Here is a 122,980-nt window from a genome sequence, read left to right as displayed (position 1 = left end):
CGATCTAACCCCCCTAAAAAACTGTATTATGGAGGACGTTTTTTGTGTTGTCTCTAGGAGACGTCACGGGCATGGAGAAATCTGCGGCTGTTGTTGAAGTGTTAAGGCGCACACACACACAGAGACACTCACACTCCATGTGCACGCTCTCCCGATTTGGAGTGTGCCTCCTGCCTTCACGATGCGAACGCACACGTCAAGCAGAATTCCTCCCCCTGGCGCCGTCCATCAAAGAGGCAAGAAAAAACCTCCCGAGGTGTCACGAACAACCACGAGAGGGGGGGTGGTGACTTGACCTCTCCTAGGGCTTCGTTCACTGCAAATAAAGAAAGACACACACACACACAGACACCGTTGCAAACGTTTGATTGCCACTTTGCTTTGTTCAAACGGCGACGTCATTCACGAGCGTCATGTCGTCTTCTTCTTGGTCTTCTTCTTCCACGCGGGGGGTGTTCCGCCGTCATTGCCAACCTTCTCCACGCCTGCCCTGTCCTGGGTCCACCGTGTCCGATTACACTACATCGCCCCCCACCCCACCACCACGTCTACCTCTTGATCTCTTTCCTTCCAATCGCATCGCTTGGCACCTCCTGAGCCACATCATCTTCCCCTCGTCTCTCAGCATGACCGAACCACACCAAGCTTCTCTCTCTCGCCCTCTCTCTCTGGAACACCTTCTCCGTGATTTCTACCACCTCGAGTCTTCCTCTCACGTCTTCATTTCTCACCCTTCGTCCTTCCTTGTTGAACCCCGACACCCACCGCGACATGCTAATCTCACGGGCGTTCCTTATTTCGAAAAGAATTACCGCGATGAGCGTGGTCGGAATTTCATTATTGCTTTATATAAAAAGTGCCGTGTTTGTGATGGGGGAGAATGGGGAAGGCGGCGGTATTTGTTTGTTTTGTTCGTAAATAAGGGGCTGTCCATAAATGACGTCACGCGGCGTCACAAAAAGTCAAACCCCCCCTCAAATATTACGTCACAAAGCTCTGCCCCCCCCCCCCCCCAAAAAAAAAATATTAAACATGCTACAAATCGCTTTAAATTATTGTCATTGTAGTGCGAATTTAATGTGGCGCTGCACTCTGATGTTGGAGAAAACATTTATAAAAAAGTCTAATTAAGTAGAACGTGTTGTCTATATTTATTTAAAGTTGCGCATTTTGATGTGACGTCACATTTCTCACCCCCCCCCCCTCCCTCGTCACACATCGTCACAAATGTCTGACGCCCCCCCCCACCCTAGGTGCGTGACGTCATTTATGGACGGCCCCCAAGGCATCCATCCATCTCCCCAACGGAGAATTGATGCAAAAGATTTTAAACTCAGCCAAAACTTCCCCGTCTGAAAATTCTAATGGCTCCGACGGGAAATGCGCATTGTGTCGTGCAGCAGCAGCAGCAGCGGCAGCAGTAGGGACGATCGCTTCGTTCACTGATGAGTTGACCCCTTACGCGGAGCCGTTGATTTCGCAGTCACCTCTGAGCGCTCTCGCTAATTGTCTCTGTGAGCCCCCCTTGGCGAGGCTCGTCGTGGTTTTTGCTTAACGGCGGTGAAGTTGAACGTCTGATTCAGTTTGGTTTTTTTTATTGATGACACCGCGTGTCTATTAGTTATTCCACTTCACACGCTGCAGCTTCGCATTCGGCGATGATATTTTATAACTCGTCATTTGTAGGTCCTCTCTGCCCTCAACAAAGATAAGACAAAGATGAAGGTTCCCCGTATAGCCTCAACAGAATGTAGGGGCAAGTGCTGTTAGCGAGCACCTATGAAGGCCGTAACGGCGTACAAGGGCGGTGTTTGACCAGCACCACGCCGCTCGGCTGCCTGTGTCTCCCTCGTGGCAATGTTTTTTACGCACCGCACCGGGGACTCATTTGAGGCTGAGTCGACCTAGGCGAGACCCAGGACCGGTTCAGATCATCGTCACTGGTGTTGGCCGTAAGCGGGAATCGAACTCTGGCCGCCTGGTTAGTAGATCAGAGCGGCGCTAACCGCTGTGCCACCGCTCCCCACCCTATCTGAACACTGCCCCCCCCCGGGGGGGGGGTGGGGAGGGAATAGGCTGCGGCATACATACCGTGCAGGAGAAAACTTTTTTCTGTGAAGGTGCATGTCAGCGTCACGCTGCGGCGACAAGACACACCGATACACAACGTGACGCACGCGTACCTTGCACACGCACCTTACACACGCACCTTGCACACGCACCTTGCACACGTACCTTGCACGTGTACCTGGCACACGTACCTTACACACGCACCTTGCACACGCACCGTGCACACGCACCTTGCACACGCACCTTGCACGTGTACCTTGCACACGCACCTTGCACACGCACCTTACACGCACCTTGCACACGCACCTTGCACACGCACCTTGCACACGCACCTTACACGCACCTTGCACACGCACCTTACACGCACCTTGCACACGCACCTTACACGCACCTTGCACACGCACCTTACACGCACCTTGCACACGCACCTTGCACACGCACCTTACACGCACCTTGCACACGCACCTTACACGCTAGGCTTTGGCCAGATGTGTGGACGTGTGTGATCTCTCGTGAGTGGGTGGGGTGCGGCGCGGTGGTCTGTGACCTGAGAGTCACAACCCAGGGCACAACAACCCCACACCAGACCGCGCGTGTGTTCCTACCAACAACTTCACAAAGGAGGTTGGGGGTTGAAGGGAAAAGTGTTACAAGACGGTGGTGGGGCCGGTGCTGTCGGATGGGGCCGAGTGCTGCTGGGGCACAAGGCAGAGGGAGGGCAAGCTACGTGAGTCACAGAGATGAGGATGTTGCTGTGGATGTTGGGTTTAACAAAAACAGGGTGAGAAATGAAGACGTGAGAGGAAGACTCGAGGTGGTTAGAAATCACAGAGAAGATGAGAGAGAGAGGCTCTGGTGAGGTTCGGTCATGCGGAGAGACGACAGGGAAATGATGTGGGTCATAAGGTGGCGAGTGATGTAGGTGAAAGGAGAGAGATCAGGAGGAAGGCAGAAGAAGAAGACGTGGGGGGGGGGGGGGGGGCGGTGTGGTGGGAGCGGACACGGTGGGCCGAGGAGCAGATAGAGAGACAGGGCAGGGCAGCGTGGAGAAGTTTGCCAAGGACTGGGTGACACCCCCACGTGAGTGCGGCAAACGCGTGTAAGAAGAGGAATTAGAAAGAAGTGGTGGTGGTGGTGGTGGAGGTGCGGGACGTCCTGCTGTCCAGCCGTAGTGGCTGCTGGAGTCAAGGAGAGGAACTCATCATCGTCTCCAAGGCCTCACCCACCTCTCTCTCTCTCTCGGGTCTGACAAAGGCAACCCGAAGCTTCGTCACAAACGAACGAACAAAAACAATAACCCACAACACTCGCATTCGCCATGAACGGTGTTGCGCGTGACCTTAAAAATAAGAGGCGTGTAATAGGCGACGTTTCGGGCAATGGCCCTTTTTCCCAGCACACAGAGCAGCCAAAGAGGTAGCGTAGACAAAATAACAAGCAGACAGTGCCTCCGAAATAAATACAACCCTCCACACAAAAACAAGTCGTTTTTTGTTACAGACCCCATAAGCCACGTGGCCTTTGGACAGTGCAATATTTCGGCAGCGTTAGTTCCACACTCGATATATTGAGGATTGCAGAGGTTGGGCAATCTGTTGGGCCATCGATGCCCCGAGCTTTCCAAGACCCCAGCCTCCTTTGCAAACACCCTCGAACCAAATTTTGATTTAAAGCTTTCGTGACTACAGGGATTCATATTCTTGGTTCTTTCGGTAAAGTCACGTAGAAGGGAAATAATAAAATAATACAAATATTAAACAATAATAATTATCACGACGTTTCGACTGCAACACAAGCAATCAGGTGTGGATTTCACACCTGATGATGATTGTTTGTGTTGCAGTCGAAACGTCGTGAGAATTTTTTTTTTGTATTATTTTATTATTTCCCTTCTACGTGACTTTACCGAAAAAAACAAGAATATATACCCTTGAACCAGTTCACACCGCACAACAATAATTATAAACGCTTGCCCAAACAAACACTAAGCGCGGATATCTATTTTATTTTGCTAGTACCGTCATAAAAAGTAATTGGACACTTCGTGGTCACCCCGTTTTGAACCTGCAACGTATTACCCGCGTCACTGCAGTTACCTTTGGTCCGGGCCACGTGAATGCGGCATCGAAGTGACGCGCCAATTAAGGTGAGTGGGGAGGCCACCTTTTGCATTATTCATCTGGGGATTGCCGAACGCCTTTGCTGGAACTGGTGGAGTGGTGGCACGGCGCTGAGCGCGCCACAAGCTGTGGACCCAAGTTCGTATTGATTCTGTGTAGGCAGATGAGATCCCACGGGACCAGGGATAGATACCTTCGGGTCATCAAAAATAACATCGAGACCCGTAGAGATAGAGATACAAAGAGGAGCCATAGATACACGTGTTGATAGTTTCAATTTGGATTTGCTTAACCAGGTGAGACCTCAAGGGACCAGGATAGAGTTTCATTCACGATGGGGGGGAGGGGGGCATTAGTCTGCCAGTCGCCGCGTTCGTTTGTGTGCGCGTCCATCAGAGGTCAGCAGCGTAGCAGCTCCTCGGGGGTGCAGGCGGTGCAACTGCACCCCCCCCCCCCCCCCAACGCAGAGAGGGGAGAATTCGGCTGTGTGTTGTCTCGGTGTGGTCTGGGAGTGTTGTTTTTCGTTACTGTTGTCTTTGTACTGCCTTTGCCAAGCTTGGGATTTGATGTACTTTTGCAATTCGAACACATGAGCTTCATTTGTTTATTTTACGGGGCGCCACGGTGGTGTGATGCTGTCACATTAGGGTCAGCTCCATTAGCTACGTAGACCACAGTGGCGAGATGTTAACTACCTCGCCTGGTATACAGGTCATGGGTTCGATCACTACTCTCATGCCTGTATATTTGGAGTTTGCATGTCTCTCTCCCCATGGTCCGTGTGGATTTTTCTCCTGGTCCACCGGTTTTTACCGCTAGTTGGAGTATTTGGCTGCTACAAATGTCCACATTTAGATTTAAAGCTTTCGTGACTGCAGGGATTCATCTTCTTGGTTCTTTCGGTAAAGTCACGTAGAATGGAAATAATAAAATAATAAAATATTTCTCACGACGTTTCGGCCACAACGCAAGCAGTCGTCCTCGGGTGAAGACAGACCTGAAGACAGACCTGGTCTTCACCTGAGGACGGCTGATTGCGTTGTGGCCGAAACGTCGTGAGAATTATTTTATGATGTTTTATTTTATTATTTTATTATTTCCATTCTACGTGACTTTACCGAAAGAACCAAGAAGAAAATGTCCACATGTTAAGCCACTTCGTTGAGCTATCATCTGTGATGGTCAGGTCGCTTCTAAGAAGCTAAAAGGTCAGTGGGCTTTACCTGGTAAAATACAAATAGTATTGTTTGCGATGTGCTTACCTTTCCTATACTTTGCACTCCTATCGCGTTTGTTTTGTACCGTTTGTTGTTGTGAAGTTCTGACCCCGTGCGAAACAAAAGAGCTTGCTAGCTCATCGGATTCCTCCTGGAGCTTAAATAAAGATTCCGGACAACGGGTCAGGGGACGTCCATAAATGACGTCACGCACCTGGGGGGGGGGTCAGACATTCGTGACGATGTGTGACGAGGGGGGGGGGGGGGTTGAGAAATGTGACGTCACATCAAAGTGCGCAACTTTAAATAAATATAGACAACACGTTCTCCTTAATTAAATAGACTTTTAAAGAAATGTTTTTTTCCTACAACATCAGAGTGCAGCGCCACATTAAATACGCACTACAATGACAATAGTTTAAAAGCGATTTTTTTTTGGGGGGGGGGGGCAGAGCTTTGTGACGTCATATTTGAGGGGGGGGGGTCTGACTTTTTGTGACGCCGTGTGACGAGGGGGGGGGGTCAAAATCGTCAAAAATCGCGTGACGTCATTTATGGACCGTCTAACCAACAACTCTGCGCCTCTGCTGTGGGTCATTGTCGCGTCTCGAGCGCCCCCCGGTGGCGGATTTAGACGCGGGGAGCACGAAGCTCGACGCGTTCGTCAAAGGCACTGCTCTCCTCAATGACATACCGGGCGACGTTTCGAGCAATGGTCCTTCTTTATAGGGCCCGTCATTGCCCTTCGTCATTGAAGGGCCATTTGCCCGAAACGTCGACCATTACATATTATTATATATATTGTTCTTGATGAACGTGTTGAGTTTTTTTTATATTTTGGTGTCGTTAACTCGCACTGACGACGCAAATGTGGGGAGTGGGAGGCGGCAGGGGGGGGGGCCGCTCGTGCCAACAGTCAGCCAGCAAAACTTTGCTTCCAATACACACAGCGTGGCTCCACTGCCAGCGGCAGCAGCATCATCACCGAACAATGCATTTCGCTTTGGACATTTGCCGGCGCGAATATAATTATCATCGGAATTCGCGTGGCACAGCGTGGGAAAAACATATTTTGTTGCTCGGAAGATTATTTTTTTGTAAGCGCGTTTTTTGGTTTGTTCCCACAACTGACTCCCCTGGCATTACCTCCCGTGGCCACCAGTCCCTTCGCACTCACAACTGATACCTCTGTCATTACCTCCCGTAGCCACCAGCCCCTTCGCACTCACAACTGATGCCCCTGTTATTACCTCCCGTAGCCACCAGTCCCTTCACACTCACAACTGACTCCCCTGTCATTACCTCCCGTGGCCACCAGTCCCTACACACTCACAACTGACTCCCCCTGTCATTACCTCCCGTGGCCACCAGTCCCTTTGCACTCATAACTGACTCCCCCGTCATTACCTCCCATGGCCACCAGTCCCTACAAACTCACAACTGACTCCCCTGTCATTACCTCCCGTGGCCACCAGTCCCTTCGCACTCATAACTGACTCCCCCTGTCATTACCTCCCGTGGCCACCAGTCCCTACACACTCACAACTGACTCCCCCTGTCATTACCTCCCGTGGCCACCAGTCCCTTTGCACTCATAACTGACTCCCCTGTCATTACCTCCCATAGCCACCAGTCCCTTCACACTCACGACTGACTCCCCTGTCATTACCTCCCGTAGCCACCAGTCCCTTCGCACCCACAACTGACTCCCCTGTCATTACATACCGTGTCAACCCATATGGTGTACTCCGTGTTCTTGTACAGGGAAATTGAGTTTTTAGATCCATACGGCGTACAGCCGTTTCAATACGGGCAATTTTTTTGTCTATTTGTTTGTATCTCTCCCTTGTGATGGGACTTTGTAGGATGGAACGTTGAGATTAATAAGGGGCACGGGGTGACCAATAAGACCAGAATTGGTCTGTACTAAGGTAGGCAGCACTGACAAGGGGTTGTTGACAGGTGTGGAGAGAGATGGGACGACTCTGAGGCGACAGGAGGAGGAACCGGGAAGGCAGCAGCAGCAGCAGGGAGCCAAGGCGGCGATGCGGAGCCGGCGCAACGGACACTTGCCCAAGCTCTGCGGTCCTCTATATATCGAGATGTTATCGGCCAATTAATGACGAGTGTTTATATGTAGGAGGGAGCCGGAGCACCCGGAGAAAACCCACGCGTGCGAGGGTGAAACACTCTATCCCGTACACGGGCGGTACAGGTGGAGTCTACATTTGCTGTGCCGCCTTCTCCTGGCGTACTCAAGAGTATGTGGCAACACCTCGACGCCCACGGGAAGGGAGTTTCACAGCACGTGTGTGTGATCCAACAACCCTCGCTGCTGATGCTGCTGCCTCCAACAGTGCTGCGCTACTGGCAAACCACATACAGCAGTGTCGCCACCACCACCAGGCTACAGAGTCGGGGTGGTCACACAGAAGTCACGTGATTTACGGCAGGCTTGAGCTGGTCCAGGTAGAAGACGGTACATATTTTGCCGCATCATTATTCAGCCTGGACCAGTGCTTTGGTGGCAAGATCTGAATTACCTTGCCTGGTATCCATGACGCTTTGGGTGCGATCGCGACGCCTCCATATTTGGAGTTTGCATGTTCTTCTCGTGGTCGCGTGGATTTTTCTCCGGGTTTTCCCCTCCACATTTAGAGACGTGCGTTTAGAGATTATTTGGCTGCTATAAATGTCCACACGATAAGCCACTTCGTTGAGCTATCATTTGTGGCCAGGTCGCTTCTTGAAAAGAACTGTATATCTCAGTTGCCCTTACCTGGTTCAACAAAACGTGTTTTTTAGAAACGAAACTGAGTCAATCCATGCAGTCTGTGAGCCGTGGTGCAGGTCCACCGCCTGCACCCTCGACCACTGACCTGGAGCATTGCTTTTGGGTTGCGTGCTTTGCTTTCTCAAGGCAGGCTAGACTGGTTTCGGTGTGTCAATGGTCATCTGTAGTCAGGCACAGACATACCATGAAACCGCAACTGTCGAACAGCCATCGTGAGTCAAGAGTCGAAGAATGAACGCAAATCACTCAAGGTATGCCGACGTTGTTTCGCAATGCGTGCGCGACTCACTCATTCTCTTTGCTCGGGCTATCACCGCTGCGGAATTTTCATGGGTCCAAGGTGGCTTAGCTTGAACATCTCACGGTGACTGTGCCAAGGCCTTGGTGACGAGTGTCACTTTGTAACGCCTCTGAGGTTTACGACCACTCGTCACGCCATGTGAACGACAGCAAGGACCCATAAATAAGCAGACACTATGCCTCCCCCTCCTGTTATCTGCCCTCCGCATACAAAAAAAAACACAAGTACATTACATTATTTTTATTTTATTTTACTTTGATTAATTTAGATTTTTTTACCTACGTGACTTTACCGAAAAAAACCTAAGAATATGAATACACGCAGTCACGAAAGCTTCAAATCTAGAAGTACATTACATCCCATCGGCCAACAGACGGCCCTTTTGGGAGAGAATTGATTCGGCAGCATTGGTTTAAATGCGAGAAAAAAAACACTCTGGGCCGGTTTCGACATCCAATGTCTCATCAGCAGGGTCTGGATTTCCAACAATTTCACGCTAGTGAACTCTCACGTGTTTGCAATGTTACGGCGTTGCTTATATTCTCCACAGCGGCGCTGATGATGATTTTAACAAAAAACTTTTCGGCGAACTTGGACCCATTTCGATACGGAGACGGTTATTTCCAATAAAGGTCTGGCAAAGAAACTGAACGCATTCGTAAATAACAGTGTCGTATTAAAGGGACGATATATAAATGATCGTTTTGGATTTATGTTCGATGAAGTTTGGCGAAAGGTGGCCTATTATATATTTTAATTTCAAGGCACCACTGCCAATGCAGAAGCATTACCACCAAATGATTTGAATATCTGCCAGCGAAAAGTCCACACGACCACTTCCAAATATACAGCAGCAGGCGTCAGGGTGGGGATCGAAACCACGACCTCCCGTGTAGGGAGGCGAGGGAGATAACATCTCCTAGCCACCGGGGCGTCCTCGACGTACACACACACACAACTATAGACACACGCACGCACAAAAAAGATCCCCCGTATAGCCTTAACAGACTGTAGGGGCAAGTACTGTTAGCGAGCACCTATGAAGGCCAGAACGGCACACGAGGGGGTGGGTGGCCAGCACCACGCCCGACCGCCTTTGCCTCCCCAGTAGCGATGTTTACACACCGCACCAGGTATTTATTTTAAGGCCGAGTCGACCTAGGGGAGGCCCAGGACTGGTTCAAATAATCGTCCTTGGTGTTGAGCGGGAATCGAACCCGGGTCGTCGGGTTCATAGCGCAGCGCGCTAACCGCTACACTACCGCACGCACACGCACGCACACACACACACAAAGATCCCCTGTATAGCCTTAACAGACTGTAGGGGCAAGTACTGTTAGCGAGCACCTATGAAGGCCAGAACGGCACACGAGGGGGTGGGTGGCCAGCACCACGCCCGACCGCCTTTGTCTCCCCAGTGGCGATGTTTACACACCGCACCAGGTACTAATTTGAGGCTGTGTCGACCTAGGGGAGGCCCGGGACCGGTTCAGATAATCGTCACTGGTGTTGGCGGTGAGCGGGAATCGAACCCGCGTCGCTGGGTTCATAGCGCAGCGCGCTAACCGCTGCACCACCGCTCCCCGCACACACACGCACGCACGCCCTCACACACGCACACACACACACACGCAAAAACACTGAGATCTCGTGGGGAAGTGGCCGTCATCACACGACGTCAATGTGAACACAGCCTCACCACGAGCAGCACATTCTGTTCCTGCTACGAGTGCACGCTGGGGCGGCGGGCGGGGCTGGGTTTGTGAAATCATTTGTCCGATCTGAATTCCGCTTTACGCCCATGAGTCAAGCTGGAGTTTCCAGAACGTCGTTAGGATTGAGAGAGGCGAATTGGGGCGGGGGGGGGAGAGGTTGTTTGGTTGGTGGGTGGAGTTTGTAAATTCCCACCCGAAAAAAAAAAAACCCCAGCTGACCAGATTGTGCAAAAATAACTTCCAAAGGGGACAATTTCAACTCCCCGGGGTTGGTGACATCCGACTCAGATTCGGTGCGATTTTTTTGTTTGTTACGAGGGGAATTCATCATCGCCATCGTCGTCATTTCTCGCCGCTCGGTAAATCCACTGCGAGGAGAACCCCAAAAGAGCCCCGCAATTCTGCACACGCGATCCGATTTGCATTGAACCTCATCGCCCTGCTAAAACTGCGCATTTTTGCTGATAATGAATAGACCACGTGCAGACTGGGAATTTTGACCCGCTGTTTGGTCTGCTTTACATAATTCTCTAAAACGTAAAACTTCGAAAAAAAATTTTGGTGAAATATACAAATAAAAAAACCATGTTAGGTTTCAATTAGATGGGTGGAGGGTCACAAACATCTGGACCACCCTGTCGAGTCTATGGCCGCGCAACGGAGGCAGCCAAGCGTTGGTGGATCACACGAATGTTGTGAAACTCCCTTCATCCTTGAGCGTCGCGGTTCCATAACCTTGGCTCGCCAGGACAATGCAGTAACAGCAAGCGTGGGTTACATGTGATGTATCGGATAGAGTGTTTCACCCTCGCACGTGTGGGCTTCCTCCTCAAATGTAAAAAAAAAATCGAATTGGCCTATAACACCTCTATATGTAGAGGACCGCAGAGCTTGGGAGGAGGGGAATTTGGTGACTGATCATCACGTGACTGCTGCTTCTTCCTCCTCGAGCCTCCCGAGCGGTGCTCTCTTCCGCCCTCTTCGATGAGCGAAACTATTTGACGACGCGACGAAGGTGCTCGCGACACCAACCGAAAACTAAACTATTTTCTTTATTCCACCAGGTAAGGCCCACCGAGCTACATCTCTTTTTCATGATAGCTTAACGAAGTGGCTTATCACGTGGAAATTTACTGGCAGCCAAATACGCGAAAATGCGTGACGGTGATTCTAAATGTGAAGGGAAATACCGGAGGACCCGGAGAAAAATCAACGCGACCACGGCGAGAGATGCAAACTCAAAATATACCGCAGGCATCGTGGTCAGGACCGAACCCACGATCTCCTGCATACCAGGCGAGGCAGTTAACATCTCGCCATCGTCAAGAAATTTCAGCACTGAAACGGACGGCAATAACCATCACCGTGACGAAGAGTACAAAAATGAATGCACCACGATAACGACTTTCTTGCCAACAGCAATCGTTTAATTCAGATTTACAGTCCCCGTTATAGCTAAGGAATTAAATTACTATGCAAAACAGTTGTACGTAAACAAACTAAATTGACAGAAATTGCAACGCGCGTGTGTATATTACTCAACAGTGTTGCAAACGGTTGTTTAAAAACAAACAAAATATACATACGTATGAACAAATAAAATGTGCAATATTTTGCAATGGTTCGTTGCTGCAATTCAAACCCAGGTGATGAGAACGTATTGTCCTCCCTAAGCTCACAAGATACCACTTTGTCTTTGCGACGCGCTGCAGCTGCGGTGTTTAAATCACGGGCATGTAAAGACCCATCCCTCTGCGCTTGGCGTCCTGATGGATGAATCTTCACCTTTGTCAGGGTCAATCGCTACTCAAGGATCCATGTTTTCTCATTTGTATTGCCTCGTTTGTCCTGCCTGCCTGGTCAGCACTGGAAAAGGAGCAGCCCCTGCAACATCGCTCGCTCGCATCGCTGCTGGTGGCAGCGGCCTCCTCTCAAGAGATCAGCTCTGGGCAGCCCCCTCGAACGGGGTAATTGGCCTACTCTTCCACGCCTGCCCAGATGGCGTGGGAGTACCCCACGCTTTAACCCACCGTAAACGACCTGATTGTGGTGAACCCCGTTTGCGTTGGGTTAGAGTCGGGCAGGGGTTCGATTGAACAAAAACGATAAACTCGCTCTCCCGTTGCTCCACACTGCCGCGTCCGGAGATGGGATCGAAGCGGTGACCTCTGCATTGCAAGTCCGCTGTGCCGACCACTCATGCACCAGCATGAGAGTGTCCCTACTCGTGCTGGGTATTGTTACACCTGCGTTCATTCGCGTCTGCTCAACCGGTCTCACCGGGACAGTTGCACGTGAGCAAAAGTATTGACGCGAATGAACGTATCAACATGTCGTATTCTTTGTGTATGTCTACTGCACCAGAAATAGCCACTCCGTTTTGTTTGTGTGCTAAGTCTGTGACGCACGCAGCGCGTGCGAATGACGAATCGCCTGCCCAGTCGCAGATGACGAAATCACGGCGAGAGATGGCAAAACAATTGAGAGGTCAGGTTAAGGTTGGGTCGTGAGGTTTGGGGTGTGACATTTGCTATTATATGAACACCTCTTTACATTAATTATATTCACACACACACACAGTCACAGTGTAATAAAGGCAGAGACGCAGAGAGGAATGAAACCTGAGCAACCCCTCCTCACCCGTAAGTTATGGACAGAGTGGAGTGAGATTCCCAGCTGGAGACATTTACAGCAAAAGGCACCAATTTGATGAGTGATCCCACAAAACTGTAACTTCACTTTTCCATATGCATAGTGATTGGGCTCTCCGAATGTATATTCACATATATGTGCACTGAACACCACTGGAACACGACCCCCCCTCCCCCGCCATGTATATTATGGTCCCAACTGAAAACAGCACCAAATCAGAAACAAAATCCACCACCCCCTCGCATGCGCGCGCATTTATTCCCAGCACTCCGCTCATTGGGTTGGCCAAACATCCAACTTAAGGACCGCAGAGCTTGGGAATTTATTTGCACAGGTTTAGGCTGCCTTTCCTCCCCCGCCCCCCCCCCCCCCCGAAACATCCTCTGTGGTTTCTCTGGCAGAAATCCGACAGTATTTTAAGATGCAATTTGTATGCGTAACCTTGTGTAAAAAAATAAAACTACAACTCAAAGTAGTGTCGGGTGGCTCAGCAATAAATATCTCCTCTGCCACGTATGCTTCTTGACTTCCATGGCAAAACCACTGCTACACGTGCCACAAACTGGGGCTCATTTGAATGATCCGTGAGCGATGTAGAGTCATGATCCGGATCTGATTCCACGAGGCGGTGCTCTCCGGACCACCATGCTCACCCCGGCACGAATGGCAGCACAGCCGATTTAATCGCGAGGACTGTCCGGTGAACAGATCGCCACAAATTGTCGCGCCACCTTGAGTGAAGCGTAGACACTTCAATGGCAAACATTCTACCGCGGCGTTGGTGTTCGCGGTCGTGCCGTTCCAGCTCGTGGACGTGGTCGGGTCGTGACCGCTTGTCGTTCAGTTCCCGTCGGGACATCGCACACCCAAAACGGCGCGCGGCACGACCCGAAAACAACCGCTGCTTAATTGATGCGCCCTATTTTTTCTCGTGAAACCAGCCGCTTACACCTAACGCCGTCACTGTGGGCGTTCCTGCCGGATCCATCTCACCTATGCGCCACCTCATATCGGCTCCGACGCCAGCACCTCGAACGTCTTCTCCCGGTGTCCTCCGCCCTCCGCCACCGCCGCTACGGGGCCAGCCCAATCCGGTAGAGGGACTCGGCACAGTGACCGGGCCGCCGTCAACCACGCTGTGAATCTCAGGGTCGTGCGCCCGCCCGCATATCACCGGCCGTACAGCTGGATCATCGCGTGGCACTCGTTGCAGTAGCCGTTGCAGCCGCCGTTGCCGTAGTGCTCGCAGCCGGGAGCCCGGCACTTGTTCCGGCGCGCGACCACCGGCTCGCGCTCAGCGGGACGATCCGCCGCCCCGGACGTCTGCCTCCGCTGCAGCCGCTGCGGGTGAGTGTGCCGCAGCTGTTCGTTCCTGCGCCGGCAGGCGGCGCACAGGGCGCCGCCCGCGGTCGCGTCGTCCGCGCAGGATTCTGTGCGGCACTTGGGGGCGGCTGCCGGAGCCTGCGGGCGAAGACAGCAGGATTTTTTGGGGAAAATTAAAGATTTCGCCAAGTTGGTGCCGGCGGAGATTTTGAGGCTATGGGTTTCTGTGCGGGTCTATGGGTTTCTGTGTGAGTTTATGGGTTTCTGTGTGAGTCTATGGGTTTCTGTGTGAGTCTCTGGTTCTTTGTGTGAGGCTATGTGTCTCTGTGCGAGGCTATGTGTCTCTGTGCGATGCTATGGGTTTCTGTGCGAGTCTATGGGTCTTTGTGTGAGTCTGTGGGTCTTTGTGTGAGGCTATGTGTCTCTGTGCGATGCTATGGGTTTCTGTGCGAGTCTGTGTCTCTGTGTGAGGCTATGGGTTTCTGTGCGAGTCTATGTGTCTCTGTGCGAAGCTATGTGTCTCTGTGTAAGTCTATGGGTCTTTGTGTGAGGCTATGTGTCTCTGTGTGTGTGTCTATAGTTATGTGTGTGTCTATGGGTATCTACATCTCTGCAGCCCTTATAATTAAACCTTTGTTGACCAATTCTCAACATGTGCCCAATCACAGGGGGCGCCTCGACATTTACTGCACGGGAGGCACACTATGAATAATCAATGAGAATGACGATGATGATCTCAGTCTAGCCTCGAAAATGTTGGTAAATTATTATTACTACAGTGGAACACGTAGGCTTTCACGACCAATGTTATCCATAATAATCGCATAAATATGTTTCGTTAACGCAGGCAATTCATCAGGCAATTATAGCACATCGCCTGATGAAGCTGGTTGAACAATCACCAGCGAAACGTCACAGTACTCAAATTGTAAATGTTGTGGGTTCACTCTCCAACACATCAGGTGTGCTGAAGTAGTAACTAATTGGCGCGTTTTGTTCACGTGTCAAACCGTGCTAATTTGGCCGTGTCGGGTGGTGGCGGGTGTTAAACGACACATGTATATTCACGTGATCTAACCCAAAACAACAACAAAATCCCAGAAACTTTACTGCGGATATTATCACCACGGTATTGCTACTGAAAACAAACAAGACTCACCGCTCTGAGCTCCAGGGCTGGCTCCCACTCTTCGCGTTCGGAAGCCCTGTTCAGGTAGCAATCGGTGCAGCAGCCGTCCAGCCTGGCTTTGCCGAGTTGCCGGCAGGCGAGCGTGACGCACTGAACCCGGCCCCCCTCTTGCCTCGCAGGCCCTGCGGCCGGGGGCCCTCTGGGAGGCTCGGCGTACTGGCCGCCTGGCTGCATCTCGTCCGCCGCTGTTGAGTCGAGAGAAAAATATATTTTTTAAAAGGTCAAGCGACTGTCAGGACGTGCGATGGCTGTGCGTGTGTGGCACTAAGTGGAGAGCGTGAGTGAGTGGAGTTGGCAGCGGTCATCCGGTCAGTGCTCGATTATCCTCGTAGCACAAGTAGCTACAAATGCTACGGGCCCCGCACTTTCAAGGGCCCCGCGCTAAATGCTTTCAAGCTATCAATTCCGGTTCAGTAATTCTGCACTTGCTCTATTTCTACAGTACTATACTGCCTTCAACTTTTATGAATGACCGGGTGTTTAAGGTTAGCGATTTGTCGTATTATCTGGCTGTATGACAAATGAAAAAATACAATTACTTTACTATGCACATTAAAAAATGTAGGGCCCCTTAATAACATATGCTACAGGCCCCGCACTAGCTTAATCCGGCACTGCGTCTGGCCCGAAAGTCCACTTATTTATTTAGCACCGTACGTGCTAATCGCAGGTGTGGGGGGAAGGGCAACAAACTAAACAAAAGAAGCGGATCTGAAAGTGAGCGATACAGTGTGCGAGTCCATGGGTCTCTGTGATGTGTCTGTGGGTTTCAGTGTGAGGCCAAAGGTCTCTCGAGATGGAACAGTCCTGCGAAAACCAGGACAGGTGGCAACCCAACCCCGGGCTCACCTCTGTTCTCCAAGTACTGCAGGAAGCAGATGGTGCAGTAAAACTCCTTCGTCGCCGTCCCAAAAAATCGCAGCCGGGAGTCTTGCACTTCTCGCTTCTGGGCGCTTCCAACGTCGCGGCGACCGCGGCCGCCGCCGCCCCCCCCGCCGATCCGCGCGCCGGCTCGGCGGCCCCGCGGCCTCCCTCCTCGCGGCGGATCGTCGGCGCCAGCGACGGCTTGTCGACGCACGCCTGGCACAGCGCGATGCTGCCCAGCGCCGCCCCCTCCCCGCAGCCGCTGCAGCGTTCGTGCGCGTCTTCCTCGCGCCGGCGCTCCGGGGCGTGGCCGCCGGCGTTGGCGGCGGTCGGAGGCTCGGCGGCGCCGGCGCCGCTACCGCCGACGTTTTCGCTGGCCGAGCGGCGTCCCTGCCGGAGGTGGAAACAGTTCTGGCACAAGCCCGCGAGGAGCTGATCGCCTGTGAAGGGGCACGTGGGCGAGGAGCACTTCATACCGCTCGGTTCCACGAGGAGCGCCGGAAGCTTCTGGCGCCGACGGCAAGACGCCGGTCGGCGACGGCGGTGCCGCCGCGGCACCCCAGGCGTTCCGCCTCCCGAGCTTCCGTCTCTTCTGGGGCTTCCAAATGCTGGAGTCGTCGCGAGCGCCCTCCTTCCCGCCACGTCGCCAATGCCGCCGGTGCCGCCGACAACACCGGCGCTGCCGGCGCGGAGCTTGCTGATGCACTCGTGGCAGAAGGCGCCCGTGTGGACGGAGCGCATGTAGCCGCAGCCCGGCGTGCTGCACGCCTCGTTGGTGGCCGAGTACATCGTGTTGGCGGCGGCGTCGTCCGCGCGCCGGGCCACCGGAGCTCGGAGGGCAGAGGTTGGCGCCCGGACCGTGCCGGCGCGGAATTTGCGTTCCACCACCTCCCGGTAGTCGCTCACCAGGTCCAGGTCGTCGCCGGTATTCACAGGTGGCAACCTGGGGGATGCCGCGGGGTTAGAATATATTTGCGCGACGTTCTGATATCGTAACGTCAGCTTTTATTCGTGAGCTGGCGTACGGTGCGATGCGGCCCCGCGCGTGCAATTCCTCGTGGTTAACAAAGCGCGGTAAAATCACCTTGCCATCAGGATGGGGGGAGAGGCTCTCTGGCCTGGCATCGCCACCTCCTGAGTGTCCATGTACTCCTGCAGCAGCAACGTCTTGTTCTGCTCCTCCTCGGGCAGGAGAAACTGCAGGGGGAGGGTGGCGCGGTGCCTGTCCACCAGTGGGAACGCGTGCTGCTTGCGCTGCTCAGCTGTGACAAAAATAAAAGCAACGCGGGTGAGGATGGGCTAAGGTTGCGTGGGTACAATGTCAAATAGAGCTATGAACCCTCCAGCACCCTACGCAAATGTCACCCGGTAGGAATAAAAACATTTAAACTCAATACATTCATCAATAGCACTGTGGCCTTAAAAAGAACGAGTATATAACCGGTGACGTTTTGGAGCAATTGCCCTGCTCCAGAGCATGTAGAGATGCCAGTTGAGGTAAGAGTGGATTAATCGCCAAATAATTTGTCTGAGTTAATGTAGTTTACGTTAAGTTTGGAATGGAGTCAACAGTCCAATTGACTCCAGATTACGCAGCGCCGAATGCGATTTAATCAACGCCTAGATAGCAGACGCCGAATGCGACTGCGGGTTCAGGCCTCTGAGGTCGGACAATTTAGAGACTATGGGATAAGGCAGAAGCAAGGAAGCAAGGGTTAATTGTCCGGGCGCATCAACGAGCATGGGGCCGCGATGACCCCTTGAACTTTGGCCTCACCGGCTGGGCCGTCCTGCATGCAGACGAGGGGGGCGAAGTGTCCGTTGTGGAAGCCCAGCACGAGCGGGTAGCGGTAGCATGCGCTCGCGAGCCAGTTGAGGGGCAGGTAGATCCCGGATATGTTGAGCGGTGCCAGGGTGGACCCGCTGGCGAGACTCCTCAGCACGACATCTGTGCGTGCGTGCGTGCGGGAGAACAAGAATCAGGGCGTGAGTTCGCACGGAAACGTGCGACGCGCTGACGACGGTCGAACGACAGCGGCGCGCGTACACTCTCATCGAAGAGCCCGTGACCAAATCACCCGAATCCTGTCGGATCTCGGCAGCAAAGCAAAGCCGAGCCAGGAGAGTTGCGTGGATAATTTACGCATGAAATAACGGCAGGGCTATGTTGTCAGCAGAGGGCGGTGCAGCAAAATATATTTGTTGTATACTGCACTGCTGCACTTCGATGCTCGGACTGCGTGTGTGTACCTGAGATAATGACGATGGGTCGACGCAGCACATTGGCCAGGATGAAGATGTGGATCTCCTCCAGTGACTGGAAGCGGAAGCCGTCACGCGACGAGTGTTCCGTAGGCCTAGACATCTCCACCACCTTGCTCCACTCCTCCTCCCAGTCCTGTGGAACGAAAGTTGGTCAACGTTTGCGTCAGTAAGCACCCGTTTGTGGCAACGCGGTCGCTGTACCAAACAGGGTTGTTGGTTCCATCAGGTAACCAAGAATAAGAGTTGTGTCCATGTACTCGAAGCTATACTTATCAAAAGCTAGTTGGCTCAGGTAGAGCAAGCTACATTTCCTGTTGGATGAACGATATTGCTGACTTGCTGTCGGTGAAGGAACGTGGAATTTAACGCTGGGGCTTATCCAATACTCGCCTAAAATGCACTTGATGTTACAAAAATTAGTTTGCAGCATAGATGGATGGATAACGCGAGGACATGAGTTTAATTGGACGAATTTTGAGACTGGACAAAATAACCACGAGAGAAAGGGTTGCTGTCCTTGGTAATATCAGCGAGTCTTCCCATGAAAAAAAAATCCTACGTAATAATTCACCACTCGAAGCACAAAGCGTTTATGTCCGTGGTCTTCCCGCTCTTTCCGGCATGATGAGATAGTCTAAACCTTCTATCCAGGACATGCCCCCGTTCGTTCGTTTGTTGCACCTCTCGAGGTGGCAACAAACCCCTAGCTACGTCCAAGGTGTTTAAAAATAATTAATATTTAAAAATACTTTTTTAGAAACACGCTTTAATGAAATGTACCATACTCCTAATGGCAAAACTCGACGACTCCAGGAAGTGGCCCCGAAGCTTGCCATAACGTAAGGGACTGTGGTGATTTACAGCCAACGTCAGTTGCGTGGACAATTAGACCCAAGCCGAAACATAACATATCAAAAAGATGGTTTAATTTTTTTTATGATAGAATATAGTATTGTCATCAGTATGACATAAGTATACGAAGTTTGCAGTCGATACCACATTGGGAAGTGGGTTAAAATTGAGTTACAAGATTTGAGGATACGACAACAACAACAACAGACAGAGTGAGTTAAATAAAAACGTGTAAAAAGAAAAACGCTCGTCATCGTACCCGTGTGGAATATCGGAATCCGAGCTCCTCCGCTCCGTCGGCAGAGGCGCGGCTCCTCATCCAGCGCCGGCGGAAGTTTGCGGCGAGCCCCGGGTCGCACAGCGAGGAGTGCATGGCGGATCGCAGCGTGCACTCCGAGTCCGACACGGCCCACATGGCCAGCGATGCCGCATGCACCAAGCAGTTCCCGTCGCCTGTGGGGGCCCGGCGCGCAGGACGGGGAAGCACTCCGTTAAACATCCCGTGCGTAATATTCGTGATAATAATTATTATACAAACATTGAACAAAATTTTAACAATGTATTATTTAACCAGGTAAAGCCCACTGCGTTATACTAAATAGCTCTCTTTCAGAAGTGACCTGGCTATCACAAATAATAGCTCAACGACGCGGCCGACCCTGAAATCTAGGATACGGCGAGGTGCCCTGATCCTCAATAATCCCAGTGTGGAAAGGAAACGATGTGGAATTTCATACAACCTTCAAAAGCAAACGTTTCAAGTCACAATGCTTGGCAATATCTGTGCGTGGATTCCACACTCTGCGAGCTATCGTACCAGTACAGTGGACTCTCGATAAGCCACGTGCGGTTTATCCGATTTGCGAATTAACCGCGCACCTTGAGAATTTGATATAATACCCTTAAGCCAAGATTCATAATCTAAAAACAGCTATACACTGCTATTCTAGGAAATGTTTATTATAAGTGGGTTAATCCGAAATCCACGCGATCGTCTCTACAGTACAGTAGTTGCATATATTTACAACAGTGGGCGGAGTTTGATTGATTTTGATTGGCATGGCTCTGCTGTCCACTTATTGGGCAGATTTTTCTGCGTGGGAGCACGCGCGTTTATCGGTCAAACTTTAGTTTTTGGCACAGAGATCCGCGGAAAATGCTTATCTTTTTGGATAATCGGAAATTTTGAATAATCTGTGGCCGTCCTCCCCGTCATTAGCGCTGAAAATCTAGAGTCTACTGTAATTAAAACGTACGTAATCTGATATATCGCCGGCAATATTTGTTATAAAACGTCCCCTTTAAAATAATTGTAATAATTATCCTCCCGATATAAGTTACAATGTACCATATATGAAATATATTTTTTTAATGCAAACATTTAAAAGCGTTGCATTATGTATGCATATACATGTAGAAACGCACATGCAACTACAGCACCATTTGCCTGACTACAAAAGGTTACGTAATATATTCATAATTAACAATGCTATACATAGGTTCACAGATTCATGTGTACATACAGATGAACCTACTGATGCATATATATGCGTGCTCGGGATGTGTTCCCGATTGTCAGTTTAAACCCAAAAATAAATCGGGCCTGACAATTCCAGATACTCCGAGAAATTTACGTATTTCGGTTTGATCGGACAATGTGATGCCATGGTAAGTGACTTCGCTTTTTATCGAATTACTTAAAACACGATTAGGCTCCGGTGTGAAAGCTACAATGTACGGTGAACTTCTTCCGCACCGAACATAGCTAACCGTGCTAATCGGCGCAAATAAGGACACCCGACTGAACGCGAAAAGTGAATGTGCTGCAGGACTGACTCACCGGGAGTTTTCAGGGCGTACAGACGCCTCGTCTGCGGGCACCAGTTGAGAAGCCTCCTCCTCTCCAGCTCCACCTGCATCTCCATCTCCAGCAGATGCCTCTCCAGTTGCCTCCTCAAGCCGTCGCTGTACGTTCCCATGCCGAACAGGGCCACCGAGCGGGTGTGCATGCCACCAAAGCACGGCTCGCGACCTCCGCGGAGGTCATCGGCCACGGCGTCTCTGAGCCTGGTGGCCCTCACCAGGTTGCAGCTACTGAAACTCTTGGGCAGCGAATTCTTCACGTCGGCCGCGACCTCTGACACCGTCGTCGTCATCGCTGCTGCCACCAGGTCGTCTGCTGCTGCTGCTGGACGCAAGATACAACGACGGGGACCAGAATCGAGAACTCCCATCTCTTGAAAGTGTGAATGTGATGAAGGGTTTGGTTGATGCTGCTGCTTTTGCAGTGGCTTTTGTCTGGCTGATAAAGTCCTCTGTTGACAGTCACTGGGATGATTGTTCACTCAGACGTAGCATCAACGCGTGGTCCCACTATAGAAACGAAACGTGCAAACTCTGCGTTGTTGCCTAAGAGGCGGATTGACGTTGCCACAACTACTAATGACCACCCAGGCAGGAGTGTGCTGTATTATTAGTAAGACGCTCCTGCCATCGGCGGTCACAACGCTTACAACCAGAACCCCTCGTTCAAACTAACGCCCCCTTCACCACCGTGGCCGACCTTTATATATAGTATAGGGCAGGAGCTGTCAAGCAAGCAAAAGTGGAAACTTCCCCACAGCCCCTGAAGGGATGACGCTATATAATTATTTAAATCAGCTCGGCGTGAGCTGGTAAAAACCAGGGGACTTTTGAGGGAGGGGCTTTGGGAGGTGAGCCAAAGAGAGAAAACCCCCCACACAGATTAACAAAAAAACACACCACGGCACCGACGGTCTTTGAACGGTGGTGGTGGAATTTCCCCGCCCTCTTCGTTCGTGCTCGAGGGAGGGAGGGAAGGGAAACGGGGTTGTGGTTGTGGTGGTTGTTGTGGTTGTGGTGGTTGTTGTGGTTGTGGTGGTTGTGCGAGTCAAAGTTGACTCGGCTGGGTTTTTCCCCCAATTCGCTGCCATCAACTCCACGCTCTCTGCAGCAGCAAGACGTGGCCGACAATTACTGCCACCACCACCACCACCACGATGATAACTATTATTAATCGACCCCCTCGCATTGTGTGTTTTTTAAATTTGCGTGTAAATGTTTGGTTTTAAATAGACTTTGCAGAATTAAATGTGTGGGGCGAGGTGGGGTGGGGGGGTCACAAGACATGTGGACCAGGATGTTGACTGTATCAGTTGCATGTCTTTGTGTGCCGGCCTTCACAATGTGCTCGCTAAAAACACAACTACGCAATGGCTACACGGGGGATCTTTGTCTTTGAGTTGTCGGCAGCTGTCTTTGTAGGTGCTTTGTTCGTGTATTAAAAAAAAAAACCACGGAGTTTTTGTTTGCGAAGCAAAGTCCCAACACACGCAGGCAGGCCAAGCTGGCGAACAATAAATCCACGTCAAAGTGAAGAAGATAAGGGGGTAGGCGAGATGAGAGGGCTTGTCTTTACGTTCTCTGATGGTGCACAGAGGCCTTGCAAAGGCTGCAGAGTTGTTGTTGAAGATCGTGGTTTTGTTTCTTCTCAATGGAGCAGCAGCGGTGCGATGTTGTTGCTTATGTTTCAAGAGCTTCGGCGGCAATCGACGGAGACGCAGTAAGTCCGTAGAAAAGAATAAAACCGGGGGCCAAACAGCTGATTTGGGCCCTTCCTGCTCGCTTGGATAGAACGCGAATGTCGTGTGAGTGCGAGCGAAGAACCAGACAGAGAAGTGGCGTGTGGTGTTGGTTAGTGGGTGAGTGTGTGGGTGAGTTGTTGTGACCTGCAGTGTGGTGAGTGGGTGAGTTGTGATTGTGACCTGCAGTGTGGTGAGTGTGTTGTTGTGACTTGCAGTGTGGTGAGTGAGTTGGTGAGTGTTGTTGTTGAGACCTGCAGTGTGGTGAGTGTGGGTGAGTGAGTGTGTTGTGACCTGCAGTGTGGTGAGTGTGAGTGAGTGAGTGTGTTGTGATCTACAGTGTGGTGAGTGAGTTGGTGAGTGTTGTGATTGTGACCTGCAGTGTGGTGAGTGGGTGAGTGTGTTGTTGTGACCTGCAGTGTGGTGAGTGGGTGAGTGTGTTGTTGTGACCTGCAGTGTGGTGAGTGGGTGAGTGTGTTGTTGTGACCTGCAGTGTGGTGAGTGGGTGTGTTGTTGTGACCTTCAGTGTGGTGAGTGGGTGAGTGTGTTGTTGTGACCTGCAGTGTGGTGAGTGGGTGAGTGTGTTGTTGTGACCTGCAGTGTGGTGAGTGGGTGAGTGTGTTGTTGTGACCTGCAGTGTGGTGAGTGGGTGAGTTGTGATTGTGACCTGCAGTGTGGTGAGTTGGTGAGTGTTGTTGTTGAGACCTGCAGTGTGGTGAGTGTGAGTGTGTTGGTGAGTGTGTTGTGATCTAGTGTGGTGAGTGGGTGAGTGTGTGGGTGAGTTGTTGTGACCTGCAGTGTGGTGAGTGGGTGAGTTGTGATTGTGACCTGCAGTGTGGTGAGTGTGTTGTTGTGACTTGCAGTGTGGTGAGTGAGTTGGTGAGTGTTGTTGTTGAGACCTGCAGTGTGGTGAGTGTGGGTGAGTGAGTGTGTTGTGACCTGCAGTGTGGTGAGTGGGTGAGTGTGTTGTTGTGACCTGCAGTGTGGTGAGTGGGTGAGTGTGTTGTTGTGACCTGCAGTGTGGTGAGTGGGTGAGTGTGTTGTTGTGACCTTCAGTGTGGTGAGTGGGTGAGTGTGTTGTTGTGACCTGCAGTGTGGTGAGTGGGTGAGTGTGTTGTTGTGACCTGCAGTGTGGTGAGTGGGTGAGTGTGTTGTTGTGACCTGCAGTGTGGTGAGTGGGTGAGTTGTGATTGTGACCTGCAGTGTGGTGAGTGTGTTGGTGTGACCTGCAGTGTGGTGAGTGGGTGAGTTGTGATTGTGACCTGCAGTGTGGTGAGTTGGTGAGTGTTGTTGTTGAGACCTGCAGTGTGGTGAGTGTGAGTGTGTTGGTGAGTGTGTTGTGATCTACAGTGTGGTGAGTGGGTGAGTGTGTTGGTGAGTGTGTTGTGATCTACAGTGTGGTGAGTGGGTGAGTGTGTTGTTGTGACCTGCAGTGTGGTGAGTGGGTGAGTGTGTTGGTGAGTGTGTTGTGATCTACAGTGTGGTGAGTGGATGAGTGTGTTGGTGAGTGTGTTGTGATCTACAGTGTGGTGAGTGGGTGAGTGTGTTGGTGAGTGTGTTGTGATCTACAGTGTGGTGAGTGGGTGAGTGTGTTGGTGAGTGTGTTGTGATCTATAGTGTGGTGAGTGGGTGAGTGTGTTGTTGTGACCTGCGGTGTGGTAAGTGGATGAGTGTGTTGGTGAGTGTGTTGTGATCTACAGTGTGGTGAGTGGGTGAGTGTGTTGGTGAGTGTGTTGTGATCTACAGTGTGGTGAGTGAGTGTGTTGGTGAGTGTGTTGTGATCTACAGTGTGGTGAGTGGGTGAGTGTGTTGTTGTGACCTGCAGTGTGGTGAGTGGGTGAGTGTGTGGGTGAGTGTGTTGTGATATACAGTGTGGTGAGTGGGTGAGTGTGTTGGTGAGTGTGTTGTGATCTGCAGTGTGGTGAGTGGGTGAGTGTGTGGGTGAGTGTGTTGTGATATACAGTGTGGTGAGTGGGTGAGTGTGTTGGTGAGTGTGTTGTGATCTACAGTGTGGTGAGTGAGTGTGTTGGTGAGTGTGTTGTGATCTACAGTGTGGTGAGTGGGTGAGTGTGTGGGTGAGTGTGTTGTGATATACAGTGTGGTGAGTGGGTGAGTGTGTTGGTGAGTGTGTTGTGATCTACAGTGTGGTGAGTGGGTGAGTGTGTTGTGACCTGCAGTGTGGTGAGTGGGTGAGTGTGTTGCAGTGACATGCAGTGTGGTGAGTGTGTGGTGATCTACAGTGGTGAGTGTGTGGGTGAGTGTGTTGCAGTGTTGGTAGTGAACAGAGTGTACACACAAACCTACACTGTCTGCTAACAAGAGCTTAAGACTTTTAACATCCTAGGCTGACGCTTTGTGTGTGAGAGCACTGCTTTGTTCACAGTGACACATCACTCGTTATATAAGCCGACAATATTCATCATCTTCGTCCCCATAACGTGTTTAAAAGGAGTGTTTTAAACTACACAACCTTCAGTGTATCTCTGCACTCTTATTCAACCAACGCAGCCGATACGTACAGTACAGTACTCCCAAGCAAGACGTGCGTGGCTGACGGGATGTGTTAAATTAATGTTTTATTTGTCACGGTGATAGCCAACGTAACCACTTAGAACATAAATTCCGCGTTCAATAATCATTAATCAGCTGCGTGTACAGTAACCTATCACCATCTGCGGAGTCATGGAGGATAATGAGCAAAGAATTCCGACCCGTGGGAGGACGCTCTTGACCAGCCATAGGAACGTGGAATTTCCACGTTGTGGCTTTGCTCAGCAGCGTCGCAAAGAACGCAACGCCCTCGGAACCACGAAACCGGTTCGATAATCTGACCGCACCACAAAACCGGTTCGATGCTGACCTTTAAAGCCGTCAACCCCTTATCAGTGCCCCTTTAACCTCATGTCCCCTATATAGATATAATCCCAATGCACATCCTATAAAATCCCATCGCTAAGGGAGAAAATAATCAACAAATTGACAGAAACGTCGCCCCTATTGAAACGACTGTACGCAGTATGGACTTGAAACCGCAATGTTCCCCGTGCAAGAAGATTACGACGAGATTAAACCACAGCAATGACCAGATTGGTGAAGTATGGCTCACACCCCCCCCACACACACATCACCAAGGCGTGTGAAGAGGCATTCCAATCCAGCAGTGGATCGATAATGGCTGTGCTTTGTACCGTGTGTGCGTGCGATGTACAGAGTACGTTCTTGATTCGAAGCTTTCGCGATTGCATGCATCCATACGCTTTTGGTTCTTTCGGTAAAGTCACGTAGAATAAAATAAAAAAATATATAAAATATAACATTTTATAAAATAAAAAAATTATAAAATATTTTTTGTATAAAATAAAACATTTTTAAAATATTTTTTAAATAAAATAATTTATTTTATTTCTCTACCTACGTGACTTTACCGAAAAAAACAAAGAGTATATAGTACGTGTGTGATAACGCTAGATCCAATGCAGTACGTAGTGTGTTTAAGTGTTAAGCAGCGTTGGGATATAGTCTACTGCATATATGCCGTGTGTGCACTTATACATAGACACGCAACGCATTCATTACTGCCGACGTGGAGACAATCGTAACAAGCCCCATCTCACACTCGCAGCACAGCACGACGCCAGCAAACACCACTTCGTGAGCCCTTTAAATCGCTGTAGTAAACCTCTTCATCTGCACGATGTTCAAACGATTTTTAAAAAACAACAACAACAACACACACACAATGGTGTACCACTCACCAATCAAGCGCTCTCGGACGAGGAAGAATGAAACCTCACCACTTGATCACTACGACGCAAGGCGGAATCGTTCAGTCTCTGCTTTTGCGTTTCCCTTCTCGCCACCACGAGGGGCAGTCGTGGTAACGTTTCTGGTTTTCAAACTGGAAGGAGATAGACCCACACACACCCCAAAACCGGCTCAAACGTTCTGCCAAGCCACGAGTGGATTGAGAGGGCTTCGTTCTGTTGTGACACCGTGAACCCAAGCAACGCAGTCGGCTGTGGCGACTGCTTCCCAGTGAATTTGACTGCCTCTGTCCCCAGACACTCATCAGAATATGTGTTTATTTATACTGGAGGAGGAATCTCATGGGCTAACAAGCTATTTTTCTCCCCACAGATGTCCCGCAGACACCGACTGTGTTCAACCGTCACACTTGAAGTCATCCACTCGCTCACCTATCCACCCATCCACTCGCCCACCTATCCACCCATCCACTCGCCCACCTATCCACCCATCCACTCGCCCACCTATCCACCCATCCACTCGCCCACCCATCCACTCGCTCACCCGTCCACTCGCTCACCCGTCCACTCGATCACCCGTCCATCGATCACCCGTCCACTCGCCCACCCATCCACTCGCCCACCCATCCACTCGCCCACCCATCCACTCGCTCACCCGTCCATCGATCACCCGTCCACTCGCCCACCCATCCACTCGCCCACCCATCCACTCGCCCACCCATCCACTCAACCACCCATCCACTCAACCACCCATCCACTCAACCACCCAAAGATAAAGACCCCCCGTGTAGCCTTAACAGACTATGGGGGTAAGTGCTGTCAGCGAGCAACCTATGAAGGCCAGCGCAGCACACGAAGGGGGTGGGTGGCCAGCACCAAGCCCGGCCTCCTTTGTCTCCCCAGTGGCGATGTTTGTATTACACTGCACCAGATACTCATTTGAGGCCGAGTCGACCTAGAGGTCGAGGCCTAGGACCGGTTCAGATAATCGTCACTGGGTGTTGGTAGCCGTGAGCGGGAATCGAACTCGGATCGCCGGGTTCGTAGCGCAGCGCGCTATCTGCTACACGACCGCTCCCCACACCTACTCACCCACTCACTAACTCACCAACTCACTCACCCACTCACCAACTCACTCACCTACTCACCAACTCACCCACTCACCAACTCACCCACTCACCCACTCACCAACTCACCCACTCACCAACTCACTCACCAACTCACTCACCCACTCACCAACTCACTCACCAACTCACCCACTCACCAACTCACTCACCCACTCACCCACTCACCAACTCACTCACCCACTCACCCACTCACTCACCAACTCACTCACCCACTCACCAACTCACCCACCCACTCACCCACTCACCAACTCACCAGCTCACCCACTTCACCACCCTATAGGTCACCTCGCCTTCTGCTTGTTCACTCGCATGACGCCACTCAGGCATTAACTCTTTTACAACTTGTATGGTGCTGTTTGTTACTGGCCGTTTGACGTTTTACCACTTTGTACCTTTGCTCAGCAATTGTTTAAACAAAAATGCCACGAAACCCCCGCCCTACACACCCAGTGTCAGTATTTGCACATGGTGTAAACTTACATTTTCACGAGGTGTTCACATTTTTTAGACTGTTTTTAAGGTTGTCTGCCTGCCCCAAAACCTGTCAGATCCACGGGATGGATGTTTCATAAAGTGCCACGGGCACCTGCAGTGTGAGGCAAGTGGAGGTGTTTCTTCAAACACAAATACCGGGTTGGCCTGTTCAGTTCTTGGCACATCTCAGGATTTTATTGCCTACAATAACACGACCTACAGCACGACGCACACGCACACGTGTGTTACAAAGGCAAATATGCCTGAGATGTTGCCTATTACATTTTTTTTTTAAGACCACAGTGTTGTTGACGAATGTGTTGATTTTTTATTATGATTAAATAATAGTACATCTATACCCTTAGTGAGTCTGTGGTATCACTTCGCACAGCACGGACTGTTCAAAACACACTCACGATACAGCACCCTGAGAACGATTGTTTAAGGGCGCTTTATACATTTAAATTATTATTACAAGTACATTCGGTTCAGCAGTTAATTTGGCTAATTTCCAGCTCTGAGAATCTATCATTTTTATCATTGTTATATTGCTTCTCAGAGAGGGATACACTCATTCACACTACCACTAACTCACACACACATCATACACTGACTCACTCATCATATGCTTACTCACACATCATACACTCACTCATACAACCACTGACTCACGCATCATACGCTGACTCACACATCATACACTCACTCACACAACCACTGACTCACTCACACATCATACGCTGACTCACACATCATACACCCACACAACCACTGACTCGCATATCATACACTGACTCACTCATCATACGTCGACTCACACATCATACGCTGACTCACACATACACTCACTCACACTACCACTGACTCACCACATCATACACTCACTCACACATCATACACTCACTCATACAACCACTGACTCACTCACACATCATACACTGGGAGTGTCATGCTGCCAGCTATGGCTGCAAGTTTGGTAGTACATGCTATATATATATCGTTTATTGTTAAATTTGAATCACAGTTCCTATGAATACTGTTGTTAAATTTTTATAGCTTTATTTTGGTGATTCGAAAACATATGGTTAATCTAAATTGTCTTATGGTTGTTATTGTTGACTTGCACCACATTGGGATTTTTGCACGCAGCGTTTTAATAAGTTTTTTTTTTATATTTGCTGGTTTATTCCAGGATGTTTCTGTTACGCGTCGTCGCTTTAAGATGTTCTGTGTTCATATTTAGTTTGTTGCGGTTGCACCCGACTTAAGAGCCGCATGGATCACAGGGCTATACCTAATAAATGAAACTTGAGGTCTTAGTTGTACGTTTATTTATGCCAATTTCACATAATAAACAAATGGAAAACAAAAAACATTTACACAACACCTATAAAGCAGAATTTCATGCGAAGAATGTGCAAAAATTGACTTTGAAATAACGATTTAATGTTTCTTTGGCGTTTTTTTAATCCCGCACGCTCTCCTCCGCCGAAGCTGCCAGATAATCGATGATCTGCTGCACAAAGAAGAAGGAAACGTCACCTAAAGAGATTGACCCACCCCCACACCGTTGCTAACCACGTGACTACAGCTGGTGCATGTCACAGTCATGTGTGTGTTGCCACACTCGAGATGTGTGACCGTGACACATACAGGGCGGGTGGGGGGGGGACTAATTTGTTTTGTTATCTGTTCCCTTTGCCCCCGGAATGTCCTTTCTGTCAGCTGACAAAACGTATGACTCATCACATGATACAAGATATTTCTGGCCAGTAAGGGTCAACTTTTGCACAAAGTTTAATTTTGTTAAGAGCAGTTAACGCACAAAAATATCGTTCCCAATCATGTAACCATGCGGAAGATGCCTCGGAACATTTCCAAATATACGGTAGACTCTTGATTATCGGCGTGGAATAACCACACACCAGAGATTTTGACAATTAATAACTCGTGGATTTTCCTTTAAGCCTAAATGAATAACCTATAAACAGTTATACTTTGATATTCTCAGAATGTTTATTACAAGTCATGTGCTTAAACCGAACAAATATGTCCGAAATCCACTGGATCGCTCTACAGTACAGTAGTTGCATATCTTTACAACAGTGGACGGCAGAGTTAGATTGATTTTTGATTGGCGTGGCTCTGCTGTCCACTTTCTGGGCCGGGTCTTCTGCGCGGGAGCAGGAAAGCGTTATCACTGAGCGCACGCATCGATCGATCGATCGTGATTAGTCGTTATAATTCAGAAAATGGTTATATTTTTCGATTATCCGCGATTTTGAATTATCCGCAACCGCCCATCCCTGTCATTAGCGTGGCTAATCGAGAATCTACTGTGAATAAAATTTTATAAACTTCCTTAATAAATGTAACAAATCCAACGGATGTAAATTCCTGTTTGTTGAGAAATAAATGATGTCACCGGTTGGCAACGCGTGGAATTAAGCATTAAATCTATGATTAATTAATTTAAATGCAATACACTGCTTCAGACAGGCTAACTTTATACTGGTAGGAACCTGGTTACACCAGCCCACAGGGTATTATTGTGTCCGTCCGTCGTGCAGGGAGGGGCTGGGTGGGGATGGAGGGGCTGGGTGGGGATGGAGGGGCTGGGTGGGGAGGGGAGGGTGGGGAGGGGCTGGGTGGGGAGGGGCTGGGTGGGGAGGGTGGGGCTGGGTGGGGGGTGGGGGCTGGGTGGGGAGGGGCTGGTCACCCCGTGGTGCCCTTATAAAACTCAACGTTTAACCTACTCACGCCGGCTTGTGCCCGCCCTCACAGTCGGCCATATTTGCGGAATACACCACGCCGCCGTTGACCCTGGCCATTGACCAAGCAACCCAACGTTCCTATCAGCTCCCCACGCAGGAATGTGTTAATTTTGGAAACAATTTGCAGGAACTACCTTGTTCCTCTACTCCATTGTATACGGGTGGCCGTCAAATCCTTTTGTAGACTTATCTTCTTGGAATTCATACGTTTTATTTCAATTAAAATTGCTCCCCAATAGCATCTGCGGCTCATGCTACACAAATAAGTCTGACTTACCGGATGTTATTGCGAAGTGGCCTCCCTCTACACAATAGGATCGTCAGCACAAAACGAGCAACACTGTGCATTTTGTAAATCTGAATAATGGAGTGGTTGTAGTATAGAAATTAATCGGATTCTGTTCGATAAGTCCTCTTGAACTGTTATATATTTTTTGCAGGGCCTTCATCCAGCAGTGGATTGATTATGACTCACGGTTATGGTTTTATTTGCAAATATAATACTCTAGTGGCGTTTTGCAACTTGTTATGGCTATTTGCTTACTTGTAAATGCGGATGTTAATCAATCTATCAATCTTGACTTAAAGTTTCGTGACTGCAGGAATTCATATTCTTTGGGTCTTTCGGTAAAGTCACGTAGATAGGTTCAACGGAAATTGTGATTATTCATTATATTTATTTAAATGTTTATATTTTTTGATTATCCGTCATTAGCGTGGATAATCGAGAGTCTACTATGTATAACAATTTTTATTTTCGTTCAACCTATCTACGTGACTTTACCGAAAGACCCAAGGAATAATCGATCAATCCCCCCTCTGAATGGTGCATTGTGAATTTTTATATCCTCATAATTTCGTGTAGTACAATGAGTAATGACATCCCACCTCCATCTGAGGAGGAAGTCTCAGCCTTTCCTGAGCTGTTACAAAATCCTTCTGGGTAAACATTCGACCGGGATAAATGAAGACAATGGCCAGGTGGCTCAGAGGTTGAGTGAGTGGCCCACCATCAAAAATACTATGAATTAAAATCATGTTGGGTGTTGACCCATCATCCCTCTGGGGTTGTTAAAATGAGTACTACTTTGTGACAGATGTGTGAAGGGAGGCGTACTGTCTGCTCGGTTACTTTGATACTGCCTCGGTGAACATTTTAGCAGGGAATCATTTAGCCTTTCGTCATAAAATAGGCAAGTTGTGAACCCAAAACATTCGGCGATTGAGCAACCATTTGGGATATATATATTTTCTCTCTCTCTCTCTCCAAATGTACAACTAAAGGGTAAGACAGTCAGTTCTGCTTCACGGTTTTCCATTCGGCGTTTTCCATTTCTGGTGGTGTGCGGTTGTGTTATTTCAAATTTCCAGACCGTGACCTCATGCAGCAGGCAACAGAAAGCCCCCCTTGCATCCCACTTGAGCGACGCGGGCAACATACCGCGACGAGCTCGTGAGCAAGAGGGCCGTCACGTGAACCCGGGCGTGGGCTCAAGACCGGTCGCGATCTATGGAGCGGGAAGTTCACGATGTTTTCCCCAATGCCCCGCGAATGGGTGTGGGGGTAGGGGAAAAACCCTTGATACATCGAATATAGTTGAACACGTGTGAGGCTTTCGCGACCAATATTATTCATAATCAACGTTTTTGGGTTAGGGCGCGTTATTTATAAATGTGTCGTAACCCTCCACCACCCGACACGGCCAATCAACATTCTGGCGAATTGCCTGATGATGCTGGATGCAATTACCAGCGAAACGTCGTACTCAAAAATTTGTAAATGTTGTGGTTTCACGCTTCAACACACCGGTGGGCTAAAGCAGTGAACTATTTGTCTTTTGTCAACGTGACACTTTTTTGCTGATTGGCCGTGTCGGGTGGTGGAGGGTTACGACACATTTATAAATAACGCGATCTAACCCAAAAACGTTGATTATGGACATTGAATATATTTAAATAATGCTTTGCAGCTAGGCGCTATAATTACGTACAGCGTCCCAGGCTATCCCTAAACTAAAGCCAACGAATGGCTCAACAATAGCCAAACATTCTGTTCGGTCGTACACCATGTTGTCTTCAAGGCCGCCTAGTGGCATCTGAAGACGTGCTGCGTTTATGATATGTTATCACAGTACGGTGCCAGTATATGTTATTTTTTTTGTTACAAGCAACACAATGAATGAGGGTCCTGAGATCGGCGGTACACACGGCAATCAATTATTCACGCGGGCCTGACTGCTGGTCCACTCACTGCAAGCCGAAACTGGCCCACAGTTTGCTCGTCTTGAAGCAAATGCTGCTGGAATTTGCGGACTTCCTCCAAAACGCCGTGCACTCAAAAGAATCAATATTGTGGCCATAGCAGTAGCAGCGGGATAATGAGCTGACAATTTAGTCGTTTCGTCAGCACGGTGTAGCCATCAATGCCGACTTCCACCTTGTAACTCAAGAGTCTCGCGTGAAAAAAAGCCATCTGATCACCGGGGGATCTAGTTTGGCACTGCCCTCTAACGGTGGCATTAAACCAAGCCGAACACTTCTGTGCATCGTGTTAAACTTACCAGTCAGAATAGTGAGCGGCAGTCTGTGTTTAAACGTGGCATGGATGCCACAGTGTTTGTGCGCAGTCTGAAAGTGTTTTTTTTTAATAACGAACACAGATGGCGCGGTTAGAAATGGGGAAGGGCTTTAACGACACGGGAAAACGAAACAAGGAACTAAAAGTACATGCATCTGTTTCCGCTCGAAATGCAGATACGAGAGCGCTTCAGATCAGTGGCACCACATTTATTGTTGAGATAAAGTGGCTGTGAAAAATGAAACAATGTTATGCAATGATGACGTCAGCCTGCTGCTGCTCTATTTAAGACCGGGAGCAAGAGCAGAGCCCCTCACCATTCTGGCGAATTGCCCGATGATGCTGGATGGAATTACCAGCGAAACGTCGTACTCAAAAATTGTAAATGTTGTGGATTCACTCTTCAACACACCGGTGGGCTAAAGTAGTGAACTATTTGTCTTTTGTCAACGTGACACTTTTTTGCTGATTGGCCGTGTCGGGTGGTGGAGGGTAACGACACATTTATAAATAACGCGATCTAACCCAAAAACGTTTATTATGAATAATATTCTTGGTTCTTTCGGTAAAGTCACGTAGAATGGAAATAATAAAATAATTCTACGTGACTTTACCGAAAGAACTAAGAAGATGAATCCCTGCAGTCACGAAAGCTTCAAATCGAAATATGAATAATATTGGTCGCGAAAGCCTACGTGTTGAAATGTTATGCAATGTTTACACTGAGCAGGCCTGCATGAGGCCTCCATCAGCCATGTGGTCCGAATGAATGACAAAGCCACTCAAGGGAGTCCGCTAGCCGCCACCTACTGGCCAAAATTGATGACTGCCCGTGTACACACGCGCACAATTGAAACCGATAACCAAAACAGCGAGATATAATTACACTTGCCCCAAAAGTAAAAACATTTTGGGAGGTGCCCATTTCCACTGTGCCAAGGAACAATAGTTTATATTAATTTACGGTTCGTAATATCGCAACACACTCGCCGATGTCATTGTGTCCAACATTTCACACGAGGTGTCTCCCACTCCACTTCTCCCGATCTCTCTCCAAATTCCTATGTTACTGGTAGGAACCTCCTGGTTACACCAGCCCACAGGGGATTATTGTGTCCGTCGTGCAGGGAGGGGCTGGGTGAGGGGCTGCGTGGGGAGGGGAGGGGCTGGGTAGGGAGGGGCTGGGTGGAGAGGGTGGGGAGGGTGGGGAGGGGCTGGGTGGGGAGGGGCTGGGTAGGGGAGGGTGGGGAGGGGCTGGGTGGGGAGGGGCTGGTCACCCCGTGGTGCCCTTGTAAAACTCAACGTTTAACCTACTCACGCCGGCTTGTGCCCGCCCTCACAGTCGGCATATTTGCGGAATACACCACGCCGCCGTTGACCCTGGCCATTGACCGAGCAACTCAACGTTCCTACCAGCTCCCTCCGCAGGAATGTGTTTATCCAGTGCGTGGGATAGTCCCCGTGTATCAATGTTCATGACAACCCCCTACCCCAACTACATGAAAGAGAGGGAAATGAAAACAAATGAAATCCACAAGCCGATTCCAGGGCGCAGTAGTTAGTTTGGAGTGCAGGACCACACTGGGACAGTGAAAACCTAAATGAAATAAACATTTCATAATTAAATGAAGTCACAATTGTAATTTAAAATTATTCATGCTGATTGAACAGAAATAAGACTACGCCGAACATTTTGGGACTTTCTGAGGGGATTTTATTGTTTTTATATTTAGTAATGAGGTACGTTATTTGTTTTTTGTTAAGTGGAAATATTTGAGTAATGTGCTTTCTGCGTAAAAATAAAAAATCTGATAAAAGTATTTTTTTTATTTGAAATGTCATCCTAAGCACACACACACACACATCAAGATAAAAAAATTTCCCTGCATAGCCTTCAACTGTTGGGTCGAATATTGTGAGCGAGCACCTATGAATGCGAAGAGGGGTGGGTGGCCAGCACCACGCCCGGCCGCCTTTGTCTCCCTAGTGACGCACCAGGTATTCATTTAAGGATCAGCCGGTTCAGATCATGACCGCTGGTGTTAGTTGTGATTTGGACTCGCCGGGTTTGTAGCACAGACAGACATTTGGACGCGGGACATTTGAGCGATTCATGATGCCGTTACAAAATAAATGACGAAAATGTAAGCGGTGTTTTTCAAACGTTTATTAACTTTGCACGTGTCATTAAATGACTGTACGGTCAAGTAAAATATTCACCAATAATTTTCCGATTATCCAATCCCATTGACATATAATTTTTTTTATCTTTAGACGTACAAATTTCCGTAAAAAATAAAATAATCGATGCACACAAATCGTAACGTTCCGATGTTTAGTGTGATAGGTGAACAAAACACACACACACATATTCCAAAAACACCAATTTACATATGTAAAATATAGCGGTTTATTATTAATATTATTCTTATCCTTCAAATCTTTACAAAAAACCTACTTTTTTGTACAACAAAATTACAGAGATAGCGTCATAAACACCTCTGGGGGTCAGAAAGGTTAAAGAGGTTGCCCGCGTCTTGCTAAGCTTTTACATTCGACTGAAAAGCAACGAGCGTGGCCACAATCAGCCCACCTGGTTTCAAGTAAATCCAGACAGCGCGTCACAGTCTAAAGACCCGACCTGGGATCCTATGGGTACGACCGCCACGGCCTCTCTCTCTCTATCTCTCTGCCCTCCTCCCTGCCCGGTCCGCGTTGTCGACCGACGACTCCAACTCGACCTCGATGCGCGGGTCGCCAGCGTTTTTTTTTATTACCACCAGATAACTCCCGCTGTGCTCCGTAGCTCATTTTTTCAGAAGCGTCCTGACTGCCGAAAATCGATACGTCCAACGAAGTGGTTTTTCGTCACGTGGGGAATTTATTGCTATGGAAATGTGGAGGGGGGTGGGGGGGAGGATAACCGGAGGATCCGGAGAAAAATCCACATTGGCCACGGGGAGAGAGACACTGCAAACTCTAAATATACAGCAGACGTCAGGGTCAGGATCGAACCCACGACCTCCTGCATACCAGGCGAGGTAGTTAACATCTCGCCACCGTGGCGGCCTGGGCAAGGACCCTCTATGAGTTCATTGCTCCACCAATTGTTTGTACCCTTACCTGTGTAGTTCACGATAGTTCAATGCTAATGTGCCATTCTTTCGAGAGGCTACTGTGTGGTGTCATTTTGGTGTGGGGATCTTGGAATGTTTCCTTGCTATTTTTGCTTCCTTGCCCAATCTTGATAAAATCGTACTTATATAACGAATGTATTTATTTTACATTTTCAAATTTAGTGACTTGCTTACCATTTTCCCTATTTCGCACTCGTATGGTATTTTTTTATTGTTTGCTGTTGTAACTTCACGACCAATGCTGAACATGTGAGAAAAGAGCTTCATAGCTCATCGGATTCCTTCTCCAGTCGAAAATAAATATTCCAAATCGTATTATCGCTTCGATTCAATCGACAGAAACGCGACAATAGTTGGGGGACGTGGTAATAACAATACAAAACATTGTCTCACCTTCTGGTTTACACGTGCGAACCTTATGGCGGAACCCCGAGGCTCCCGAAAAAACGTAAGTCAAAATCGAAAATAATTATTTTAATTTTTGGCGACTCCGTCCCACCACGCACATAAACGCCGCGACCCGCCTGGCGCGGATCATTCTGTTGCCGTGTCATCCGAACGCAGCAGCGAGGACGAATGCGCAGAAGAGCTGAACAAGCGAATGCACTCCATGCTCGGGTATGGGCAGGATCATAAGTCTTATCCAAAGCTGCTCAAACTGCCGACACGACTTAAATCCTTTATTTGTCATAACGGAATGCATAATACAGTGAAACTCCTCTCTTATCTTCATTATTATTTGTGACCTACCAATGTCTGCAGCCAGGATCAATCGTTGACAATCCTATTACCTGCAGATATTCAACAGATGAGATGCGTCGCACCGTTAATTCCTCCTGTTTGATAACAATACTCTTGTCCGTATACATCTGTGCAGATAGGTTTTTTTTGCGGTTAAGCCGTAGTCCCCACATACCGCTCGTATCAATGCGGATAAGAGGAGCGGTGACCCACTACTCTGTAGAGTAACATTGGTATAAACGCGTGTTAGAATATGAACAGCGCATTGAAAACGCGTACTATTTTATGTACTGATTACAAAGTGTGTTCACGAATCCACACTGAGAAACACGATGATTGACAGTGGGGTGTAACAAAAAAAATTCGATAGTGTATTTAAATAGAGGTACTGCAGGTAAGTAGTTTTCAGTTTTAAAGGCATAGTTTAACAAGACAACACTTGCTACCATCCTTCAAACCCATTGGTGAAAAATAGCAAAGTTTTAGTTTACATTATAATATGTTTATGCGAGAACCGGGGGCTTATGGGACCCCGGGGTCCCTCCATAAGGTTCATGTGCCGCTGGACGGGAGGTGAAGGGCTTGGGGGAGGCACACTCAGATAGTGCCATGGTTCAAACCATAACCCTAACATGTGTTATAATCGTAGGTAGAAATAAAATAAAACAAATCACGACGTTTCGAACGCAACACAAGCACCCGTCTTCAGGTGAAAATCGCGACAGCTGCGATGTCTGATGAAACGTCGTGATTTATTTTATTTTATTTCTACCCACGTGACTTTACCGAAAGAACCAAAGAGTATAGATTCCTGCAGTCACGAAAGCTTCAAATCAAGAATGAGTTATAATCCTACGTTTTGATATCTCATTGATTCAACATGTTTTGGCAGCCCATATTTAGACACACACACACGTTTTTTAATCAGCATGAACTAATTTCTAGATGCCTAGGGCCCTGTAGAATGGGTAAAATTTTTACCAGTTAATATTAAGCGTCTAGTTTTCCCAGAAAAGTTTCACTGGGTCTCAAGACTCTTTTTCATTTTTCTTTACAATGTTTAATTCTACAAAATAAGGCCCAGTCTCAGATAGTGCCATGGATTAAACCATAACCCTAACATGAGTTATAATCCTACGTCCTGACATCTCATTGATTCAACATCTTTTGGCTGCCCATATTTAAAAACACGTGTTTTAATAAGCATCAACTAATTTCTAAATGCCTAGGGCCCTGCAGAATGGACATTTTAAAACTTGTTATTATTAAGCATCTAGCTTACCAAGCAAAGCTTCACTGGGTCTCAAGACTCAGTTTTGTTTATTTACTATTTCTTGTTCTAGTAGGCCCACTGAGCTATGTAGTAGCTCTTTTTCAGAAGCGACTTAGCCACAAATGATAGCTCAACGAAGTGGCTCATCATGTAGACATGTATAGCAGCCAAATCATCAAAAACGCGCATCGATTCTAAATGTGGAGGGAAAAACCGGAGGACCCCAAAGAAAAACCCACACGACCCCGGGGAGAGAGACACGCAAACTCCAAATATACAGCAGACGTCAGGGTCGGGATCGCACCCAAGACCTCCTTCTCGCCACCACTTGGTCCTCAGGAAGGTCCTGCCAGGTGTTTGCAGTCAGGGGCGATGTACCTATGTGTAATCCCAATTGAGTGATTTACAGGTCATTTTCTGACACTGGGATGTGTTGACCGGCACCGGTTACATTGTCTGTGATTTTCTTTGTAGCTATGGAAAGGGGGAAACCCGAGGCCCCGGAGGGAAACCCATGCAGAACAGGGGAGGAGAGAACCATCGAACCCAGGCGGTTCTTGCTGTGAGACACGAGCGTTAAACACTGCGCCACCCTGCCGCGCTAAATATATATATAAAAATCTCTTTTAAATATAAAACAGTAAAAACTCATCTTAAGACGGGCAAAATTTTTGTTGTCAAAAACACAGCAGGCGAACAAATCGGGGGCGAGCGCGCGAGTGCAGCGTGTTCCCTGATTGCCGTGTCGTCGGTTTTCGGAATCCTTCGCGGCGGGAGGGCACGGCGAGAGCACACCCCTCCCCCAAACTCTGCTCGGTGAGGTGGGGGGGGAGCACGCGGCCGCACACTGCCTTGCCAGGAGCAGATCCACGCAGCGGCGGTTGCCGCCACCGCCACCGCCACCTTGCTGGTAGAGAAACACTTTGCGCGTCTCGGGGTGGAGGCGCTAAGCGGCCGCGTGGTGTCGGCGTCCCTTGAGAGCGACGAGTGGAACCGCCGCTGTCAAGGTGGGGCGGCCGGCCGTGAGTTTTTTTTTTTTTTGCCGCGCGGGGCCTCGCATCTGGCCGAAACTTGCACAACTTCTGCCGGTATTCGGCAGGAGTTGCCCTCTGTCCGCCCGGTCGATCGTCGCCTGCCCACCTCGCGCGAGCGAGCGGACGAGCGTCATGTGCCGGCGAGGTGCGTCAGGTCCACAATGGCTTCTCCCTCCTTCAGCTTCCTGAGGAATGTCCGCTCGATAGTGATGTTGTGGTAGGTAGACTTTGGGAAGCAGAATCGCACGGGGGAGGCGGGTGGGGGAGATGGGACAGGTTGCGGAGAGGGAGCAGGAGGAGGATGTGTGAATAAATAATGGTTCTCGGGGTGAGATTCCAATTTCTAACGTCACTGAAGGTCACTGATGTGCAGGTGCATGAATGTACGTTGAGCTTTTTTCGCACCGTACGTAGCCAACTGTGCTAATCGGAGGTCCAGAGGTGACCACGTGTTAACGCTTTACAACTAGGGTTGAGAGCGTTCGTGCAGGAGTTTAGTTCGTCCGTCTGGCTCTTCGCCCAACGGGTCTCGCATGCAAAGCAAAAATCCAGTGTGCGTGCATGCTCAGACGCGAGCACATGGACATCACTCCCAACAACAATGATGCAAGAAAACAATAACCTTCACAACCGGTGCATTTGACACAACTGTGTAAATGCTCGAGGGCTCCGACTTATCAAAGGCAGTGGGAGAATCTTCCCGAGCTGTGCCCGCAAGCTGCCTTGTGTCCCTACCGCTCGGCTATCCGAATATCCCTACGTCTGCCGTGTGGGCGCGTGGCACCTTGATGATGGAGGACATGGTGTCCTGGCCGTAGTAGTGCACGGGGCTGCCGGGGGAGTTGACGTTGTACCCGAACCCGGCGAGGTGCACCTCGTCGCAGAGGTGCAGCGCCAGCGTGATGGCGATCACGCCCGTCGTGGGGTTCTTCGCCTGCGACCAAGCATGCGCACAGCCGCGCGCCGGCGAGAGCGAGCAGATGTCAACACCGGAGGAAGAAATAGAACCAGGGGAACGCGCGCGTCGATTCCGTAACGACTTCGCCTTCAACAAAAGCGCCGTGATTTTCCGTTTGTTGTGAGAACGCGCGCGAGCGAGGTTGGGACATCACTCAAGCCCGTCGGGAAAAAAAGTTAGCGGGGCCTGGTCTGGGACACGCCATGGCCTGGAAGGGATGAAGGAACGCGAGTACGTACGTACGTACGTGGGATTTCTTTCGCACCGTACGTAGCCGACCGTGCTAATCGGAGGTGAAGAACGACTTAAAGGGTCGTTGCCAAGGAGCGGAACTTCGTCCGAGAGGGTGAAGTACCGCCGTGGGAGATGGAGCGATGAAATCAGCTCACGGAGCTGGCGCTCGGCGGACTGCGCAGGGCAGCGCAGCCGTGTTCCCGGGACCGTAACGCTTCAACTACAAACCTTGCCCGACTTGGTGTCCGACGAGATGTTGAGGAAGTCCGTGGCGGCCTCCCTCACGAAGGCCGGGTTGAGGATCCGGATCCGGCTCGCAGGGAATTGCAGCTCCGTAGGCACCCTCTTCCAGAAGCCCCGCGGGCCCTGGGGTACAGGGGGGGGCGGTGGTGGTGGTGGTAGAAAACGACAAAGGTCCCCCGTGTAGCCTTTGGCGAGCAGTCGGGGCGAGGGGCTGCTCGCGAGCGCTTCAGCGAGGTCGGCACGGCACACGCGGAGGTCCGGTGGGTGGCCGGTGCCGGACGGCCGGGCGCCACTTTTTAGACGGGACGTGCGACAGCATCTCATTCGGCGTTCTTAGAAACGGCTACAATAGCCGGGCGGCCAGGCGGCCGGGGAAAATAGTCCCAGCCACCACCACCACCTTCGAACCACAATACCTCGCTGATCTCGTCGAGGGACATAGACCATAATGCCAACTTCGGTCATCCTCACAGCAGCGACTTTTGGCTCAGCCATCGAACAAAGACGGTCACCTGCATCGCGTGGCGCTTTCAGACGCGCTTCTGCGGCTGTCTGGGCGGCTCTTTTGATATTAGGAAGCCACTGGAGCCATGCACTTTTAAATCATCTAAATTGAAAACTAAATTCTGTTTGTTTTTAGTTTGTTGTCTGTTCTGCCTCACGACAGGTGTGGGGGTGAGTGTACACAGGAATTTTCTGTTTTGATGTTGAGTTTGGTCACGTGACCAGGAAGTTACGATTTAAGATTTTCTCAGGCACGCGGCAGGGTGTCAGCCATTACCCAGTGTACAAAATGGCGGCACAAACAGCGTCTCAGTGAAGACAGGTGCATCTGTTCATTGTGGGATTTTATAAGAAGCATTGTCTGTAAGTTAGTTTATGTTCTGATACTACTGGGGATGCTGTTATAATGTTAGCATGGCCGTTATAATGCTTTAAATGCCTTTATAATTCTGTTAAGTTATGATAAATATGAGGCCGAGTAAACAATGAAGCCTGCCACTTGCCTTATTGTGAATGTTACTTGCAATTGAATAAGTCGAGTCAAACTTGTACCCATGTAACCTTATTGCGATCTTGAGAGCAAGGATGACGAAATATATCATCCACAGTTCAGTGTTATGTGCAGTGCTGTACATTTAGGCTGCAGTGTGATGATTACACGATGTGCCCTTATTTAACACAGTAGCTTATTCTCTTGTATAACTATTCAGTACTAATGTAGGTGCCTGATCCATCCAGGATCTATTGTTGAGTTTCATGTTATCTAAGACAATGGTATGATGCTGTAGTGTTCATTCATTGTATTGATATTTCCAAGTATTAATAGATGCTGTATTTGTGCTGTCTTTTTCCATCAGTTTTACCTCGTTCAATTCATTAAATACGTTTGGAGTCGGATGTTCACCCTGGCTCTGAAGGTTTATTGAATGCGAGGTTATCTACTCGGATAGTGGTGCAACGCAGCGCACAGCGAGGCCGAGACATTGTCCTTAAATACATAAATACATCGCCACGATCACCACGATTACCACCATCCTATACCATCACCATCATGATTACTGGACATCTGTGAAAAAGAGCTTCATAGCTAGTCGGATTCCAGTATCTACCATTACCACCACCACAGTCACCACGACCAGCGTCACGACCATCACCACCAACACCATCACCACCAACACCACCACCGTCACCAACACCACCAACACCACCACCATCAACACCACCACCACCGTCACCACCACCATCACCACCACCACCACCACCAACACCACCGTCACCATCATCACCACCAACACCACCACCATCACCACCAACACCACCGTCACCACCACGGTCACCACCACTACCGTCACCACCACCATCACCACCGTCACCATCATCACCAACATCACCACCACCACCGTCACCACCAACACCACCGTCATCATCAACACCACCACCGTCACCACCACCACCAACACCATCACCGTCACCACCACCACCACCACCGTCACCACCACCACCACCGCCGCCACCGAGCGCCGCAACAACTCCGCACCACGCGGTGGTGGTTGAGCACGCCAAGCAGCCACTGGAGGTCGCGCGTCTTGAAGGGCACGAAGACGAGCAGCGTGCTGGCGTCAAAGTCCTCGCGCCGCACGTGCGCCGACTCCGGGTAGCAGAGGCGCATCGTCGTCCGGCTGCCCACGTCCCCCACGTGACCACGCAGAGGAGCGTCGTTCATGCTGCCGCGTCCCGACAGAGGGGGCACATTGCGCGCTCGTTACAATGGATTGTTGTTGGTGTTTGTTGGTTGTTGTTGTTGTTGTTTCGGGGGGTTGCCCGCCTTTGGGAGGTGGGATGTTCGGAGGGGGGTGGGTGGCAACGTTTTTAAAGGGGATAGAAAAAAAACGGCCGCGGGAAAAGGAGGCGATTGGGATACTCGGGGCGATTATTTACGTAATCGGCAAATCAGCTCGAGTTGCACCGATAGCCTGAGATGTCTTCACATTGTTAAACTTGTCCAGACGAGGTCCCGCCAAACTTCCCACCGGAGATGCCAAACCCAGACACACTTCTCAGTCAGCACTGTGCAGTGAGTTGTTGTAAGTAGATGAAGTTCAACACGGCAATACCTGAACCAGATCTCGTTTACAAACCAATTCCAGCTACCGCTCGAACAGAGGTGGCACCGATTCCCCGGATTGTAGCGGGTGCCAACCCTCGTGTGCGAGTAAATGAGTAGGTGGGAGAGTGAGTGGGTGGATGGGTGAATGAATAAGTGAGTTTATGAGTGAGTGGGTGGCTGGATGTGCGGTTGAGCAAGCAAGTGAGTGAGTGGTAGGATTGCCACCTTTCCACAGTACACCGAACCAACAATAGGGTCTATTATCATCAAAGTTATGCAGCAGCAACCCACAATGAAGTTCAACACAATAATACAGTAGTCAGCTGGGGGAGGAGCGGTGGGAATTTCCAGGACAGTCACGGAAGGAAAGTTGACAATGGCCTAAAAGGGCAATTGTCAACTTTTAACAGTGGCAATTGTTAATCTCTCAGCTCTGTCCCTCCCCACCTATGGCAATACGAGGGCAAGGGGGGAGGTCGGGGGGGGGGGGTGAGGTCGGGGGGGATAAGGTATGGGGGTGAGGTAGGGGGGTGAGGTGGGGGGGGCTTTTTTGGGGGAGGGTGGCGTAGCTTGTCGAGAGAGCAGGTGGGGCGACTGCATAGGGCGCCACGGTGGCTAGGAGATGTTAGCTACCTCGCCTGGTATGCAGGAGGTCGTGGTTTCGATCCTTAACCCTGACGCCTGCTGTTTATTTGAAGTTTGCGTGTTCTCCCCGTGGTCGCGTGGATTTTTCTGCGGGGCCTCCGGTTTTTCCCTCCACAACACGCGTTTTGCTGCTATAAATGTCCACGCGATAAGCCACTTCGTTGAGCTATCATTTGTGATAGCCAGGTCGTTTCTGAAACAAAGAGCTATGTAGCTCAATGGACATTGCCTGGTAAATTGTTTTTTGTTAAATATGAATAGTTTAACTCGGGACACTTCCTGCAAACGATGAGCATCTCACAGGGAGAGAGCTCTAGACGGCAATTAGCTTGCAATTGTGACCAAATGAATCGGCGCTTCCTGTATCCCTTGCTCGTCAAGCAACAATCACCGCACGAGGTACGGTTAGGGTTGCCAACTCTCACCGAAGATTTTTTGTTCAAAATAATTTAATACATTTTACTGGTAGGAACCCACCTGGTTTCACCAGCCCACAGGGGATTACTGTGTCCGTCCGTCGTGCATTCAAAAATGGGAGGGGTGGGGCTGGGTGGAGAGGGGAGGGTGGGGAGGGGCTGGGTGGGGAGGGTGGGGAGGGGCTGGGTGCGGAGGGATGAGTGGGGAGGGGCTGGGTGGGGAGGGTGGGGCTGGGTGGGGGTGGGAGGGGTGGGGCTGGGTGGGGAGGAGCTGGTCACCCCGTGGTGCTCTTATAAAACTCAACGTTTAACCTACTCACGCCGGCTTGTGCCCGCCCTCACAGTCGGCCATATTTGCGGAATACACCACGCCGCCGTTGACCCTGCAGGCCATTGACCGAGCAACCCAACGTTCCTACCAGCTCCCTCCGCAGGAGGAATGTGTTCTTTAAACGAGCTCTATTTTTCAACAGCCCCTACAGCTCAGCAGCCCTTACCTGGCTAAAACAAAAAAATATATAAATATAATTTAGTTTAAAAGGGGGCCTTCGCGGCAGGCACTGTGACGGGTGGGTGGCGGGAGCAGTGGCGCAACGGTTAGCGTGCTCACCGCAGGACGACGTCGTACGAGTCGATCCTCTCGCCCAGGCCGCTGCCCTTGAGGACTCGTCCGTTGCCCACGACGACGCAGCGCTTGCACGCCAAGCTGCGGCGCACAACGCAAAGATTTCACTCCCCCCACCTCCTTCACCACCACCCGTACGGGGCCGTCCATAAATGACGTCACGCGATTTTGAACGATTTTTTAACCCCCACCCCACCCCACCCTCGTCGCACGGCGTCACAAAAAGTCAGACCCTCCCCCCCCTCAAATATGACGTCACAAAGCTCTGCCCCCCACCCCCCCCAAAAAAAACACGTTTCAAATCGCTTTGAACTATTGTCATTGTAGTGCGTATTTAATGTGGCGCTGCATTCTGATGTTGTACGAGAAAACATTTATTAAAAAGTCTATTTAATTAAGTAGAACGTGTTGTCTATATTGATTTAAAGTTGCGCATTTTGATGTGACGTCACATTTATCAACCCCCCGCCCCCTCGTCACACATCGTCACAAATGTCTGACCCCCCTCCACCCCTAGGTCTGTGACGTCATTTATGGACGGCCCCTAATCACACCTGGCCGCCTTTGTCTTCCCAGTGCTGATGTTTTTAAATTTTTAAATGATTTATACATTTTTTACCACCGCACCAGGTACTCATTTGAGGCTGAGTCGACCTAGGCCCGGTGCAAGTAACCGTGCTAGTGGCACGCTAACGGCGGACGAACTTGTTGAGCCTCCCAGAAATGTGGTGGTTCGATTTAGCTGTAAACAAGCTCGCGTGATCAACTCTTAACCCCCAGGGCTCTAGGTAGCAGCCGGGCTCTCACAGATCTGTTCCAGTAAGAACAAAAGGAAATAGAAACCCCTCGAATTCCGTGACGCGTGCCAGGTGACTCACTTGGATAGTTCCCGCGGCGTCGTTATGTTGACCATCAACTTTAAAATCCACCGGATGGTCAGAGCATCTGGAATAAATAACAACCACGCAGAAGGAAACGAAAAAATGTACGCGCACGCCATGGATTCCGCAACGCTTCACACACGCACGTGGATTCTGCGACAATTCACGCACGCACGTGGATTCTGCGACGCTTCACACGTGCGCCACTTGCGCTAGGAAGGGTTTCGGTCATCGTCGTAACGAGATGATGACACACGTTGACGATTTCTCCACCGTGGCCGGTAAGGGGAGAAGCCTTTTGGCACTGGTTCTATCACCGAGTTTTAGGCCAGGTTTTGATCAATTTGGCAGGTTTTTCAACATGGCAAGTCCCTACTAATGGACACATTTAAATGTGATAACGACTTATTTACAAGAGGAACACAAACACAGAGTCTAAAGACTATCCTTGAGGCTCTTACTGCATCAGCATATTTGGTTATATCGTATGGTTTATACATATATATTTATCTATGGGAGGAAAACTGAGAACACGGAGAAAAGCCCATGCAGAACAGTGGGAGAACATACCAAACACCACAGAGAAAGGCACTCCGAATCTAGACTCGTACCCAGGCCCGATTTGTCGCGATGCGCAGACGCATCAACCACTGCGCTGCCACGCTGCATCACTCCACACGCCTACCACAATCTGTGTCACGCACGGTGTGTGCACGTATGTCTAACTTCTTTTGCACCTTACATAGCCAACCGTGCTAATTGGAGGTGGTCACCCATCCAAGCCAGCACCGCCCGGGCTTGTCACCCGCCGAGCTTAGAGATCAGGTGGAGTCCCGGCTCATTAAGTCACAGGCACGACGGTAATTCCCCCAACTTCGTAATCGGATTCCACTATGGTGCAACACGGGAACCCATGGGGAGGCCATGGGATGAACGGTGATGTCATCGCAAGTTTCTAATCCCAGGATCCACGGAAGGTCTGGATGCTTGCCTGCAGGAACCGATGTAAATCGGTACGGGGTGGTGTTCGGTTTATGACGATCAGCATCTACGAACGCGCATGTCAAACAAAATATGCCACCGCGGGATCGTTTTACGGCGGCGCAGAAGCTTCTTGTGTGGATGTTTACCCAAGATGAGCTACATCGGCAAATGTTGATTTGTTCTCGACTGTGGGAGAATAGGGCGCGTACTCTTAGTTCTTTCGGTAAAGTCACGTAGGTAAAAATGAAATTTAAATTAATAAAAATAAAACAATAAAAATCACGACGTTTCGGAGGCAACACAAGCTTCCGTCTTCACTTTACCGAAAGAACTAAGAGTATGAATCCTTGCAGTCACGAAAGCTTCAAATCTAGAAAGAATAGGGCGCGGTTTGCGTCGATTCAATTTACCGCGGGGGGTTTCCAGGAATGCACATTGTGTGTGCCTGGTTAAAAAACAAAACACGCAGGTTAGTTTAGTTCTCATCTGGTTACACGACACAAACTAGAAACTGTGAACGTCCGTCGGTATTTTGGGCCAACGTTGAAGTGGTGGCTTTCACAACAACTTACGAGTTTGCAAACGAAGTTTCAAAACTCTAAGAAGGGGACCCCCACCCCCACCAACCCAGTCGGACATGATGCAGCACCCTTTGGCGACACGGGACCAAACGTCCACTTTGTGAGACTTGCCAAAGGACATGAAGGCAGATTTTATAAACGAGTGTTTCGGCCGTTCATGGCATATATATGCCTACACACACCCTACATGCAATAGAGTTAGTAGTATCTACTGACTCTATATTTGCCTACACACACCCTACATACAATAGAGTTAGTAGTATCTACTGACTCTATATTTGCCTACACACACCCTACATACAATAGAGTCAGTACTATCTACTGACTCTATATTTGCCTGCACACCCTAAATTGGCCTCGGATGGAACACGTGTGTGTCACGTCGAGCCAATTACGAATCTAAACATTTGAACACAACGCATTTAATCGGACATTCATGACATGAAGCGTCTCTCTCTCTCTCTCTTCTGCTCCCCAGCCAATAGTCAAACAATGATGATGTCCGATCGACTGCAAGGGCAGAAGTTGTGCGATGACTCATGCTGGTGGAGGGAGGTTGGAGCGATGTGAACGCTTTTTTAAATCCTTTATATTAAGTTCGCTTGCTTGCTTAGGACCGTGTAAATCTTTCGGTCGTTCTTTAACCCACTTCCCGTGATCCAATCGAGCTGACATTTTGCACACAGACTCGTTGTGCGTGACAATTTATTTTCGTGAAAAAAATGTTCAAAAATTTTACACTTTTTAGGATTTTTTTTTAATATTTCATTTAAAATACCAATGTGATAAAAATGAAACTCTTACTCAAGACAAACAGAAATGAATAATAAAATAAAACCGATGCCACGCATATAAAGGATTTATAGTGAAAAACTTTGTTTTTACGGGTAAATTTTTTACAAGCTTTCTTTTAACTCACTCTGTTGTTGTTGTATCGTCAAATCTTGTAACTCAATTTTAACCCATTTCCCAATGTGGCATCGACTGCAAACTTGGTATATTCTATCATAAAAAAATATTTTTCTAAATATTATTTTTTGTATGTTATGTTTCGGCTTTGGTTTAATTGTCAACGGTCAACTGACGTTGGCTGTAATTGGCCATGGTCCCTTACGGTATGGAAATCTTCGGGGCCACTTCCTGGAGTCGTGGAGTTCTGCCATTACTAGTACTTTTCATAAAAGCGTGTTTATTTAAGTTTAAAAAAAAATTACTTATTTGCTTTGCAAAGCGCGACGGGCAATCCCAGAGGGATGTTAAGGACGGCACGGACCTCGCGAGCCTCGTTACAAGTCACCAGCCTGATTCGCGTGGACGGCCGTGCCATTTCCTTGATGTGTTTGATTTAATGTGCTGATCTTAAAGGTGCATTGGAAAATGTTGATACTCCGACTGATGCTCCTGCTGTTGTGGAGTGACTCATGCAGCCAGCTATGGCTGCAGAGTTTGGTAGTACATGTTGTTAACATCGTTTATTGTGAAATTTCGGTCACATTTCCTATGATCACTGTTTCATTGCTTTTATGGCTTTATTTTTGTGATTTTCGAAAAGTTTTTTGGTTTGGCCATGTTTGTTTGTTGTAGTACAGAGTTAGACTGATGGCCTTAATCTAAGTTGTCTTGTGGTTGTTGTTTGACTTGCATCCCACTGGGATTTTTGCACACAGTGTTGGTGTACCGTGCTTTTTCTGCAATATTTTGCTGTCTTTTCTTGGATTTTCTGTTTGCACATAGTCACTTTAAGATGTTTTCTTGTTCATGTTTTTGTTTTCTGTTTGTGGCGGTTGCACCCGATTTAAGAGCCGAATGGCTCACAGGGCTATACCTAATAAATTAACTTGAACTTGATGCCCCGACCTTTAGTATTGCCTACAGCGGCATTGCAAAAAAAAAAAAACGTCTTTAAGTTACCCAAAAAATTACAAAACCCTCGACACATTCCTCGATAATGCTGTGACCTGAAAGGTGCACGACGCTTCAGGCAAATGTCCCTTTTCACGTGACGATTGTGCCTAGGGTTTTTCTTGTATTATTTGTCACTGTGCACTACATCAAACGTGCATCACCAGATCTTATATTTAGACGTAAATACAAAGTCAAAACACTGCCTGGCTAAATATAACCACCATTGTGGCTGCACCTTTCGTGTGGTAGAAATTCCACATTCCTTTGACAGGTGCGGGTAGGGTGAGCAGTTCTCTAAGTGACCCCACGCACACACAATCGGCCCCATCGTTGTGTGTGTGTGCGTTCGTGCGATGTTATCTCCCACGCCTGGTACGCAGGAGGTCATGGGTTCGGTCCCGACTCTGACGCCTGCTGCTGTATATTTGGAGTTTGCGTGTCTCTCTCATCATCATCATCATCACGGCGGCTAGGAGATGTTAACTACCTCGCCTGGTATGCAGGAGGTCGTGGGTTCGGTCCCGAGTCTGACGCCTGCTGCTGTATATTTGGAATTTGCGTGTCTCTCTCATCATCATCATCACGGTGGCTAGGAGATGTTATCTCCCCCGCCTGGTATGCAGGAGGTCCTGGGTTCGGTCCCGACTCTGACGCCTGCTGCTGTATATTTGGAATTTGCATGTCTCTCTCATCATCATCATCACGGTGGCTAGGAGATGTTAACTACCTCGCCTGGTGTGCAGGAGGTTGTGGGTTCGATCCTGACCTTAACGCCTGCTGCTGTTTATTTGGAGTTTGCGTGTCTCTCTCTCTCTCTCCCCGTGGTTGCGTGGATTTTCCTCCGGGTCCCCCGGTTCTTTCCCTCCACATTTAGAATCAACGTCACGCGTTCAGAGTATTTCGCTGCTGTAAATCCCCACTCGACAAGCCGCTTCGTTTAGGAGGCGGGCGGCGCGCGCGTTCGTACGACACACGCGGATCATGCGACACACACGGAGCATACAATGCGTGATCGTACGACACGTGCGGATCGTCCGACAACACGCGCAAATCACGCGCTACGGCGACGTGCGGTCGGGTTCCGCCGCACCGGCACTAACCGGCGGGCGCTCACCGCTGGGGCGCATGCGGTACGGCAGCTGCTCAAGGGCGAAGGCGCCGTAGTTGCGTCGGTGAGACCGCGTCGCCTCCGCCTCCACGTCCTGCAGGCCCAGGAAGGGGCTCCCACCCAGCGTGCTCATGTTCAGGCTGCGGGGGCGGTGGGGACAGGGAGGGAGGCAGTGAAGGAATGTTGTCTCCCTCGCCCGGTATGCAGGAGGTCGTGGGTTCGATCCCGACCCTGACGATGCCTGCTGTATAATTGGAGTTTGCGTGTCTGTCTCTCTCTCATCATAATCACGGTGGCTAGGAGATGTTATCTCCCTCGCCCGCTATGCAAGAGGTCGTGGGTTCGATCCCGACCCTGGCGATGCCTGCTCTATAATATAATTGGAGATTGCGTGTCTCTTTTTTTCTATATCTCTCCGTGATCGCGTGGATTTTTCTCCGGGTCCTCCAGTTTTCCCCTCCACGTTTAGAATCAACGTCACCACGCGTGTTCGAGTATTTGGTTGCTGATATAAATGATCGCACACGATGAGCCACTTCGTTGGGTTATCATTTGTGGCCAGGTCGCATCTGACAACAACTCAGTTGGCCTTACCTAGTAAAATAAAAAAAGTGTTTATCTTTTAAAAATAAAAAGACGTAAATAATAAACACACTCCTTCGCTAACTCATGGATGAAATCAAGCAGTACAATAATTAAATACGAACAGGAAGTTCCCGGCTTTTACCCGGGGGAAAAATATATTTATTTTAAACCTTATCTTTTCTTAAAAACATAACATATACAGACACATATACTAAGCTCGAATTGAAGCTTTCGTGACTGCAGGAATTACTCTACTCATTGGTTCTTTCGGTAAAGTCACGTATGTATAAAATAAAATAAATTAAAATAATAATAAATCGCAAATAAAATAAAATTAAAATAAATCACAATAAATCACAAATAAATAAAATAAAAATAACTATTTAAATTTTATTTGTGAATTATTGTGATTTATTTACATTTTATATTATTTGTGCTTCATTTAAATTTTGTTTAATTTCTACATACGTGACTTTACTGAAAGAACCAATGAGTAGAAACTAAGCTATTATAAAAGCCCGGCGTTCCGTTTGTCTGACCATTTGTCCGTCAACACAATTCTAAGAGCCTTACAGAAGGCCTGAATCAAGAAGTTATTGAAACTGGTGGGTAAATAGTTGATCTAAAAGGTTTCCAAAAATTGTCGACCCCCCTCCCCTTCAATAACGTTTTACCCCCCGCCCACCCAATATTTATTTTGTATGCATACACATATCTACACACCCTACATACAATAGAGTAATGTTTTGTTTAGGTGACAAACCTGACTAATTTGCCGTGTGGGAGGTGGCGGGTTTAACGACACGTTTATATTTACACCCCCCAAAAAAGCTTCTATTACGGATAATATTTGGTCGCGAAAGCCTGCTGCTGCTACGCCGTTAGCCGGTCAGGTTTATCTTTCGATGGGCGGCCACATTTGCTGTGGAGGCTTCCTGCAGAGGTCACCCCGGGCAAGAGGGCTGCTTTGCACGGCGGTTGTAGTTTCTGGATTTCGGATGTGACGTGCCACTTCAGGATTATTTTTTCATTTTTCTCCCAAAAGTATTTTATTATTAAAAAGAAGATTCAGTTTCGATTTATATATGACTTTAAACCCCCCGCCAAACCTCCTACGCATTTCACAAGTAGTACTAATCGCATATCTGCATTTCTCATAAATATGCTAAATTCCTCTTGATATGCAAATTATTTTGTCAAGGCGCTCTTCCCCCCCTCCATACCAGCTTAAATAGTCGCTCCAAGCCTGGGGTGTGTCATTCAGACTCTGCCTTCTCGACAGACCTGTTCTCCACCTGAGGACGGCTGCTTGCATTGTGGCCGAAACGTCGTGAGAATTATTGTATTATGTTTTAATTTTATTATTTTAATATTTCCATTTTACGTGACTTTACCGAAAGAACCAAGAAGAAGAAGATTCAGGTAGACAACACCGCAGAGGCTGTGAAAGGGGGGTGGGTGGGGGGGTTGACCACTAGCACAAACACACACATTGAGGATTATAGTGCAATGAAGACCTGCTGTCTTAAACCGCATGTTTCAATACACCGTTTCAATAAACTCGACAAGTCTTTCTAAGCTTTGATGCCACTGTAGGGAAATAATGGAGGTGGGGGGGCAGTGCCTAAATGCCCTCATGAATGTTCTGAAGAATCAATGTCCACTAGAGGGGAGGGAGTGAAGGGGTTAAATGTTGCTGGTCAGCTTCCTCCATGCACCTTAGTTTGGCATTTTAGATGCTCTAGATTTGTTTTTTTATCATTTGCAGTAAATGCTTTGCTGCCATCTCCTGGCTGACAAGTGGCGGTGACTTGTGGGCAAGATCTTCTTGGTTCTTTCGGTAAAGTCACGTAGAATGGAAGCAATAAAATAATAAAAATTAAAACATAATAAAATAATTTATTATGTTCTATTTTTATTTTTATTATTTTATTGTTTCCATTCTACGTGACTTTACCGAAAGAACCAAGAAGATGAATCCCTGCAGTCACGAAAGCTTTAAATCGAAATTGTGGGCAAGACTTTTTTTTTCGAGTGTTGGGTTTATCTGAAATATTTAACTGTTAAAGTATTTGAATTTTATTTTACCGGGTAAGGCCCGCCGAGCTGTATAGCTCCTTTTTTCAGAAGCGACCTGCCCACCGCACATGACAGCTGCACGAAGTGACGGCTCATCATCACGTGGGAATGCATAGCAGCCAAACCACTCTCAACTCGTGATGTTGATTCTAAAATGTGGCGGGAGAAAACCGGAGGACCCCGAGAAAAATCCACAATGAGAGAGAGAGAGAGACGCACAAACTCCAAATTTACAACAGGCGTCAGGGTTGGAATCGAACCCACGGTCTCCTGTGTACCACGCGAGTTAGTTAACATCTCGTCACCGCGATGCCCTTTATCTGAATTGTTACACGGATGATGATGATGATGATGGTCCCGTGTAGCCAGTTGCCCGGCTATTTTACACGGGAGATCCGTGGTGGTGCGTGAGACACAGCAGCGACAACAACAATAACGAAAAAAAAACTCATCTTACAAACTCAGCGTAGCAAAAGAGAGAGGGTGAAACTGGACTGTGTGCTATGTGGGCAGTGGAGCAAACGCACAAGGAACAAAACACTCAACACATTGGTCAGTGACACTGCCGTTAAACAGGATGACAGCTGTACGATAGGCAACGTTCCAGGCAATGGCCCTCATTCATCGCTCCTCATATGAAGTTCGAATGTTTTGACGGTCACGAGGTGGCTCATGGTTCTAACGTCATGCGCATGATTAGCACAGGGCCCGGTATTAGGAAGCCACTGGAGCTATGCACCTCCAATTAGCACGGTTGGCTACGTACGGTGCTAAAGAAGTTCAACATACCAGTGACGTGCGTTGAGGTCAATGGCTGGGAAGGCACTGGCTAGTGGCAGAGCCAGATTCACACACTGAGGGGGGCGTGACCTCACGGAGGGGGCGTGTTCTCACTGAGGGGGGCGTGTTAGACACGCCCCCCTCATATTCTTAGGTTTTTTCGGTAAAGTCACGTAGGTAAAAAATAAAAAATAATAAAAGTAAAATTAAAACAAACAAATAAATAAAAATCACGACGTCCCCCTCAGTGAGGCAGATGTGATAGCTGCCTCCCCTGGTGCTTTTTCATTGCAGTTTCATGACGAGACCAGCGAGCCTAAATATCTTTATACACGTACGTGAAATAAGTTACTTGGAGTATGGAAGGCGAGGACATGAAATGAAGGGGTCTACAAACATTACATTGGTGACATACTGAGATAGTAACGGGCACGCGCTTATTGCCCGCGCTCCATCCAGTTACTGAGGGGTTGCGCAATCAGAGGGGAGGCTGAGATCGTCGCTGCCTCACCTCTCGTCTCTTCCTGTATTTGCAGCGGAGCTCCGCAAATTTGGCGATTTTGACTATAAAAATGATTGGAATCGTACAGAAATTACATTTATAACACAGATCAGTGAAAAAAGCTTAATATTTATTTCATTTGATTATTCTTATTTTTTTACTTTTCGTAGCAGCTGCCTCCCCTGACCGCACGTCCCTGCAACATACGTACATACATGAGCACGGTAGACTACGTACGGCGCTAAAGCAGTTCAACACACATTAACCGGGGCGGCCTCTAGGCTCGAACCGCAGACTCCCAAGCACCAACGAGCGGGGGGGGGGGGGGTCACCGCTCCAGGCAAGGGGTGAGCGCGACATCACGAGCGGGCGCGTCACCGGACAACTCACTGTGGGTAGAGTCCCTGGAGCCTGCAGGCGCACGTGCGAGGGACGACACGTCCTGGGGCTGACCGTGGGGGCCTCCGTCGTGCGCCTGTGGGCAGGGGGAAGTCGTGGGACGTCATCGGACAGGCATCGAACCCCGGGGTCCCCGCTCAGGGCCAACACCGGGGACGGTGATTTGAACTGGCCCTGGGCTCCTCCCCTAGGTCGACTCAGCCTCAAATGAGTACGTGGCGCGGGTGCGTGGTAAACATCGCCGCTGGGTGAGACAAAGGCGGCCGGGCGTGGTCGCTGGCCACCTGCCCGCTCGTGTGCCGTGCCGGCCTTCATAGGTGCTCGCTAACAGCACTTGGCCCAACAGTCTGTTACAGGCTATATGGGGGATCTTTGTCTTACATCCTGTAACGAAATCACCTTTGGAACGAATCCATCCGATCCCACCAGATCTCGGAACCTAAGCAGGGATTTCATTTTTTGTTAATTATTATTGAGCTCCTATAGCCGGGAGGGTCCTGCCAAATATTTTATTGCAGTAGGCGGTGGGTCAATGTTTGCTTTGTAAATTCACCAAATTGAGTCATTTTTTTCCGGGTAATATTTAAAACTTGGCAGAAAAAAAAGTATACCGCGACCAAGGCACGCAGTGTCCTACTCTTGCGAATTACGCCAATGGGATCTTTAACGTCCACTCGCGCTCTGTTCGCAACGCGGTATTCATCAGGGCGGCCGCTGGTATCGAACCGCGAAGCGAAGCTCACTGCAACGGCGTTATCGCTGGGCCACGTCGCGCACTGAGCCTGGATGGATGGGCGATCACCAGCAGAGGGCAGTGCAACATTGACCAGCGCGGTCCAGATGTCTTGTGACCTCCCCCCACCGCCCTGATTAATTGACCCAGAACATGTTTTTGTTTTTCCAGTTAGTATATTCAGTTCTGTTTTGAATACATTTTTATTTAAAGTTATATATGTATTACAATTTAAAGAATTAAATGGAGGTCACAAGATATCTGTACAGGGCAGTGGTGTAGTAGTGACTACATTATCAGTGGGGTAGTGACTACATTATCAGTGGCGTAGTGACTACATTATCAGTGGTGTAGTAACTACATTATCAGTGGCATAGTAACTACATTATCAGTGGCGTAGTAACTACATTATCAGTGGCGTAATAACTACATTATCAGTGGCGTAGTAACTACATTATCAGTGGCGTAGTAACTACATTATTAGTGACGTAGTGACTACATTATCAGTGGCGTAGTAACTACATTATCAGTGGCGTAGTAACTACATTATCAGTGGTGTAGTAACTACATTATCAGTGGCGTAGTAACTACATTATCAGTGGTGTAGTAACTACCCTATCAGTAACGTAGTAACTACATTATCATCTAGGAAATGTATTAAAGGGTCAATTAATTGGGAGTCACAAGACATCTGGGCCACGCTGTACAAAATCGTTGTGCTGTATTTCTATGCTCCCATGCCTTTGGCTCCCCCTACACCGAACCGCGATGGTGAATCACGGCCAACTAAACCCTCTCCCCACGACGCTCACTGCGTGTGGAGGCCGTCATCCAGCAGTGGATAAAGGTCCGTGTGTGTGCGCGCATGTGGAGGCATGCGCACGTCTGTATGGATGTTGAACTTCTTTCGCACCGTACGTAGCCAACCGTGCTAAGTTCCTAAACGACCACAAATTCCATCAACGGCGAGGTATGGGGTAAGGGGTCGTCCATAAATGACGTCACGCACCTGGGGGGTGGGTTTGAGAAATGTGACGTCACATCAAAATGCGCAACTTTAAATCAATATAGACAACACGTTCTACTCAATTAAATAGACTTTTAAATACATTTTTCTCCTACAACATCAGAGTGCAGCGGCACATTGAATACGCACTACAATGACAATAGTTTAAAGCGATTTGAAGCATGTTTTATTTTTTCGGGGGGAGGGGGGCAGAGCTTCGTGACGTCATATTTAAGGGGGAGGGTCTGACTTTTTGTGACGATGTGTGACGAAGGGGGGGGGGGGTCAAAATCGCGTGACGTCATTTATGGACGGCCCCTAAGCGGGTAGGCACTGTGCTATAAACGGTGCTTTAAAATGTCCAAATGATGGGTCGCTTGGTTCAGCTATCATTTGTGTTAGCCATGTCGCTTCTGAGAAATAAGTTACATACCTCAGTGGTATGATGGGGGATAGTTTAGTTTTTATTTTAGTAATTGTTTCGGTGATGTGTTCCCCTTTCTTGTACTTTGCACGGCTATCGTGTTTGTGTACTGTTTGTTGTCGTAACGTTCTTACTCCGTGCCCCGACTGGGCATCTGTGAACAAAGAGCTTCATAGCTCATCGGATTCCTCCAGTAGAACTCAATATTCTCATTCCGATTCTGCTCAGCAACACGGAAGCCGTTTAAGCTTTTTTCGTTTAGTCTTTTTTTTGCCGATAAGCGGATCTGCGTTTGGCTGAGCGGCCGTGTGTTTAGACTGCCCGCTCGCTCGTTTGACCGCGATCGACAAAAATCTCGTCCGGAGTGGAACCAGGACGACAATCCGCCCACGCTACATCCTCCTCCTCCTGGGAGCACGCTCATTTAGAGGCATCCGGCGTTCCTTTATACGCGTGCGCATGTGTGTGTCTGTGTGTGCTTTCTAGTGAAGAACGCTACTGGGCAGTTGGAGGCAGTCGCCCTCCAACAACAACGGAGGGCGGAGGGGCGACGCTCACAACAACGAGCGGAGCGCCGGGTGGATAAAGCACAGCAAGTTGGCACAGTAAAGGGCACAAGTGGTGCATCGGCCAGTCGTCTCAGTCAGTCGACCCGTGGCATCTGGGTCTGCCCCGTGACCTCCTGCCAGCGGGCGTTCGACACTTCACGTGGCCTCAAGGTGCACATGGCCTGGCACAAGCGTCGTGGTGACGTCACCGCCACTTAGATGCGAAATGGCGGTTGTTGTTGTTGCGTTCTCGTGGGGAGAGGTGGTGTAGCGGTGAGCGCTACGCCGCGCCACGAACCCCGACAACCCGAGTTCGATTCACGCTCACGGCCACCAACGCCAGTGACGATTATTTGAACCGGTCCTGGGCGTACCCTAGGTCGACTCAGCCTCAAACGGCCCGGCGTGGTGTTGGCCACCCACCCCCTCGCTAACAGCACTTGCCCCAACAGTCTGCTACAGGCTATACGGGGGATCTTTGTCTTTGTGTGCGTTGGCACAGTAGGCGGTACAGCTGGTGGTGCATCTACCGGTCATCTCAGTCAGCCGACCCTATGGCACCTGCCTGGTCTGTTCCGTGACCTCCTCCTGTCAGCGAGTCCTTCGACACATCACGTAGTAGCCTCAAAGTGCACCTGGCTTGGCACAGGCGCCGTGGTTGACGTGACCGTCACTTCTTGGCGAATTGCGGTTGTGTTGGTGTTGGTGTGTGCGCGATTTTAAAATACTCACGTCTTCTGCGAGAACTGAAATCTTTCCCACAAACCCTTGTTCGTGTGTTGGTTCGCGGTGCCTGCAAAGGGAAGGAAAGAAGACGTCAGCAACCTGCAATCCTAGGGACTAGACTGGCCCTCGCCATGGCAATGTGGAATTTCCACCGGCGGTTCAGCGCCGCCCATTATGGAGAGATGAGCGCTGCCACCATCACTTTCCCGAGAAGAAGCGCAGTTTGAAGTTACGGGAGCTTCTCAAGGTTGGCAACGACGCTCACAGCAAGAAGTGCCTGGGTTCGATTCCCAAACTCGGGCAACTTTTCTACGCGGAGTTTGTAAATCCTCCACGATTGTTCTGGAAGGATTTCCTCCGGATTCTTCGTTTTTTTCCCATAGCAAGCAAAAAAAACCCCATACAACGCAACTTTCGTTGAACAAAACACTCCCCATTGATAAACAAAAAACACATCACATCCCATTGATAAAAAAAAAAACATCCCATTGGCCACATTCTAGTGAAATAACAAAAAAAAAATACTTGGAAATCGTTTGGGTTGTAATTACGCACCCGACATTAGCACGACCCCCACCTGTGACAACTTTGGCAGCACCCTCCTTAAAAAAAGAGTCGGAGAATGAGGTCTTTTTCACGCGTAAAGCGTAATAACCATAAGCACCCAAAATAAATAAATCAGCATAACAAACACAAATAAATATAAACCGAAATAAAAACCTTTGGCCGGAACACACCGCGGATTTATCCGCGCGCTATTCAAGCCGTGCTCGGTACACAAGGCGGGCGTGTGTTAGTGTCCTCGAAGTTCTGCAGCTACTTACGCGAGTGCTAAATAAATAAGCGGACGGTAAAATAATCGTAATAATAATTTCATTTGGTATAGCGTCATTCATGCGAACGGCATCCCGTAGGGCCGTACGTTCATTATATACGAGGACGAAATCCCATATACAGTCACGACTATTAAGCACATGTAAACCCTTGTACTAGCAAGGAAAAAACAAATGAATAAACAAATTAATAAATAGCACCAAAACAAAAAAAGCACAAACAACAGCAAGTAACTACATGTCTCCTCCCCGTATCATTTTCCCTCCGCATGAAAATAAAACAAATAATAATGCATATTGCCACTGCCTTCCGAGAGAGTAGAATTTCAGAAGTATTGGTTAAATCCAGGCAAGCGATTTTGTTATAATGTGGTGGGATAGATACGCGAAAATGCCCATTGTCTGCTAATGGCATTGCCCCGAAACGTCGCCTATTGTATATATATTATTTCACATTATGGCCACGGTGTTGTTGACTGTTGATAACGAGAGGTTTTTATAGATTTATTTAAATTTTTCTACCTACGTGACTTTACCAAAAGAACCAAAGAGTATAAACGAGAGTTGACTTGTCTGTGGTGCACGTCGCACCCACCACTTTCCTACCACATCCAACACTCGCCGCTCCTTACGAATTTCAACGGTGTGAAAACGAACCCAACGCAAGATACGAGCGGTCGAATGTCTCACTGAATATTCTCCCTGCCTCGCGGGTAGACAAAATCGTAGCCGCAGGCACACAGCAAGAGGTGTACGACCACATCCTGGACGTGGTGTGCCGGGTTGCAGAAATATATTTTTTTTGGTCTGGAACACCTACCCCGTACACACCCGGCTGAAATAGAGTCCTGTCTGAGACTCTGGTACGTGACGAATCGTAGCCGCAGGCCACAGCAAGGAGGCGCACTACCACATTGTGGATGTGGTGTGCGGGGTTGCAGAAATGTTGCCGCAGCGCATTACGAGATGCGGTTTTAGGGCATTCGGTGTTTATGAGTTAAGCGCCAACATGCGTGTTGCGGGACGCGATACAGATGTTACAAATAAAACATTCAAAAAAAAAAGACAGCTTAATGTTGTCATACGGCGTTTGTGCCAGCCCCTTCGGCGAATGCTGTCGAAAATTCGGACGCATTTGTGTCGTCAGCGGCGTCATTCGTGCCGCGTGCCCATCCCGTGAAATGTTTACGTCACATCGATCGCGGAACGAACCGATTGCCATCGTTCACCTCGTCGTCCGTCCCCATCCGCAGAATCGGTCCGCAGCCGAACGACGCCGAACCGATTCGGGGCGATGACTGCCCGCCCGCCCGCCCCCGCTTGCGATGTGTTCGCACTCGCCCCCTGTCACGTGTTTTTATTTTGGTAGGAACGTCGGCGAATTTAAATGTCCTCTTGCCTCAACAGAGAATAAAGCTTGAAATTACAGGAATGCCCCCTCGCCCCCCTCCTCCCCCCACCATTGAGAAATGTATATTTAATATACCTCTCAAGAGAGCACAAGGCCGTCTATAAAATTAAGATGCATCTCAAATTTGTTTTTCGATGAATGTTTACGTTTTACGTGGCGTCGTCGTTCATGCAAATCGCATCTTCTAATCGCCGAGGGAGTCGGCGCTTCCAACGATTGCCCGGGGCTTTGTAATCCTGCGTTGCATTCTGGTCAGTGCCAGACTAAGCTAGTGCGGGGCCTGTAGCATAAGTTATAGAGGGGTCCTAAATAAATCAATAAAACACACGTAAATATTAAAACACAGTTGTTTTACTCATTCTTTGGGACTTTCGGTAAAGTCGCGTAGATAGTTTCAAAGAAAATAACAAAAAACTACGACGTTTCGATTGCAACACAAGCGTTCGTCATGTTTTGTTATTTTCTTTGAACCTATCTACGTGGCTTTACCGAAAGACCCAAAGAATATGAATTCCTACAGTCACGAAAGCTTTAAGTCAATATTTAAATGTTTTACTTGCAAAGTAATTGTATGCTTTATTTGCTATACAACCAGATAATACGACAAATCGCTAACCTTAAACACCCAGTCGTTCATAAAAGTTGAAGGCAGGTATAGTACTATAGTAATAGATCAAGTGCAGAATCACTGAACTGGAATTGATAGCTTGAAAGCATTTAGCGCGGGGCCTTTGAAAGTGCGGGGCCCGTAGCATCATATGTAGCTACTACATAAGTAGCTACTACATATGTAGCTACTACATGTATAGCTTCTACACATGCAGCTACTACACATGCAGCTACTACATGTATAGCTACTACACATGCAGCTACTACATATGTAGCTACTTGTGCTACTAGGATAATCAGGCACTGGATTCGGGCGGTTTTTACAGACAATAAATGAGCGCAGCATCCATGTGCGAGGAAATCGGATCAGCCGGTGAAGACCGCGCTTGTGTGAGGGAGAAACGATCTATGCCCCACGCAGAATGGAGAGATATGAGTCCACACCTTCGCGTGCCGCCTTCTCCTGGCAAAGCCAGGGTATGTATGGCATATCCTGGGCGCTCACGGCAAGGGAGTTTCGCAACATTCGTGTGGTAATCCACTAACCCCCCTGTTGCAGCCTCCATAGTGCTGCGTTACAGACAGACAGCTACGTGCAGCGGTTCCACCACTGCCAATGGGCTAAACATGTCGTTTAATTGGCATGGGGGAAAAAAACACGTAATTTGTTTTTGTGTAAATATTTCATCCATCAGCCCAGCCAAGGAATTGTCAAAAGAGCATCAGAGGAGCAGATGTAGAGTCTAGCCCAGCTACAAATTAAGGCTTTTATTCATTTGTTGCTTAATTTATTCATTTGTCGAAGTGCAGTGTGCATGAATGTATTAATGAGCCTTCACAAATGAGATGTGCAACAAAAAAACGGCTTCTCAAAATGAATTTAATTACCGCAACGTATTAATGAATTATCAGGGTCCGGCAGCGTGGGCGCACAGAGACTAACAGACTCACACAGAGACCCATAGACTCACACAGAGACCCATAGACTCACACAGAGACCTACAGACTCACACAGAGACCCATAGACTCACACAGAGACCCATAGACTCACACAGAGACCTACAGACTCATGCAGAGAGCCATAGACTCACACAGAGACCCATAGACTCATGCAGAGAGCCATAGACTCATGCAGAGAGCCATAGACTCACACAGAGACCATAGACTCACATAGAGACCCATAGACTCACACAGAGACCCATAAACTCACACGTAGACCTATAGACACACAGAGACCCATAAACTCACACAGAGACCCATATACTCACACAGAGACCCATAGACTCATGCAGAGAGCTATAGACTCATGCAGAGAGCCATAGACTCACACAGAGACCATAGACTCACATAGAGACCCATAGACTCACACAGAGACCCATAAACTCACACGTAGACCTATAGACCACACAGAGACCCATAAACTCACACAGAGACCCATAGACTCACACAGAGACCCATAGGTTCACACAGAGACCCATAGACTCACACAGAGACCCATAAACTCACACAGAGACCCATAGACTCACACAGAGACCCACAGACTCACACAGAACCCCATAGACTCACACAGAGGCCCATAGACTCCATGCAGAGAGCCATAGACTCATGCAGAGAGCCCATAGACTCACACAGAGACCATAGACTCACATAGAGACCCATAGACTCACACAGAGACCCATAAACTCACACAGAGACCTATAGACTCACACGGAGAGCCATAGATTCACACAGAGACCCATAGACTCACACAGAGAGTCATAGACTCACACAGAGACCATAGACTCACACAGAGATTCATAGACTCACACAGAGACCCATAGACTCACACAGAGACCAATAGACTCACACAGAGACCCATAGACTCACACAGAGACCCATAGACTCACACAGAGACCCATAGACTCACACAGAGAGCCATAGACTCACAGAGACCATAGACTCACACAGAGACCATAGACTCACACAGAGACCCATAGACTCACACAGAGAGCCCATAGACTCACACAGAGACCCATAGACTCACACAGAGAGCCATAGACTCACACAGAGACCCATAGACTCACACAGAGACCCATAGACTCACACAGAGACCCATAGACTCACACAGAGAGCCATAGACTCACACAGAGACCATAGACTCACACAGAGACCCATAGACTCACACAGAGAGCCATAGACTCACACAGAGACCCATAGACTCACACAGAGACCCATAGACTCACACAGAGACCCATAGACTCACACAGAGACCATAGACTCACACAGAGACCCATAGACTCACACAGAGACCCATAGACTCACACAGAGACCCATAGACTCACACAGAGACCCATAGACTCACACAGAGACCCATAGACTCACACAGAGACCCATAGACTCACACAGAGACCCATAAGACTCACACAGAGAGCATAGACTCACAGAGACCATAGACTCACACCGAGATTCATAGACTCACACAGAGACCCATAGACTCACACAGAGACCATAGACTCACACAGAGACCATAGACTCACACAGAGACCCATAGACTCACACAGAGACCCATAGACTCACACAGAGAACCATAGACTCACACAGAGACCCATAGACTCACACAGAGACCCATAGCTCACACAGAGACCATAGACTCACACAGAGACCCATAGACTCACACAGAGACCCATAGACTCACACAGAGACCCATAGACTCACACAGAGACCCATAGACTCACACAGAGACCATAGACTCACACAGAGACCTATAGACTCACACAGAGACCCATAGACTCACACAGAGACCCATAGACTCACACAGAGACCATAGACTCACACAGAGACTCATAGACTCACACAGAGACCCATAGACTCACACAGAGACCCATAGACTCACACAGAGACCATAGACTCACACAGAGACCCATAGACTCACACAGAGACCCATAGACTCACACAGAGACCCATAGACTCACACAGAGACCCATACACTCACAACAGAGACCCATATACTCACACAGAGACCCATAGACTCACACAGAGACCATAGACTCACACAGAGACCCATAGACTCACACAGAGACCCATAGACTCACACAGAGACCCATAGACTCACACAGAGACCCATAGACTCACACAGAGACCCATAGACTCACACAGAGACCCATAGACTCATGCAGAGAGCCATAGACTCATGCAGAGAGCCATAGACTCACACAGAGACCCATAGACTCACACAGAGACCCATAGTTTGTTGTGCTTCCTCCCGCACCGCCGATGGGCATGGTTGGCTACATACTGTGCGAAGTAAGTTCAACATTCATTCGTACATTATGATTCATAATTTTTGTTTGAGGTCAGATCGCGTGAACAAATTGTGCCGTAAACCCTCCTCCACCCGACGCAGCCAATAAAAATAAATTGTCACGTGACTAACAAAAGTGGCCAAATGCTTTCTCGCTTCAGCAGCACCGCCGGGGATTTGGTTGCAGGGCGATCCGCACAACGTTGAACACCTGGGTAGTCTGACGTTTCGGGAGAGCTACAACCAGCAGCAGCAGCATCATCAGGGCAGTAGCCTGTATAATTTTGGGACCTAATCAATGTTCAATCTGACCCCATCCCCCCCCCCCTCCCTAATAAAAATCTATTACGAATCATCATCTCGGTGGTGAAAGCTGATGTGTTACTCACTATGATAACGCGGGGCTATGATAACCAGGGGCTCCTGCATAAGGCTCCATCCCACTGGGTACGAACCGTTAGACAAAGATCTCTTTCCCCCCCGTATAGCCTCAATATACTGTTGAGGTATGTGCTGTTAGCGAGTAGCAGCACCTAAGAAGGCCAGCACAGCACACGAGGTGGTGGGTGGCCAACACCACGCCCGACCGCCTTTGTCTCCCCAGTGGCTGAGTCGACCTAGAGGAGGCCAAGGACCGGTTCAGATAATCGTCGCCGGTGTTGGTGGCCGTGAGCGGGAATCGAACTCGGGTCGCCGGGTTCGTAGCGCGGCGCGCTAACCGCTGAACCACCACTCCCCACAACACACACATCCAAAGACAAAGATCGCCCGTATAGCCTGTAACAGACTGTTGGGGCAAGTGCTGTTAGCGAGCACCTATGAAGGCCGGCACGGCACACGAGCGTTGGGTGGCCAGCACCACGCCCGGCCGCCTTTGTCTCCCCAGTGGCGATGCTCACGACACACCGGCTGAGTCGAGCTAGGTTGACTAACAACACAGACACACACACACCAAGCGTCATCCAATGTTGGACCGGCATTTAACTCCGCCTTGCGCTGGGAATAACTACATTGTTTATTTATTTGTTGTCACTTTCCAGCCACTGCGTAATGGAACGTTCGCGACCAAATTGAAGTCGCCCAAAACGTTTGGAATGTTGAGTGCACTGGACCATTGCACGCCCATTATACACTTTAGCGGGTGGTGGAGGGGGGGGGATAACCACGTCGTTACTTAATTAGCTTAATTTTTAGGAATGCCAAGTTCCATTCGGTAACGGAACGTCCGTCTAAATGTATGAGCGGCGTTGAAACGAAACGTGTCTTCGGAGTCGATGACGACGCTGCTGCTGCTGCTGCTGCGTTTGGCAGTGGTGCACAATTAATACAACATGTATACAACACACACACAGCAACACTCTCTGTGTGTGTGTGTGTGGTGCGCGCGCGGCCTTAAAAGGAAAAAAAATGGAAAACAGACGACGTTTCGGGCAATGCCCCCTTTTTCAAGGCACATTTTACGCACTGCCGGAGGGCCTATTGCCCCTGCAACGTCGCCGACTATTCACGTGCCCCTTTTAAGGCCACACACACAACCAGAGTGCGTGCGCTGTTATTGACAAAACGTGTCGAGCTTGCGTGACTGCAGGAATTCATATTCTTGGGTCTTTCGGTAAAGTCACGTAGATAGGTTCAAAGAAAATAAAAATATATAACTATATCGCTCAGTGTTGCATTACCTGGTAAAATAATAAATGCAAAAATAAATTACTTCTAGTTACATGCACTCCTTCATGCATTTACCAGCAAATTGGTTAACATTCTAAATCGGAACGGCGTTGTTTTTTTTCAGAATCGTTTACGACTGCAAAAGTCCCAGACTCAACCACGAGCCAAAACAACAATAAACAACAACAACACTAAATCTTGTCTCAGACTACAGCGGCGATTTTAGTTTTCTATCTGGGAATTTGAAATGCGCACTGCGCCAGGTCCTTTAATTTTAGTTAATTGGAAACCCGAGTTGGTGTGGCTGACGGAGAATTCGAAAAGACGCGAGGAATGTCGCCGATTCTACAACAGCCGGGGAACCGATGATTGTCCTACCCGGCGTTACTGTGCGATGGTGATGATGTTGGTGATGATGTTGCTGATGTTGGTGATGATGTTGATGATGATGTTGGTGATGTTGGTGATGTTGGTGATGGTGATGATGATGTTGGTGATGTTGATGATGGTGATCATGTTGATGATGATGTTGGTGATGAGGTTGATGATGATGTTGATGATGATGTTGGTGATGTTGGTGATGTTGGTGATGTTGTTGATGGTGATGATGTTGGTGATATTGATGATGGTGATGATGTTGTTGACGATGGTGATGATGTTGATGATGATGGTGATCATGTTGATGATGATGTTGGTGATGTTGGTGATATTGATGATGGTGATGATGTTGTTGATGTTGGTGATGATGTTGCTGATGTTGGTGATGATGTTGATGATGATGTTGGTGATGTTGGTGATGTTGGTGATGGTGATGATGGTGATGATGTTGTTGATGTTGGTGATGATGTTGCTGATGTTGGTGATGATGTTGATGATGATGTTGGTGATGTTGGTGATGTTGGTGATGGTGATGATGATGTTGGTGATGTTGATGATGGTGATCATGTTGATGATGATGTTGGTGATGAGGTTGATGATGATGTTGATGATGATGTTGGTGATGTTGGTGATGTTGGTGATGTTGTTGATGGTGATGATGTTGGTGATATTGATGATGGTGATGATGTTGTTGACGATGGTGATGATGTTGATGATGATGGTGATCATGTTGATGATGATGTTGGTGATGTTGGTGATATTGATGATGGTGATGATGTTGTTGATGTTGGTGATGATGTTGCTGATGTTGGTGATGATGTTGATGATGATGTTGGTGATGTTGGTGATGTTGTTGATGGTGATGATGTTGTTGATGTTGGTGATGATGTTGCTGATGTTGGTGATGATGTTGATGATGATGTTGGTGATGTTGGTGATGTTGTTGATGGTGATGATGATGATGTTGGTGATGTTGATGATGGTGATCATGTTGATGATGATGTTGGTGATGAGGTTGATGTTGGTGAGGATGTTGATGTTGGTGATGATAATGTTGGTACGAGCACTAACTCTGGTGAACCGCTCAGTTTGGAGCCAAGATATATTTATATTCTAAACCGCATTAACTGGCGCCGTTATACCGCAGCTGCTTGTATGCCCCATTATCATGCCCCATCCTCATTCCCCAATCCTCATGCCCCCCCTCTTCCCCCCATAGCACTCCCCCCTCCTTTCCCTAGGGTTCCCCTCGTCTGTATTAAACTCAGAAAGACACCAACACAATGCCTGCAGCCAGTGCCGTCCATAGGGGAAGGGGGGGGGGGCGGTGCAGGGCCCGGGGCAAATCACTCCGTGTGACCCCCCCCCACAAAGTGCGGGGCCCGAGGCAGTCGCCCCAGGTGGACTGCTCTGCCTGCAGTCATCTGCGGGCTCCCCCTGCCCCCCCCCCCACCATCCACCCCCTGCCCGCATGCCGTCACCAACCGCCCCCCCTCCATCCAGCCCCCCCCCCAACATTTTCGCTGGCCAATCGGATGCAACTGCCATGCGGAGATAGAGGGGGGACGTCCTCGGGCCCGGTTGGCTACGTACGGTGCAAAAGAAGTCCAACATACAGTACACACGCGTGCTTCTTCCGTCCCACCAGGTGGCTCTGCGGTGGAGCGAGTTGGGGGGGGGCGATGGAAGGTCGCGGATTCCACGCCTGGCTTTGTGTGCGGCGTGTGGACGTTCCCCTGCTCTGCGTGACTTCTTCCCTCTCTGGGTTTTGCGATATCCTCCCGTAGACTAATAGGGTTTTTCCCCTTTTTATGGAAACAAAACTGACACCTTTTTACAAGGAATCATGCTTACATTAACCACAATACTTGCAGTCAAATGCAAACAAAAAACAATACTCTGATAATTTATGCATTGTCCTTGAAACTGATTGGTCCACACCAGAGACAGCTTTCTTTAGAGCCTAGTCTCATATGGTGTTCGACCAGATGACGCCAAAAGGCGCACAGTTCAAAGACAACGCACTATCAGAGTAATGAGAGCTCGGGGCGAGCAGCTACATCATGGGACCTCCTTTGCTAGTACCAAAATATACTAATAGGGTTTTTCCCCTTTTTCTGGCAACAAAACTGACACCTTTTTAGTATATTTTGGTACTGGCAAAGGAGGACCCATGATGATCCTCCCGTAGCTTTAAACAAAAATGTAACTGTCATGGACAGCACTGCTGAGAAATTAACCGCGAAACTTCTCATAGGAATCAAGCAAAGACAAATATCCCCCGTATAGCCTTTAAACGACTGTTGGGGCAAGTGCTGTTAGTGAGTAGCACCTATGAGGGCTGGCACGGCACACCACGCCCGGCTGCCTTTGTATCCCCCAGTGGCGATGTTTACACACCGTACCATGAACTCACTCTGAGTCGACCACTACTACTACTACTACGCATCACCGTTTCAAATTAGGAATCAGACCCAGCAGCATCATCCCCCGTCGACTGCGAACAATTGGCAGGACCCTCTTGAAAAATAGTCTTGAGATCCAGTGAGGCTTTCCTAGCTAAAGAATCGGCGTGACAGTAATAATAACAATATAAATAATAAAATAGTTACCCTGTGAAAAAAATGGCTATCCAATTCGCTTGAGATAATTGTCATGTCCAGTCCAGTTGCCTTCATGTCAGGATATTAAAACGCATGTATATATTTATATCATTTTGTCAGTGTCCCTTTGCTCTAAGGCCCCATATGAATTGCCACGTTATCTCACGAATGTTCAATACCCAGCTTGTTTATTACATTTACAGGTCAAAGGATCAATCTGACAGGCCCATCCATCTATTTAACTATTTAATGGGATTGGACCACCAAATGACCGCTTTTGATTGGCTGCCGTCCAGCCAATCCGAACGCTGCCGTCCAACGCGAGACGAGGGGAGGGGGTGTATCGAGGGAGGAGGGGGGGGGGGGGGCACGAGGGGCGGGGCGAGGGGGTGCTGGGGGGGGGTATTGAGGGTGGGGGTCGTTCAACAGAACGCCAGCGATAGCGGTAATCTGAACCGGTCCTGGGGTGCTCTCCTAGGTCGACTCAGCCGCAAATGTGTACCTGGTGCGGTGTGTAGCAAACATCGCCACTGGGGAGACAAAGGCGGCCGGGTTTGGTGCTGGCCACCCACCCCCCTCGTGTGCCGTGGCGGCCTTCATAGGTGCTACTTGCTAACAGCACTTGCCCTACAGCCTGCTAAGGCTACACGGGGGATCTTTGTGTTCAACGAAGGATGCTTCAAGATCGTTATTGACGTTTTTGCGTCTTCCCTCGGCGGTGCCGGATTATCCTCGTAGCACAAGTAGCTACACATGATGCTACGGGCCCCGCACTTTCAATGGCCACGCGCTAAATGCTTTCAAGCTATCAATTCCGGTTCAGTGATTCTGCACTTGCTCTATTACTATAGTACTATACCGCCTTCAACCTTCATGAACGACTGGGTGTTTCAAGTTAGCAATTTGTCGTATTTTCTGGCTGTATTGCAAATGAAATAATACAATTACTTCACTAGGCAAGTAAAAAAGATTGTGTTCTAATATTTACGTTTTTTTTAAAATGTAGTGCCCCTTGAAAACAAATGCTACAGGCCCCACACTAGCTTAATCCGACAACAATGCTTGGTACAAAATCTTTACTTCTCATTTAACTGTACGTCCATCGAATACGGAAAAGCATCGTTTTTGTTACCATCAGTGCCTCCCTCCACCAACTCCACCCCCCCACTCTCCCGCTCCCCCCGACCCTCCCCACCTACCACGTGTATTTATTTTTTGGTCGTCAACCCAAACCGAGCTTAAAGTCATCTCTGGTGGTTTTTACAGCTTTGCCAAATTGGCAAAGTTGCGGCTGAAACGAATCCGCGTGAGCATTGGATAAAGTATGAACTGCTCAGCGGGTGGGGGGGAATTGTATGCAGATGCTTGGACCACCCCGATCCCTTTCCCCCACCGCCACCTCCCGTGCAAGAGACCTTGGAACAACAGATGACTGGGGGGGGGGGGTGGGGGGTGGAGGCCGCGGTTCAAGTTTTGATCTAAACTAAATGTCTCCGGTTTTTTTCTCAACACATCTGAGCAACGCAACTCTCCGGTAAGTGTCGTTCTTACCGGATCGTATTTACGAGGGTTATCTTGAACCCCACCTCCCCCGTCCATCTCTCCATTGGGACGCCTCGGTGGCGAGATGTTAACTTCCTCGCCTGGTATACAGGAGGTCGTGCGTTCGATTCCGATCGCCCTGACGCCTGCTGCTGTATATTTGAATTTTCTATCTTTTTTTCGCTCTTCTCCCCGTGGTTCCGTGGATTTTTCTCCGGGTCCTCCGGTTTTTCCCTCCACGTTTAGAATCAACATTCGTTAAGAGTATTCGGCTACAATACATTTCCCCACGATAAAGCCACTTCGTTGAGCTATCATTTGTGGCCAGGTCACTTCTGAAAAGGAGCTGTACAGCTCAGTGGGGCTTACCTGGTAAAATAAAAAAAACGTAGTTTAGTTTTAGTCTATTCATGTATTTATAGTGATTTGATTACACTTCCTATACTTTGCACTCCTATCAGTTTTTTTGGGGATTGTTTGTTGTCGTAACCGTCTGACCCACTCCTAATGGTCATCGATGGGGACATATGAACTACCTCGCCTGGTGTACAAGAGGTCGTGCGTTCTATCCCCACCCTGACTCCTGATTAATTTAGAAGTTTTCGTGCCTCTCTCTCTCATCCTCATCATCATCACGGTGGCTAGGATATGTTAACTACCTCGCCTGGTATACAGGAGGTCGTGAGATCAATCCCGACCCCGACGCCTGCTGTATATTTGGATTTTCCTTGTTTTTCTCTCTCTCTCCCCGTGGTCGCGTGGATTTTTCTCCGGGTCCTCCGATTTTCCCCTTGGCGTTTAGAATCAACGCGTTTGACAGCAGCCAGTATTTGGCTGCTGTCAATGTCCACACGACGATAAGCCACTTCGCCGAGCTATCATTCGTGATAGCGAGGTCGCTTCTGACAGAGCCAATAGCTCATTGGGCCTTACCTGGCAAAATAATAAACAGCTGCGTTTTAGTTGTAAGCATGAGAGCGTCCGTGTCTCAATGCTCGCACGAGGAGAGCGCTGGAGATCATTAGCCACCCGTAGCCCTGAGCCCGTGGTGCAAATTCAAAATTCCTGTGGCGGTGAGCCAATGGTCTTTATTTGATCATCACCGCCGGCTTTCCAGTCGCGGGGATTCTCGTCCAATTCGCGAGTGCCCTGAGCGTGGAGCATGGGGGTGGCGGTGGTGGTCTGTTGTCATTCGTGGAGCCTTGCGGGGTGAGGGGTGGTGGGTGGGTGATGGCATTCCGGTGTCGTTCGCACGAAGATGAGCGCAGAGTTTTTAGTTTTTTTCTCGTGGGGCTGTACAAGATAAAAAACACTCGGGCATAACGCCAGCCAGTGGTGCCGTCCTCACGGAATGTTCCCCCTGCGTGGAAACTCGTTCTCGATCTCAACACCGTGCCAGCGCTGAGCCACGTTCGATGCAGCTGTGGCTTCTGCATCCACGGTCTCCGTCCATCCCAGAGTCATCTTTCCTCGCCGTGCCACCCGCATCCCCATGAAACTAAAACCACTTTTTATTTTTTTATTTTTATTTTTTTATTTTTTTATTTTTTATTTTACCAGGCAAGGCCCCCTACTGAGCTGCAGCTGCGTAGCTGCTCTATTTTTCCGGAGCGACCTGCTGTCACAAATTATAGGTCGGCGAAGTATCTTATCGTCACGTGGAAATCTATTGCAGCCAAATGCTCTGAACGCGTGACGTTGACTCTAAACTATGGAGAGGAAAGACTGGGGTATCCGGAGAAAAGTCCACGGGACCACGGAGAAAGAGAGAGATATAATATGCAAACTCCAAATATAGAGCAGGCGTCAGGGTTGTAATCGAACCCACGAGCTGATGTATAACAGGCGAGGTAGTTAACATCTCACCACCGTAGCACTCCATCATCATACACACCCGGCCACTCCAGATTCTGTAGTCCCCCCCATCTCCCTCTATCTCCCTCTCCGGCTGGAGTACGCATACCACACACATGTCGGTGATGTGCACGTCTTCTTCGAACGCTAGGGAGCCGGAAAAGCCCTCTGTAGCAGCGTGGACGGCACCATCATGTTCATCTTCTGAAGCGCTCGCTCGTCACTGTGGCGTGCGCGATGACCACCACAACCACGTAACCTTTCTTTCGTGTTGTGCGCGGTGCTTTTAGCGCCAAAGCGCGTGGATTTGTAGCGTTTATTTTCAATTGTTTGCTGGTGACTTGTGTATTTCATATCGAAATCCCCTCCAGTGCTTTTGCTGCTGGCGGCAATAAAAGTTATTTAAAAGTCAAAAGTCTCCCTCTCTCTCGTGACCAGATATTTTGTTTAAATTCTACAGTCCCTCTGTGCCTCTTTCCCACTGTACAAGCGAGCCGTGCCAGGGCACCATCGAGCCAGCCAGCCACTGCAGAAGCCGAGCAGTGCCGCAGTTGTTCACGTAACACGTGTCCTCACAGCGTCACGGCTGACCGGGGTCACATGGTAACAAATGGCCCGAGTCGCACTTCGTGTATCGCCCGCATTATTCATTGATTTTGTTCGGCTGATGTAGATGCAGAGTCAAATCTGCAGTTTCACATTAAGGTGACCAGGCCCAGATAACCGCGTCAGGGGTAAGTGGAGTGTTATCGCTGTGGCGATTTCTCCTTCGTCGCACGCTGCACGGTCTTGTTCTGGGTGATCACAGTCGCACCACTACTGGAAAGTTGAACATTTTCTCCATTTGTGCATCAGCTATCCGCATCTGCCATGGTTTGCGCAGTGGATGCGGTTTAGCGTGGAGCCATGAGCATCGTGGAAGATCAAAGCCCCAGGGATCTTCTGCGACATTCGATGAAAATTATGAATTAACCCTGCTCCATGGCCCAGCTTGGCCCCGAGCCACATTCAGAGATGTCTCGTTGTTGCCAGCGTATATCACGGCTCGGTTCCGGCCCGGCTCTTTGAATTGCGAAATGAAAATCCACGGCGTACCGCTAGTGCCCCGCGGCGGCACGGCTCGGATGTGCCAGTGGAAAAAAAAAAAAGAACGGTCCTCTCGTTTGTGAATTCAGTGCTCATGCGGAGGGATGGGGGGGGGGAAGGGCAGAGGGCAAAGTTGGGGGTAGGGGGGGGTGTCGTACCGATTGCGAAGCTGCGGAGGAGCGTGTTGAACTGGAAGACGCCGTAGAGGCAGAAGAGGACTGCTGCCGCGGCCATGATTTTGAGCAAATGCCATCGCGACTGCATCTTCCTGCGTGGAACTCTGCCAAACGAGACAGCACGGTGTCGTCAACAACAACAACAACAACGACGACGACGACAGCAGCGGCAACAGCAACGACACAAATACGCGGCGATGATAACGACGACGCAGAATGCGCGGCGCGCGCAGTTTTTCGTTCGCTCTGTCAGGGGGAGAGAAAGAGAACGAGGAGGGAGAGCGATTCGGAGGCACGCGAATCAGCAGGCAAGCGGCGAGGCAGCCAGATCCGGTGCCAACAATTGCCCAAGCTCTGGTTGTCCTCGATTAGGATGTAATAATAACGACAATCGCAACAACAGCAACAATATCATCCGTAGCAAGAGTCCCCCTGTTTAACACGGAGGCTTTCGCGACCAATATTATCCACGATAGAGGTTTTTTTGGGGAGTTGGATGGCGTAACCATGTCAATGTGTCGTTAAACTCGCCACCGCCCGACACAGCCAATTAGTAAGGGTTGTCACGCAATCCAAACATGGCAATTCGTTACTGGTACAGCAACACCGGTTGTGTGTTGGCGAGCGAACCCACGATATTCACAACAACAAAGAGTCTCCCTGCTCAAGTCTGCATTGGCTTGTACTCCTCCCCATGAGTAAGGCTTAAGCTGGCGCTGGAAATTCCACATTCACACGGCGGGGGACCATAGGAATACAACCGCTAATTTCCCACTTTCCCAGCAAGTGGCACGTGCTCGTGACGTGGTACTAATTTTATCGATGCTGAAGGGATGGTGATGATGATGATGGTTATGATGATGACGATGGTGGTGGTGATGATGAAGGTTATGATGGTGATGATGATTATGATGATGATGGTGGTGGTGATGATGATGTTGATGGTGGTGATGATGGTGGTGGTGATGATGATGGTTATGATGGTGATGATGATGATGTTGGTGGTGGTGATGATGATGTTGATGGTGGTGATGACGATGGGATTTAAAATGCCCTTGCTGACGAAACGCGATCTCCGCCGCTCTCGACGAACCGAGATGAACGCCTGCGCAGCATCGCAGGCCGCTCCGGGTGTGCTTATTTTTTTTCGTTTATGAAACGCGCGCATTGTGCTTGGGATGCACACGCTATCGAATCGGGCGGTCGTCCAACGCAATTTATTAGCCAGCCACATCATCAATAAGGCGGGCAATGCGATCCGTGGAAAGGGTGAGGGGCTGAGTGAATTAAGTGAGGTTGGGGACTGGCCTCCTCATTACATTAATGCACAGCGATACAGTTCGGGTTGCACATGCGCACACACACAAAGTCCAGGGCAAATGCACATACGGACGTATGTTGAACCTCTTTTGCACCGTTACGTAGCCAACAGTGGGGAAAGACAACAAACTAAACACCAAACGCAGTTCTAAAGAGGTGAGTTTTCAATCGAGATGATGATTTAAAAGTGCATAGCTCACAGCGGCTTCCTGCTATCGGAAGGAAGAGCGTTCCAGACGGCCGCAGAAGCGCATCTGAAAGCGGGCGATGATGCGGTGAACACCGCCTTTGTTCGATGGCTCAGACAAAATTGATGGGAAGGAGCAAAACGATCTCACAACACGGCACGTGCACGCTTCGTTCCGTGCAAAGGGGCCTTCTTCTCAAATGAGCACTGCAGTGCTGGGACACCCTTAGGTCGACTCAGCCTTAAATTAGTACAGCTCCTGTCTGTTTCGGTGTGCAAGCATCGACACCGGGCAGACAAAATGTGGCGTGGTCCTGGCCACGTGACCCTCTCTTGTGCGCCGTGCCGGCCTTCCCACGTGCTCGCTAACAGCACTTGCCCCAGCGGCCCGTATGGGCTGCACGGTTAATATTTAGCTTTGTGTGCGTGTAAGCGCGCACACACAGACAGTGTGTGTGTGCTTTGAGATGTTGCTCTATTTAGATGTTATGTAAATGCACGTGGAGTTGTATTGTACCTTGCGGAGCATTCATGAATAAATGCTTCAGGCTGTGAACCCAATAACATTGGTTTACATTTCTGCCCATGCACAATCTTGGTAATTGGAATAAAGTATTAATCTAATCCTTGCCCTATTCCTCTAGGTCAGCTCAACCCACAATCATTGCCTGGTTGTAGCACGGACCACATTAGCCCTTGCTCCAATAATCGATAATGCCCGACTCAAAGGGCCACGCACATGCTGCTGTTTATCTTCATACATTAATTGTCGATTGCTGCTGCTGCGTTGACAGTTGCGTATAAGCACAATTAACAACAAGAACAACAAAAACAATTAAACACACCCGTCACTAATTAGATTGTGGCCTTTAAAAGGAAGAAAAATATTGAATAGGTGACGTTTCGGGCAATGACCCTATCTGGCAATCCCCCTTCTTCATAGTACACTTCTTCACAGCACGCTATGAAGAATTTCCATTGCCATGTTGTTTCACTTCAAGGCCACAATGTTGTTGATGAATGTGCGCTTGTTGTCTTTGATAATTGTGCTTTGTCCTTGAAGTCACGCCAAGTCCCTTTTGGGCCCGTGCCCTTAACCCTTCAACAATTGCGAGTTCAACTCCCCCCCGATGGAGTTTGACGAGCTGCGTGGAGTTCAAAAGGACTCGCAAGCAAACACCGCCTCGTTGTGAAAGACCCAACGCTTTGATCTCCCACGAAGCTGTTCATGGTCAACCCATAAACCGCATCTACCGCACACACCATGGCAGTAGATACGGGCAGTGGTGCGACTGTAGTCATCAAGTGATCAAGAGCAGACCGTATGCAACGCGTAACGACGAAATGCCGCGGTCCACGGGCACGAAGGAGACATCACGGCGTTTGCACGCGGTTCTCTGAGCTTGACCACCTCAACTGTCAGAAGTTGTCGCCGTGCGTCTACATCAGTCGTACGAAAGCAAAAGAAGAAGGCAACTGCTACAGCAGCAGCAGCAACAGCAATCACCGATCCCTTTGTGAAGCTAAACAGCAGCGTCTGGGTTCGTTATCCTCTTTGGGCAGATAAAGGGGGGGGGGGCTAAACGGATACGCCATGGGTTCGTAGAAGAGATAACAGACGTGGTACACGGGAGGATGTGGAGCCGAGTGTACTTGCCGATGACTGGGTATCAGCAGTGTCACAATCATCCCACGTGGCGGGGTCTCGTGAAGGCTACAAAGGGAGATCTTTTGTCTCTGCGACAAAGAAGAAGAGAGAGTCTCTTCTCGACGTCAGACATTTCGCAAAACACGAGGACAGTGTTTAATATACCCCCGCAGCATCGGACGACTCCGTGCCAACGCAAGTCACGGGCACGTGTGGGTCTGCCTGCCGGTCTGGCTTTCTCTGTTCGCAGGCAAAATAAACCCATCCGGCTCGCAGGGGAGATGCGTTTGTGTCCGTGAAAGTTGAAGGCTTTGCAAAAAAACACGTATCATTTGCTTTTCCTTTCGCCGGAATTCCATCTTTGCATCCTTACCCCTCTGCGCGCAGTAATGTTTGTTTGACTTTATATGCACGGCAAACATGGGACGCTGCGATAACGTTGGTCCAACAGTTCCAACCACATACCAACGAGTGTCACGTGTTGAGCAAGGTTATTCTCATAACTTGTCCATAATAAAGGGGGGTTTTGTTTGAGTAAAATTCGCGTAAAAATAAATGCGTCGTTAACCCACCACGACCACCCAACACAGCTAATTGTCTACGGGTTTTTCAAAGAAACAAAACGTAACAATGAGTTACTAAACTTCGATGTAAAGCTTTCGTGACTGCAGGGATTCATATTCTTGGTTCTTTCGGTAAAGTAACGTAGAAGGGAAATAATTAAATAATTAGAAATTAAACAATTAAATTCTTACGACGTTTCGATTGAAACACAAGCAACCACAGCAAATTTTCTTGCTGTAATTTTTACACCTGATGATGATTGCTTGTGTTGCAATCGAAACGTGAGAATTTTATTGTTCTTCTTGGTTCTTTCGGTAAAGTCACGTAGAAGGGAAATAATAAAATAATAAAAATAAAACATAATAAAATAATTATCACGACGTTTCGGCCACAACGCGAGCAGCCGTCCTCAGGTGAAGACCAGGTCTGTCGGGAGACAGCGTCAAAGAAACAAAACGTAACAATTAGTTACAAAATTTCGATTTAAAGCTTTCGTGACGCTGTCTCCCCGACTGACCTGGTCTTCACCTGAGGACGGCTGCTTGCGTTGTGGCCGAAACGTCGTGAGAATTGTATTTTATTATGTTTTATTTTTATTACTTTCTTATTTCCCTTCTACCGGACTTTACCGAAAGAACCAAGAATAATCAGTTGCTACTTCAACACACCGGTGCGTTGGAGAGTAAACCCACAATATTTACAATTAGAGCACTTTGACGTTTAGCTGGTGATTACAACAGGCAGCTTCATCAGAAGATTTACTAGAATTGTGAAGACGTCTTCCTGATTCGGTCTCAAATAGAGTAAAGGTGATGTCATCACTGAAAGACTATCACGTGCGATGACCAGAGGGGGGTTCTTGTAGTCATATAAATTAGTCATGTAAATTATTCATGTAAATTAGTCATATAATCTTGATTTGAAGCTTTCGTGACTGCAGGAATCCATACTCTTTGATTCTTTCGGTAAAGTCACGTAGGTAGAAAAATAAAACAAAACTAAAATTAATATATCACGACGTTTCGATCGCGACACAAGCGGTCGTCGTCAGGCAGAAAAAAATAATCCAGCAGTAGAACTGCTGATCCAGCGAGAGAGCTGTTACACAACAACGAGGTTATATATGTGGCAATGGGCAAGCAAGCGGGGTCTGAGCTGGAAAGGAATTCCATCCCCGGACGCAAGCACGTCAGTTGTGTTCATGGGGGAGATTAGGGAGAGAGAGATTAGCATGAAATGAGCTTCCGACACATGACATGCTTGCGTCCGTGGATGGAATTCCTTTCCAGCTCAGACCCCGCTTGCTTGCCCATCGCCACATATATAACCTCTTGTTGTAACAGCTCTCTCGCTGGATCAGCAGTTCTACTGCTGGATTATTTTTTTCTGCCTGAGGACGACCGCTTGTGTCGCGATCGAAACGTCGTCATATCTTATTTTTTGTTTAATTTTATGTTTCTACCTACGTGACTTTACCGAAAGAACCAAAGAGTGTGTTAGTCATGTAAATTACTCGTATAAATGAGTCATATAAATTAGTCATGTAATTTAGTCACGTAAATTAGTCGTATAAATCAGTCATGTAAATTAGTCGTATAAATGAGTCATGTAAAATTGTCCTGTTAATAAGTTATATAAATTAGTCATATAAATTACAACGGATTATATACGATTTGGCACGTGCAGTTTACGTGACAAACCTTACTAATTGGCTGTGTCGGGTGGTGGTGGGTTTAACGACACATTTATATTCATGCAATCTAACGCGACGAAAAAGAAACCTTTATGATCGATGTTGGTCGCCGAACCTGTGTTTGCTGGAGTATTGGCTCGTAGCAAACGCACTGCAGCATGTGCGATTGCACACACAGCATTTCCCGGCACAGGATGCAGGCCACGTGTCATGCACATGCAGTGTGACTCAAACCAACACGGCAACGCTTCTCGATCCCAGTACAATTTCACTGGGCAGCCACGTTTCGTTGCAAGTTAGTGGAGATAAGTGTGTCCGTGTCGCGGATTGATGAGCCGATTTAAAAGCATGCTCGAAAAAAGCGTGTGAATTTGAGTCTTGATAGAATTGACCCTTGCCATGAGCGATGCGAATGCAAACAGGGGCAGGTGGCAACCCCAAACCTGATTGATCCAAATGCATCATTTGCGTCGTGAGCGCACGCAGATTATCGAAAGCGCAATCAGCGTTTGGAAATTTCTGGGAATTTCACAAAGTTGCAACAACGTTGGCCGCGCGTGCGGTGAAGATCACCAGGCCGCTCGGGCCAAGACCAAGGGAAAGATCCCCCGTGTAGCCTTAACAGACTGTAGGGGCAAGTGCTGTTAGCGAGCAGCACCTGTGAAGGCCGGAACGGCACACGAAAGGGGGTGGGTGGCCAGCGCCACGCCCGGCTGCCTTTGTCTCCCCAGTGGCGATGTTTACAAACCGCACCAGGTACTCATTTGAGGGCTGAGCCGACCTAGGAGAGGCCCAGGACGGGTTCAGACGCTCGTCACTGGGTGTTGTCCGCGAGCCAGGAATCGAACTCGGGTCACGGGGGTTCGTGGCGCAGTGCGCTGACCGCTGCGCCACCGCTCCCCGCCCGCGTGCCTCCTCCCACCCTGACGACGTCGAGTTGAGTGACCACCCCCGATGGTTTGGCCTGACGTGTATCAGCTGCACGAGGGGAGGGGGTTGGGGGGGGGTGGGGCTCTGGGGGGGGGCATAGGTCGTTGAGGCCCCTTCAATCCCACACACATTCAGAATGTTTATTTATCCTGGAGAAATCCGATGAGCTATGAAGCTCTTTCACTCCCCCCCCCCACCCCACAGATGTCCAGTAGGCGCGGGTCACAAAGTTACAACGAGCAATGCAGCAACAAAAACAACAACAGAACCCATCGGAGTGAAACATATAGTGAAGGAAAGCAATTCACTTACAAATGAATACATAAATTATATTAAGTATATGAGTTCATATTGCATGAGTCTACCAATTCCCAAGCTTTGGCAGCAAAACAACAGCAAGAACGGTGCCAGAGCACTCCAAGACAACCACCCAAACACACGGACACACACAAAGACAAAGATCCCCCATATAGCCTTAACAGACTGTTGGGGCAAGTGCTGTTAGCGAACACCTCTGCAGGATGGTGCGGCACACGAACGGGGGTGGGGTGGCCAGCACCACGCCCGGCCGCCTTTGTCTCCCCAGTGGCGATGTTTACACACCACGCCAGGTACTCATTTGAGGCTGAGTCGACCTAGGGGAGGCCCAGGACAGGATCAGATAATCGTCACTTGGTGTTGGCCGTGAACGGGAATCGAACTTTGATCGCCGGGATCATAGCGTAGCGCGTTAATCGCTACACTACCGCTCACCCACACGCACACACACCCGCACACACATGCGCGCACACACACGCACACACGCACACACACACGCTCACACGCACACATACACAGGCACACACACACGCACACACACGCTCACACGCACGCACACATACACACGCACACACACGCGCACACACACACACGCGCACATATACACGCGCACATACACGCGCACGCACGCACACACACGTGCACACACACACACAGGCACACACACACACAGGCACACACACACAGGCACGCACACACACGCGCGTACACACAGGCACACACACACGCGCACACACACAGACACACACACACAGACACACACACACACACGCACACACACACACGCGCACACACACAGGCACAGACACACACACAGGCACACACACAGAGGCACACACACGCGCGCACACACACAGACACACACACACAGGCACGCACACACACGCGCGCGCACACAGGCACACACACCCACGCACACACACAGGCACACACACATGCACACACACACACAGGCACACACACACACAGGCACACACACACACACGCACACACACACAGGCACACACACACAGGCACACACACGCGCGACCGTCGATGAGCGTGGAACCACGGAGCAAAGAGCGCGCGCGGTGGAGCCGCTGTCAGCTGAGTAACCTCCCAAACATAACAACAACAACAACAGCAACAACAACAGCAACAACAACAGCAACAACAGCAACAACAACAGCAGCAGCAGCAACAGCAACAACAGCAACGGGCAGCAAGAAGAAGAAGATTAAGAATAAAATACATAACTAGAGACGAACCAGAACGCGCAGTAGTTGACGACAACAGCAAATGAAACCCCGCAATTATATTTTGCGGAAATCTTTTAAGTGCAAGTGTGTCTACTCTATATCCAGATTGAAAATATTTTCTTTAGAACTGCTTTTACCGTTTAGCTTCTCCCCGCACCTCCGATTAGCAACGGTTGGCTACGTACGGTGCGAAAGAAGCTCAGGGTGGAGTGGTGGTGCAGCGGTGAGCATCGCACGAAGTAAATGGAGCTGCACGTGGCATCCTTGTGTCTGGCCAGGCTGTGGAAGAGTAGGCCAAGAATACCCTTGTAGAGAGGGGGGGGGTGCTCTTTAGAGATCCCCTTTAAGTGGTGGCACCTTCCACTCAGGGCCAGATTCAGATTGTGTCGGCCCCCTGGGATGGAGGTACTGTGAGGCCCCCAGTATTATTCTCATAAGGAAAACAAAGTTAAAATAACATTTATTTTTACAAGGCTAACGACAAATACAATTCAGCATTGACAAGTGAAATAACTTTTCACTTAATCTCTGGACAAAGTTAAAATAAAATTATTTTGACAAGGCTAACGACAAATACAATTCAGCATTGACAAGCGAAATAACTTTTCACTTCATCTCTGGAGGTCCTCCAGCTGACGGAGGCCCCTAAAGCCTCCACGCCTTCATCCGGCCTTGCTTCTACCGGCAGCGGCGTGGACTGAGAAGTTGCAGGGCTGCGCCTTTACTCAATTCCAACTTTGTTGAAAGTTCACGTTGTTAATGTTGTTGTTGTTGTCCGAGGGATAGATGTGTCCCCCGACATGCGCTTTCGCAGGTTCCACCCATTGGCTTTGGACCGTGATCAGAATTTAAGCAAAGCCCGACGCTCACTTGAATTGTTTGGCTACCCTGGCCGGCGCCTATCAAACTAAAACTATATATATTAAAAAATATATGTTGCGAGGTAAGGTAGGCCTCGGCAAAGTAAGGTAATTTACCCTTGCCAAGGGGTAAGGTAAAGGGTAGGGTAGCGCGGAAGAATTACCCGGTAAACACCTTGTGTTTACCGCTCGCTAAAAGCTCTGTGGCGCAGTCCGTGGCTTCCATTTAAAATTGGAATCATCCAGAGTATTCTATATGACAACAAAGTGCTCTAGCTAGCATTTACCGTTATCAACCTTGTTCATGTGTAGTGCCCCAGCAATTACCCTGTAATCGGGTAAGTTGTATGGGGTAACGGTAAAAGGTAGGGTAAAGGTCGGCTTGTTGCTTTTGACCTCATACCTTTTACTTTCCGATTGCAAGCTTTCGTGACTGCAGGGATTCATCTTCTTGGTTCTTTCGGTAAAGTCACGTAGAAGGGAAGTAATAAAATAATAAAAATAAAACATAATAAAACAATTCTCATAAAACAATTCTAATAAAACAACCTTTTACCTTCTTAATTTTGGAGCTCTCGTGACTGCAGCAATTATTCTTTGGTTCTTTCGGTTAAGTCACGTCTAAAGATAAAATAATAAATTAAATAATAGCATATTACGACGTTTCGATTGCAACACAAGCAAGTAAAAGGTTAGGGTAGAGTGATTGTAATGTGGTAAGGAAAAAGGTAGGGCAAAGGTAGGCTTTTTGTTTTTACCTTTACCTTACCTTGTCGAGGCCTAAGATAAGGCCCCACTGAGTTGCTATGTAGCTTTTTTTAGAAGCGGCCCGGCTATCAAAAATGAAAGCCGGACAAAGTGGCTTATCATCATGTGCAGATGTATAGGGGGCCAAATATTCTAAACGCGTGACGTTGATTCTAAATGTGGAGGGGAAAACCGAGAAAAATCCACGCGACCACGGGGAGAGAGAGAGAGACGCAATCTCCAAATATAGAGCAGCAGGCGTCAGGGTCGGGATCGAACCCACGACCTGCTGTATACCAGACGAGGTAGTTAACATCTCCGAGCCACCGTGATGATGATGAGAGAGAGAGAGACACGCAAGCTCCAAATATAGAGCAGGTGACAGGGTCGGGATTGAACCCACGACCTGCTGCATACCAGGCGAGGTAGTTAACATCTCCGAGCCACCGCGACGCCCTAGCCAGACATCTATCAAGATAGATACTCGCTCGTAGTCAGAGGACAACTGACGCGGAGATTGAGCAACGAGATTGCATTGTCTCATGTCACGGGCTGACCCCGTGCCCTACACTGGACATCTGTTGTAGAAGAGCTTCATAGCTCATCGGATTCCTCCCGCAGTCGAAATAAAAATTCTGATTCCGACAGTGGCATGACAAGACCACGTAAGGCATTGCCTTCGTCTGTCAATGGATTGACAGTGAATAACGACGACGATGATGATCGTGATGATGATGATGAGAAGGAGGAGGGGACAGCATTGACGTTGCGTGGTTGGCGTGGTCCCTTGGTGCAAGGAAGGAGCTAGCACCCCCAGAGGGCTCCGTTTGGGACTCGGTGCTGGGGCACGGCCGACACACAATTGTCTAGCCACGCCGCTGAGATGTCTCCTGGGACATCCGTTGACAAAAAGAGCGTCACAGCACATCGGCTTCCTCCGGTATGAATAAATATCCCGACTCCGATTGAGGCAGAGGTCGTCGGTATGATGACTGCTCTCAGTGAGAGAAGAGGTGGTGGTGGGTGGGGGAGGAGGGGTGGAGGGCGGAGACGTTTTTTTTTGTCGTTGCAACAATATGAACACAATCGGCGAGAAGAATTGCGAGGCCTTGTAATGGGAAGCTCATGACCGGGGAGTCGTGTGACTCTCGGTCACAGCAATAACGAAGTTTCGCAAGAATGTGGGGGAGCGTTTGGATGGGCGGGGCGGGTGGGTGTTTGGTGGAGATATTGGTCAAGTTTGAGTTGTTGTTGTTGCAGTGCCCTGCCACAGTATAACGGCGAGCCACACTGGCATCGTAATCTGGAGGTCGCCGGTTCAATAAAAAAGTTGTTATTTATTGTACCACGTAAGGTCGCATTTTGAGTTGCTATATATTTACTTTAGAAGCGACCTGGCTATCACAAATGATAGCAGAACGAAGTGGCTTACCATCATCGTCATCAACGCGTCGAAATATATTGCAGCTAAAAACTCTAAACGCGTGTTTCTGCAAACTTATAGAGATCCACAGAGACCCACAGAGACCCATACTCATAGAAACCCACATAGATCTAGAGAACCGTGTAGAACCATAGAGATCAATAGAGACTTGCAGAATTCTACAGAGACCCATGCTAAAATTAGACCCATACTAACACTAAAGTATTTTTACTTTTACCAGGTAAGATCCCGCTTGAGCTACAATGTAGCTCTTTTTCAGAATCGACCTGGTTATGACAAATGATAGCTCAACCACGTGTCTTATCATCATCATCATCATGTGTAAATTTACAGTAGCAGCCAACTACTCTAAACGCTTGACGTTGGTTCTAAATGTGGATGGACAAAAATCCAAACGACGACGGGGAGAGAGACATGCAAACGCCAAATATCAAGGCATCAGGGGTTGGGTTCCAACCCCATATCGGGCAGGGCAGTTGATTTCACAATACTGTCTTCTTGGTTCTGTCGGTAAAGTCACGTGGAAGGGAAGTAATAAAATAATACAAATAAAACATAATAAAATAAGATATTATTTATTATTAATAAAAATAAAACATAATAAAATAATATATTATTTAATTTTATTATGTTTATTTTTATTATTGTATTACTTCCCTTCTACGTGACTTTACCGAAAGAACCAAGCAGATGAATCCCTGCAGTCACGAAAGCTTTAAATCTAAAAAATGCACAATAGTGCTTTGTGCTGTTGTTTTAATGCCACCCACCCACCCAAACACAGCCGCTGTCCATCCAGCAGTAGACAAATGGCTTACACCGTAGTTAGTCGACCGGACCGGCAGGTCGCCGCATGCGGTGGAGGTAAAGTGTGGGTTACGCCGACATCTTCGACACGAACCGCTGACCCCTTCTGACAGCGGTGTCGCGAGTAAAGCAGTTGCAGGGGGCTGCGCCTCTAACTGTCACGGCAAAGGTGCAGCTGATACGGTTGTTAATCAGGAGCTGCGGTCGTGATCTTGTTTGAACCGTGTGTTTTGTGTGTGGGCCCAGGAAAGTAAATCAAATTGTGACGCAAGCACGAATGAAGCATGCTTGTGGCGATATTGACAGTGGCGGATCAGTCTAACACGTCGTAGGAGGCTTTCGCGACCAATATTAACGATAATAGAGGTTTTTGGGTTAGATCACGTAAATAGGAACGTGTCGTTAAACCCACTGCCACCACCGCCCGACACAGCCAATTAGTAAGCGTTTGTCACGTAAAGCAAAACGTGCCAATTCGTTACTAGTACAGCACTCACCGGTTGTGGGTTGGATAGTAAACCCACAACATTTACGATTCGACTACGACGTTTCGCCAGGAATTACAACCAGCCTCATCAGGCGATAGCCAGAGCCGTAAATGCTGTGGGTTTACTCTCCAACACGCAACCGGTGAGTGCTGTTTTAGTGTAGTGGTTCAACTCGGAGGCAGAAGTTCTTGGAGGCACTTCTTTTATTACACTCACAATCTACCTTCACAAACCCTACAGTCGCCTAGGCTACACACATCTTAGCCTATACACAACACAAGCCGTCGAACACCGATGGCGCTGACCGATACAGCCAACAACCGTACGACAGCGCAATATCGAGCGACGACGATGGACTTGAGCAGCACGACGGAGATCCCACTTACAGTCGACAGCCCCGAGGTCCCCTACAGGGGCCCTTCTTATGCTGTCAGCGTGGCCTGGCTCCGCCCCCGGACACGCCCCCTTTCTAGAACCTACCAGTGGGTTCTTGATGTGCCCCTTCTGTGACCTTTCCCCTAGATCCCCCTCTGGTGTATCACATGGCCTGCTGACGTCAGGGCTGCCGTTAGCCACAGATCCACTTCCCTGCCAGCAGCCAGCGCTATGCTGCTACATTACTAATCTATGCCACTACACTAGTAATGAATTGAACATGTGTTGTTCACGTGACAAACCCTACTAATTGACCTTGTCAGGTGGTGGCGGCGGGTTTAACGACACATTAATATTTACGTGATCTAACCCCAAAAAAGACTTCTATTGTGGATATTGGCGGATCTTTTTCAGACCACAACAAAAATCCGAAAGGAAAATGAACTCAAGTCCCGTTAAGCTGTTTGAACATCCAAGTAGACGACCATTTTTCAAGATGGCCGCAAAACGATGTCTATTTTGCTCTCCTGAAACGGACCGAATGGCCCAGTTGGGACGATTTAAGTGTTTGTCTCTTTGTTAACGAGCATGCAGTAGTTGTTATATATATATAATATCCCCAAACTTTATTCTGATGGTATTACTATTATTAATGTTAGTATTGATAATATTAGTGCCAGTGATTGAGCAACAGGTTAATGCTGTAATGCACTCATCAACTTTGTTTCAAGAGGCAGCTCAGGATCTATCGGGAACCTTACCCGAGCTGTACATCTCCTTTAAGATTTTATGATTTCGATGACAAACTTTAAACACGGGAAAAAAACACGCAAACGTGTGAAACAAATAAAGCACGTTCTGACCTCCCTCCATTGAGCCTTGGGCGTCACACTGAGGGTTTGTATGCAATGACCGGTCTCTGTAATCGACCATCTCTCACGATCTTGCACACACCTCGCGCCCAAGATTCGCTGTTTTTTTGCCGAATCATATCTCAAATACTAATTGTTTGATGCTGGAATCGTTCGTCCAGAAGTGGAGTAACAAACATCTGTACATTTAATTTAATATAAAATTCGTTATTTTAACTTGCTCATCTATACCAGAACAAATATGGAGATACGTGTCTTTTTTACAAGGGGGGTAGACATGTGAACATGTTTATAAAATAAAGATTATAATGAATAATAATAATATAAAAATGTAATCAAACATTCTTTTCAGCCCTTGTCAAACGTTTCAACGTACGGGAAAAATGTAATCCACGAATAAAATGTGTTAAAAATAAACAATTAAAATATTGCCCACTGATTCCACTGGCCGTTACCGTGATATACCCAGTGTCCATATCTGTAGAACGCTGCCCGTTTGATTCTAAAAACAATCCATTGATTTTTTTTCAAATAATTTTTTCAAAAGCTCTCAAATGCCACCCCCCCTCCCCGCCACCATGCTGCACGAGTTATTTCCGCACAATTACATTCTTTTTTTCCCGCAGCGTGCCTTGAAATCCCATCCTGTAATTGCTTTTCCATTGTGTCCGTTCGTATGTCTGCAAATCGGTTTCTTGCGGGGTTTTTTTTGCGCAGCAAAAAAAGAAAAAGTATCGAATGAGTAACCTCGAAGGCATGGGGGGCCTGGGGGGGGGGGTGCACTCACCCCCCTGGGAGTGCGAGATGCCCTCTCAGGTGGTGCGAGACATGGCCAGGTGTTTTGTTTGAAGGTAAATCCTCGAAAGCGCAATTGAAGCACGGGGCACGTGAGTCCAACTTACTTTGTTTCATCAAACGCGAATGCGTTTATTAACTTCGTACATTTGAACTTGATAAGAAGCTTTCGTGACCGCAGGAATTACTCTTTGGTTCTTTCGGTAAAGTCACGTAGAAAGAAAAAATACATTAAATAATTAAATTTAAAATTGTATTTTAATTTATTGTCTCTCTCTCAAATTTAGCAATCTTTGGAAGAACGTAATCAACCAGTTAAAGTGTTATCTGTTGTGTTAGCCGACTCTCTGTGTTGCATTGCATTACATTTCTAAGTTTACGAGCTTTGTTTTCTCATTCATTCACACCTGATGACGGTTACTTGTGTTGCAATCGAAAGTCGTATTCTATTATTTATTTTAATTAATTTCTACGTGATTTTTACCGAAAGAACCAAAGAGTAATTCGTGCATTTGTTTTGGTAAACGATTGATAATCAAAAGGTGTGCAAGGCTGCAGTCAAGGCTAAGAACCACTGCGCTAAGCAGCCGTGTGTGATCCCGGTTCGAATCGAAATTTCCGACAGGCCGTCCTGGTTAATACCGCCCGTTTGCTTCACCAAGTGGGGACGTTAAACGTTCCCGTGACGGCCGCCGACGCCGCTGTTGTGTTGCCGAAGTGGCGGTTCAAATAATAATGAAAATAATAATTACACCGCAATTTAGCTGATTGGAATGTACGTAACACTCATAATAATTTTATTTTATAATGCGTCATTCATGGTAATTGCATCCCAATAACGCTGTACACTAATTATATATATATATATATAAAAGGGCCAAATCCTATTTATTGCGACTACCAAGCCAATGAAAGCTCTCGTTGAAAAAAAAAATGATGGGACGAAAATAACTAAAAGACACGAAATAATTAAAAAACGTGATCACAACGGAGAAATCAGTCCGTCTCACGACGACGACAACTTGCCAGGGGATCCTCCTTGCGAAGGCGAGCCACGGGGACTCTGGCGAAACTCGCAACCCGGAGCGAAACAAGCAAAGGCGCAGCCCTGCAGTGACTCGCGCACGCCACTGCAGTCACTAGCGAGGGGATGGGGGTGGGGGAAGCTCTGGGAGGGCTCCCTCCAGAGCTGTGATTCTCAAACTTTTATTTGGCCCCCGTCTCAAGCGAGAAACCTCCGCTTTCACTCTCCCCCCTTGGAAACCAACATTGTTGACTGCCAATGAGTTTGGAAAGGTCTTTGATGTCATTCTAGGTTACCATAGGAACTTACATTTAACCGGAGTTATTGTATATTGGCAGACTCGTACGACACGATTAATCACCAATGACTCTCACGTACCATAATATTTCACGCGTTTATTTCTCACTTCACGTGCCCCCAGGGGGGGGGGGGGGGTCTACGTAAAGCCACGGCCCTGGAGGGTCGGTGGCCTCCTCTTCTTCCACACTAGCCCAGACGTCGCGGAAGAGGTGGGATCCATCTTCTTGGTTCTTTCGGTAAAGTCACGCAACTTTACCGAAAGAACCAAGAAGATGAATCCCTGCAGTCACGAAAGCTTTAGGTAAGATCCACTCACGCTTTACTCCCCGCCACACACTGCCAGCTGATCCACTGCCTGTGGTTCGTGTACCCATTGAGGACGCTCCTCTGTACTGCTGCGTGGCCACACGTGGGATTCTCTCTACGAAGGATTCATCCCACATCATATCAAACTATATTAGAGGGGGGGGAGGGGTGGAAGATTTGCTTGCTGGATTCCTGCCTGGGATAAACTCCTGGCGCGCGGTCAAATGCGATGACGTCGCCCGCTACCGTACCATCATATCATCGTGCTCACACCATCATACTCATACGATCATGTTACACGGTGTTAGAAAAAAGAGTTTGCTCGCTGGCTAGCTGGCTGGCTGGAGGAACGGAGGGACGGGGCGGTCACGTGGAACAGAACAACATAAATAAATAAATAAATTGGTGGACCCATAGTTGATAACAAAAATTACATCAGAGGCTTTGTCATCAAGCTAATGATGAGCAGTACGACTGTGGTGGTTGTGTTGCTCCATACACGTGGACACCTGAGTTTGATTCCCGGCCACGACCCGACAAGACCGACGCATTGTGCGAAAGGCCTTCATCCAGCAGTGGATTTTCAAAAGCATCGTACACGTTTTAGTTTGCTTCCGGTGCGTGTACATGAATGAGCATCTACAAAACAACGAAACCTACACGGTACAAAGCAAACAGAGAATATCAGAAGGCTCATAGCAACAACAAAAAACAATAATTTAATAGGCATCCAATTTGCATGTTAAGCGAGGCTCTGCGATTCATTTCACATGTGCCCATGCCATGCATCTGCTTGACAGATCACGATGGGGGAGGGGGGGTTATAATACATATATATTTTTAATAGCAAGATACTCTATAAAGGTCACGACAACCCAGCGCTTAGGCTTAATTGAAACTTGACATTACATATTAATCACATCGCACAATGGAATAAGTGGATTGGGCTGGAGGGGGTTGACGGGTTGAAGCGCCGCTAAATTCTCCCATCCCCTCCGCCCCGCAACCGCCTCTTATTATTATTTTATCCACAACCCACGTTCGAACTTTGCTTCGTGCTCAAGAATGACGACCAAACACACGGACGGAACTAAAATGTATAACCACGCTTCACCCTTTGCCGACGACGACGCATGGGTTGTGCGCGTTGTGCGTGTTCGACTTCTTTCGCACCGTACGTCGACAACGGCGCTCGCCACGCATCACCCTCGTGGCAATGCGTGCACGCGAGCGAGTGAGCGCGCCTGCGTTCATAGTGCATGCACGCATTATACTGGTAGGAACCACCTGGTTCCACCAGCTCGCAGGGAATTATTGTGTCCGTCCGTCGTGCATGGAAAAATGGGAGGGGTGAGGCTGGGTGGAGAGGGGAGGGTGGGGAGGGGCTGGGTGGGGAGGATGGGGAGGGGCTGGGTGGGGAGGGGAGGGTTGGGAGGAGCTGGGTGGGGAGGGGAGGGTGGGGAGGGGCTGGGTGGGGAGGGTGGGGCTGGATGGGGGGTGGGAGGGGTGGGGCTGGGTGGGGAGGGGCTGGTCACTCCGTGGTGCCCTTATAAAACTCAACGTTTAACCTACTCACGCCGGCTTGTGCCCGCCCTCACAGTCGGGCATATTTGCGGAATACACCACGCCGCCGTTGACCCTGGCCATTGACCGAGAAACCCGACGTTCCTACCAGCTCCCTCCGCAGGAATGTGTTTTTATCTATTCGATTTATTTCACTTTTATTGAAGCGGGTAAAAAAAAAACTTGATGTTAAAGAAATAAAAAATCTCTTTTTCGAGCGGAGGGCCTGGTAAGAAGTCAGCAAAAATAAATCACCACGCACATACATAGACACACAATACGAAATAGTACAATACAAAACATTTAAAACAATGACAATGGTCAATGACATTTTCTTATATCAAGAGCTTTGACAGCAGACAGCGATACCAGTTTAAAAAAAATTCGTCATTAATTCCAGGACCAAGGACATGATAGGAAAATGAATTGTTTCCCCGTGTTAGCCCTTGCCCTATGAACTGTTAGAGAGAGCACTGGCTCAGAACTAAGGCTGTATGGTTGTGATGGTTTTGTTAGCTGTGGACAAAAATACGTAAGTTCTGCCGTATACACAAATAGCAGTGTTTGAGCCTTCTGACCATGTTATATAATTCGCAATGTTGAGTGAGTAACCTTGCATTAGTAATGAACCAAAGTGCTCCGTGGTATACTGTGTCCAGCACATTAACGGTACTACTGGCAGCTGCTCGCATATAAATAACGTCACCATAATCCAATACAGATTAAAAAATGTTTTTAACTTGCGCAAGATCCTTCTTAATTGACTTAGAGAAGCGAGATCTGTCCCGAAAATAGAACCCCAATTTCAACTTCAATTCCTTTGCCAATTTTTAAAAATACTGTTTATTGTCCTCCAAACGGATTGGGCTACGCCTGAGCGACCTCCTTCGTGGCCGCGTCGCTCACCACCAGTGAGTTGCTGGGGCAGTGAACGAAGGGCGAACGAACACAAAGGGAAATGGAACAATGGTGGCATTGATAAGCGTAATGATGCTGGGAGGGGAAATAACAAAAAGTCCCATAGATATGAGTTAGAGAAGTTAATCTGGTAATGCTGCTGCTGCTGCGTTGGCGGTGGTGTACATTCACAATTGATAACAATAACTGCGGCCGTCACCTGATTATGCTGGTTGTGATTACTACTGGCGAAATGTCGTACTCGAATTGTCAATGTTGTGGGTTTACTCTCCAACACACCGGTGTGCTGAACTGGTAATTAATTGGGTACGTTTTGTTGACGTGACAAACCTTACTAATTGGCCGTGGTGGTGGTGGGTTTAACGACACAATTATATTTACGCGATCTAACCCGAGAAATAAAACCCTTTAAAATGGACAATGAATGATAATAATAAAAAACACACTCGTCAACATAACCTCGTGGCCTTCAAAGTGAAAATAAATCGGCGACGTTTTTGGTAAAAGTCCTCCGCCACGTAGCACATCAACAGAGACCAGAGAGAGAGATAATTCATACGAGTTAGGAAATTGCACTAAACACCACGTGGGCCTGATGCAAGTCATATACATTTACAACATGTTTTCCGATTGACAAGTTTAATTTTCTTTTAAATTGGCATGGGCATAGTTGCTGGATTAGTAGCATCCGTTGAGTAACAGACATACTCTGTAACGGGCGTAGTATAAGTACCGTGCGTGTTACGCAATTAATGTGATCATACCGCAGCGTAACTCAACGCGCTGCGTGACCTTAAAATAAAATAAAACATATAGTCGCCGACGTTTCAGGCAATGCCCCTTCTTGTGCTATGAAGAAGGGGCATTGCCATGAAACGGTGGTCCCTTCTTTTGCAAAAGGTGAATTGTTAAATAAACTCTTTGGTTATTTCGGTAAAGTCATGTCGAAAGAAAATAAATTAAACAAACCACTGACTTTTTATATATTTACCCGAAGGGAGGGAGATCTGTGAAGGGTCTCTTCCGTACTATCCGCCAAGTTTATAACGAGAAAACTGCGGGCTCGGCACTGGGCCAAACCTCTTGAGCCACCTGGGCATTTTGCAACAAGTTCGTTGCTTGAGAAAGAAAAAAAACACTTCAAGGGCGCAAATTGCGCCGCGCGCAACGCCCCCCTGGTTACGCAAGCAACGCTTTCGTGCCAGCGAGGACGCGCACTCTTCGTCGATGTTTGTCGCACGACCACACGCCAACGCGAGCTGTTTATTCGATCAACAAACGAAACAAAACAAAATAAATAAAAACACGAGAATAAAAAAACGCCTTTCGCAACATCGTTTCGGCTCAAAAGTTCCAACGACCGTGGCGCGCCAGAGAGCGCGCGCGACCACGTCGGAACCCATGTGCATCTTTACGAAGCAAATATTGAACACGCGACCTTGAACTATTTCCCTCGCTCACTCGTCACCTTTGCAGGTAATTGGACGTACACGTGGGAGGAGGGAGAGGGGAAGGGACGGGGATTGGCCAGTGGTGAGCACGGCGCCTGAGGCAACGCACCGATGGGGTTTCTTTCTATTGGCACTTGCTGCGGTGATTTGCAAACGCCGGTGGTGCCAATCGCCCATGCAGCCCTCCCTTGAGTTCGGCCACGATTGTCAACGGCGCATTGGAATGCTCCCTTTGAGGGTCCACTCAGCGTTGAAGTGTCGGGGAAGGGTGGTGGAGAGAGAGGGGGGGAGGCAACGGCCCTCACACGCACTCAAGGAGGAGGCTGGTTTTACACAGCCGCACAGGTTTTATCGAGATTGAGGTGCACCGCCTCGCACCCCCACACCGCACCTCCGATTAGCACGGCTGGCTAGGTACGGTGCGTAAGAAGTTCAACATACGTGCATAGTTCAACGATGTGCTGTCAGGCTGCGCCGCGCGCTGCACCTAAGGAAGGTCATTGCACGTGGGAGCGAAACGTCAGACATCGTTCCGAACGACACGCATCGGAGACAGACCCTGCGTTGCTGCCCACGTGTGTGTGTTAGAGAAAAGCGGACTAAATGGAATTCACTTTGACATATCTTCCTGTTGTGAAAAGAAAACTAAAAATACTTTACATTTTTCATGATTAAAATTGAAATGGGGAAGTACAGTGCACGCGTGCCCCATGAGCCCGATGACCTGAGTTCGATTGCTGCTCACGGCCACCGGTGACGATAATCTGAACCGGTCCTGGACCTCCCCTAGGTCGACTGAGGCACAAATGAGTACCTGGTGTGGTGCGTAAATCATCGCAACATGGGAGGCAAAGGCGACCGGGCGTGGTGCTTGCAACCCACCCCCTCGCGCGCCGTGCCGGCCTTCATAGGTTGCTACTCGCAAACGGCATTTGCCCCAAAAGTCTTTTGCAGGCTATACGGGAGGAGGAGGGGGGGATGGATCTTTGTCTTTGTATGAATCACCCACACGGGCCTCGAGCGGGTTGCCCTCGAAGCACGAGCGACGAGGCCGGCTCAAGGCATATTTGGGAATATGGTCCATACTCTTTGGTTCTTTTGGTAAAGTCACGTAGGTAGAGAAAGAATAGTTCACGACGTTTTGATCGCAACACAAACAATCGTCATCAGGTGGGACGAGATTAATACGGCCCTTTTTTTACTTCTCGCTCATGGTGCCGTGTCCGCGCTTGCAATGTGCTTTTCGCAACAATCGCGGTTCTACCAGCAGGGACCACTTTTCACACGATGCAGAACATGCGCTGCTGTTATAACGTGGTGAATGTGCTGCCGTTATAACGCGCTGCTGTTATAACGAGGAACACGCGCCGTTATAAGGCGAAATGTGCGCCGTTATAATGCGGAAACACATTCCTAATTTTTCAGGAACGCATCTACCGCGTTAAACGAGGACTCATCGTAGGCGGGACCCCCATGGGAAGCTACGTGGTGCTGAACCCTCAACGGGAAAAACAACCACATATCTCCTCTTCCTTCCTCCCTGCCGTTTATCTCGTGCATGTGTATGTATGTTGAACTTCTTTCGCACCGTATATAGCCAACCGTGCTAATTGGAGGTGCGGGGGAAGGGCAATAAACTGAACACAACCGTAAATCCCAGCAGAAACCACCTTTTTTTCTATCACAAAATACAATGTCACTATGTTTCACTGATGGTTATCAGTCGCTGGTGGCTTGTTTTCTTTTTTAGAAGTTACAATAGCAGGAAGCACCCGGTTCTGCCCGGGGAAAAATATATGTATATTTCTAAACTTGCCTTTTCTTAAGAAATACTAAGATTTTATGAAAGCCTGGCTTTCCGTTTGTCTGACCATTTGTCCGTCAACAAAAATATAAGAGCCTTTCCGAAGTCCTGAATCAAAAAGTTATAGAGAGTGAGGGGTAAAAAGTTGATCTAAAAGGTTTCAAAAAATTGTCAACCCCCCCCTACAAAAATGTTTTAACCCCCCCCCCCCCACCCAATTTATTTGTATTTTGTCGGCATATATACCTACACACTATGCAGTACATACAATAGAGGCAATAGTATCTACTGACTCTATAGTAGTATCTACTGACTCTACAGTAGTATCTACTGACTCTATAGTAGTATCTACTGACTCTACAGTAGTATCTACTGACTTTATAGTAGTATCTACTTACTCTACAGTAGTATCTAACGACTCTATAGTAGTAGCTACTGACTTTACAGTAGTATCTACTGACTCTATAGTAGTATCTACTGACTCTACAGTAGTATCTACTGACTCTATAGTAGTATCTACTGACTCTATAGTGGTATCTATTGACTCTACAGTAGTATCTACTGACTTTGTAGTAGTATCTACTGACTCTACAGTAGTATCTACTGACTCTACAGTAGTATCTACTGACTCCATGGTAGTATCTACTAACTCTATAGTAGGATCTACTGACTATAGTAGTATCTACTGACTCTATAGTGGTATCTACTAACTCTATAGTAGTAACTGCACACATTGGGGTGGAGGAGGAAGAGGACTTTACACTGTTCAGGATTTCCCTCAGCCTGTTCTTCTGCAGCAGTAACTGTCCAGTCTCTGGCTTGTATCAATGATGTCTGCTCTGTAGTTTCCTCAGCCCGTACTGCCTTCATTGATTGTTTGCCACTGAGACAGCCGCTACTCCTCCACTTTTTATTTTGCTTGACACAGTTCAATTATCTTTGTGTTTGTAATTGTCCTGGAGAGGCTTGATTTTTTTTCCTTTTTGGCCTTGTTTTTTTTTGCAAACATAATGACCAAGTCTTTAACGCAAGAAGACCTCCCTCCCGTCCTAGTCGCTCATCAACTTTGTTTGCGTTGCTAGGGGCATCCGCGAGTGGGCGTTCCACGCATGCGCAGATGCGCTCAATGGTGATCATTACGATCAGCCTACATTGTTAGAAAGTGTGATTTTCTTAGATTAGATTGGGCCAAGGGCAAAAACAAATACCAAGTGTTCATCCGGGGCCTTATTTTGTTGTATCTGTGTACTTTATTAAGACATTAACAAAATAGTTTGTCAGACAAAAGCGTTACAAGGAAGGCACATGCACATACACGCACGCACAGACAGAAACAAATGGCGTTTATAGGTAGGATATAAAAGAGCGCTCTTTATGAGTTAATCCAGCCATACCTGCAGGTCACCATGGGGCTTCGTACAGCTTTACGCCTGCCTACATTTGAAGGTTTTTGCTGGTTTTGCCAAATGTGATCTCTAGATGCCCTGCATGCCAACGGCCTTGGGGTTTTTCTCTTTCTTTTATTGGTCCGTTTATTTAGTTTAGTTTTTCTCTGATGCCTGGGAAAAAAACACATTGCCAACACTGGAATGCCCCCCCACCTACACACAAACTGAATAGGCCTGTGTTTCTCGAGAGACAATTATTTTGCGCCTTACGAAGTCAGCTGTGGGCTTTGCAGCGCCTAGAATGACTTAGTAGGCAAATCCGTGAATGGCAATCCTTGCCACAGCAATCGCAAGTGAATGCGGTGGCAGCTACAGCGGGGTTTGTTTCTTTTTCTTGACGTAGCAGGACTGGGCGACCGGTCGATCGTGTGCCTGATGCCAGCTCGCTGTACAAGACATCCTTGGGTATTCTGATATCCTGCATGCGGAACACATGTCCAGGCCATCTTAGGTGCCTTTGACCGAATAGAGAGTACATGCTGGGAATGTTGGCCATGTTGAGGACTGAGGTGTTGGAGATGCGATCTTCCCAGGACGCATGCCCAGTACCCCAGTACTTTGGTATTGAGCGTTAGGGATTTGTTCTCCCACACTCTTTTGGCCAACCTGAACATAGCTGTAGACGCCTTCCCAATGCACTTGCCAATCTCTGTGACAAGAGACAAATTGCAGGTGATGATGGAACCCAAGTAGGTGAACTTCTGAACAGCTGCCAATGTTTAGGGAAGGGGTGTCTCTGACATCCTGGCCCATGACATTGGTCTTTTTCAGACTGATTGTCAGGCCAAAGTTGTTGCAAGCATTGGCAAGGTGGTCGATGAGTTTCTGCATACCTTGTTCTGTGTGAGCTGTCAGCGTGGCAACATCAGCGAATAGAAGTTCTCTGATGAGGACTTTTGTTTTGAATCTGAGGTGGCCAAGGTTGAAGAGTTTGCCATCAGATCTTGAGAGGAGAAATACTCCATTTTCTGCTTTCCCAAAGGCATGTGTGAGCATAAGTGATAAAAAATATGGCAAAGAGTGTTGGGGCAAGCACGCTGCCCCTGCTTTACACCGCTGAGTATAGTAAATCACTCTGAGGTGGTGCCGCTGTGCTGTATTGTTCCCTGCATGTTGTCATGGAAAGAGGAGATGACTGCCAGCAGTTTGGGTGGGTAGCTGATCACTTTGAGGAGTTTGAAGAGGCCTTCCCTGCTGACGAGGTCAAAGGCCTTTGTTACATGAATAAATGCGAAGTACAGGGGCATTCTCTGTTCGCAACATTTCTCCTGTAGCTGATGCAAAGAGAACAGCATGTCAATGGTGGACCTTCCTGCTCTGAAGCCACACTGTGCCTCAGGATACGTCCTCTCAGCTAGTATATGCGACCTACTGAGGACAACACGGGCAAAGGTTTTCCCCACGATGCTCAGCAGGGAGATGTAGTCATTGCAGTCCCCATGGTCACCCTTGTTTTTGTATAGGGTAATGATGTTGGAGTCTCTCATGTCTTGAGGCACTGCTCCTTCTTCCCAGCACTGGCATGAGAAGTTCGTGGAGTTTCGTTAGAGTGGTGGGTTCCGCACAATTCAGTACCTCAGGTGTGATGTCGTCCTGTCCCAGGGACTTGCCGCTGGCTAGTGAGTTGATGGCGTTGTCCAGTTCCTTCAAGGTTGTAACATTGTCCAGTTCGTGTATCGTTGGTAAGGGCTTTACAGCAGCAAGGGCAGCTTCTGACACACCGTTGTCTCCCGAGTAGACCTCTGAGTACTGCTCTACCCACCTGGCCATTTGCTCTTGCTTATCAGTGATGGTGGCCCCTGTGCTGGATTTCAGGGGGGCAGTCCTTCTGATGTTTGGACCAAAGGCTCTCTTGATGCCTTCATACATGGCACGGTTATTGCCCGTGTCAGAGGCGAGTTGGATCCGACTGCCGAGCTTCAGCCGGTATTTGTTGGCAGAGCGTCTGGTGGTCGTTTGAGCTGCACTGTGGGCAGCTTTCAGAGTCCTTAATGATCCTGTACTTGGGGCTGACTTGTACTTAAGGAGCACTGTGCACTTAGTCTGGAGGATCGGTTCCAATACAGCCAGGTGTTCCTCAAACCAGCCCGTGTTCTGCCTTGTCTACTTGCCGAAGGTATTGATGGCTGCATTGAAGATGGCATCTCTGATGTAAGTCCACTTTGTCTCCACGCTTCCATCCGGTGTGTCGTGTAGGGGCTGCTCAAGGCTTGAATGAGCTGTGGGAGGGAGGTCTTGGCACAGTTGATGCGTGGGTCGTGCTTTTGTTTGAGGTGGTGTATCTTTGTGGGGCTCAGTCTGACCTTGCTGAATATCAGTGAGTGATCGATGTCACAGACTGCACTGTGGGAGCTCCGTGTGATGAGGACTGAGTTGTTGTCCACCCCCCCCCCCCCCCCACTTGTGATTAGCAACGGTTGGCTATGTACGGTGCGAAAGAAGTTCAACATACATATGTCACACGCCATGCGCGTAGCCACAAAACCGGAGCATTTCCAACCCTTAAACGTGATCGCCGAGTGCAATAAGTGGCGTGAATACGAAAAGTAACTAAAGTCGTTCTCATTTTACCGTATTCTCCACCTAATAAGGGACATTTTTGTTCGCTGAATTTTAAATACGACAGTCGGAAAATGGGTCGTACCGTCCAAAATGAGACATTCGTCTTCCAGAAGACGTGTCTTCAATCGAGTTGCTTTCGAAGGAACCTGTAGAAGGCACCTGCTCTCACGAGTGTCAAGCGGAGCATACATAATCATGCAATCTCCAGATTTCACCACACACTTTCTTTCCCCATCGTCCGCTGTATGTTACGTAACTTATTATTTTACACCCTCATTTCTCATTCTGCCAGCACGTGGCATTTTACAGTAACTTAGATTTCTCTTGTTCCCCCCCCCCCCATTCCTTCCTCTCTCTGCCATCCCAACTTCAACAACTCATAATTACCCAGCGATGGTGGCGTAGATAAAGTAAACACTTCGGGCACCACATTTCAATGCGGATAAGCGGTGCCAACAGTGGATTGATTGATAGGTTAGCTGTGGATATACAACACGTTGCATAAGCGATGGTCGTGTGTACGTATGTTGAACGCACGTAGGCCAACCGTGCTAATCGTAGATTAGCGTTGGCATTTGGTGGTAACAAAGCACCACGGATAAAATGTAAACAGGGCGCGCGCGTGTTGCCTTATATAACAGGTGGCGTGTTCCTTTGTCCACGGCTCATAATTAAGCAGGCGTACGGGGGCATTGACATTTCCCATACTGAGTTCGAACCGCATCTCAAATGTGTCTAAGGACGTGCATGAAAGGGGGTGGAGGCGCTATTTTTTTTTACGATTCGCTGCTAACACCGAATGCCGTGTTTGCGGCTGTCAGCGTCCGAATCGGCGTCTGCAATCGGTTCGGAGGCGGAATAACCCCGTCGATGAGCTGGAGCCGCCCTGAATCTGACCTTGCGACTGCGGCCCTGTTGCCCTGCAACCCTCTGCTGCGGTTTTAAACACACGCACGTTGGCCATGTTACTGCTACTACTGCGTTTGGCAGCGGTGCACAAATCACGATGAACAACAACGACAACGACAAAATAATTCTAGATTTGAAGCTTTCGTGACTGCAAGGATTCATACTCTTAGGTTTATTCGGTAAAGTCACGTGGGTGAAAATAAATAATAAAAATAATAGAAATAATAATAGAAATAAAAATTGTATTTCTATTATTAGTTATATTATTATTTCTATTACTTTATTATTTATTTTCACCTACGTGACTTTACCGAAAAAACCTAAGAGTAACGACAAAATACATTGGTCAATAATAACGCTGTGAGTATGACATTAAAGAGGAACAAAACGTATGTAACGGGCGACGTTTCGGGCATCAGCCCTTCTTCATAGCACATGTCACGCTATGCTCCTGAGAAAAAAAAAGAGCCTTGCGACTCCAACTATTTTAGATGCATGTGTGTTCAATTTCTTTCGCACCGTACGTAGCCATCCGTGCTAATCGGAGTTGCGGGGGAAGGACAAAAAAGGGTTATTGCCCGAAACGTCGCTGAACTATGTACGTTTCCTTGTAAGGTCACGCACGCGGTTTTCACCGAAGATGACCATCGCGTCGAGTTACGCTGCACTATGGACACTCGCAAACAACTCTGCGTACTTACAAAGACCGCAGCAGCGTGGCTTGAAGCACTGCAAACACCGGCGTAGATAGGACTCGGTACCTGCGGAATGAGGGTGGGGTGGTCACGCGGGCGTCAAAGGTCTGAGCGGTCGAAGGGCTTCGAGACGAAACAGACAATCTCGGTCAACGCGTCGAGAGCTTTGTCAGCCAGGCAGCCTTGAACCCTCTGCGTTGTCGCCCAAGCGTCAAGCCGACGAGGATGCGATAACGGAGTGGCAGCAAGCGAGAGAGAGAGAGAGAGGGCGGGAGAGAGCGAGCAAGAGACCCGCTAGCCACTCCACTCGACGCATCGGTCTGCCGAGCCACAGTTGCGCCACGCGATAACCCCAAGTGGGGGTGGGGGGCGGGTGATGGGGGGGGGGGGTCCTTGTTCGTTTGCGTTTCCAGGGACTTGCAACAGACGGCGTTGCCGCCTACTCCGAATAGGGGGCCCACACGTGCAATCATCTCGCTGGGGTGTGGTTTTGTTTAATAAGGCGGGAACTGGATAAATATTGATAAATCATCGCGAAACAGAACAAATAGTTACAATTCGACGAAAAAATGTGTGAGCCCGCACGGGCGAAGGCGTGGAGCCACGGTGTAAATTTCCACGGGTTTATTTTGCGCGGTGGAAACTTGCTCGAGAGAGAATTTAGTGGCGTTGTTGCGACTGTTTTAGTATCCATACTCTTTGGTTCTTTCAGAAACAAATAAAAGAAAGCGCTTTACTACCTGACGATGGACGCTTGTGTTGCGCCCGAAACGTCGTGATTTATTTAATTTTATTTATACCTACGTGACTTTACCGCTTCAAATCAAGATTGTTTTTGTATCATTGTCCAACGTCCCCAGATGAGCTGTTAATGTCTTCACTTGCGTTCATCGATCGATCATTACGAAACAAAGGCAAAGGTTTCCCGTGAAGCCTTGACAGACTGTTGGGGCAAGTGCTGTTAACGAGTAGCACCTATGCAGGCCGGCACGGCACACTAATCCTCAATAGGTGTTAGCCGTGAGCGGGAATCGAACTCAGATCTCCGAGTTCATAGCGCAGTGCCGCTACACTCCCACGCCCCCCCCCCCAAACACTCCCCCGCCCCCCCAAGCACTCCCTCGCCCAACCCACAAGAATTCCCCCGCCCCCCCCCCAAGCACACCTCCGCCCCCCTAAGCACTCTCCCGCCCCCCAAACCACTCCCCCGCCCCCCTAAGAACTCCCTTGCGCAGTTACAATCTTTCTTGGCCTTGGTCTCCAGTCGTGTGTGCGTGTGTGTGGAGTTTGCATCCTCTTTAGGAGGCTCGTGAAAGACGCTGCTGGGCAGTTGGAGGCAGTCGCCCTCCAACAACAACGGAGGGCGGAGGAGCGACGCTCACAACAACGAGCGGAGCGCCGGGTGGCTAAAGCACAGCAAGTTGGCACAGTAGGGGGCACAGGTGGTGCATCAGCCACTCATCTCAGTCAGTCGACCCGTGGCACCTGCTGGGTCTGCCCCGTGACCCTGCCATCGGGTTTTCGACACTTCACGTGGCCTCAAGGTGCACATAGCCTGGTTCAAGCGTCGTGGTGACGTCACCGCCACTTCGTGGCGAACGGCGGTTGCTGTTGGAGTTTGCATCTTCTTCCCCTGCTCGGCGGAGTGTGAGTGAGCATGCGAGCGAGTGAGTATGTGTGAGGTTGTGTGGAACTTCCATGTTCTCCCCCTGTTCTCTATGTATGTACGTTGAACTTATTTCGCACCGTAACGTAGCCAGCGGTGCCAATCGGAGGTGCGGCTCAGCAGCGTGAATTGTGCGTGACGAGTGAGCGCGTGAGTGGGGAGAAGTCCGTGTGTTCTCCCCCTGTTCGGCATCGGTTTCCCCGGGTTCTCCGGGTTTTCTTGCCATCGCTCAAAAAAAACCTCCTCCATACAATGCACCTTGTATTCGGCTTAAAACATCCAAATGCTGACAAACTGCATCGCAAACAACTCGATTAGGATTACACAGAGGGGCAGTAACATCGCCTCCTGTTGCGGAAACCTGGCAGGACCCTCCTGAAAAGAAAGTAATAAGACTCAATAAGAAGTTGCTGGTAAAAAAGAGAGTACTACTTATTATTACAATAATACTAATAAAATCGAGCACGTGTTTGTGTTCCAATGGCAACCGCTCGCACAAACCGCGCCCAGTGTGACGTGGCTCATTGTGACATCACCAAGCCCCGCCCATCACCTGCCGTCGAGCGGCGCACGTGGGAAAATGGGGGTGATACTTTCCTCCAATTATCTCGGTGAATATCCGCGGGTAGTTGAGAAATCGAACCGATACCAGGCAGAGCAATCGCCTGTGTGGAAGAATTGGGCAGCCCAGCTGCCGACTGCATGAAGAAACCCCATCAGATACAAAAATCCAAAATTAATTTAAGCTCATTCCAGGCGAGAGAAAGAAGCATCTCCGTTTATTCGACGTCCGACCAACACTTTTTTTTTGTTGGCACGGCGTCTAAAAGCAGGGTGCGCTTCGCGTGGCTAAAGAGACGTGGGGTTGAAAGTGACCTCAGTCGTAGTTCTGCGGCGTCCTTCTTCGAGGGACCACCCTGCGACACAGCGTGGTGCACTGCTCGCTGCGGCGAGTTCCGGACGAAATTGTCGAAGCCACCCCCCCCTTGCCCCCCCCCTTGCCCCCCTCCTCCTCCTCCGGTAGCTGATTTGGAGTGCGCAACAAAAAACCTCTCTAAGCCGGGCTCGAGTAAAACCGGGATTGCGGTGAGTCGGGAAAGCTCACCCCCCCTCTCCTTAATAAACAACGATATGCAGAGTATAAGTTATTAATCTTTATATTCTTGGTTCTTTCGGTAAAGTCACGTAGAAGGTAAATAATAAAATAATAAAATAATATGTTTTTTTTTCTTTTATTATTTACCTTCTACGTGACTTTACCGAAAGAACCAAGAATATGAATCCCTGCAGGCACGAAAACTTTAAATCAAAATATATGAATCTTTGTAATCTTTGTAGCTCTACACGGTCACCTGAGCACAGGCGCAACAGTCGTCGACAATGCCGAGCGGCCGGCAACAAACGGCGCCGTCAAACATTGCAATATACTAGAGTGCAACTCGTTTCTCGCATTGAGCGAGGTGGGGAGGGGTGACGAACGATTGGAGTGGAATTGCGAAGTGGAGCGGTGCGAGGGAAGAAGCAGACAGAGGAGTGTTGTGACCTGCAGAGTGGTGAGTGGGTGAGTGAGTGCATGACTGATGTGGTAGGTGAGTGGGTGGGCGAGTGTGTGAGCGAGCGATTTGGTGGGGCGAGTGGGTGGCCCGGTGAGTCGAGGAGTGGGTCTATAAGTGGACGGATGAGCGAGCAGGTGAGAGTGGGTGAGGGCGTTGTTGTGGCCTGCGGTGTTGCTCGTCGTGATGTGTGAACACAGGGTGGTGGATGGGACGAAACAGTCGGTGGCTGCTAGAGACCGAGTCCTCTTCACCCGTGAAGGAATCAAGGAGCGAAGTTGACAGGAACCACATCCATGGTTGGCGCAGCGTGGGAGACGTGGTCTAAATAATCAACGATGATTTTGATGCTGCTGCTGCTGTCGAAGGAACCTCACATTTCTCCCCAGCCCAGGAAATACCGCGCCTGGTGTGCAAGAGGTCCGTCGGTTCGATCCCGACCTGACGCCTATAGATTTGGAGTTTGAGTGTCTCTTTCTCTCCCTGGTCGCATGGATTTTTCTTCTTGATCTCCGGTCCCCCCCCCCCCCGCACCGCCACGTTTAGAATCAACGGCACGCGTTTAGATCTCTTTGCTGCTATACATTTCCGCACACGATGAGCCTCTTCGTGGGGCTATCATTTGTGATAGCCAGGGCCGCTTCTATAGATGAGCTGTATCGCTCAGTGGTGAAGCCTTACTTGGTAAAACAAAATAAAATAATTTAGTATCGGTCTGGGCCCCTCGTTCATTTGTGGAGTTTGATCAGCAGCAGCCTCATTCCGTTTGCCGGTTGAACCCATCGTAAACACAGCTGACCCCTAACCACCGAATATCGATCAGCGTTGATTTCCCGCGGATTTATCACGCGGGGAATTGGGATCTCTCCCGACTCATTACACCCCTGCCCCTCCAAAACTACGACTTATCTCACGCTTAACCAACGGTTAAGGGGTTTTATTTGATTTTATCATGATTAGTTTGATATGGATTTGTGTTTTACCAGACGAACAACATTAAGCACCGTCATCATCGTCAGCAGCAGCAGCAACCATGGTCAATCCACTGCTGGAATTAACACCTCCCGAAGCCACCACCAGTGGTGCCTCGTGCACGTGCCTGCCTGTAACTCAGCACTGTGAAAGCAGCGGCAGCAGGGGTTGGTGGACCACACACAGATGCGCCGTGGAACTCTATTCCCGTGGCACGACAAGGAGGAGCCGTACTCTGACTCGCGAGGAGAATGAGGTACGTAAAATGTGGACTCCATCAGTTCCATCTGTGTGGGATAGAGCGTTGTCCCCTCGCATGCGTGGGTTTTCTCCGGGTGCTCCGGTTTCCTCCTGCAAGTAAACACTCATTGATTGGCTGAAACGTTACCATCATCATCTATCGAGGACTGCAGAGCTTGGGAAAGAGTTGGCGCTGGCTCACTGCCTCGCTCCTGCTGCTGCCGCCTTCCCGATCGTCCGTGGTTCCTCCATGCGTGTTTGAGTCGTTCCCTCTCTCTCTGAGTCGTCCTCTCTCTCTGAGTCATCCTCTCTCTCTCTTTCTGAGTAGTAATCTCTCTATCTCTGAGTCGTCCCCTCTCTCTCTGAGTCGTCCTCTCTCTCTGAGTCGTCCCCTCTCTCTCCTTCTCCGAGTCGTCCCCTCTCTCTCTGAGTCGTCCTCTCTCTCTCTCTCTGAGTAGTAATCTCTCTCTCTGAGTCATCCTCTCTCTCGTCCACCTTCTCTCTCCGAGTCGTCCCCTCGATCTCTCTGAGTCGTCCTCTCTCTCTGGGTTGTCCTCTCTCTCTCTGAGTCGTCCTCTCCCCTCTCTGTACGAGAGAGAGGAGCGAGCGCTGTGCAGTGGCGGCACATCCGATACAAGTCGACAGCATAATGATTACTACGACTGTCTACCACGACCCCCTGCGATGTCATGATCCGCCGAGCACCACCTGCACACGAGCTGATTTCATCGCTCCATCTACCCCGAGAGAAGCGTCCTCTGGGCGCTCGTTCCACTCTCCCGTGGCTGCTCCAACGTTGACCCTCCTAGCCACGTGTCAGCCCCAGCCCCACGTCGCTTTACTTGGCCGTGAGAAACTGTGCGTCGTTAGCCTACGCGCGTTCATCCTAATTCAACGTCTTCCTCTCCCAGACTCTCAGTGCGATACCAGAGGCGTTGTATCTCTCTCCCAGTGACCCCCTTTAGATGGAGGCGCACCTTGATAATGGCTTACATTAATTGCCTTACGCTCTCTCGCTCTCTATATATATATCTATTACCCGGTGTAAACCCCTTGGGGATGACGAGTTGTCTGTGTGTACTGCAAGGGTAATACACAGACACGCACACACAGGCACACACACACACAAAGAAACACACACACCCAGGCACGCGCGCGCGGGCGATCGATGGCCAAATAAGAGATTACTCGAGTCCAAGGCGGACGCGGGGATTGAGATGGATTCTCGGGTCACTTAAAATTCTCTCCCCCTTCGGCGTCCGACGATGACTCGCGGTGGGCTTCAAGAGCCGCGCACCGACTCCAAGAAGTCACGACGCGCACGCAGAGAGCTGGCGCGGTGGCCTCGTGTCGAGGAGTTCACCGGGACGAACACCCCCCCTTTCCCTCCCTAGCGCCTGAACTCCTCTAGACCCCTCTTCTTGGTTCTTTCGGTAAAGTCACGTAGAATGGAAATAAAAAATAAATAAATAAAAAACTTTATAAAATAATTCTCACGACGTTTCGGCCACAACGCAAGCAGCCGTCCTCAGGTGAAGAACAGGTCTGTCGAGAAGACAGCGTCTTCTAGACCCGTGTAGTAGACGGGGCTACCATAAGGGGGTTTGGGGGTGCGGGACCCCCGGGAAAATCCCATTGCGTGTGAGCCCCCCCGCCCGCCCGCCCCCACCACCCCAACGCCTTCAAACGAAACGGGAAGTACGACATCTGACACCGTGACGTACAAGTGCATGTCGCTCCCCACCCACCCACCCCCAAAGCGCGGGGCCCGGGGCGATTGCCGCGATTCGCTGTATCCGAGGGGGGGGGGGAGGGGGGAGGACGCCTCTGCGTGTAGGCTCCGGCGCAGTTGCACCGCCTGCACCCTCGATAGCCCCACGCCCACCGCTTTGTGGCGTCTCGTTTTTGGAAACGTCCAGACGTTAATTTGTTTGTTTCGTCTCGTCTCTGTCCCGTTCGCACGACGTCGTTAGCTCGCGCCGAGCGCCGTACGACGCTCGATCGATCCTCGTTAGCGGCACCGTGCGTGCGCGCATGCGTGCGTGCGTGCGTGCGCGCATGCGTGCGTGCGTGCGTGCGCGCATACACGGCGAATATTGAATTTGTTCGCGCGCGTGCGACTTTAACGAAGGCGAAGAGAGAAGAGAGGCTTCAAAGGGTGGAGATGAGAATACACCGAGACGGATATTGGGAATCATCTAACACGGAGAGGAGTTAGGGAGGAAGGGTGGGGAAGAAGCCGCGGCCGCCATCGCCGAAGAGGAAAAAAAGGCCTCCCTCCCTCCCCCCCACCACCACCTTCGTTTGAAACATCGCGGCACAACAATCGCAGCAGCAGCAACAACAAGAACAACAAACGAAACGATTGTCGCCGTCGTTATATCGCAAAGGGCCCGCGTCCTCCCCGAGTAGTTTTTTTTGAGCCACCGGTGAGGTTCTTGCCTTGGTCATTCTGGAGAATATCCATAGACGATACAGGACCTTCAATCGACTGAATTTACGTGAAGACCTTGATGGGCAAAGCGATAATTCCATAATTGCGGAGGTGTCATGCGGCTGTGCGTCCTTCCGCGCTGTACTCACAGCATGCCCGTCAAGAAGAACAGGAGGTCCCCTTGCTCTGAGCAGGTCGCAATCAAGCACTCTAAGAGAGACGGCTCTGTGAGGGTACAGCCTTGCAGTACTATGGAAAACGAAGACTCCTTCACCAACAAAAGGTGTTTAACCTGGTGTAGTGAATACACAGGAAATTACGATGTTATTGGTCCAGAAGGAATGGAGAAGTTCTGTGAAGACATTGACGTTGAACCTGAAAATATAATCATGTTTGTGTTGGCATCGAAGCTGGAGGCTAAGAAAAGCTGCAGGGAAAGTTTGGGTACTTGCGCTCGCTTCTCAATGATCCCATGTCCATCTTCTTGGTTCTTTCGGTAAAGTCACGTAGAAGGGAAGTAATATTTTATTACTTCCCTTCTACGTGACTTTACCGAAAGAACCAAGAAGATGAATCCCTGCAGTCACGAAAGCTTTAAATCGAAAGATCCCGTGTCCTTTAAGCAGATCTACAGATATTGCTTCGACTTGACTAGGGACAAAGGTCAGTGAAGTTTGGACATTGACACAGCCACGTTCATGTTGGCCCTGCTGCTGGGCAGATTTGGCCTCTCTTCTCCTCTTTCCATCAGTTCCTGGAGCAATGCAAATACAAAGTGGTCAACAATGATCAATGGTGCAATGTCCTGGGGTTCAGCCGGACTATGAACACAGACCTCGGCAACGATGATCAAGACGGCGCATGGCCAGTTCTCCTGGACGAGTTTGTGGACTGGCAGAAGCGAAAGCAGCCTTCGTAGGCAGCGTGAAGTCATACTCTTTGGTTATTTCGGTAAAGTCACGTAGGTGAAAATAACACATTCCTGCGGAGGGAGCTAGTAGGAACGTTTGGGTTGCTCGGTCAATGGCCAGGGTCAACAGCGGCGTGGTGTATTCCGCAAATATGCCCGATTGTGAGGGCAGATACAAGCCGGCGTAAGTAGGTTAAACGTTGAGTATAGCCCCACCCTCCCCACCCAGCCCCTCCCCAACCTCCCCTCCCCACCCAGCCCCACCCTACCCACCCAGCCCCTCCCTGCACGACGGACGGACACAATAATCCCCTGTGGGCTGGTGTAGCCAGGAGGTTCCTACCAGTAATAATAAATTAAATTAAAAAGTGAAAAACAACTAAATAAAATCACGACGTTTCGGGCGCAACACAAGCGTCCTTCATCAGGTGGGGACCACCACAGCGAAAACAGTTGCTGAGGTATGCCAAAGAGATGGCTTTGGAAAGGGGTTTTTATAGCTGAGGAGGGTGGGGGGGGAGAGAAACGAGGAAACTGTTTTCGCTGTGGTGGTCTCCACCTGATGAAGGACGCTTGTGTTGCGCTCGAAACGTCGTGATTGAATTTAGTTGTTTTTCACTTTTTTTATTTCATTATTATTTGCACCTACGTGACTTTACCTAAAGAACCAAAGAGTATGGATCCTTGCAGTCACGAAAACTTCAAATCGAGCGTGAAGTCAATCGCTAAGCCTCGTCCTTAGCCTCCTATCCCAACATCGGCGTCTCCCACCTCCAGGAGCCAAACGCGCCACTTAAATGGAAATACTTCAGCCGTACACATTTCAGCAGTTGTTTAACGCACGCGGAGCACACACAAGTTATACAGAGCTCAGAGACATGATAATTTAAACGTGAGCTATCGCTATCTCGTCCGTACATAAGCCTCTCGCTAACTCACCCAACTCGCGTATGCACACAGCGTGGTGATCGCCTTGTGCAGTACACATTGTATTGTATTTCAGCATTGTATGCATTTAAACAGACCCTGATCATTGCTTGTATATATGACCGGTTTGTATTGTACTGGAGTCTTGGCAAATGTTTTATCGTTTGAAAGCAAACTCACAAAACGGTTGTCGACCTGTGACAAAATAAAATAAAAATTGAATTATAATAAAACAGTAGTAATTAAAAAAAGAAAAAAAAGGAAGGGAGGGAGGGAGGGAGGGGAGGGAGGGGAGGGAGGGGAGGGAGGGGTGGTAGATGTTGGAACCTTAGCTGGGGTTACTCGTATTCCTGAGGTCACGGAGGTCGCGACTCCATGTGGTTTTGGGTTCTTGTTGAAAGGAGACAACTGAGATACAATTAGACGAGCTATGGAAATTAGATAACCTTAGACTCACACGGAGAACCCATGTGAGTCTATGGGTCTCTGTGTAAGTCTGCGGGTCTCTGTGAGAGTCTGTTGGTTTCTATAGATCGTGTAAGTGTGAGTATACGTGTCTCTACGTAAGTCTATGGATCACGTAAGAGTATTGGAGTCTATGGGTCTCTTTGTAAGTCTTGGTTCATCAACGTAAGTCTATGGGTCAGGTGAAAGTGAGTCTATGGGTCTCTATGCAAGGGCAGTGGATGTGAGTAGAGACGAAGCAAGGGACATAAGCTCATGGATGGAGAAGATCCGAGCAGCCCCTGCGACAGCGGGTTACTGTTTCGACGAACGAATCGTGAGCGCTCCGATTGATTTGAATCAATAACGGCCAAAGTAGTTTACAGCAGCACAACTGCGGGTCACTTTCCGATCAACGTTGGTGAACGGATGACAAAGACGTCGCCGCCACATCATTGACATCGAGACGTCTGTAGGACGTGATGTCATCCACTGCGCTTGAGATGATGTTGCTGATGACAATAATAATTACAACGATTTACACTTCTAAAGTGCCTGTCGCCGCGAGGTAACAAGGCCGCTGTAGAACAGGCACGAAGCACGTAGGCTTGCACGAATACAAATCCAATTCCAAACAAAGCATTCAATAATTTGTTTTTTTTAGGGAACCTTAAAAATAATTACAGAAACTGATCTGATCTGGAAGCAGGAATTAAATAATGAAAACTTCTGTTTTTCTTCTCTGTATTGAGTCTGTGGACAGTGTTGAGTCTGTGGACAGTGTTGAGTCTATGGGGCAGTGTTGAGTCTATGGACAGTGTTGAGTCTGTGGGCAGTGTTGAGTTTATGGGCAGTGTTGAGTCTACGGGCAGTGTTGAGTCTATGGACAGTGTTGAGTCCATGGGCAGTGTTGAGTCTATGGTGCAGTGTTGAGTCTATGGACAGTGTTGAGTCTGTGGGCAGTGTTAAGTTTATGGGCAGTTGTAAGTCTATGGTGCAGTATTGAGTCTATGGGCATTGATGAGTCTATGGGCAGTGTTGAGTCTATGGGTAGTGTTGAGTCTATGGGCAGTGGTGAGCCTATGGGCAGTGTTGAGTCTATGGGCAGTGTTGAGTCTATGGGCAGTGTTGAGTCTATGGGCAGTGTTGAGTCTATGGGCAGAGTTGAGTCTATGGGCAGTGATGAGTCTATGGGCAGTGTTGAGTCTATGGGCAGTATTGAGTCTATGGGCAGTGTTGAGTCTATGGGCAGTGTTGAGTCTATAGGCAGTGTTGAGTTTATGGGCAGTGTTGAGTCTATGGGCAGTGTTGAGTCTATGGGTAGTGTTGAGTCTATGAGCAGTGTTGAGTCTATAGGCAGTGTTAGTCTATGGGCAGTGTTGAGTCTATGGGCAGTGTTGAGTCTATGGGCAGTGTTGAGTCTATGAGCAGTGTTGAGTCTATGGGCAGTGTTAGTCTATGGGCAGTGATGAGTATATGGGCAGTGTTGAGTCTATGGGAAGTGTTAGTCTATGGGCAGTGTTGAGTCTATGGGCAGTGTTGAGTCTATGGGCAGTGTTGAGTCTATGAGCAGTGTTGAGTCTATGGGCAGTGTTAGTCTATGGGCAGTGACGAGTCTATGGGCAGTGTTGAGTCTATGGGCAGTGCTGAGTCTATGGGCAGTGTTAGTCTATGGGCAGTGACGAGTCTATGGGCAGTGTTGAGTCTATGGGCAGTGTTGAGTCTATGGGCAGTGTTAGTCTATGGGCAGTGTTGAGTCTATGGGCAGTGTTGAGTCTATGGGCAGTGTTGAGTCTATGGGCAGTGTTGAGTCTATGGGCAGTGTTGAGTCTATGAGCAGTGTTGAGTCTATGGGCAGTGTTGAGTCTATGGGCAGTGTTGAGTCTATGGGCAGTGTACGTGTGAATGTTGAACTGTTGTCGCACCGTGCGTACCCAACCGCACTAATCGGAGGTGCCGGGTGAAAGGAAAACAAAACTAAACGCAACACAAGAAGCAGTTCTAAAAATCTATAAGTTTTCCATCTTAGAACCAATCTAGCAAACACCGGTTCGCAAAATCTCGCCCACAAAAACCAATTCCTGCTGCTGCCAACAACCGAACACGGGAGATGCCAATTCCCGGACTGATGGCGATTCCTTGCTGGGAAGTAATCCTGATATTCAAGTATGTTCACGAACACAAACACGTGCATTCGTGTTAATGGGAACCAGTTTGAACACAATTGAAATAATACGACGTGATTTGTTGAAACAGATGTTATCAACCCATTTGTGCTGACTTTGAGCCATCCTGTCCATCTCAACCGGTTCCGGGTTCATCTGAACCTAGGTCGACTCAGCCTTAAACGAGGAGCTGTTTGCAAGGTGTTAACATCGCCACTGGGAAGACAAAGGCGGTCGGGCTCGTGTACAGTGCCGGCCTGAATAGGTGCTGCTACTCGCTAACAGCACTTGCCCCAACAGTCTGTTAAGGCCATACGGGGGATCTTTGTCTTACATCCTATAACCAAATCACCTCCGGAATGAATGCACTCGATCTCACCAGATCTCGGAAGCTAAGCAGAGTTTTAATATTGTGTATTATTATTATTTATTATTGTTGTTGTTATTGTTGAGCTCGTATAGCCACGAGGGTGCATGCACAAATCTTTGTTCCTACAGCACGCGGTGGGGCGGTGCTTGCGCGGGGCGCCAATTGGATCGTCAACAGCGCGGGTGTCGTGAGAGATGGCGACGGTTTTGGGAGGGGCCTCATCCAGCAGTGGGTAGATCACGGCCGCTGCTTCGCTGTTGAGATTGTAAATGTTCTGGATTTACTCTTCCACACACTATCGGTGTTGCTGGACTCGTAACGAATTGGCACGTTCTGCTCAAGTGACAAAGCTTACTGTTTGGCTGTGTCGGGTGGTGGCGGGTTTGACGACGCATTTTTATTTACGCGACCTATCCAAACAAAACCTGTGTTGTGGACTTTGTTAAGCCTCTGGCTTTTTGGTTTGTATTTTATTGCGCTCCTTGCTATGAACTCACGCGTCCTTCGTAAAATACACTTTGTATGCTCGCAGTTATCGATGCTCGTCTTTGTAATGGACGGAGATGACAATGCGTTGGCACTTGCAAGCTGAAACATCTGGGCCGTACGCTGGAATTTCAGAATGCGTGTGTGCGCACACGTGACTCACTGCCGCTCGTCAGCATCGTCGCCAGCCGTAGACAGATTTATCCACTGCTGGATTAAAGGGTCCCCCCCACCCAACCCCATTCTACCCCCCATTCATCCATCCATCACAAACGCGCGATGCCACGATCAATACTTCTCGTCGTTCGATCGCCTCCACTCACGTCGCCTCCCTTAGCTGCGATTTCACCGTCCTCCTCCACTGACCACGATCCTTTCTGGCCTATCTATGGTGCTATGGAGAAGGGTCATTGCCTGAAACGTTGCCTGTTACATAGTTTTTTTTTACTTTGAAAGCCACAAAAACAAAGATCCCCCGTGTAGCCTTCACCGACTGTTAGGGCAAGTGCTGTTAGCGAGCACCTTTGAAGGCCAGCACGGCACACGAGGGGGTGTGTGGCCAGCACCACGCCCGGCCGCCTTTGTCTCCCTAGTGGCGATGCTCACACATCACACCACGTAGTAATTTGAGGCTGAGTCGACCTAGGGGAGGCCCAGGACCGGTTCAGACAATCGTCACTGGGTGTTGTCCACACACCCGCGCACGTGTTGTTATTGCGGGACGTGTTCAGCTTCCGGCCGTTGTGTGTCCTGCCGAGGCCGCATTCACTTGGTCGACGGTTTGACATCTGCGGGTTTTCTCACTTCCCCTGCGCTGTTTCCGCGTGCTCCCTGGTCAATTTATGAGTGCTGTAGTGTAAACACGGCGCAAATTCCGAGAACAAACTCCCTTATCTCGTACGTCCGGGGGGTTTGCGCGCGCTCTTTGGCTGCTGTTCCACAGTTTTCCAAGCGTTTAGCAGGAGCGTGTTGAAGGCGGCGTCTTTGCTGGGGTTCTTGAGTGCTCTTGCGCTAGCTTCCTTACACGCTGGGCCACGTGAATGCGTTGCGTTGCGGCTGTTGGGCATTTGCGGGGAACGGCAGTGGGAGAGGTTTTAACGCGCGCCGCGCTACGAAACCGGCGACCCGAGTTCGACTCCCGGGCTCACGGCCAACACCTAGGCGACGAGTTTTTGTTCAATCGGTCCGAGGCCTCCCCTAGGCTGACTCGGCCTCTAATGCGGTGTAAAAAAAAACATCGCAAGGGGGGGGAGACAAAGGTGGCCGGGCGCGGTGCTTGCGGCCCACCCCATCGTGTGCCGTGCCGGCCTTCATAGGTGGTACTCGCTAACAGCACTTGCCCCAAAAGTATTCAAAAGGCTATACGGGGGATCTTTGTCTTTGTGAGCATTTGCTCTCTCGCGTCGTCTCTCTCTCTCTTCATTAATCCTCTTCATGAACGAAAGCAAATGAACACCCCATCTTCAGCCAATCAGATGCTCGCACGGCGCGTCGCTGCTGAGACCCATTCCGCGTTGGTGTGTGGAAGCGGTGTGTGTGTGTGCTCGATTCACGTGAAACTGATATGGAACAATTGATTTGGTGATGCTGCTGCTGCGTTGGCTGTGTTGCCCAATCACAATTACACAAAACGAATCAACACGTTCGTCAACAACAAGAACGCTGCGTTGCCTTAACAGGCGACGTTTCGGGCAATGGCCCTTCTTCATAGCACGTGGTGATATACAACAAAACAGTTGCCAGGAAGGACAATTTCTCCCTTGAAAAACACAACTTCCCTGAGAATGAATTCTCCTTTAAAATAATAGATGCGCGTGATTTGAGAGCATGAAACAAATAACGTATCATGGGACTTTTTTTTGTCAGTATCAAAGTATGAAAAAGCTGTCCCATGACTTAGCTGCTCACCCCGAGCTACGAATGCCCTGACACGTGTGGCATTGTGCTGGTGCTGCTCGCCCTGCGGCGTCGTTCTCTGGTGTGACACCGGCGGTAAGACGAGGCCATGAAGAAGGCTGCCGTCTCTGCTGTAGGCCAATGGTTTTCAAATACAATGCATCATATATTAATTACCAGAGCGTGTTTGTTTGCATGTTCACCACAAGTGATGTGTGTCGTTAATGAAGACTTGCAAAAGGTTTCTTATTTGGTGTTTGAACATCATGACGCCTCCTGTTTTGTTGTATTGCCCCGCCAGAAAGGGTACAACCTGGCTCTCGTTTCTCAAGGTTGAACCTTGAAATAATAGCCAGAGGCGACGATGACTGAAGGCTACCAGGTGAGGTCAAGTTCAGGACACACGCAATATCTGGGACACGTGGCCAGGATGGAGGATGAACTGTCATTGGCCGTGAAGGATGGCGTTGGAGGTAACACTGTGGGGTGTTCCGGGGGGGGGGGGGGTGGCGGCGGGCAAGACGAAGACCACGATCTTCAGTGGACATTAAACATTCAACACCGGCCCAGAAGGTGGATGTTGTCTCGGTTTGGAAGACGCAGAGAAACAGGGAGAACGCGGAGACGCTTCAAGGAGACGTTCGTGGTGGTGGCAATGGCCCAAACAGCCCCGCAAAGGCCAAGATACTAGAGCACGGCACGTGTACCGATGTCCTGTAGCGTGTGCGTATTCTAGGTGCCGTGTGAAGATTCGTGCAACATTGTCTAGGCACATGGCAGAATAATGTACGTATGTCAATATATATGATGCGTGGGGGGCGGTGGTGGAGCAGTTAGCACGCTGCACTACGAATCGGGCGACCCAGGTTCGATTCCCGCTCACGGCCAACACCGGTGGCGATTATCTGAACCGATTCTGGGCCTCTCCTAGGTCGACTCAGCGTCAAATGAGTAGCTGGGGCGACGTGTAAACATCGCCACTAGAGAGACAAAGGGGGCCGGGCGTGGTGTTGGCCACCCACCCCCTCGTGTACAGTGCCGTGCCGGCCTTTATAGGTGCTCGCGAACAGCACTTGCCCCTACAGTCTGTTAAGGCTATAGGGGGATCTTTATGTGAACACTCACACGTGTGTGCATACCAGCAATAGTCCACGTGTGGTGTATGTGTGGTGTGTGTGTCCCGCGATACGGTGCACATTGACACGTGTATCGATGTTGAACTTCTTTCGCACAGTACGTAGCCAGCCGTGCTATCAACGTACAGACAAATGAACGCTACGCTGCACTGATGATTCATAGCAAGGGTGAAACCGGAAAACTGTTTTACCATCGTGCAGCTGCTGCTGCCTCTGAATAATAACACGGCCATCATTTCTACTCTCTTGAGTTGGTGGTTTTGACAAGGCTGTGTGGTGACGTCGCGTGACGTGCAAGGCACGATGGGAGGACCCAACGGACGCATCCCACGGCCACATTCGCGCCGATTGCCGTCGAGAATCCTCCGTCTGTGAGCAATTACATTATTACGGTTGCGTTCTTTGAGTTACCGGTAACCACTAATGATAAACGGTTACCGGTGTTACAGCCGGCAATGAAAACAGGAGGTGTTCAGATGTCCAAACACCAAATAAGATTCTAGATTTGAAGCGTTCGTGACTGCAAGGATTCATACTCTTAGTTCTTTCAGTAAAGTCACGTAGGTAAAAAATGAAATTAAAATTAATAAAAATAAAACAATACAATCACGACGTTTCGGAGGCAACACAAGTCTCCGTCATCAGGTGGATTTGCTGCATCACTTGATGCAGCAAATCTGGCTGTGACGGTCCCACCTGATGACGGAGACTTGTGTTGCCTCCGAAACGTCGTGATTTTATTGTTTTATTTTTTATTAATTTTAATTTCATTTTTTACCTACGTGACTTTACCGAAAGAACCAAATAAGATGCCGCTTGCAAGGATTCGAGTACCGCATGAACCACGCGTATTTGTGGTGAACATGCAAACTAAACAGACACGCAGAGGGGCTGCTACGCAGGCTGTCACGGTAACCACAGGGCTCGCGATCCAAGAGGGCATCGGTTCGATTCCCATTTCCTGGCGCATCGGTGGAAACGACGGTGGGCGAGATTCGTAGTCCATCAACAGCTGCAAGCACCCCCTACCCTCGCCTCTTGTCCACCCGGAGCAGTTTGGTCGGTAGGGTTGGTTGCGTGTTTTTGGGGCGGCGGTGGGGGGTAGAGTGTGGCTATTCCCACACATTCCAACAGGTCTGGTCGGCGTGGAAGAGTAGGCCAAATTTGATATGGGGGGAGGGGGTGGGGGGTGCCAAAGGTCAGGACAATAATAATAGTTACATTTGTAACGCGCGCAAATTTGCAGACGTAGTGGCCGCAACTCAGAGGCGCGGAGCCAAGCTCAGAGTCGCTCGAAAGCGTGACTGTAGAGGTGAGTGTTTAAGTGTCTCTTGAAGGAGGCGATTGAGGTGATGCTGCGAATGTGCAGAGGGATATCGTTCCAGACTGTTGGGGCTGCCACCGAGAAGCGGCGCATAGACATGACCATCCTGGATCTGGGGTTATTATTTTTATTTTAATAAATCACAAAGAGTTATTTCATTTATCTTACCAAATGTTCAAGGTGACTTACGTGACTACCAATGCATGCACGAATTCTCTTTCGAAATGGATTTAGGATCATTATTATTATTATTTTAAGATTACAATTTGTAACACTTTGAACCATCCATCCACTACGTTTTGTCTCAATTCATTTGGCGTTAGCTGATCGCGTTTTGTAAACAACTGGTGTGGGGTGACCCCTCCAGGAAGGATACATCGATCAACATGTAATTATGAAGATAGATAACACATTAACTTATATAATACTGGTAGGAACCTCCTGGTTACACCAGCCCACAGGGGATTATTGTGTCCGTCGTGCAGGGAGGGGCTGGGTGGGGAGGGTGGGTTTGGGTGGGGGGTGGGGCTGGGTGGGGAGGGGCTGGGTGGGGAGGGTGGAGAGGGGCTGGGTGGGGAGGGTGGGTTTGGGTGGGGGGTGGGGCTGGGTGGGGAGGGGCTGGTCACCCCGTGGTGCCCTTATACAACTGAACGTTTAATCTACTCACGCCGGCTTGTGCCCGGCCTCACAGTCGGGCATATTTGCGGAATACACCACGCAGCCATTGACCCTGGCCATTGACCGAGCAACCCAACGTTCCTACCAGCTCCCTCCGCAGGAATGTGTTACACAATCATAATTTTTTGAATGCCAGTGTTCATAGAAATAAAATAAGCCCACGTGTACTGGCTTTTGGGCCACCGCTTTATTTATTTACCCATTCATTTACTTGTTTCAATTATTGCTTCGGGAGCAGTGATTCAAATCGGCCAGCAAAACAGACATCGCACGAATCACGATCACGTTAAAAAGAGTTGATTTGCTGTTACCCGGCTGAGAACTCTGCCGTGTTGGGATGAGTCTCACGCACTCCGTGTGACTCTCTCGCGGTGGAGTTATTCGTCTGCCACCAGCAAGGATGCAATGCAATCAGTTTCGCGGCGAACGTCAGTGGCGAGCGATACGGTGTAGGGACAGGACTAGCCCCTCCACGATCTTCCCCACGAACCACCGTCACCTTCACTGAACCCGCACAGACGAGCGCGGTGAAGTATGGTCAAAGAAACCCCCATGACCGGACACGATGTGGGGAGGCGTTCATCCAGCCGTGGATTGACAAAGGGTCGTGAATGAATAACCTAGGTGGAGTGTGTTTGTGTGTGTTGACCGACAGTGTGGGGAGCGGTGGTGCAGCGGTTAGCGCTACGCTACGCTTCGAAACCCGGCGACCCGAGTTCGATTCCCCCTCACGGCCAACACACAGTGACGATTATCTGAACCGGTCCTGGGCCTCCCCTAGGTCGACTCAGCCTCAAATGAGTACCTGGTTCGGTGTGTAAAACATCGCCACTGGGGATACAAAGGCGGCCTGGCGTGGTGTTGGCCACCCACCCCCTCGTGTGCCGTGCCGGCCTTCATAGGTGCGCGCTAACAGCACTTGCCCCAACAGTATATATCAGGTTATACGGAGGATCTTTGTCTTTGTTTGTTGTAACCGATAGTACTTGTGATACTAGCACAAAGGTGTATACTAGATGCACGTGCGTCAATATATGATGTGTACACTGTCACGTGTTTGCGTCCCAGTAATAGCACACAGATGTAGTAGAGTGTGTGTGTGTGGTGTATGTGTGGTGTATGCGTGGTGTATGCGTGGTGTATGTGTGGTGTATGTGTAGTGTATGCGTGGTGTATGTGTAGTGTATGTGTAGTGTATGCGTGGTGTATGTGTAGTGTATGTGTGGTGTATGTGTGGTGTATGTGTGGTGTATGTGTAGTGTATGTGTGGTGTATGTGTGCCATGATACAGTGTACACTGGCACGTCCATGTGTGTTGAACTTCTTTCGCACCGTACGTAGCCAACCCTGCTAACCGGAGGTGCAGGGGAAGGACAACAAACTGAACACAAACCAAAAAAATCAGTTCTAAAGTAATGAGTGTCGCTTGGCTTCCTAATACTGCATCGGTAACGCATGATCATGATTTACTCTACCAATCTCTACTGATGCACACAGCCCATGTAACGTGTTTGTACGTAACACAATACATGTAACCCACGCGGAAACATGCACACACACACGTATTCACACACACACAAAGACAAAGCTCCACCCGTATAGCCTTCACGTGCTTTTGGGGGCAAGTGCTTGTTGGCGAACATCGATTAGGGCTGGCGCGGCACACGAACGGGTGGGTGAGCAGCACCGTCTTAGGCCGCCTTTGTCTCCCTAGGGGCGATGCTCATACACCGCGCCTGGCACTCATTAGAGGCCGAGTCGACGTAGAGGAGGCTCAGAACAGCTTCAGATAATCATCGCTCGTAGCACAGCAGCGCCTGACCGCTGCACTATCGCTCCCCACACGCATGTACTCACGCACACACAGACAAAGAACTCACCCCCCCCCTAAAGACTTTAACAGTCTGGCAGGGCAAGTGTTGTTGATGAGGCAGGGCGGACGCAGACACGTGTACAACAACAACAACCGCCATTCGCCACCAAGTGGCGGTGATGGTACCACGGCGCCTGTGCCAGGCTAGGTGCACTTGAGGCCACGTGAAGTGTCGACGGCTCAGTGGAAGGAGGTCACGGCACGGCCATGGGTTGATCGACCGAGATGACTGGCAGATGCCCCCACCTGTGCTCCAAAACTGTGCCAGTTCTCTGCGTTTTATCCACCCGACGCTCCCACTCGCTGTTGTGAGCGTCGCTCTTCTCGCCTCTCCGCTGTTGCTGGAGGTCGACTGCCCAGAGGGAGCGAACGTCCACCCCCCCACCCTCCTGTACCCACATTAGTCCATCGCTTCTCGAGCCCGTGCCGCGCCCGTACACACACACACGTACGTACGCACGCGTGTACTCACACACACACACAGAGGGGGGGGGGTGCTGTACACGTCACTTACTTGTTGAGACGCTGGCTTTTATATTAAATTCTTGCTGCCGCTGCTGTTGCTGCTGCTGCTGCTGCTGCATGCGCTGATGTTACCCTTGTGCCCCGTTAGCAGGCCATCTCAATTACTTGGTAGGGGGGGGACGTGATGCATGTCTCCTGTCTCGCGGGGATGAGGTGCAGTGGGCACAACGTGGACAAGTTGGTGGGCCCTCTCTGTCTCGGCTCAAGCTGGCCGGCTCGCTTGGCTTGCCCCAGCACGGCCTCTAGACCTATTCAGATGATTTACACAAAGCCGATGAGGCTGAGCTATTGTTGTCTGTGCCTCCTTCCACTCGCTCGCTCGCCTCGGTCTCTCTGCGCCAGAGGCTGACGCTTTGCTTCTTTGCAGCGGCGCAATCGCTGGGAATTTAAATTATGTCCTGCCTCCCTCCTCCTCCTCCTCTCCCTCCCTTCCCTCCACCACCACCACCCCCGCCACCAACCACCCCTGCTGCTGTTGCTGCAGCCCTATGCGTTTTATCCCCGCCTCTGCACACACAGAGAGACAGAACCCGCTCGCCTCGTGCACACAACGCCTCTCCACAGCGCCGCAAGCACTCGCTGTCTCGAGCGAGCACAACCACACGTAGCATCACACACTGACTCCATCCAATACAACCACAACCACTCTCATCAGCAGCATCACACGCTGACTCCATCCAACACAACCACAAACACTCTCATCAGCAGCACCACACGCTGACTCCATCCAACACAACCACAAACACTCTCATCAGCAGCATCACACGCTGACTCCACCCAACACAACCACAACCACTCTCATCAGCAGCATCACACGCTGACTCCATCCAACACAACCACAACCACTCTCATCAGCAGCATCACACGCTGACTCCATCCAACACAACCACAAACACTCTCATCAGCAGCATCACACGCTGTCTCCATCCAACACAACCACAACCACTCTCAACAGCAGCATCACACGCTGTCTCCATCCAACACAACCACAAACACTCTCATCAGCAGCATCACACGCTGACTCCACCCAACACAACCACAACCACTCTCATCAGCAGCATCACACGCTGACTCCATCCAACACAACCACAACCACTCTCATCAGCAGCATCACACGCTGACTCCATCCAACACAACCACAAACACTCTCATCAGCAGCATCACACGCTGTCTCCATCCAACACAACCACAACCACTCTCAACAGCAGCATCACACGCTGTCTCCATCCAACACAACCACAAACACTCTCATCAGCAGCATCACATGCTGACTCCATCCAACACAACCACAAACACTCTCATCAGCAGCATCACACGCTGTCTCCATCCAACACAACCACAACCACTCTAATCAGCAGCATCACACGCTGACTCTATCCAGCACAACCACACTCATCAGCAGCATAACACGCTGTCTCCATCCAACCCAACACAACCACTCTCATCAGCAGCATCACACGCTGACTCCATCCAACACAACCACAAACACTCTCATCAGCAGCACCACACGCTGACTCCATCCAACACAACCACAAACACTCTCATCAGCAGCATCACACGCTGTCTCCATCCAACACAACCACAAACACTCTCATCAGCAGCATCACACGCTGTCTCCATCCAGCACAACCACTCTCATCAGCAGCATCACACGCTGTCTCCATCCAACACAACCACAAACACTCTCATCAGCAGCATCACACGCTGTCTCCATCCAGCACAACCACAACCACTCTCATCAGCAGCATCACACGCTGTCTCCATCCAGCACAACCACAACCACTCTTATCAGCAGCATCACACGCTGTCTCCATCCAACACAACCACAAACACTCT

General features: G+C 49.1%; 2 protein-coding genes and 1 pseudogene across 2 annotated transcripts; 1 reads left to right on the top strand and 2 right to left on the bottom strand.

The window, feature by feature from the left end:
• Positions 1-11,619: 11,619 nt before the first annotated feature.
• On the bottom strand, positions 11,620-21,896 carry LOC133357132 (tumor necrosis factor alpha-induced protein 3-like). Its single transcript, XM_061574935.1, is given in 12 exon segments — positions 11,620-14,330; positions 15,352-15,566; positions 16,231-16,299; positions 16,302-16,749; positions 16,751-16,802; positions 16,804-16,853; positions 16,855-17,188; positions 17,330-17,507; positions 18,023-18,193; positions 18,496-18,643; positions 19,622-19,815; positions 21,203-21,896. Coding segments are annotated over 12 exon segments (2,544 nt in total). The 5' UTR covers positions 21,597-21,896; the 3' UTR covers positions 11,620-14,039.
• Positions 21,897-35,833: 13,937 nt separating this feature from the next.
• LOC133356930 (type 2 lactosamine alpha-2,3-sialyltransferase-like) lies at positions 35,834-100,114 on the bottom strand. Its single transcript, XM_061574631.1, is given in 12 exon segments — positions 35,834-40,092; positions 40,651-40,800; positions 41,287-41,424; positions 43,343-43,529; positions 45,584-45,679; positions 46,477-46,543; positions 51,064-51,197; positions 55,394-55,416; positions 55,418-55,478; positions 58,846-58,906; positions 74,262-74,383; positions 100,024-100,114. Coding segments are annotated over 12 exon segments (1,152 nt in total). The 5' UTR covers positions 100,041-100,114; the 3' UTR covers positions 35,834-39,996.
• Positions 100,115-108,547: 8,433 nt separating this feature from the next.
• On the top strand, positions 108,548-109,329 carry LOC133357107 (DCN1-like protein 5; annotated as a pseudogene).
• Positions 109,330-122,980: the final 13,651 nt, after the last annotated feature.

Source organism: Lethenteron reissneri, chromosome 56 (genome assembly GCF_015708825.2).
Source record: "Lethenteron reissneri isolate LAM-NWPU_2019-01 chromosome 56, ASM1570882v1, whole genome shotgun sequence".
Lineage (NCBI taxonomy): Eukaryota > Metazoa > Chordata > Hyperoartia > Petromyzontiformes > Petromyzontidae > Lethenteron > Lethenteron reissneri.
This window is presented reverse-complemented; position numbering and strand designations above follow the sequence as displayed.